Source organism: Ciconia boyciana, chromosome 2 (assembly GCF_034638445.1).
Source record: "Ciconia boyciana chromosome 2, ASM3463844v1, whole genome shotgun sequence".
NCBI lineage: Eukaryota > Metazoa > Chordata > Aves > Ciconiiformes > Ciconiidae > Ciconia > Ciconia boyciana.
Window position 1 is genome coordinate 36,828,755 of NC_132935.1, and position 127,511 is coordinate 36,956,265.

The 127,511-nt window shown below is 40.0% G+C and overlaps 3 protein-coding genes across 4 annotated transcripts; 2 read left to right on the forward strand and 1 right to left on the reverse strand.

Annotated features, from left to right (window-relative positions):
* Positions 1-60,496: 60,496 nt before the first annotated feature.
* On the reverse strand, positions 60,497-71,507 carry XKR9 (XK related 9). Its single transcript, XM_072851244.1, has 3 exons — positions 71,233-71,507; positions 62,228-62,451; positions 60,497-61,140 (listed from the first exon to the last, which is right to left on the reverse strand). The coding sequence occupies exons 1-3, from the start codon at positions 71,505-71,507 to the stop codon at positions 60,497-60,499; spliced, it is 1,143 nt and encodes a 380-aa protein (XP_072707345.1).
* A 10,838-nt stretch (positions 71,508-82,345) lies between these two features.
* LACTB2 (lactamase beta 2) lies at positions 82,346-97,969 on the forward strand. Of its 2 annotated transcripts, none has more exons than XM_072852354.1 (7): positions 82,346-82,585; positions 83,168-83,331; positions 84,676-84,799; positions 87,042-87,220; positions 91,693-91,841; positions 93,420-93,497; positions 96,226-97,969. In XM_072852354.1, exons 1-7 carry the CDS (start codon positions 82,464-82,466, stop codon positions 96,298-96,300), a joined length of 891 nt encoding a protein of 296 aa, XP_072708455.1. In that variant the 5' UTR covers positions 82,346-82,463; the 3' UTR covers positions 96,301-97,969. The 2 variants fall into 2 exon arrangements, with proteins under 2 accessions (XP_072708455.1, XP_072708454.1); XM_072852353.1 differs by having other exon boundaries at positions 82,348-82,585; positions 93,420-93,501.
* A 3,893-nt stretch (positions 97,970-101,862) lies between these two features.
* Positions 101,863-118,798, forward strand: TRAM1 (translocation associated membrane protein 1). The gene is made up of 11 exons (XM_072852356.1): positions 101,863-102,128; positions 105,205-105,268; positions 105,867-105,988; positions 106,191-106,307; positions 107,247-107,305; positions 107,709-107,793; positions 111,535-111,605; positions 111,695-111,799; positions 112,401-112,544; positions 113,539-113,696; positions 116,945-118,798. Exons 1-11 carry the CDS (start codon positions 102,006-102,008, stop codon positions 117,016-117,018), a joined length of 1,122 nt encoding a protein of 373 aa, XP_072708457.1. The 5' UTR covers positions 101,863-102,005; the 3' UTR covers positions 117,019-118,798.
* The last annotated feature ends 8,713 nt before the right edge of the window (positions 118,799-127,511 follow it).

Consider the following 127,511-nt stretch of genomic DNA (forward strand, 5'->3'; position numbering starts at 1 on the left):
GTTCTGCCAGAGGTTCCTCATTCACACCAGCACTAAATCTGCCACCTACATTGCCAGAAAAACTATGTCTACTCCAGCATATCATGAGTTAAAGGAGGAAGGAGGAAAAGAGCAGCTCAACCTTCAGGATATTTTAGGATAAAGAAAAGGAGGAACATGTGAAGAAGTGGTTGCATGAGAGCCTCAAGCTAATAAACCAAATGTAAGCAAGCATTTACCTTTTTCCAACAAGACATACGGAACATTGGGAATCAAGTTGTTTCAGTGAACTTCAGTGAACCTGAAGTGGACTGCAGACTTCCCAGTCAGGCAACCTTTTCCACAGTAGTTATACGCATAGGAACACAATTCTGATTCCTGGATTTTTCTGGATGTGTAAATAGTTTCTCCTATGACAATTCATCTGAAATAATTAGCAACTGTGGCAGAAGGCATGAATGTCACTCATACAGAAGCCATGTATCATCCATGTTATCCCTTTGAGCTAACAAGAATCCTGAGAGGCAAGAGAGAAATTGAAAATCATTAAAATCACATCTAGAGCTGTGACCTCATATTTACAGCAACAGGAAAGGGATGTTTTCTTCTCTTTGAAAGTATGCTGGATTTGTAAATATAAAAAACATTCATATGAGGTACAAAACTGCTTACAGTGAGGGATTGCTGAAGGAGATGTAAGGGTAGAACCAGGGGAAATCCCAGGGACCAGGGGCACACTGAAAAGGCAAACTGTGAGAGTAAGAGAGGCTGGGAGGTTGTGCAAGGAAATGTGGGGGCTGGGTCAAAGAGAGATCAGGTGGGAGCAGGAGACTGGGATGATAGCAAGGAAGGAGGTGAAGCAGAGGAAGATAAAGGCAAATTGATAGGGTATGGGAGCAGCGTATCACATTCCAGAGTGTTAGGGCAGGAACATGAAGCCTGCAACAAACAGCCGAATGGGAGGCGCATGTTTTGATATATGCACTGAAGTCTGAATTTTTCAAACTTAGAAAAACAAAATCAAGGATAAGACCACATAGGAAAGCTCAAAACCAGAAAAACATCTGAATATTTTTTAATGTTTTTCATATAACTGGTTTGGGTATAATATACTTGACTTTTTTAACACTTGAACCAGTGACATTATAAACTGTAGTGCATTGTAAAACAGAATTAACTAGTGCTGTAAAGTGTTTTTAACGACCTGGCCCAAGAAGAGGTCAGGTTGAAAATGTAAACTTTTAATCAGGAAATCAATCTGTAGGGACAAGGGGAATTAGCTATGTCCCCTTCTTGATTACTACATTCTGGCAAAGGCCCTTCAGTAGAAGAAGTCTGAATGAACAGGACAAGAAGATTAATTACGATGTATGACTTCCAGACACATTATTATTTAATCTTTGCACTTTTCAGTTGGCTTTCATTACCAGTCAACAAAAATTTCTTCATCATCATCTGTTTGCTATTTACAAATCTAACTCAGTTACCATCTCAGAATCCAGAAATCCAGGTCTCCCTGTACTCTTTCCTCTTCTGCCAACAGTTTTTACGGAACATAGGAAAAAAATGGAAGGCTTTGGCCGGTGAACAGGACATAGCCGTAATATCTTCCGTTTCCACACACAACTGCAAACCCCACACTATGCCTACTGAGACCTGCTTGATGACATCATCAGGGATGATGACTGTGCTTATGCTGTGTTCCAGTATAATATTCATTGCACCAGTAGCTCTAGAATCACCGGGTAAGAGAGATATTTTATCCCCAGGAAAACTACTGAAGGTAGATTAGGAAAATATATTACCAAATCTACCATTTATCCTAAGGAGAAAAAAATTGTTCTTGTGCCTAGAATGGATTCACAGTCTTTCTCTGGACAGAGGCTTCAGGACACAGTAGTACATGTTTTATTGTCTCAGGCAGCACAAAAGAATAGTAAGGCAGGCATCAGCCTTCCTTTTTCCTCTCTCCTTTGTATGGAATTCTTTAGAAATGTTACTTTGATGTCATTTCAGTGCCTGAGACCACCTCTTCCACAGAGAGTAGGACGAGCATGTAAAGCACAAGCAGGAACTACAGGGCAATGGACTTCATCGAAACAGGTGAAATTCCTTGAGGCAGTAGATGCATAGACCTCTTGATTTCCTTCTGTATCACATTCAAGCACCAAAGTTCATGAGTATAGACCAAGGCAATGTAGATCTATAAAGATAATTTAGTCCATAATCTGTTTCTTTGAATGTAGTCTGTATGTTTCTATTCTGGGTTTTCTAATGAGCTTATCTTAATAGGGACAAACCATGTTGATTTCTATATAGCAGATTTTTGTCTTTAATCATTGGAATAAGTTACTACACTGGTCAGGTGCAGCATGGTGATTTTTGCTACTAACTTATTGTGCAAATAAAAGTGTTCTGAAGTGTACAGGATTTCCTTCAGTGACTTCATATAATTTATTTGGCCTAATTTCTAATTAACTGTTTAAAGCAGAAAACAGATACATTTCCATTCATATTTTTCTACGCAAAAGACACATCTTACTGAGAAAAATGAATTGTTATTCACCCCATCAACTGAAAATCTATGGGAAGTAAACCAAAGTAGTAGCTTAATCATCTCATCTTAACCTGGTTCTTTTTTGGTGAACAGGACAGTGAAGAAAAAAAGACTTTAACATTACTTATACTTCTTCAGTCACTGGAAAGTTTTGCAGGAAATGCTTAGTGTTTAAATCCTACTCCTACTGCTTTCAGTATATATTCAGCACCTCACAGGATATACTTAATATGTCAGAAAACTGGACTCAAAATACTAAAAATGGAACTACTTAAAATGAAATTATGTTGCCTATGAAACACTTGTTTTGAGAGATATAAGGAGAAAAGCATAAGAGAGGAAATTGTGGGATTTTTTCCTTCTCAGTTCGACCACCTCTAACACATGACTGAGAACTCCAGGGAGCATTTTAAGCTCACCATACGCAGATTTCTTCGGATATATTCAGCTAGAATATATGTTTCGATTAAGTGACTGGGAGGCTTTTTCCTAAATTGTCCTATTCTTCCACGTGCAGAAAGCTCTCAGAACACTCACACCGTTTGGAAATGCATTCTGCTACCAGTAGTAAAGAAAGTGCTCTTCTTACAAGTTGAACCTGGGGAGTAAAAAGTGAGCAGAATAGTGATACACAAAGCTCAATGAAACTAAAACAGTGAAGAAAAAAATAGCCTCATGGTTTTATCCAAGAGTAATGCAAAAAAAAGAGAGTTTTGTGAGCTCACTGTTGAAAAGTCTGTCAGGAGCAGATGAAGCTGAACAGGTCAAGTACAGGTCAGAAACAGTTCAGCTTGCACTGCTTTTAAGTTTTATAGAAGGCACCCTTCATTTGTCAGAAAGTCTATGGGACAAAAATACCCTATGTAAGTAGTTTAGGGTCAGTCAGTCTTCTTCCAGTACACACATAGTCTCACAAACAAAAACAAACACAAAATTCTATATTACTGTAAAAAAGGATGGTGCAGCTAAAATACAGCAGGCACTGAATGAAAACTTCCTGTTATGTGACCTGCAAAATCAGTCATTTTTGTCTTGTACCTAATGCACCCATGTAATCAAAAGTTCCTGAGTTCAGCTAAAAACCTCAGGTGCAAGTGAGCCAATTTCTTCAAGGCAGCTCAGCCAAGACATACAAGAAATTACCAACTCTCCTCACTGAAATACAGCCTGCCTCGTCCCTGACCCAGAGGAATTCCAGGTTCTCTGAAAAGTCTTCTGTTTGAGCTTGTAGAGCAAGCTGGAGAAGTTATCTAACGTTTAGTTATCAGAACACTTTGCACAAGGGTCTAAAACAGGTCTTAAAATTCATTTTTGCAGTTCAGTTGAGCCCTATGACAAAACATTTCTGTAAATCTCTTGGAGGGAAGCCTTCATATAAGAGCCAGTGAAGAAGCAAAATCCAAAGGGAAAGCATGTAAAACTTCAGACAAAACGGGTTCAGTCCTTTGGTGTAAGCACGAGATACAACCAGCATCACTTCAGGATTCAGAGATTCAGGGGATTTTTACACCAATAGCATACGTGAACGTAGACCTAAATATTATTCTAAGATGATAGGCTTCTCCCATACAGACTAGCTTAGACATAAAGAGGGGCATGTGCAACTGATGATCGAGTGTCATTGGCAACTCTGGAGGGACTACCCAGCAGGGTCCCAAGGTTATGAACGTGATGGCTGGGATCCCTGGAAGCTGTGCGCTGGGGGACTGTGGTGGAAATCTTTCTGAACTGTTTTTCTACCACATGTGCCCTCCACCTGAGTGGTTTTAGACTTTTAACCCAATTCATTGGTACCGTTGTCCTTTATTCCTCCACATGGTCTTCCTGCCCCTTTTCATTTAAGATGTATGAAGAAGCATGTACGTGCTACCCGATTTCTGTGCTCTCACACGAGGAAGTTAGAGAATATGCTCAGGTTCCCAGGGGCATGTGTGGGGTAAGTTACTATGCTTTCTACAGCATGGGCAAGAGAAATATTACCCAGAGAGGCACCGTTACCCAGTATGGCACCAAGGAATATATCAGTGTGATGTACAGAACTGAGACACTAAGGAACATTTTGTGTAGGAGAAGCCGTGCCATGCCAAAAAAGATTGGCAAGCCTCCTGGCTGGTGTGGCACTAGCAAGGCAGCTGCAGGTCCATCGGAATCTGCAGAATTACAAGCACATTGTTAATTTTAATGAGATTACTCTAAGAATGAAAAACTTGAAGGGCTTTGGTGACCTTTACTAAGAGCACTACTTAAGTCGGTAGGCCTACAGCATGCAAACAAAATTTAAATATGGGTGCTGCACAGTTAGACATACCGACCTTAAGTCCTTCAAGTATTTACAGAGCACTTAGTTTATAAACGCAATGTTCTTACAGGCACTTGAGGCTGTGAAGTGTCAACAAATATTTACACTGCTGTGGAAAGAGCTCCTTCACACAAGTAGGGGGGAAGCTTTGCAGGGCAATGTAAATCAAAAACCCACTGTGTGTGTGTTGTGTTGCTTCTGTGCTCTACACTCTCTTTGCTTTGGCTGAAATCCAGGCTGAAATCCCAACACTCTCCACGAAGGTGGGAAAAAGCTGTCTATGGGACGTAGTCTTTTATCTCCTAGACTAGAGCTGAATAGAAAACAGGAAAGTTTTTCCATTTTTAAATTGAAAACTGTTTTGCAAACAAAATCATATTAATAAAAAGCTCTGTTTGCTGTTTGGATTAAAGAATTATAAAGAATGACTCCTTGTCACCTGGATGGAAATCCCATTAGCTGCAACAATTCACCAGATATGGTGAAAACGGTAATTTCACACACTTCTTGTTATTGATCCATAATTATCCGCTAAAATACAAGATAAAGGAGAGCTGCCATCAGTGTGGAAAACAAAGAACCAGTAAGAAAGGAAAGCATGATCCAAGAAAGCTCAAATGACACTGAGTGGCTATACCTACCAGGGAATCTGCGAAAATAAAAACCAAAAAAAGCAAACCAGCACCCTCACCTCAAGAAAATTAAAATCCAAATGAAGAAAAGTGGAGGCTGGTGGTTTCCAAAACACTGTCACAGTGCTCTGTATGCTGGACTGCATGTGTAAAGCATGAACACAACATGCTGTCTAGACAGGCTCTCTGAATCTCTGCTGCGATCTCCACGAGATGGTGAACCATGACAACGTCATATCATGATTCATTGGGGAGTTGCATTTTTCCCTGCAGTGCACAGCCCACTAAAACAAATAAAACAACAGAAATATAATCCCCATGAGTCTCTGAGGCAATATAGGCAAATAAACAAGTCTTGGTTTTCAGAAATTTCATTTTTCAACCCCAAGAAACAAAAATTTCCACAGAAATGAGATGCTTTTTTAATGAAAAATCCCGTTTCATCCACAATCCAACTTTTCATCAATGTAGTTTATATGAAAAATCTGACTGGCTGATGAATTTCAGGCTCATTTTCTCGAGAGGCCAGATCCACTCATGGTGTAAACCATCACAGTCCTATTGAGATCATCCACTGAGCTTACACCAGCTCTGGCCCTACACACTATTATAACTGAGTACACACAAACATTAGCTTTAATTGTCTGTGGTACAAGAGAGATCCCTGCTGCTGAAGCGTAGCTATTTAGCAATAGTTCATTTCACAGTAGTTTCAAAGATGCAGACTTGGCTTTTCTCTATGCCAACAGGCACAAAATAATAGTAACTATCTTCCTCACAGGAGTTAAAAAAAAGAATAAAAGGACTAAAAATCCAAGCTCAAGTGGAGTGTTTCTTAATTTTAACAAGAAACTTCTGAAATCTTAAAGTGTTTCTTCTTCAGGTGCTTTCAAGGGAGAAGAAAAAGAAAGGGCAAATGAAAGGGAAAGAATAAAACAACCTCAGAGAGTGCAGCCTGAGGCTGTAATCCCGCTTTCAAGAGGAGACATTAAAAAGAAACCTCAGAAAAGCCTTCAAATATCAGGTGAAAGAGTATAAAAGTAATTCGTGCTGTTTTTGATGTGGTGCCCTGACGTGGATCTTGGAATTGGTTTTATCAGCTGTAATTGAATTGAGATGAAGGAGACCATTCACACCCCCTCCCCATCTCAGGCTGGAGAGCGTCAGCGCAAGGCAGCACGCAGGCAATAGTCAACCCAGTATCGACAGGGGAGAACCCTGATTAAAAGCCCCTGGCTTGTGCAGTTTTGCCGCTCTGGTAGAGTGCCCGTAAACATATGTATCTTTGGAAAACTATCATATGTTTTCAACTTCCTGAAGAATTCTTGTAAAATATAACTGAACCACATTACCCTTTGTCCTGTGCTTTTATTCCACTAATGGACAAATTGGGAGGAGGCTGAGAACAAATGTGCTATTAATTACCCAGATGGCTTTTTAATAGAACCTTGGATGATTGCGCAGCCACTAAACATTGTCCAGAAATTTCTTAATAACGCTGGTGAACGAAGCATTCCTTGGAAGAGAATAAAGATGCCATTGACCGGGAGGCTAAGTTATGTCAGGTTAGTTTAAGAGATAGCAGACAAAGGGTGTGTATTGTATGGAAGGAATGACAGGCCATATCCTAGCTGTCCGGCTCCTCCAGCAATGACAGATTTTCTAATTCGCTGCAGATTCTCATAAAAGTGGGTGGTCAGTTCTGGGGAACCAAACAGTGGACCTATTGATAGTGGGTGGGAGAGGCGTAATTCGGAATTAACCTAGGTTGATTTAATACAGCAGAGAGTCTTAGTATCAGCATAAAATTAGGATTAATACATTAAATGTTAGGTCAGAATGTTAAATCCCATTGTTGAAAGACCTACATGGAGTCAGTCAAGGCTCAATATGAGTATTTCAGTCAGTCAGGGCTACTGGCTGGAGTGTGCCACGCTTCCATGGCAGGAACGATGCACGCAGAAATTAGAAACTGAAGACATTTTCATGCTTTCTCTGCAAACGGTAACTTTAAACATTCACATTTTTAATGTATTTATGTTCATGCTAATCTTCCTTTCACCTGGCATCAAAATGGATAAGACAGTAACTGGCTCAGGCTTGTCCCAGCTTTCTTGGAATGACCTCACATAAAGAAGAGGAGTTCCTCGTGTTTGCTATGTATACTGCAGTTCATTTCTGCACTCACTTTCACAGAAGATTTTTGATACACCAAAAGCTGTATGGAAAATTATCCTATCCAGTATCATTACAGTTCTCCAGGCAACAGGATTCAAACTCAGGAGGAAGAGAATTGATTTGGCTTAGAGTTTTTCCCACCAGTAACAGACATTTAAAAAAAACAAACCTAAACAGTTGTGAAAATTATGATAACTGCAATGAGGAACAGGTAGCAGTAAACAAACCAGATTTGATACTGCCAAACAAAATACAGTAAGCGAGTTATCTAGAGTTGAGAATAAAACAGGAGGCAATAAGATCACATAAAAAGAAAAACACTATATAAGAACAGATTATCTGTGAGTTTTCTCAGAGTCCTGAAAACTGGGATCTTCACCTACTGTAACATTTAGTAATGTTTGCCTTTTTGCTTCAAAAATTAGGATTAGTGGGAACTCAGTCCTTGCATATTTTTACAAAGACATGGTATGAAGTTAGAGAAGTAGGAATTTCTTTCAGCAGCACTCCTACTCTTTTGGGGTAGCTGACACTCCATGAGCTCTCAGCATATTTCACAGACCACCAAGATAAAGTTCGAGACCAACAACTGCAAATCCAGCATGCTGAAGTCGATGTACTGTTGTGTAAGGGTGTATTCTCTAAGCTAGCCAAGGTCTCATACGCTGCAATTGCTCTCCCACCTGAACGTTTGACTGCACGGGTTGCTTCTGCCTTGACTACGCCATCCTCTGCTCACTGCTCTTAATTTTGTAGTCTCCTGCATGTCTGCCTTACTGTGCTGACACTTGTGGGCAATGACTGCATGATCTCATTCTAAAGAAAAAAGTTCCTATTCACATAATTTAATTGCGGAAAACTGGCGGTGGGAAAAGTGGCTAACCCAGATAGGAACAATGGCAGGTTTTTATAAGGCCACCCTATGTAGGAATTATTACTGGTCAAAATAATTGGTCCATAACTAGGGTCAAAATGGTGGTTTAATTTTCACATATTTCAGCATTTATAAGGACTTTTCCCCTCCTTTTCTCATTATTTTAATTTCATTGTCATTTATTCTCTTTGCCTCGTTTAGGTCTGTGACTTTCAGCAGTGTACAACAGTCCCTCTGGTTAACACAGTTCTGCTTTACGCATGTTTAGTAGTGTAAGTTAAGTTGTCACTTACTTGTAAAAATAGATTTATGCTTTTTTCTTTCTTTTTTTTTCTTTTAACATGCAGTGAGCCCATCCAATGTAGCCTTCACAGGTCAGGAGAAAATTCCTAAGTTCTTGATGAAGTATGAGTATCCTCTTGTGACCATAGCAGAGTAGCTATTACTTCTTTTGGATTTAAGAAGCTGATGTATCCCCATGTGCCTGCTGTATTTTCAAAGATATGTACCCTTCAGTCTCAGATTTTAGCAGTGCAACTGCAGGGCAACTGGCTGAAACAAAAAACTCATCCATTGAAACAAAAGATGGTTTTACTACCAATGTTGCTTGTTTCTCTAGAGTACATTAAGTGCAGGTTATGTTTTTACTTAAGGAACTCTATATGAATAAAAATGAATAATGCACCTTTACTTGTACTGGTTTTGCTCACCTTGGTTTGTTATGCTGATATTACGAAAGTGATCATAACACACCTTTACTCTCCTGAGTAACAGCCTTTTCACATCTGGTCCACTCACTACTAAAACTGCTTTGATGTCAAAATAGACTGTACTATACTGGTCCTATATGAACAGCATATTCTTATACATTTACAAAAAAAAGGTTGTGTAGGCTGTATTACACCCATCTGCAGGCATGAAACAGCACCTTCTTCAAAGAAGAGATTTTATAGTACAGGTCACTGAAGAATCTCAGACTTAATGAAATGTGGGTCCCCAAGGAATGGGCTTGTCCGGGTTCCCAGCTGAGCTCTCAGAATCCGTAAATACTGATTTGCTGGCTTACTGGGAAAAGGATGAAATTCAGTAATTTTACGCAGATTAGCCATCTATGCTAAAATAACCATAGGGTTGAAGACCTAGAAAGGGAAACCAAGTGCGTCATGGCTAAACCCAGTCAAATCCCACATTTTTAGGCAGGCTGCAGGATCACCCTTCAGCTTTTGGAAGTAGGTCCAGTGTCATTACAAGCTGACCCTCCAGCAGGGATTTTCACAGGAGTCCCTACAGTCCACCAGTTCCAACAAAGCAAGACGCAAAGGCTGTGAGCACGAAACGCTCTACCTGGTGGTCACAGAGGTGATCCCACACGGGCAGCTGCACTGCCCTTCCCAAGACGATGGGCCAAGGTCAGAACGTGGTAAAGAGCCTCCACTCTGCTGGCTTTTATACATTTAACTCTGATCCTTCACAATATTTTGTCATCAGTATTTCCATTTAATTGCAACATACCAGTGGGATAAACAGAGAAGCTGCAATCAGTCCATGCTGCAGTGTTGGTGCTCTTTTAGAGAAACGGGAGGCTTTTTGGTTTCCAACCTCTCTCAAAGGCTGTGACAGACAGCCTATCAAATGGTGAATGTTCACGTCAGTAGTCAGAATATTAGAGTAGCAACTATTTAAGGTTTAGGCAATCTTAAAAATTCTTGCCTTAACTCTGTGAGCCCAGAGCAAACTTTATGAAAAATCCCTGCACAAGAAAAGAAAAAAAGATAGGAAAGAAAACAAGAATGTATAAGCATGAAATAGCTTCTGAAAATATATATATTTTGTTCTCAGTCCTTAAGTGTTAGTTTTGAGCAGACAGCTACCTCTCAGAAACAGGTACTAGCACATAAACAGGAACTTAAGTACAATGAAGCATCAAGGAAAATACTTGTAGAGTGTCAGTTTTTCTTGCAAGGACAACATTGCTACTAATGAACAAAACAAAATATGATACATGGGGTCAAGACAGAAGTTGTCTTAGCTCTAAATACGCTGGCAGTGTAACAAGCTAAGCTTGCTGTCTGCCAAGAAATACCTGGCCAATACAGTCTAATATCCTTTCTTGTTTTCTTTTGGACATATTTTTGTAATTGCTTGTCCTCAGGTACAAAGATGCTTACGGGAAGTCATTAATCTTTCATGAGACTATTCTACCATTTCTTAATTCAGAACAATAAAAGCTTGGAAAGGCATGCATTCTCATGTCACTGTCTACTTCAAGGGAAAGGAAGTTTTAATGGAAGATAAATCTGATCAAATGATAGCAAGAGATAATGAAATAACTGTGTTAGAGTAGTGCAACAGAGCAAAAGAAAAAGCCCTTGAACTTCATTCTTTTTTCTCTGGTACAAGACCAGATGGGCTCTGCAAACATCACGGAATATTACAGCTGAAAGAGGTGTGATTGGTCCAGGATTTTTCATCCTCCTCTTCCTCCCCCCCACCTCACCTCATCTCACATAGCCCCCCCTTTTCTCCAGATACAGAAGATAAAAACACTTCTTGTTTGCTATCTGAAACAGGTGTGGTTGAACTAAATGTAGAGAAGATGTCCAGCTGGAGGGACCCATCAGACAGCTGCCCAGTGCAGGCTGCTTAGATAAATACCACCTGTTTCTAAAGAGCAGGGGGAGAAAGGGGAAGAAAAACAAACCAACCCAAGCGGTCAGGGAGCTGAAACCTGCTGATCCTCTGGTTATCGTGTGGATGCTTTCGTGGCTGGTTAGTCCCCAAACTCAACATGAGCCTCACAGAAATGAGCGTATGCAGTATGTTTAATTTGATTCTGGATGGTGATGAGACGCTTTCAGACAATCAGGGGAAATAATTCAACCTATGCTCACAGCACACATGTGCAGAACGATAAACACCATCCAGGAGGAACAGGGGAGGATCCACAAAAGGCACAAACAGCTTTACAGGTGCTTTCTAAATCAAAGACCATGTTGAAGGAAGGCTTAACTAATAAGATTACAATCCTGAGAGCACTGAGATGATTTATATTCCTCTTGTGCTTAAAATGTAGATTCTGCCTCACTGTGCATCAGTAATATAACACAAAGTTGCTGTCCCTATAAATAACAGCCTGCTTTTCTAAATCAGTCTGTACAAAATGTCCTGTACCTTTATTTAGAGCGGCTTACAGATGTGGTAATCTCTTGAACATTATTTGATCTGAAAGCAATTATTAAGCAGTGATTACAACACATCTGTACTGCTTATGGCCGTATATGAGTGATTCATTTGACTAAGATAGACTGTTCCCTAACACTGTGAGACACTTCTCTTTCTGCTCAAATAGCCCCGAGGCAAACAACATTTTTTTCCTCAGAAGCAGTGAAGCACTGTGAATGTTCACAATCCCGAGATTGTACTCACAAAGCTAGTTTGAATAGGACTGGAGAGAAATAATCACCCTTTTGAAATGTCTTTGTCCCCTTTGTTACCGATATTGTAGATGAAATTAGCCCTAACTTGGGGAAGCGGCGTGGTCCTGTGCTTAGCATTAACCTGAGCCTGAAAATGTGAACTCTCTTCCACGCCTGCTGCTCTGCATGGCCTGTGTGACCTTCAGTAATTCATTTGCTCTTTTTCTGCCTCAGTTCCTCACGTATGAAATAGATATCCAGCTACAGCAAGGGAAACTTCATTCATATAGTCTGGATCTCATTTTAGAAAACTTACAGAAAATAAATGGAAACAAATACGAAGTCCAAGGATTTGGGGGTTCAAAAGGAAAGTATAGATTTTGCAGGACCATGATTTCATTTACATTTCCACAACTACTTGTAATACATGGGTTTTGTAGGCCTGGTTGACTTTTTTTTTCATATATTCTTTATAAACTAATGTGTGTGAGTGTTACAACTGCTATATATCTAAAGCGTAATTTATATAAAATAAATGTCTTTATACAGCAAATTTGGCAAGAGCCATTTTTGGAAAATTTGTCTTCTTACATTTCTTTCAAGTTTTACCTTCTGTGGAGAGCTAAACCCCATCACCAGCTTTGCCTGTTTAAGATGCAAACGTCCTGCATCTGTGCCAGGATGCTTTTGGGCACATTCCTGGGAGGTGTCACCTACCGCTTTCTGTGCTCAGTCAGCATCAGAAAATCCTGGGATGAGAGGTACCAGAGAAGAGTGAGCACAGCTTTTGTAAAGGGAACTCATGGCTCAGAAAACTATTACAGTATTTCGAATCAGTGACCAAACATTTGCATAAGCAAAAGTGGGTAACACGAGCAGAAGTTAGGACTAAAAAGCCACTTTCACAGCAAAAAAGGTCACCAGGGGAGTTCCCAGCACTCTGTACCCTGTCACTCAGTGTACTCATAGACGAGGGGCAACAAGGTCTGCTCATCATCATACAGCTGCACGGAGAGTCTGCCCACGTCTTCAACATTGTGCAACTCAGATCCCCCTTCTCACAAAGGATACAGTAGAACAGAAAAAGATTCAGAGAAAAGCAATGGGGATGATCAAAGGGACGGGAAAGTGCTCAGGCAGGAAACGGCGAGGACTTTTCAGCCTGGAAAAGACATCTGAGGGAGGCTGTGAGAGAGGTCTGCACAATGAAGAGTGGCATGGCAGATACAGATCAACTGCTGTTGTCTCTTCCTAACCACAGTCTGAGGCATCAAATGAAATTACTAGGTGGCAGGTTTAAAGCAGACAAAAGGTATATAGGTGTACATGCACAGCAAACAGCTGAACTTTGGAACTCCCTCCTCCCCCATGTAATGAAAGGTAAGAGCTTACCCAGGATCTAAGTGAGGCCCTTGAACCCCAGAGTCTCTTGCACAGATCTCACAAGATACTTGTAACAGTTTCTTGATTTTCCCTTTCTGCTCGGTTTTATGTAATCATGTTAGATTATGCTTCAGCTGTTAGCTGCACTGCTGAGCCATACCAGTTTGCTAGCATGGTGTGGTACCGTCTGTTTCACCTCAGAAATTACATTAATGGGAAAGATCTTCATTCTGCTAATTATTAATAATAATGATAGTGAATGACATGTAATTTCTTAATATAAAGGACCAATAAATGCTTTATGCATTGCAAATGCTTCAAGCTGCTGAACTGTCCACATCAGCTCTTAAAAAATTTTTTTTCTTGTCAGACCTGCATTATTCCCTTCCCCTATCACTGTAAGAAAATGTTCTGTAAGACACATTTGTAAGAGAGACTATTAATATTTTCCTTTCTCTGATGCTGTACAATGCATTTCTCTGTGAGAAGGGTCATCCATTTTCCATTACCTTTTTTGAATATATATAAAAGCAATTAAAAAATATATATACAATAGTTATATATACAGTTTTAATTTTGGACAGCTAGCTAGACTGCCATGCAAGCTTTTACTCTCTTAAACCTCTTTAAAGTCATTGACTTAACCACTAATTTTACCTATATGAAAGCTAGTGGCCCAGATTCTAGTGTAATACTTAACGTACAAATATACGTACTTCTACTTGGATAGTGCATTTTTCTTTCTGTTTTACCTGTGGCATGGCATAAAGGGAATTCTTTATACACTGATAGTGGGTTCATCTTTCTAAATTGTAAAAAAATATTCCTAGAACTATGGCCCAATAGTCTGGGGCCTTCTTACATGTCACTTTATCTGTGTAATCTGACCGTGTACTTCAGTTAATGTCTGTCCCATTTCTGTGACTCACTTTACTAACATTTGTGAAATAATGACTTTAGGTAACGATCAGCAGCAGTTGCATATAAAGTAGTTTTTTTAAAAGAAAACCCTATAGAAGTTTCCTATTGGCTTATTTTATTCCTAAGGGTCAAGGGCTAGATGTTGTGATACCGTATATGCTAAGAGTTTGTTTTCGATTTGAGAGATCTTTAAATGATATCCTTTGTAATGTCCTTTAAAATATGAGCTTTGTTTTAATACACACAAAAATAAATACATCAGGAAAAATACACCAAAAAAATTATTTGATTGGATTATAAAATACAGAAATGCAAAAAGGCTCCTATACTACTTTTCTGCTTTCTAATTACTGTAATTCTGATGTTTTTACCAAGAAGAACATTCTCCAGTTTTCCATGTGGCATGCCTGGTTGCTCTAAACCACGCGTGCCAGGAACAAACAGCCCAAAACTCTGAACACATGGTTGACTTTCTCGGCAATCTCCATTGCAGTCCAGCTGTTGTCCGTCTTTCAAACAACCCTGGCTCTGGCCAGCATCTTATAGGTTAAACAGAAATAAAAACAATAACAAAATCATGGGAAATGCTGAATATTTAATGCTTATTAGTATTATTTAAAAGCTATCCAAATGACTTGCCTTAAAGGGAAAATAAGCTAAGCTGATCTGTGTCATGATTTTTACACATGCCAGAGAATCTTGTAAAATACCTCTTGCTCACTCAGACAGAGCAGCTGATTTCACAAACTGGCATGTGCAGACTTCTTCACTTGGAGTCTACATATGACATCAGAATTAAGCCTTTCCAGTCCAGAGACAGCTTACAACATGACTAAAATGGGTATTTTTTGTTCCTTAAGGTGCCTCTTTCTAATTCATGGTGATTTCTAATCTAAAAAAAAAAGGAATATGATTTTAATAAAATAAACTCAGGGGCATGTTAGATTGTCAACATGATCTACAGAATATGTTTTGACTTAAATTAGGTATTGCTCTACTCCCAAAAAAATACAGTGCTTCACTGCTTAGAGAGGGTTACCTTAATGACTCCCATGTCTGAGGAATAATTTCTGAGAAAATGCTGTCACAAATATGTCTGAATAGGGAGTTACAAAAAGAAAACTGCTAAATTTTTAATTTGTTGCTAATTTGTTTAAACTTTGTTTAAACTTCTGTTCATTATACGGAACAGAAAAGAAGTCTTGGTTTCATTTTGAAAAAGATCAATAAATAGTAAAACACAAAAATTAACTAATAACCAGATGTCACCACTCAGAGGGACCCTGACAGGCTGGACAATTGGCCTAAGAGGGATCTCCTGCAGTTCAACAAGGAGAAGTGCAAAATCCTGCACCTGGGGAGGAACAACCCCAGGCATCACCAGTACATGCTGGGGGCTGACTGGCTGGAAAGCAATTTTGCAGAAATGGACCTGGAGGTCCTGGTGGACACCAAATTCAACACGAGACAGTAGCATGTCTCATGGAAAAGGCAGCCAAAAGCCTCCTGAGATGCGTTAGGCAGGAAGTTCCCAGCAGGTCAAGAGAGGTGACTCTCTACTCAGCACTGGTAAGACTCCTCTGGCATGCTGGCTCCAGTTCTGGGCTCACCAGTACAAGAAAGATATGGACTTACCGGAGAGAGTCCAGCGGAAGGCCACAAAAATCATGAAGGGGCTGGAGCATCTCTCCTATGAGGAGATGGAGAGCTGGAATCTGTTTAGCCTGGAGAAGAGAAGGCTCAGGGGGATCTTATCAATGTACATAAATACCTGAAGGAAGGGTGCAAAGAGGACAGAGGCAGGCTCTTTCCAGTGGTGCCCAGTGACAGGACCAGAGGCAATGGGCACAAACTGAAACACAAGAGGTTCCCTCTGAACATCAGGAGACACTTCTTCAGTGTGAGGGTGACCGAGTACTGGCACAGGTTACCCAGGGAGGCTGTGGAGTCTCTCTCCTTGGAGATACTCAAAAGCCATCTGGATGTGGTCCTGGGCAACAGGCTCTAGGTGGCCCTGCTTGAGCAGGGGGGTTGGACCAGATCATCTCCAGAGGTCACCTCCAACCTCAGCTATTCTGTGATTCTGTAAATGTTGACAGAAGTAAATACAGACCTTTGTAAGGCTTTTCATCAGTTCTTCCCCTCTGATGTAGTAGACTAATAGTTTTATCTTCAGTTTATAGGTTGGATCTATAGTGATAAAATACTAGCCAGTCTCCAGCAAAGACAGGAATAGCATCCAGCTCCTCTGAGTCCAAGGGCAGTGCCTGGTCCGTCAGGCCAAACTGATGTGAACACCAGCCAGAGCAATGGAGAATGGTGTTTGCTAACAGTGATATTTACAGCACGCATGATGAAAAAAAACCCAGCCTAACAAGAGATGAAGCTCAGCCTAAAAAGAGCTGATCTGTTTTCAAACCTGATATTGTGTTCCCTATGTGTTCAAAGAATACCTGTGTTGATATTTAAGCACTAGAAAGCCACAAGAGCACAAGCAAAGAATAGTTTGTTTTTCATTTGAATGTCCTGTCATTTGAATGTCCCATCCCGCTCCTGTGGGATCTACAATTTTCCATCTAACAGGATCAAGTTCCGACTGCAAATGCTTCTTCAGAAAACATCAGATCCAATGTTGGATTTTAACCATGAGCTGTTGAAAGTATTTGTTTATTTAGTTCTTTCAGTTTCTTTGCAAAATTAACACAATGAAACAAGCCCAGTGGGCTGAAATATGCTACCCATATATCTAAGATTATTCCTGAACACTTGCATATTATCTATAGTTTTTACATGTTTATAATTTTAGCCGTTAGTAACAGTGTGATATCTATAATAATATATATTATATATAATAGATAACACATTATTAGATATCACTATACCCAAATGATCGAATGTATACAGACTTTTCTCATTTTGGGAACATGCCTATGTTTTCCTCTTATGTATTACTGAGAATCTACATTAGTTTACATGGAAAATGAAGACAAAACATTGCAAAGTAAAGAAATGGAACAGAAGTGTGTGTTAATCACAGTAAGCTAAATGTATTGATAAAGCAAAACCTAAAATGCCCTAATGTTGGAATTTTATTTTATTTCATTCAGGTAAATCATGCCTCCTAAAATGAAGCAATAACTAATTACACAGATGTACAAGTCTGTGACAGGTGGCAACATCGTGCAGTAGAAAAAATTGAAATTATTAGAAATTCCATTAAGTTATTTGCTTTGGTGCTACAGAGGAAAATAATGTGATACTTACAATCCATTAATTTTGAGATGCTTTGGGCTTGGTTTATGTCTTTTCATTGCTCATTTCATGCAAGAGCTACATTACTAACTGGCACCTCAGCCCCTACATTTGGTACATGACACAGGCGGACTATTTGTTCTGAATGTTCTTTATAAATTTAGCCTGTTTTCATAGAAAACCATTTCTGAATCGACATTGTCTTTCTCTGAAGATTTCTTCCTGATTTCTGAATATTTTTAACAATAATTTAGACCACCAAACCCTGTCTTCTCACCAGCCCTCTACCAACAATGTACTTTCGATAAGAACTTCTGGACAATTCAGCCATAATTCCTGGCTGATGATTCCACACTATAATTCCTGAAAAAATCTGTGCGCACTGCCAGCTGCCTGATCCTAGCAGTTTGCCTGCAGTCCCATGTGAAACCTCCACCTGTATCACAACAGGGGGCAGATGACAGCATGGGCAGACATACCCGTGGCAGCTTAGACTTAACTAGTTTGGGTAACCCTGGAAGCCAAGTCCAGGGAAATGGTGATGCTGTGAAATTTCTGGGGCTCTGAGCTCCCCTTGAGGAGAAGATCTGGGCTGCTGTATCTTTATTTCTATCGGTATTAGTTTGATCAAAAGTGGTTGATCAGAAGCTCCCTTGTGCTACACATCTGACCACAAAGTATTCAGAGTTCCTTTACAGATACTATGGTAAGAAAAAGAGGTAATTTTAACGCATGGGAGGGCAAGCCCAGGTCTGTTTCTGGATTTAAGTGGTCAGGATGATGTCTGACTATATGGCTTTCAGTCAGTACCTGAATTCTGCAGAGGAGAAGCAATGAGTTCTTGTTTAAGCCAATAAGTTCTTGTTAAATCCCTGTAGCAATTGAAATCTTTCACCAAAGAGAAAACAGGCAGCAAATTGTCTCATTCTTTTTCCTGGCCCTTATGGTAAAGTGAGTTGCATGATCTTTAGCAGAGATGTTGCTGGAGTACATCATGGTGTGGAAAGGTGAAATGTGTCTAGTACAAGGCAGGGTAATCCATTCCAGACTCATGTGTAATGCAGGGGAAACAGGTGCAAACAATTGAGCTCGCTGTCAGTAAGCTACGGTGATCGCTTTTGATATCTTAATCGTTAGTTGATCCATGTGCAACATTGGCAACATCACTGTCATAGCTGACTGCCTTCCGCACATCTGTAAACCTTTTCTGGGTGCTTCTTGATGTGTGTGTGAGTCCATGAAGTCCTGACATCATGAGAAACTAAATTGGGCATGATTGCTGCCATTTCCGTTTTCCTGCTAGAAAACCAGAGAGTTGACAAATGTCAATAACTGCTAATAGCTCACTACTGTTTGTCAGACGCCACACAGGGCAGGTGTGAAGAGAAAGGCAGTGCTCCTCTGAGCACCACTCAGCAACCAATTAATTTGTGAGACTGCTATCTAATTGCTTTTGCAGATAAAGAAGTTGCTGTTCCTTCACTCCATGACACCCTGGTAACAGTTCAACATTAAACAAGTTCCCACTCTGTCTACTGAGCTCCAGCAAACCATGCTGCAGATTTCCTTACAGATAATAACAATAGTTTGGAAATAATTTTCAGGCCATAGCATAGCTTTATGTATAATGCTATCAGCTAACAAATCAGCCACCTCCTCTCTCTTTTCCTGCAGAAAACATTAAGACAATTATATACCCCTAATTTATGACCTCCCCACAAAACATTACACTGAAACTGATGACACAGCCTGCTGTGGTGGGTACTTCTAGTTCTAGTTCTGCCAGGTTACACCGGCAGGAGCATAGCAGGTTTCCATGGATTTGTGTATTCTGCCCATTTTAAATTTCAATTTATTTTTGCAACAATAAAATCAGGTTTGTATCTCTACAGCCAGTTTTGTCTTCACAGCAGAATTTCAGGTGAAAACTGTGTCTTCTCAAAGGGAGGCTTGTTCATGCAAAAGTATAGCCAATGCTCTATATCTTTCATTAATTTCTTCAAAAACTGTTTTGGATCCCTATCTATATTACATTATGCTAGTGAATATTTTGACTAGCTATGAGATACATTTCAGTCACCATTCAACTAGTTCTTAACTGATTTTGAAGCATTTCTTGAGAATAACATCAGCACAGGGCTCACATGCAAGTGGCTGATCTTTTATTTCATACTTTTGTAGGTATATGACTGCAATGTGTTCAGCTAAGGATCTCGTCCATTCACTGCATATTTCTTCTAACACATTTATTAACCTCCTCGAGAAACCACACAAAAGAAGTTAATCAAGGCATTTGATTGTCACTGCTGTTCGATCCAATCTATTTTGGCTCACTGATCTAGCTTAGTGAGTATTCCCAGACACCTATTTTCTAAACAGCCCCACAGTGAAGCGTTCCATGAAGATATTGTATTTTCTGCCAGGGAATCCTTTCAGAAGACTCACTTTCCAGAAAATGCCTACAGAAATTCTGTAGCATGGCTGGTATAACAAAGTTATGGCAAGTATGGTTTGTGGGTTAGATTAGACTCAAAAAAAAATTTCCTTCTCTAACTATTCATCAATGAAAGAAGCACATGGGTAGATAAAATCTACAATGGTTTTCCCATGTCATTGAAAGTAATCAGAAAATACAGCGGAATAGTCTGCTCCAGTTCCTTACTAAAACTGGCAAAATCAAAACTGGATTCATTTCAGGTTGCCATGCTCTCGCTCATCTGACTACCCAATGCATCCTCCTTTCAAAGGCGACATGTCAGTTGATTCTGCTGGTAATTATGTAGGACACTTCATTTCAGTTGTTTCAGAACCAATGCACACTGATGATAAGAAATCTGTTGGCTCCACCTATTAAGGAATAATAAAACAAACATTAACTCTAATTACACTGAAGGTGAGCAAAACTCAATGTGTTTTGGTGCATTACCTTCTCCATTAGTGTAATACCATAGCAAAGAATGACAGAAATTCCTACAGCCGTGCATAACCTGTCTATTGCATTGTCTGTACGGTTTTACCAGTTTTGGGGAGGAGCAGCCAGACTTTACGGAAGAGTATCCAACACAGTATTGAAGTTCTTCTCATAGAGTTAGAAATTAGAGCTGGACCTGACTATAAGCCATTATTTAGTCTGCCTCCTTCTTCCCACTCAAAGGAGGATCATCCGTATCTAAACAAGCCCTCAGACCTGTTTTCTAGCTTGTCCTAAAGCCATCCCATAAGGAAGAAGTCTCCCATTTCTTTCCCTTCCAGAGTCTCTATTTAGAAAGACATTTACCTCATGTCAGGACTCAAAGATTCAAGTGGAAGATTAACTGTAGCTCCTCTGTTAGACTGTGTCATTTCCTAACTTATAAAACTAAATGGGATACCTTTGATTTTTAGAATTGATAACCCTTAGAATTTAGGGTTGGGGGTGGTGGGTATATAAGTTTTTATATATTTTATTAGACACTTATTTTTATACATACATATATGTAGACATAATAAATACATTAATTTAATATATGGATATTTACAGGTATATCTAATCAAACTTATTTAGAGGTAATCATAAGTAGCTTCTAATGCCTTTCTAATGTCACTCTCCCTGTAACCACCTACAGTTAGTACTCCTGCTTCCCCCATCTTACCTTAGATAGGTAACTCTTTAGGACTGAGGATATATGTAACGTTTATGATTGGTAAGTGACCAGCACTTTTCATATGCTGAAAAATAGCAAGTTATATCTCTGGGATGAGAAATAATGGTACTTTTTTGCATCCAGATTTCACACCAACCAAATTTACGAGTGTCGTAGGTGAGCGCAGCTACACCCACATTGACACCCATGGTGACCAGATGACCTCACAAATTAATTCAATTTTACCATGGTCATTCAAAAATATGCTCTTCCATTTCTTTTTTTCTTACTTTCTTTCCAGGAAGTTTTCAGAGATCCTCTGTCTTGACTAAGAACCTGCAAAGTGATCTCTGTGGTCCCAGGAAGTTCACAGCTTACAGTTCATTAGAAAAGCACTAACTCTGGTTTTGTTTGACATGTTTTCAAAGGCACAAAGTTTTACCTATTCTCTCTTTTTGCAAGTTACATATTTTTATGTACTGCTATTTTTCCCCATTGGAAAGATTTAATTTCTAGTGGTAACCCTTTGGAACACCTGGCTCAGGAGAGTAAAAGAAAGGAAAGCTTGATTTATAGAGGATGCCAGTGACTTTCTTTTGGCTGTGAAACTTAGCTCTGTCTATCTGATGCCTTTTAAAGCACAACCATGTGTGAAAAATAATGAATCTTTATAACTTCCTTCACCTTTTAAAACCAAAAGGTAATGTATTTATTTAAAAAGCTGTTTGCTTTCTTTAGACTTATATTTCATTTCCAAATGTATTGCTTTGCTTTATACAATATGGATCATTTAGGATGGATGCTGATAGGTAATCCAGCAGTATACCCTTCATAGTTCTAGAATATCATAATTAAATATTAAAGAATTTGAAAAACATATTTGGACAACATGATTGACCTTTGAAAGAAAAGCCTCGTAAGACCAGAAAGAATTAATGTAATTATATGCAAAATTATGACCATGTAGCAAGTCAAGCCCAGCTGTACTCAGTGACATAAAGCCACGTGTGTATTTCCCCATCCGGTCACGTCCGTCGTCTACGAAGTGTGCTGCAGTTTGCACCTAAACACATCTGCACTTTGGATTACCCATGGCCCCCCCAGTCTGGGTCTGCCAGCAGCCCACTGGCTCTCACCACTGTGGAAATTATTCAAGAGGAGCCACAAGGCAACACAGCTGACCGAGCCCTAGCCTGCTGCTGAACAGGGGGTTTCTCTGCAGCAAGCGGTCAGGGAATGCTGCCAGAGCCCACGGTCTCTGCCAGCCCGGCGGCTGCCAGGGCAGGGCAGGAGAGGGGTCAGTAATGGTTAAAAGAATTGGCATACTGCAGACAGGCAGGTGCAATGTTATGTTTGGCTCCCATTTTGGCTGAAAATGCAGCGGAGTGAATGAAGAAAGGTAAACAAGCGAGCAGCAGAGTGCCAGTACAATGTGTGTCACCATTAAGAACCTGGTGCAGAGGGAATCAGCCCAGGCTGCATCGCAGTACTCTGATGCTGTGGAGAGGCTGGGAGCGTTGCAGGCTTGGAGATCCACAGGCAGATCCAGAAATCTGACAAGTAAGTTTTTGGTTTGGCAGCCAGCTTTATCAGATAGTCTCAATAACTCAAACTTACAGAGAGTAATGTCTTTTGGCACCTTCAGGTACATGCACCAGTAATAACACATAATGTCTATATTAGAATTTGAGATGGAAAGATATATATGACTCATCAGATGCCTTCAGCATAAACTAAAATGCTTAGTCTGAAGAAGAGACAATCAAGGCAGTAAAGATGGCAATCTGTAAAACCTTGTGTGGTATGAAGTTGAATGGGGAGCAACTGTTTGCTGTCATACAGTATTCTAAAAGTAGGTGGCATCAATTAAAATTGTCTGGAATTATGTTCAAAATGAATAGAAGAAGCTTAACCCTATCCCTAGTACAGCCCTAGAACATAATGGATGCTGAGAGGTTACATGGGTTTAAGCACTGACTGTGGGTTTAAGCACTGACTGTACAAACTCAGAGATAAAAACTCCATTGAGGGCTATCAGAAAATCAGATTGTCTAGGTGAGGAAGACCCTGAGCTGCAAACAGGCACTGGACTTATCACTATCTATTTGCTCTATTCTTTTATATTTCTGTAAGCATTTGCCATTGGATGCTACTGAAAACAGAATACTGAACTAGACTAACCTCTAATCTCCTGCTGTACACCTTGATGTCTATATATTCTTAATTGCACTGCAGGGAAAATGGGGGACCAACTAGTTTAGCGGTTAGTCGGCATTTCCACTTTTCTACAATGAGACCTGGCATCTACTCAGAACAACAAAAGATTTTCCAACATAACCAAATGTGGAGAAAGTAATTTCCAATCCTCTTCCAGTCAAATCCAATCCTTTGGCCAGCTTCTTGATCACGGTCTCAGCATTTGGCCTATTTAGGTGAAGAACTTCCTCTCTACTGTATCAGCTTGCTCAACCAGGATCACCACAACTCTTCAGAAACTTCTGTATAGACAGAAAATGACCAACACTCCAACATTAAGGGTGGTCCACTGTTGAACCGATAGAAAAAATAAAGAAGAGTCTTGAAGTTTACCCGCAGGCCAGGTTACCATAGCCAGCTAGGCTTGTGCCAACATAAAAGGAACCAGAAATGATCCAAAAACCTGCAAAAAGGTTGTCCTTGACAGCTAGAGCCAGGGTAGCCTTTACATCTGTAACTTGCATCGAGGAGACTCTGGAAAGAATGAATTGTTCTGGAAGAAGCTGGATAAATCATGTTTTAAATTATTTTTGTGGGAAGGAAGCCCTTTAGTCTATTAACAAACGGCTTGCAAACTGACCCTGTATTCTATTTATGTATTAGCTGAATAGTTTAATGTATTTCAGCTTTTTGCGAGTTGTTCCAAAACAGCCTGTCAATGGTTACATGAGTCATAGGTCATTGTTTCTGAGAGCTGATTGGATGACTGCAGGTTTTAATAAGGAGACAAAATGTGAAAAATAGCACCCAGAGAATAAAACACTTTAAAAGGTCTGTGCCAAAAGATTAATCAATTACAGTGAAATGCTTCAGTTTGGAGACTTACAGCCTTTTACGCTGCCTGAGCACTCAAAACACATGGGTGACATGACCTGCAAATAACAGTTAGCTGGATTCACCACTTTAGCTTGGACTGTTTCATACTCTACAGCCATATCTATTTTATGTGACTTGGGTCAAAAGATAAAGCATGTTTCTTAGAAAACCGATTTTTCATTTACTCTAAGCTGTTAATGCAGACAGTAAATGCACGGCCTTGACTGCAGTTGATCTGAGCTGTTTCTCCTTGCTTCTCATCCAATGAAGAGAGGCTGCGCAAGCACCCTAAGTCTAAGAAACACAAATATCCTGTTGCAGGACCGCACTCCCCTAACTGCTGGTGTACGAGTGTTGACGGTGTGTCACTCCTGCCCCAAGCAGCATCTGCTGCCGTGCCTTGAATTTCCCTTCGATGAGCCCCAGCGGTACTCAGACACCACACAACAGGTGACTCAACGCAGGAATCCCCCTCCTGGGGCATGCTTTATGAAACCAATGCAAACCGAACTATTCCTTTTCACCCCAGCAGGTACAAAACAGCTCTTCAGGAGCCACAGCTCCTTTGCTTTACAGCGTAAAGCTTGGAGTTGCAGGTCCTTTCCTCATCCTTGCCAGCTTTGGTTCTTCATGCCTTTGGCTCAAAGGATACGGCTTTGCAATGTTTCGACAGCCTGTTCCTCAGAGCAATTTTGCTGTCAGTGCAGGCAGTGAGTCTCCTAGATCATCTGCAAGCCCTGCCACAGCCTGCCCTCGGGATCACGGCCACCCCAAACACACCCACTTAGCATCTGCGATGGCCACAGTTTGCCCCCAGGATGCCCCTGTGAGCCACGTGTCCACCTTGGAAGTCTGTAGCCACAGTGCCCACGCATTCATCCTGACAGCCCTATTGACCCTATTCCTTGAGCATCCTATCTTAACTGCTTTCCATCCTTGTGCCAGGGCTTTAGCTCGCAGGTACGTGGTTGTTGGGAGCCCCTTCCTCTTGTACACCATGAGGACACTTTTCCAACAGCTCTTCCCACCTGGCTGCAGGCTGCAGTCACTCAGTAATGATTCAGGCTGACTACTACAATGGGGGCATCTATGTTAGACATAGACATCTATCTAATCGCCAAAGTCAGATGAGATGAAGCCCTTCCCAGTTTCTAGACTCTTGAGTAAAACCATGTTTTCTGAAGGCCAAAGCAAGCACAGAGGATATACAGCCTGAGAGCCCAGGGCTTTGTTCAGCATCACCAAAGCAACCATTCATAAATCGTTATCTTAAAACCAGCAATGGGTTTTAAATCCTGGTTCCAATGCTAAATATTCAGGTTTTTGGCTTAAAGATTCAGTTCTTTGGCTTCTAAGCCATTAAAAAGCCTCTCTTTTAACATTTCCTTCACAATTTTTGAGGACCTATAAACTTGTTGGGGTTTATTTTAAATTTAAAGTAACTGGATTCTCATGAAACTCTCCCTGGGACTTTTAAGAAAAATACCAAACATCGCAACAGCAATCAGTCTTGAGAAGCCGTTACTCTGCCTTTCAGTGGCATTTAACTCTCACATAAATCACAGCATTTGAACTGATTCTTTAACTCACTATTAGTGATTCCAGAGCAAAAAACAGAAATGTAGTTGAAATTTAGGCCAAATCCACCACAGACTGAAGGAAATGGTTGTGAGATCACTTGCACCGCAGCAAGGATCCCTGGGCCAGGCAGTGGGAAGGATGCTTGTAAGTGCAGTTAGAAACGAAGTCAGTTATACCGACTGTAGAATTTATCACTTTATTTATAACCATACCTAGACTAAATAGACTTTTTTTTTTTAAGTGGCTAGTTGATTTTTAGTACCTGTATTGTTGGGAGCTGAATTTGAAACACAAGGAAAGAAAAGCGGTCAGCACTTCCTGAAATAAGGCTATTTTTGTATAAAAGCACGAGGAAACAACCTCATTATCCCTTCAGATCGTTCATCTTGCACAGATCCTGGGGTCTTGCCTGATTCCTGCCAGTTGTACATCATACCTTTGGGACAAACCTCCCCTTTTGATTTGGAAAAAAACCCACTGAGAAAGACTCTCCTACAATCTCTTCCCATGCTACTTCACACTGTAAGACTTCGTATTGTTTTACATTAACTTGGATGTGCGTGCACGCACATAAGAGAAAATTCTGTGTGATTTTTTTGTGTTCATTGCTTTCAGAATATTCTGCGGCTCTACGAAACGTGCACCAAAGTGATTTTAACTTTTAAAAGGTCTTTTATTTAGGACCATTAAGTCACCTGGTGTCTGAATGAAGGAGCAGGCCACCCAGTCCCTCAAACAGTTGATACCTAACTAGACAGCGGCTGTCCCCATACATTGGACAGAGGGAGAATTTGGATCTCCATTTGCACTGAAAGCATTTGCTAGGTGCAAGAGCTGAGAGCAGAAGCTGACCTGACTTTCTGCTCCCCAGATCATGAGCTACCCACAGGCCAAAAAGACAAAACTTCAGAGCACCTTATTTGAAGGAATCTGTAGCTGCTCCCTTAGAGCAGTTTTCCAACTCTTTTGCATTGGCACAGGCAGACAAGATAGCTAGAGCTAATGCCAGCTCAGATGCAGTATCCTGGTGAACACTGGGAATTGTTCATTGATGGTTTGTTTCTGGGAATGGATGGTGACAGGACAAAGCAGGGGATGAGCCAGCTACATGTAGGGTGTATGGTCAAACACCGCATCTAGCAAATCTGTGGGTTATAAAAATTAAGCCAACTATCCAAACCTCTTCTTTTTACATGGACTTGCACTTATTCCTCTTCAAGCCTATCAGTGGATGGACTTATTTAATGGGCTAACACACGGGCTTTTTTCCTAGGTCATATTACCACAGTCAAAGTGTTTTGGCACTAGGCACAGCAGGCATATCTAAAGCGAACATCACAGGGAAGTTATACTACTTGGAAGATTCCTAAATCCAATATACCACAGAGCAGTGCTCCTTGGGATTGATGTGGCACAGACAAAAAGAGTTGATGATCCCTACATTGGAGGATTTTCCCCCAGAAATCCTCCAAGGCTATGCTGAAACCTGCTTTGGGCCACCAGAATAGCTTTACAAGGACTTGGGGTCACATCACCTTTTGCTCTATATTTAAGCAGAAGAAATGTGTGGTTTAGTTTAGCCACCTTTGTAGGAATGCTTGGAAATTTCCATGTTTTCTCCTTAAATCCATTTTCCTATTGTACCTTTGTACTCATTTTTATTAATTTCTTTGTTTTATTTTTGAGTCAAGAGACCGTATCCCTGGAGGTAGATTGCATAATTGTGAAATCATAGAGACCAGAGAAACAATCCCATAAGTACTCCCCAGGGCATAACCAACTTGGAAACTGAAAAAAAATGTTCTCCCAAGGCCGGTGCCTCCCAGACAGTTACAGCCTCCAGTGTTCTGACAGCTTCTGTCTTGTACATAAACCATAAGACACATGGCCTCTTTGCATCATTATTTTGCAGCTGCTTTTATTGCTCCACCATTGACACTAGAACTTGAAATGCAGGCTGAAAGTAAAAACTTTCACAGTTGCTGAAAAAAATGATGGTTGACCTGCCTTTCTCAGGTTCATAATTTTTTCTTTATTCTATGACTCGTCTTCAACCTGTTCAAAATTACCAAAAAGTAAAAACTTCTCTGCCATGACCCAGGGAGAGCAGGAACAGCTTGAACAGTGCCAAGCACTTGGGTAATCTTTTGTTGTCAGAGGGATTCCATCTTTTCTATAGTGTGGTCCAGTCTAACACATGCACAAAGGTGGGGTGGGGAGGGGACACACACACACCTCTTTTACCTGCCTAAAGAGATGATTACACCTCACTCAACCACCTTCCTCCCCCTCAAAGAATTTCATTTAATCTGACATTTTCTATATACATAGCAGAAAGCACCTGGATGACTCTGCCCAGACTTCTTTGTCCTGAGTCTGTTGGTGGTGAATACTCAAGGTGAAGTGAGAAGGCTCAGGTGGTGCAGGTCAGGTCAGGTGAGCCATTCGAAATAAGTCTATAGGTAAGAAGAGGCTCTCCTGGCCCCAGATCCTGCAGGATCAGCACAGGCCGAGACCCTGCTGGCCTTCTTCACTGCAGTGTCCTTCTGCCATGCCTTGTGCTGGGGAGGGACCTGAGGGCTGGTCAGTGCAACTGGTGGCAGCAAAAATCCCTGAGACATAAATACCCTTCTCCCTGCAGCAGAGCACCTTTTCCCCAAAAAAAAAAAAAAAAGAAAAGCTGTTTGCATAATTTTTGACAGGCTAATTTCTTTTTAATAATTCTACATAGCATGATTTATTTCTTTTACTCCAGCTTCAGACTGGAATTACGCTTTTAGTTCATGTTTCTCTACGCTTCTAGTGGCCTTTGGCCATGTACTCCACAGTCAAAGTTGCAATGATGGCTATAAATACTTTTACTAACAGAGAACAATCTGGCTTCCTATGCCAGAAGCCAGAGCCTGCCCCTGACGTACCTTTGCTAAGGTGAAAAACCCCGTTCCCTTCCCACCCCGGGCTGCTCAATTTCAAAACCTTCCCAAACATGAGGGGGGGCAGCTCTTTGATACAACCCATCTATGCCACAGCGATCCATCTTGTGACAAAGTAAACAGAAGAAGACGTCAAGATGTCCTGCTTTCTCTGGTTAGCATTATTCACAGTAGATACGGTGTTTTTGTGAGGGGGTGAAACGACTTCAGAGCTAGAGGTAAAGTCTAATTGAGGAGGGTTGGAGGGTTATTTAGATATATATCAGTTTAAAGCTTTTGATATAACATTGTGATGTCAGCTTGGGTTAAATCTTTAAGATTGAGACTGGATATAACAGGGATAGTCCATCACGGGGAATGGGGTTTCCAGAGATCTGTAAGGTTAATCTAAATTATCCTGGAGATTAGCCCTGAGACAGTGAATGGTTCCACAAACATCACCACTGCTGTCCTGAGCAGCCATGTGATACCTTCAAACCTTGGTTAGCATTTTCAAGGAGACTAATCCTGAGCTCGCCAGTGAAGAGAAGACATAATTTTATAGGTGAGGCTGTCACTCTCTCTCGGGGTGAGTTATGGGGCTGGGCTGGCAGTGGAACAGGAGCATACAAGTTACAGGTCAAGCTCTTCAAAGACTGTCAGCTCAAGCAAATCCACTCTGCAAATTTAAAGCTCTTCACCCTGAAGCGTCAAGCAATTTATTTTGTTTTAGAAGAGAAATAAGCTGTGACCCTGTTTCTTGTATTTCTAGCTACTATCTTTGACTTATTGTAGTCATCATTCAACCACTTTGTGAGAGGTATCATCAGTAACACAGAAAAGTTCCCAGGAAGCTTTTCAGCACTTACTCTGCAAGTCCAAAAGAAAGATGCTAAACTACCTGCTCTTTGGCATCAGAAAGTGCAGTTTGGTATCTGCGGGGATTTGCTATACAGATTTGATTCAGGGAGGCTTTTTTAAAATTAACTTTGTATGCCGCTATTGAACATACGTACCGGAAAAATGACTCAGTATCATGACTACAAGTAACATCTGTGTATGTCATTGTCCCCCTGCTTGCGCCCATGGCCCTATACACTCACCTGATACATACAGTTTTCTTAGTAGAATATAAACATCTAGTTTTCACTTTTTGTCCCTAACTTGTTTTATAAATTACATAAGGAAAACCTGCATATACTTCAGGTTCCAGTGGTGCAAATATTTGCTTCAGTGCAATTTTAAGGGAGGTCAGTGGATCCCCATTGCTAGAAAGTAGGTTTAAATTGAGCTGTGGACACAAATACGCTTGTAATAAATTAGAACAACTCCAAGTATGTAGGGGGTGAAATGACAAGGACATCATGAAATCAGACAGTGAATATAGCTAGATTTTAATTAAACATTCAGATAATACCAGATCACCAGTTACTTTCAAAACCATGTTTTATTGATTTTGAATGCTATCTGAGTAAGAAAATTAACAGAGAGTAAGAATTCAAATAAAAAAGAATATTAAGAATTCAAATAAAAATAATGCAGAGTTGTGGAAGGATTCTGAAGCCAAGGACCAGTGCAGATGTTCTGGTTGTTTTTACTTAATTGCATTTTTGAAGTGGTGGAACAGGAATAAACAATGCATTAAAATTAAGGTAATATTAAACATAAGAAGATTAAAAACCTCTCTGAAGCCAGTGGATTTTTATGTCAAGTGCCTACAACTACAGAAAACTAGAGGCACACATAATAAATGCTGTTTTCTGTTTCATTAAGTTTCATCAAGCTTTCTTGTTCAAAATGGAAATGATGTGCAAATCAAGTAGGAAAGTCTGTTTCTTACTGATGCATCTATGGGGATGTGCTGTCTTAATATTGCCCCTTCTAAAATAATTTTTCATATAAGAACATTTCACAGTGTTGAGACTCTGAGTGTAAGAAAGAAGCAGCGAGGAGACACCCATAACCATTCAGGCACACTCACACCTGCGCCTCTTTGCCCTTGTTACCACACAATACTAGTTGTCAGCTGAAGTGCTAGAAGTTTTGAAACATGCCAGTTTCAGCTGAGAATTGAAATGGTCAAATACCACAAAAAAAGGCAGTTGGTCACATTTCCAGCTCAGTTTTCCAAATTCAAAAAAATGTGGACAGGTTGGACAAGCTTCAAGTAAACACCCAAACAGTTCAAAGCAGAGAGGTAGATCCAAACCAAACCAAGAGCCTGGATCTGAAAGTTCCCGCATTTCATAGACACTTGGATCCAGATCCAAAAATCTCTGTGGGCCCCATATGTACAAAGGGATGAATCAAAACCATGTCCAAATCACCTTTCTTTTCTTCTTCCTCCTTGAGCTCTGAAGACCTTTGAGTCTGAAACCAAGTCTGAATGTCGCTTCTTACATCGTTCTCCAGTTGGGTGGTTGTTCACACTTGAACCTAAACACAGATCTTTTGAGGCTTGGCCAACAAAAAACAAAGGTTTGCACAAATACTGTTGACTTGGCTATGATCTGATGAGACAGCGTAACTGTGTCTGCTCTGAAGGCCAAAATATTTCAGATGGCAATATGAGCTACTTTATCAGTGACTACAGTGGCAGTAAGAGGTTCAGCACTTGTAGGCTTAGTTTTTCAAAAGTAACCAGTAATTTGGGGTTCGCAGTTTGAGACACCATATGCTTAATTTGCAGAAAATGCTGAATATCTTAATTCTGAAAACTGGAATACCTCAGAATTACTGTTTTGTTTTGTTTTAGCTTTAAAGTGTCAGGTAACAATTTCCAGAAATATGAATATGTTGCCACGCTAGACATTATTTCTGTAAAAAATCGACACACAGTCTGCTGTTATTTTCTCACTTATCTCTAGCGGGCATTTTTGTAAATGACAGCTAGAGGTTCTGTAAACGAAAAACCCCTTTGTCGCATCAAGTTCGTCACATTCAGGCTGATACGTGAACAGCTGTACTAACTGCAAAAGCATAAAGGACATTCTTTAAAAAAATAGTAATAAACCAGCCTAATGCCTAGCTCGGACTCAGCTGAGCTGGGCTGGAAGGGAGGCTGGAAGGGAGGCTGCAAGGAGGGCTGAGGGCCGAGGCCGCTGGAGGAAGGGCTGACCGGAAGCCGGGCCGGAGAGGCCGCGGCCCGCCCGCCGCGCGCGGCCCGCGCGCACCCCCCGCCCCGAGGGCGGCCCCGCGCAGCCGCGGCGGTTCCGTGTGGGGGCAGCGCCACCTGCCGGCGGAACCCGGCCCCTCCGCGGCCGTGGGAGGCGCTGCCGGGGGAGGGGGGGAGAGAGGAAAAAAAACCCAGCCCAGCCCCGAAGTGTGGCCTTCGTGTGGTGCCCAGCCTGTAAAGGATGAAATGGGCCGCTATAAAATTCTGTATGAATTCAGGCAGCTCCGGCATGGCTGCTTCAGCTCCCACAGCTGAATAGCAAACGGGTTGGTGAAAGCCCCGAGGACGCAGGCAGCTCTGACTGAGGAGATCCCGGTATCGGGGAGCTGGGGCTCTCTGCAGACTTGGTGCTTTAGTACGGCTGTGTGGCCTAGTGCAGCTGTGTGTTGGCTGGGAGTGTAAATAAAGTAAACGGTATACATGGGGGAAACTGAGGGTGGTGCTTGGCCTCTGAGAAGGAAGTATGTGAGACCAGATCAGCCGGATCAGCAGAGAACCTAAGACAGTGCTGGTTTATGAACTGAGACTCCGATTTACTAGCAGGGATGAACTTACAGAGTCGAATCAGAAAATAAGGTAAATACCTGGTTTTACATGCTGTTGTCCTTTATAATCTCAGTGTAACGTACTGAGGAGACATCTTTAACTTCAGTGGTGGTCGATTTACAGTTCTCATCTTTGTTATTTTTTGGTTATTCTCCCTTGATAAAATGTCTTTTCAGTACTCCAGGCAGTAACACAGTCCTTGCAGAAATACACAATGACAAAAAAGTGGTTACTACCCAAAACCTAAAAACTTCCCATCTTTTTTCCATCATTGTCCTCCCGCAAAAAGAATGCTGTGAGAAACTTGCCTGTGCTTGAACTGATGATCAGCTAACTTAGATTTCAGCAAATAAGAAATCAGGAGATATGTAGGATAGATAGTACTTAGTGATATTTAGAGCTAATGATCTCTGTAGATTAATCAGAAAACAATGTTGGGGCTCGACCACATGTGTATCCGCAGTGGAGTCCTGTTGCTGTATTAGTGGGTTGGCTCCTTTGGCAGCAGTGAAATATAACTTTCTTCAGAAGGTATTCATTTCAAGTGTGGGAACAAACTGAATGCAGGGACTGACTCAGTCTTTGATGTCACATGTAAGGATACTGTAGAGCTCATCAAATGTAAACAGCAAACAAAGAATCGGGCATTTTTTAACAGTAAACCATTGCAGCCTTCTCTGAGAACGGCTGTCTGGAAGTAAAGTTCTTCAGAAGAAAAAAGAAGTGAATCTAGACATGATTTTAAAATTATTTTTACCCTTCCTTTTTACTTTTTCTGCCTGTATATTCTCAGCCATAATTATTTGTGCTGGTTATACATACATACGACTGCCTATCCATGGATGAACCCAATCAGGATAATGCTTTCGCGGATTCCTTGCAGCACCAGAAAACTGCAGTATCGTGCTTGAAATAAATTGTAAGCCACAAGCTTGGTAAAAAAAAAAAGTTAGTTGGGGCTTCAAAAATGATCTGGATTTGGCATGAAAACTAAAATTGTTGTGTCTGTGTTGCCTCCAGTTATTTCAGTTATATAGTTGGTCTCATGGACTCTCTAGAGGAAAACCAGCCATTGGGATCTGGTCTGCTACCAGTCACAGAGAGATGAGTAAAATGGTTACACGCTCATTTGTATTTTTTACTTGAGAGGATGTAATATGGCATTTATCTTTTTTGGCACTTCAGGTGTTGCTGATAGTGGACTGTCAGTCTATATTAAATAAGTAAGACAGTTTAAAGACAGGTCAATATTTTCACTATTGGACTGGTTGATAGAATTGGCAAATGAAGCAACAAACTTTCAGGCTTGTAAGCCCTTCTTCAGATATGAAAAAGAATTTGTGGACCTCATTTTTCCTCTTCTTGTTAACATGAAGAGATATATCAAGTTATTGGCTCTCTCTACATACCTGGCCTCACTTAGATCCTTAGTCTATCATGCTATGGATTAAGCGTAGGCCAGTTCCACCACCTGCTCAGTGCCTGGAGGGTGCACTGTGACACTGGTGGGTGATTGGACTTTCCTTTTGTTCCTTTGCTGGAGAACAGCTTTGGGATACTGATCACAGAGCAGTTTAGCAGAAAAGTAATAGAGGAACAGAGCAATAAGGTGATATTTGGCATATTTGGCAGGAGAGAGAGATTTTCCAGAAGTCCTTCCTCCTTTCTTCCTTGCAGCACTGATTCTATTCCCCAGTAAATTTCCCTGCTCCCTTGGACTCCTTCCAGCCACTTTAAGCCACCACCACTATGACAGTCCTTTTCTGGGTGGCAGCACTGGCAGTGACAGCAGATGAAGTGTCTGGGATATACTTATTCCTATTCGGCATGTTCCTCTTACCTCCCTCTCGCTGACTCTGCTAGATAACCTCAGATGCTGGTGTAGGGCAGCAACCAGAATTGTCCTCAATCTATTCATTCCCAGTTTCTCTCCCCAGCCCAGCTCATCTTGCTGGGGAACAGCAATGCCATGGCAGTGGTCGCAACCACTCCCCCCAGTGCTCCATGCAGGGCACCCTCCAAGCCACGGTCATGAAGCCAGGGTCACATCAGAGGGAATGCCATTTGCTTCACTTGTAAGGTTAGGAAGATGCATAACATTTTGTAAGACAGAAGCCTAGGAAGGAATTTAAAAGAAAAGAATGTGGGCAAGGGATCAGGAATTGCTATCCGAGATATATTACAACTTGAAAACAAAGAAGCTTAAATAATAACCAGTGACATGCTGAATGCAGTTTTTAAATTACCAGGATGGTGTAAGTCCCCACTACTAATACCGTCCTTCCACCTCTGTTCCCCCCACATGCACATATGCACATGTACATACCTATGTGTAAAATCTCATCTGATTTACAACTATGGCCTCTATTGAGAAGGATCTTCCCAAAAAAGCTCAAGATTTGGTGCTCTGTATTTTTGAAAGAGTACAAGCTCCAAAACACTATGTTACAAGAGCAAGTCACTTTGCCCTAGAATAATGTTATGAACTTGATACTCCATCCAGAAATTAGACCGCAGTGAAATGAGGTGATGTGTTGTTTATGTGAAAGAATATTTGTACTAGATACCTGATTTTTTTTTTTATTTTATAATCAGTCCTAATAGATCATTATCAAACTAAAGTAAACCTCTTAAATGCTCAATTTGTGCGTGTGTAAATGAAGCTATGCAGAAAGGCCTCGGGATAGAATGAAGTTTATGAGATCTTAAGTGAAGTCTATTTATAAAACTGTTTGGAAATGAAACAGAGTTGTTCATGGCTCACTCTACACACACCATCATCCCTAACAAGCAGCCTGGGACACCGTACATTTGAGATTTCCTAGTTCAGAAGGATGAAAATATACAATTCCTGTGTTGCCATACAAACAGGGCTTTTTCTAGCAAATAGTCTTATTTTGAAATATAGTGGAATAGAATATGCTGGAAGTGTAAAAGAATAGTGGATCAAGTTCAGTTTGTGTCAGGAAGTAAAATGTTGGTGGGAAAATCCATATTGTGTTTTAACAGGTCTGATCTGTGCCCCTTGTTTTTAGGACCTAATGTTTCATGGATATCAGAAATTACTGGGACTATTTTGCAGTCTCTTTCAGGTTTCCAGACTTGACTCCACTGTAGTTACCATGCACTAAAATACTATATATTTATTACTCCTTGTCCTTGTGCATATGTATAATTGCTTGATAGAGAAATTATGTCATAAATTAACTATCTAAAGATCAAAAATTCATTTTAGAATCTCAATATGTGTGTGCTATGGTCACTGTTTCCTTTCTTTTTATACAGAGTGGATCATATGATATTTAAAAGAAAGTAATTGTACTAGATTTTTATCCGTGGTCTTGAGGAGCAGTGTGCAAAGCCTTCTAGGCAATAATCTTTTTATGACCCATTCTTTTCACCCTAGGAAATGACTTTTTACCTTATTTCATACTGATAAGCTGAGCATCTCTACAGTGCCTCTATTACAGCAGGATCTGATGAGGAAAATTATCAAAATAAACTGTTCTAGGGACACAGTTATTTTTGTCTTTAGAGTTTGCACCTGTTGAACTGTTGGCAAACATTCAGTTAAGATTCAAACTAGAAAAAAATGTACGCCACAAATGCAGATTTTTGGGGTTGGGACCAGGGGTCAGAACAAAGACGACTGGTATTTACCCTTTAGAAAGTTTACCCCAGCCTAGATAAAATATCCTTTAGCCTCCTATCTAATTTTCACAGATCTGTCTTTATTAGTAGGCATGCTCTTTGAAAAGATCTTTAAAATATATGTATGTATCTATACATGCTCAAACACACGTACATATGTACAAATCTGAAGAATTATAGGTTAAAACGGTTGAAAAAATGTCTATTTTTCTTTCTCCTTCTCAATGAGCAAAGCACAGCCTATGGAGGGGAAATTTTAAATTGTCTGTGTTTATGTGCTGGTTTTGGCTGGGATAGAGTTAATTTTCTTCATAGTAGCTAGTATGGGGCTGTGTTTTGGACTTGTGCTGGAAACAGTGTTGATATAACACAGGGATGTTTTAGTTACTGCTGAGCAGTGCTTACACAGAGTCAAGGCCTTTTCTGCTTCTCACCCCACCCCACCAGCGAGTAGGCTGGGGGTGCACAAGAAGTTGGAAGGGGAAACGGCTGGGACAGCTGACCCCAACTGACCAAAGGGCTATTCCATACCATATGCGGTCATGCTCAGCATATAAAGCTGACGGAAGAAGAAGGAAGGGGGGGATGTTCAGAGTGATGGCATTTGTCTGCCCAAGTAACTGTTACATGTGATGGAGCCCTGCTTTCCTGGAGATGGCTGAACACCTGCCTGCCCATGGGAAGGAGTGAATGAATTCCTTGTTTTGCTTTGCTTGCGCACGTGGCTTTTACTTGACCTATTAAACTGTCTTTATCTCAACCCACAAGTTTTCTCACTTTTACCCTTCCGATTCTCTCCCCCATCCCACCGGCAGGGAGTGAGCGAGCGGCTGGGTGGTGCTTAGTTGCCGGCTGGGGTTAAACCACAACAGTCCTTTTTGGCGCCCAACGTGGGGCTTGAAGGGTTCAAGAGAACGACAGGTGTGATTGGAATGTGCTCGATTGAATTTATAGCTGTTATTGCTGTTCAGCTATTAATCCGCTCCTGTGCCGGCCATGGGGCTTGCTTGCCTTACTGTATATTAGAGTCTAGGGCTCATTAGTGGCTGCTTTTTGCTTTTGCTGCTTGCTGTACTGCTGATCATCTGACTCTGCCGTGCCTGGGAACATTTTGATAACAGCCATGGCGATGTGCCTGGCCAGGGCATTGCTGCTGTTTCTGTGCTGCTGTACTGGAGAGGCTGGAACTCCAGTGTGAACTCGAGTCAAAGAGGCTGTGACCTGCGGATGAATCCACGCAGGAGCAGGACACCCTGAAGCGTCTGTGGCTGTGGTTATGTCTGTGCCGCAGCAGGTATACCTCTGAAGGGATTGTGGCCCAAGGATAAGTCCATGCTGGAGAAGGTACACCTCGAAGCATCTATGGCTGTGGATAAGTCCACGCTGGAGAAGGTACACCTTGAAGGATCAGTGGCTGCGCATGAGGTCATGCTGGAGCACCTCAAAGTGTGTGGCCATGGATAAGCCCACGACAGAGCAGGTACACCCCTGGAGGGACTGCAGCTGTGGGTAAGGCCATGTTGGAGCAGGTTAACTTCTGAAGAGACTGTGGCTGTGAGTAAGGCTGTGCTGGAGCAGGTCTATCTCTGAAGGCATTGTGGCCCATGGAGAACTCCACGCTGGAACAGGTGCACCTCAAAGCGACTGTGGCTGTGGATAAGTCTATGGTGCAGCAGGTATATCCCTGAAGAGACTGTGGCTCATAGGTAAGGCTCCACTTAGAGCAGGTACTCCCCTAAGGGACTGCAGTCTGTGGATAAGTCCAAGCTGGAGCAGGGGCAAGGGGAGGAATTCATTGCAATATTAAACCCGATGGCCTGGTCCAAAGGGGCCAGGGGTGGACATTGTAACAGAAATACCTTTAAATTTTTGTAACCTGGTATTTGAGTTGCATGTTATGGGAATTATTATAGCAAGAACCCCTTCTTGCTAGCCAGGCTAGGAGCACAGGGAGGAGTTCATTGCAATGTTAAACCCTATATCCTGGCGCAAAGGGACCAGGGGTGGAGATTGTAATGGATATACCTTTAAATTGTTGTAACCCATGATTTGAGTTGCATGTCATGGGAATTACTACAGCTGGAACCACTTGAACCAATGGAGGACAGCCCTACAAGAAGCAGTGCAAGTACAGCAGTGACCCAACCTGAGCTGGCTTTGGTGCCCAGTAACTCCATGCAACACAGCACCTCTCCTATCCTGAGTGACCACCGTAAGAGATGGAGCCCAAAGTCATGGACTAAATGAACTCAATGGAAATTTGTGGAAATTTATGGACATTTTATGGACATTGTGCAAGGGTGGTCCATAGACTAAGGGAATGATATCTGTGTATTGTTTCAAAGGATGGGAAGGGGGGCGGTGGTTAATGAGGATGTATTGGATAGTGTGGGACCTCAGCATGACACAAATGATACGGAATAAAGGGAGGACTGTTGTGGTTTAACCCCAGCCAGCAACTAAGCACCACAGAGCCACTCACGCACTCCCCCCAGTGGGGTGGGACAGAGAATCGGAAGGGTAAAAGTGAGAAAACTTGTGGGCTGAGATAAAGACAGTTTAATAGGTAAAGCAAAAGCTGTGCATGCAACCAAGCAAAACAAGGAATTCATTCACTCCTTCCCATGGGCAGGCAGGTGTTCAGCCATCTCCAGGAAAGCAGGGCTCCATCACATGTAACCGTTACTTGGGAAGACAAACGCCATAACTCCGAACATCCCCCCCTTCCTTCTTCTTCCGTCAGCTTTATATGCTGAGCATGACCGCATATGGTATGGAATAGCCCTTTGGTCAGTTGGGGTCAGCTGTCCCAGCCGTGTCCCCTTCCAACTTCTTGTGCACCCCCAGCCTACTCGCTGGTGGGGTGGGGTGAGAAGCAGAAAAGGCCTTGACTCTGTGTAAGCACTGCTCAGCAGTAACTAAAACATCCCTGTGTTATATCAACACTGTTTCCAGCACAAATCCAAAACATAGCTTCATACTAGCTACTATGAAGAAAATTAACTCTATCCCAGCCAAAACCAGCACAATTTATTACAAGTGAATCATCAAAAAATGTTGTTTCAACTATTTTTAAGTTGTAAATTCAGGAACTTTGTTCAAAGAAATGCAGATCTAACAGGGAGTGTTGAGCAAAACTCATTGCAGAGGGCTGTCCCGCAGCCAGAGTTTAAAGCCTCACCTGTGAATACTGGCAGCGCTCGGGGCTTCCCCCGCTCCCCTTCCCAACGTGTCAGGACTTTGCACCTGGGATTTCTCTCACACATGCTCAATAGCTGTCTGGATCCAGGAGCAAATGGGTTTATGGCGAGATCTTGCAGGCATGGGTGCAATTTGAAGCTGGCTTCCCAAAGAGAGAGCGCAGCAGCACGGCTGTGGGCAATGGGGTCTGTGGCTGCCCCTGCCCAATGCTCCTCAGTCACCCGCCGTGCGTGGGTCCCCCAAGCTGCCCTGCTGGCACAGGTTCCTTGGCATCACCATGGCTTCTCCATGGCTCCATGTAAGGAGCAGGGCACATCCTCACTTCCCAATGGTAATTACTGTATCGCATCGCGGTAGTTTGGAAAATTCCCTGGGCACCGAAAGGTGCTGGTCCAGGACTGTGGGAGCAGAGGGAGGTCTGGGCTCCAGTCCCCTGCAACTGTAAATGCTCTGGCACGCAGGGAAGAGCAGGAGCGATGTCCTGACAACCTCTTCCGCATACGGTCTAAAATGTTTCCTTCAGTACAAAAATGCAGACAAACTGAACATAAAGTGAGAGACTTGTTGCAGGACAAATGAAGCTTTCCGTATGTCCTAAATTTTTTTTTTTTTTCACTTTGGCAAACAAAATGAAATCCTTTCATTACAAGCTGAATTAATTTTTCTTTAAAAAATGAAAACCTTTCAGCTGGGATGATAAATTGCATCTCATGTCTGAAAAATGCACTTTCTGACTTAGGAAAGTGTTTTTTTTCTCTCTCACTAGCTGGCACGTTCCACCGTGCAAACAGCTTGAGCTAATATTTAATTAGGTAAGTAGAACATTAGTGTTAGAGCAAGAGGGACTGGTCAAACATTCCTGACTCAAGACAACCTCTTAGACACTCTGACCAGAAAGGAAATGCCGCTACATGTGGACGAATGAAAAATGAGACGTTTTATATGCAATATTATTTATTGTTCTATTTGAAGTTTGGATAACAATTGTAAACCGTGCGCGTGCATACATGTGCATGCACTTAAAATAAATAGTAAAAGAAATCTGGATACAAATGCTGCTGCTGATCTCCTTCTATATATATAGTGGACCTAGCCAAAACACAATCCTCAGGTTTTCCAGACCTGGATCGAGATCCAAATGTCGTGGCTCATGCCCACCCCTACTTCTTTTCAAGGAACTCATTCATCAGTGGTGTGGACATTTCCCTGGACTTTATTTTAGCTGCCAGAGATTTTTTGGCATTTTATAATAAGACTAATTGCAGTGAATGTGAGCCCCAAGGAATGAAGACGCTTCTCTGCTTTAAAATTAGTAGCTGTGTCTGCCAAAGTGACACGCAGAAACATTCTGGAGGGCAGATAGAAAGCTCAATGAGTTTCCAAGGCCACACAACAGAGTGCTGACTTTTTCAACTTAGCAAATATGGTTTTCCAAAATACTTGTCTTCCTTTTATTCCTATGGGGTGCTGCAGCTAAAAGAAGCAGAGCGAGCAATTCTTGGACTTAACCACTTGATTTCCTCTCTGATGAGCTTTCATCTCTCTCTTACTGCACAGCACAAGTCTTTTCTTGACTGTTTTGAATATTGGCTCCTTGGCTAATAAAATTTTACAAGTGATTTTGAAAACAAACAATACTATATTATCCCCTTTTTTTAACTCATGAAATAAATATTCCATCAAAGAGACTTTTATGTTTCACAGTGGCAGTTCTCAAATGACCAGCATGGTATCATGTTCAAAACAGGGCACGGTCCATTTTTACAGTAGATTTACTCAATCACAGTTACTAATCGGATTAGTACTGCTTTTATGTCTGACAAATTTTTAAAAGTTGGGGGTCATTAAAGCACTTGCACATAGAGAGCCTGTGGTGCTGGGCGTGTTTTTCCAGTTAACCATTTCTGCTTTGAAACAAATCAGACAATTTTTTTTTAATGTGTGTAGAAGCTAAGTTGCTCTTTTAGGTTGCAGTGCCACCAAGCATTTAAATCCATTGCTCAACTTAGGAGATCACATGCTTGTGTATGGAGTTTACATCAGTTTAAAAGGTAGGAACATCAGTTTAAAAGGTAGGAGAGGCTGAGTGCTAGGAAGGGACTCATGCATGCTACTATCCAAAAGGAAAACATTTACTTACGCCTTGCTCTTCCCCCTCAACTATACGCAAGAACTAACCCTTACCATCTGAATCACAGCTTTTGATATTATTCCTTCACAATTGCTGTCCAAAATGCTAATAAAAAGTATTAGGCTTAGAATTAGCTGTTATGAGCTTGCAAGTGATTTCTCTAAGAAGTTAAGAAGAAACTACATGTACCTCCAAAGGGAGAATTTGGCCACCAAAAGGCTAAGTTTTGCTCAAGAGGCTGAACTCCAGTGAAGTCAGAAGGTTATTCCAGATCTTGTAGACGTATAATACAGGCCTTGTTTGGATGCTAGGTGTGTATCTCCTATTTCAGCTGTTCTCATAAATTGCACAGGAAAACAACTAGAAACCTTTTACTCGTAAAACTATAGGAAGTCCAATATCCTTTATCAGACAGTTGGCTTAAAGCTCAAGCAGAGTTAGTTCTGTGTCAAAAAGGAAGCAGACAAAGCAGACAAAAAGGGTACAAAATGAATCCTGATCCTTCATTTCTACTGGAAATTCCCTTCTGTAGCTGGAGGAAGGAGCAGAGGGCATGTGATAACTTTTCCAATAGCTATTGCAGCATTAAAACAGTATGAGTGGTTCTGACTGGCTTATTGCTGAACAGGCAGAAATGGGATGTAGAATTGGTAAAACACATACAAAACATTCCAGGTGTCATACAGCACCAAAAGCAACTAACAGTGTCTGTCTTTTCCTGAAAGTCTAGTCTGTTTTAGTTTTAAAAGACTGTTACCAAAAGGCTGTCTTGCTAAAATCACCACAGATGCTGGTATCTGCAGATGGTTCCACTGCTGCCTCCCCCACATGCATGCAAACAGGTAGCTTTCATACAGCCATTGAAATGCCTTTATTTGCTCTAGTTTAGTAAGGCTGGATGGTATAAGCAAAGATTAGATTTCTTAATGGATAAAGAAAAATAAGATATTTAATTTTTTTTAATACGAATCGATTATGCCAAAAGGATTTAAGTAGAAACAGATGCACTAGAATACAAAATAACTAAAACAAAATTTGAGTGAAATATAGTCTATGTTTGCACATGCTCTCTATAAATACTAACTTTATGAGAAAGCAAATGGGTTAGCATCAGCCAAGCACAAATCAGGAAATGATCAAATTAAATTTACACACCGAAGTTTAGACTCTGTCCCTTGGGTACGTGCATTGCTGTGAGATCTTTGATATTAATATCATATGTCATTTTCCAAACAATAAAGTGCAGTAGCATACATTTTTTAAAAAAACTTAATTCACATATAAAAATATGTATACAATGGAGTCTTGCTGCCTGTGTGTCATCTCTCTTCTTTGGAAGGGAAAAAAGAAATAAAGATAAAACCTAAAAGCTGAGGTCTCCTCTGCAAAACTGCAAAGCTCTGTTGATCTGTAGAGTAACAATAGTATATAAATATAAACCTACCTTGCTATTCGTTAACAGAGCTATTAGCTAGTCTGAGGAGGAGATTATTAATGCAATTCTGTCTCCTTTTCGTGGTCAGGGAGCAGTTTCATGTCTTCTCAGTGGAAAGCAGGAGAGGAGTCTTTCCTTTGTTCTACCCAGAATCATTAACTCCTCGATAGTCTCAGAGCTGAACACCATCTGATACCTACAGAGATTGTGCAACTACCACTAACTCCTCAGCACTTCACAAATTAGCACAAATAAACTATACAGAGCAACACACCGATGCAGTTATACAACTTCAAAGGAGTAATAATGTCTATTAACATAAGGCTGCTACTGTGAAGACACTGCAAAATACTGAATAAGATATTAATAATATTATATTAGATATTATAATATAATAATATCATATCATAATAGAAAGGTCTTCTAGAAAAATAAAGGCTCAGTGAGGTTTTGGCATTTATAAGCAAAGGTTATGATTGAATTAACAGGTAGTCCCAAGTAGAAAAAAATATTTTCTTCTGTGGCACAGCAGGTCTTCCAAAGGCTACTATTGAGCAAGTTGCCAAATGCATGAACAAAACCTCCTGGATCAGTAAATTTGTTTTAAAGGAAAACTCACGAGATATGAAATTGATCTCTTTTGTGTTTTGTCAGTGCAAGTTGCTCCACATCTTAAATCCCTTTTAAGGTCCTATGTGAGAACACCAGCACTACTATATACTGTGATTAGAGGGGCAAACTAACCCAAATAAGTAGTCCTTAAACCAGGGCATGTTGAGAAATACTAATTGTGATCCAGAAGATTCAGGAGCTCTTATGTAGGGGCACAAGGAGTAGGTTTCAGACAGAAAGTCACCAGAATTTAAGTGTCTACTGTGAGCCAAAGTCATCTTAAACTTCCAGAGTAATCAATGGAGACCTAGTCAATACAGTCAATGAAGCCAAGAGAGAAATTCACCTTATCCTAAGATAAATAAATAAAAGAGGCATTTGCTCTCCTAAAGAGAGATGTCTAGGGCTGTTTGAGATGCTCTAGGATACTCAGGACAGAACCAGGGGAGGCTGGGCACAAGACCTACAGAAAATCTTTGCCCTTCAAGAGTAGCAAATGATCACCAGGTGAAATATCTTAGGGCATCAAAAAGGTCACTGGACATACATGATTAGGCAACTGAATCCCATCTGTACTGGATAGTCAGTTGAAGAGCTCCCTAAGGAGCTCTAAGTTTATGGACTAGACAGCTAGTGCACATATGAGTTCGCTGCTAAATTTAGGTAAACACCTAAATCCTACACGTTGTGTCAGTTCCATAGTTCCTAGCTACAAGACAGATGGCCACATACTTCTGACTGCCTGAGTACACAGGACACTGACAGCAGAGCAGAGGATAATCTTAGGAGCAGTTACTTGCTGAACACTGAACAATGATGACCCTCAAAGAAGAAAAACATTGAAAGCACTAACTTATGCATTTCATGTATTTAAACCCTTGGCATGTTACTAGTCACGCTGTCCCTGTTTATTCATTCTTCTCAAGCAAAAATAAACAACCACAAATCCCCAGGTCTATGACAAGAAGACACGAATAGTATTCATCCATTTCCAGAAACAGATGGGGTAAAAGTATTGGCAGTAAAAGTTCATGATAAAGATGGTCAAACAATTTGGGGATAAAGAATTACCATGGGAAGGACCCCACTCTTGGTTCATTTGCTACGCTGTGTTTAACTCAGACCAGCAAGCCCTACAGTAGCTCAACATTTTTCCATCAGCAGGTCAGGAGGAAAGGCATATTTCATGCTCACGTCGCTGACCCAGACCTCTGGCCAAAAGGGAGTGATATTGATGCGCTCTAGAGCAGGTTTATCTGACTCTTAATCAGAAAGCCATTAGCCTGACACAAGGGTCAAAGTAGGGAGTATAAAATGCACTGATAGAGGAGGGATCCACGTGATTTCCAGAGAGGGCTTGGAAAAAGAGAGTCTGTGGCACTTCCTCTAATTATTTTTATTACCATGGTGGACTTCAAAACAGCAGCTCAGGAAAAGAAACAGCAAGGTAAAGCCTTGACCCCACTGAAATCAATGGGAATTTTATTACTGACCTCAGTAGGACAAAACTTGACTTTTTCCTAAGTTTAAAAGAGTGCCTGCTTGTTTTGAGCATATAAATATTGCAAGATGGGCAGGGATTTCAGTCAGACTGAGAAATCTCCCTCTGATTTCCTGTGCAAACCAGAAGCTGTAAATCAAAAACGTGTTCCTGCTGGGTATGCTTCCCTAGTGTCTGTCAGGGCCCTGACTGCATGAATTGGCTTCAGTTGCCCTGACCAGCCTCACCTGGGACCCCCACCACACCTTCTGCCCATGGGCTCAGGAGCCCCATTTAAGTGTGGCCCTGGGTTGTCTGCTGGTTTTGCTGGATAGATACAGGGCCTGTGAAGTAGGTAGCTTTCTCTCCAACCCTATTTTTAGCTGCAGCTCCTGGATGGACATCAGACCTGGGCAGTAGCCTTGTTTCTGGTCCTGGCTCCAGTGTTCCTGACTGGTGTCCCTGGCTGGACTTTGGACCTAAATCATTACTTTGGCTTGTGAGAGACTGTCAGTTGAAGCTATCAGCAGCAGCCGGACCCTGTTCAGATACTGTGGGACTGTGGCTTGGTTACACATGTAAAAAATGACAATCATGGCCTGTTTTCTAGGGAGAGCAAGAGTAGTCATCAGTGCTCCTCTACTGCTCTGTTTAATTTCTGTCTCCCTAATATGATACCAAGAAAGGTGCATTCAGCAATTGGAACTGAAGTGTTCAAACCACTGTGTTTCCCATTTGTTTTTTGCCTTGTCATTTTTACACTGACAGTGTGGTAGGTGGTTATTCCTTAATGTAGCTAGGTTATCCCTTAATGTAGCTAGGGTGCTGTTAGCAATCCATTCTTATTAGAAGTTTAAAGTAAGCATTAACAAATTAGACCTGGATGCTTATTAAGATGTGGATCTCTGCATATGCAGTTTCCTGTCACACTGCAACACTAATGCATATCAAAGATTCTGGATGATAAATTCCAATAGCTGCATTATATGAAAAACCCACTACCAGTGGCAGTACTCCATCTCCAGGTTCTGTTCTTCCATCCCCTATGCTTGTACTGGACTGAAGGTAAGCGTCTTTTAGATTCGTGGTGAGGAACTGGGACAAGCTTGTGGTAAATTGTGTCTATATTTAATAGCCCTCAAATAATTTTTATTCTGTGGTTTTTTGTTTGTTTATTCCCCCCCTTCCCCCAGTGGCTGAGTAAACTCTCACAATCTCTTAATATCCAGTATATCTATGGCAAGAGCTTTCCTAGCATACAAAAGCCTCTCCTTTTGTTTTGAAAATGGCACATTTTATTTGATGCCATCTTCTTATATCACTACAGATAAGTAAACAGGGAGTAATTTTTCCTTTTCTGTGTCAATAGCAATTTTGTAGACCTGTAGTATTTCACCTTTTAGTTCACTCTAGTCTGAAGAGTTGATATAATTTGTTCTTTTCTGTGAAACTTGTGAAAGAGCTTTGATCATGCTTGTCTCCCTATGGTATCTTTTGTAATCATACTACATTCTTTTTCTGAGATGGGGAAATAAGAACTGCGTACAGTATTTCAGGTCAGCACATTGTGGAGTTGTAGAATGGCGTAATATTGCTGTACAAACAACCCCTTCCCAAAAGTGTTGAGAAACAAAATGTTACCTCAGTTTGGAGTTCAACTGCAGCTCTTCTGGCTTAGAGAGGCCAGGCCTACAGTTCATCTACAAAGGCAAGTGATTTACTCAGTAACACAAGGAATTTTAAACAACTTAAATTGCCATCACTTAAATTATTATCCCATTCAATCAAACTGATCAACCCTTGATCTGTTGGACCAAGTCTTGGGTAATAGGGGATTGCAATAATCTTATCTAATAATCCAGAGATTCCTACATAATTCTAGGAAAATTATAATTCTTCAGGTAAATCCAAACCTTCAGCCTGTGTTTATGTACCTAACCTTCATTGCTTGGCTACGGATGTACTCATGCCCCTGAGTTGAGTACCTCACTAGAACTTCTCTGGCTAATTGCTAGCTCCACTGAAGTTCTCATCTGGGGGAACTGGGGCAATTTAACCACAGAACCAAAACAAAAGAAGTTAACAACCCTTTATCCCACACTCTAACTGACATAAGTAACACTGATGCCACTTTTTCCACGTGGCAACTTTTCTAAAAAGGTAATGTTCAAGTTCCTGCTACCTGATCTTTTTCAGGCTGACACTAGTTAAACAAAGAGCTTGACTTGATGGGACAGGGTGCATTGAAAACATGCCATTACCTGTGTTCTAAATTTTTGTGGATAAAAAGATAAATTCTACTGCTGGGATTGTCAACCTCTCACCTTTGTAAGCCAATGGAAAAGGAAAACCTTGAGAGTTAGAGGGTGAGTAGGGAGTAGAATAGAGTGATACGAAATGTTGCTAAAAAAATGTAGTCTGTGAAATTATTTTTGTCCCTGTATTGCATTCCTTTATTTAATAATCACTTAGGCAATTAAATCTCCAAAATGGAGAATGCTTTCTTCACAAACTGAACTTCTGACTTTATTACCATGCAAGGAAATCATTGTAGCATGCCCTGATGCCTATTTGAAAGATTGCAAAGTCTTTTTAATAATTCTGCTAAGAATGTGTTTCTAATGGAAACTGTTTTCCAAATGAAAATAGTGCCTAGATAAAGACAATCAACTGCATGATGAATGCTGTAACTGCTGATTAATAGTTTATGCATGAAGTAGATTAGTTGGTAGGCAACAGACCAAGGATGTCAAGGAAGGATTAGGAAAATGAAAAGCAGCCCCCACACTTATGGTTGCTTATACAGTAAACAATACTGCCCCTCCCAGCACAGCAACAACCATCTGCTTTCATTATATATATGAACATTTTGTGGTGCTTCTTGCTATTTTTGTAAGTATCATGTTTTCTCTGTTTGTTACACCAGAAGACATCATTGGCAGAGATGCTTTTTTTGCAGTCAACTATGTTGCCTAGAGTAATAGGAGTAAAATACTTAAGATGGAACAAATGCAGATTATAAAGACGTATACAAGCCAGGCTATAGGAACATACAGTTAAGTTAAAAAGAAGAGATGTCAGAGATGCTGGAGTCCTGGATTTACTGACCCAAACCAGTCCATCCGCATGGATCAGTGAAGCACTGTGGCTGAAGCCAAGAGACCCTTTCTCATTTTACACAGCACGATATCCACACGAACAAACTCACTGGGCCCGAGGTGCTCACTAAGCAGCTCTCTGCAGTACACTTCTTCATGCCTCCTTTCACAAGAGGTTTAGAGCCGGTCCCTGTGCCCCTGCCTTCACAGCATGGTCAGTCTGCAGTTCGTGCGGACACGCACAAACAATGAAGATGTGACTGTTCCACCTCACTCTACAGGAAGTTACGGGAATAGCAATCTTAGGAAGGGTCCTGTGGTATTGGAACAATATGTAGATCAAGATTTTTCACAAACCATATAAATGAGGAAGACTACATCAGGCTTTTCTATTAATATTTAGGTGTTGAAAACCTTGCAAAAGCTACAGCTCTTTCTGGCAAATGTTATGTTTCCCAGTTTTACCTGGAAATGCTAAGTACTGTGGCCTGCTCCTGTGTCACAATGCTATTTCAGGATCTGGGAGCTTTTCATGATGTGCTTCCTTTTTCAGGTTCTCCCAGCCCAAAATTCCAACCTATAACTATATTTATCATGTGATTACCTCTGGCAATAATGAAATATAGGCAGGAATTGCATTTCTTACCTCATTTTCACTGGTCATTCAAGATATTATGTGATAGGAATTTTTTTCAAAGACTTTTGAATGCTGCTTTTCTGTAGCTACAGAAATTCCCCAAATGCAGTCCTATTACAGCTGCAACATACAGCAATGTTCCTGGCTTGGAAGCCACGTTGCTGTCTGAATATATTTCCTCTGCACTTATTACCAGTACCCTTTCAAGCTTATCACTGTCAAAATTAGGAGTTTTTAAATGTTCCTATTTTTGTCTTGTTTGCTGACCCGCAGATGACTTGACGCCACTTCTGTCTGTCCAGATGTAGTATACTAACTTCTGAATGTTGCAGCTGACTGTTCCCTGAAGTTCAGATGACAGAGGACAACCCTTTTAGCTGGGGGAAATTTGGATGGATATGAAAGAAGGTGGAAGGGCAAATGAAGACCTTTGCATCCGTTCAGATAAGCCACTAATTCAAACACATTTGCAATTGATTATAGATCAAAGAATGGTCAGCAGAACTAACTAGCATGTTCCAGCATAGTATGTTGTCTTATCTCATCTTACTAACACCCCAGCTGGCTCTAGGTGGCCCTGCTTGAGGAGGAGGGTTGGACCAGATGACCTCCAGAGGTCCCTTCCAACCTCAGCTGTTCAGTGATTGTGACACAGCTGGACAGAAAGAGAAGTAATAAGTGAGTAACAAAATTATGTCAGGGCCAGAAGTACAGCAATGGCATTGGTGTAGGCATTGGAGGATTGAGAAAGCACATAAAAACATGAAGGAGCAGGACAAGACCTGGGAAAATGAGGATGAGTGCACAGAAACAGTAAAGTGGCTGAAATGGGAGATCAACAGACTGCCTTGGAGAGGAAGGATGGAAAAGACACTGGAAAAAAGTTCCTGAAAAAGGTGTTACAGAGCCACTGGTATAGAGAAAGGTGGACTATACAACATTCCTCATCTGAAAGAAGAGGGGAGGCTGCATGTCATCATAATGTGTGGATGGGACACTGACACACAAAGGAAAAAGGTGTGGAAAAGTAGTCCATGTATGTACAATAATCAGGCCTGCAGAAGCAAGGGAACTGTGCAACACTCAAATTATCTTTAGAGAAGCAGCTGGGGTGAGGTGCAGCAGAAGAGCACTTCTTTGGCTGCACAGCCAGGCTCTGCCCCTTTCCTCTTGTGCAGGAGCTGAGCTCCTGCCCTCTCCACAGGCATGAGCAGGGAACTAGTGGAGACTGAGCTGAAAAAAGGGCTCTGTGCTGGAGCAGAGCAGGGACTAATCTGCCTCTTCTTCCTCTCTACCCCACACCTTGGTCCCATTTAGGTTGTATCCAAAATTCTGTTGCCATTTGGCATCCCCATGCATAGAGTGTCGGGTGTCATGCAAAGGTGCTTATCAGAGAACAGCAGCAGCAGAGCTAACTCCTGAAGGAGCATCAGGTAGGCCTTAACAGAAAATGAAGGAGTGATAGGGACAAGGTATGGGCAAGTCTCTTCTGAAATTATTTTCTAATTGCTTGTGATTTCAAGATATACCATGATAGAAGATGGGTGTTGTATGTGCTGCCTTCTCAAGCTGTGCTCTGACTGCCAGATGATAGAGCAATGTGCTGAGAACCTGCTTCTAGAGCTCAGTAGGCAGTAGGAGAAGCCAGTCTTCTAAAATTTATGAAACAGGCTTTTTCTTTTAGCATGGTACCATATTTAATTGATCAATTTATTCCCCTGAGCAACACCCATCAACTTCCTGAGATCAGCTACAGTAAACTGTATCAGTAACCACATATTCTTTCTAATCTACTGCTGAGAAAACCCTTTTTTAAAACAAAAATTCAGACGGAGGTCTTAAATCATGTAGAATTCTTGGCTCAGTGTATGGCTGTCTGACACGTACATAAGATACCACTGACACAATATTATTGGGATTTTTGTAAGCAGCAAATAAATCATTGCTTTGACAGTCAACCATTTGCACATTTTATTGATAAATGGAAGCTGGAAGTGGAAGACTTAGTATTATAGTGGGATTCTGTTGCTTTCTTCCTAAGTGGTTGAGTTGAAAACTCACTCCATCCTTTCCCAAAACACCCAAGCGTAAGTAGCCATTAACCAGCAAACAAGGGGCCACCCACCTTACATGTGCAGTTTGGTAACTGCTGAGCCTCAGAGGTCCATCCCGCTTTGGTGGGGTGAAAATAATTATTGCCCATGACAAGGCCTGCAAGTTTTTCTTTTCTATTCTCCCTTGCACAATCCCTCATTAGCAAAAAAAACCCCAAACCTGTGGTTTTGTGTTTTGTTTTTCTTTCTGAGAATGGTCACACCCAGGTCCTTTAATTATAGTTCTAAATACATACATGGAAACATTATTTCTTTGGCTGGGAGAACATGAGTGACAGAAGGCTTTTTGTGTTTCTTTTTTTCAGAGAGAGGCATAAATTAGTTACTGATAGCTACAATTGTTGTTCAAGTCTGATTATAATTATAGATATTAAATCACTAATTATAATTTTATATTCATTTTTTTCACACAATAGTCATTCTTGTTTGAAACTTCCATGCTTATTTCTTTTTATAAAATTCCCCAGACTATTTAACAGAACACAGTAGAAATGGACATGCAACTTGAAAAATAACTTTGCTTGTATTATATTATGCTTTTTTAAAAAGCTGTTGATTACAATAACTGTTTGCCAAAGCACAAGCTCATTAGCCTATGCAAATTCTGATAGTGTGATTTAAGAAGTTGTTTATAAGGGACTTCTTCCATGTTATGTGGCCTAGACTGTTTTCCCTTGTGTTTATGTAACTGTGCCATTCATCTTTTCAGACTATAAGGTCACACTCAGTTAAGATCATGTAGTCAATGCCATGGTAGAGAACCCAGGGAGAATTCACCAGGGGTAAGTTCCTTCCACTTTTCTCAAGTGAGAAAATGTTATAGGGTCATATCAGCAATTTGCACCTAAGCAAAACCTAATACAAGTTGATATGCATTTAACTAAAATACTTGAGGTGGTTGCTAACTACGCTGAAGACATTAATCCTAAGTTTCAGAGGAAGGTTACTTATTTCAACATGCTGTTCAGAAATGGTCCAAAGGCTTTAATAAGGCAGTCTGAAATGCTAAATGTAAGCCATTATGCAGAAGAAGCAAATGAGATTCAAAGGATCTCAGCATCTCAGAGAAGTCTATGTCTATAGGAGAAAGAAGATGCATTCCCACCATTCAGTTTTTAGCTTTTCAATGGTTGAAATAGCCAGCTAATATCCTTGTGCTCCCTATATAGACAATCTGAAGAAAGATTCTTACTGATAATTTACTGGGGTTCTGCTACATGTGATAGAATTACTATGCAAAGGGTCAGTTATATCACCTAATTTTACCTACCTAAACTGCATCCTGTTGATGTTCCTTCTGTAGTCAATGGGAAAGGGCACCTTTAAAGGAAGATTCATCACATCCTAAATAGGTGGCAGGGTAGACAGGATGACAGTCCTCTGGATGTGATTTTTTTTTTCTCCATTGATTGTAGAGGACCCTATACAACTTAACATCCAATCTGAATTAATTGTGTATGGCAGAAAACTGAGATAAATACCAACCTACGAGTAGGGGTACCAATACTACTCGGATAACGCTGCCACACACTAGTGACTGTGGCAAAGCAGCACAGAGCTATATGAGGTACTGGTTTGCTGCTTTGGAGTGCTAACAAAAGTAACTGACAGGTGACTACGACTTACCCTTTTAAATCTAAGTTTAGGAATAACTACAGCCCAGCAAAACACAGCCCAAAACAGCTTGGAAGAGACCTGCAGTATGTAATCTTTCTGCATTGTTGTACCTATTGTTGTACCTATTCACCATTGTTGTACCTATTCACCATTTTCCAGAGCCCAGATTACAAAAATACTTTCTTCTCACTCTGCCTTTTCATCCAATTCAAACAGTATAACAAAGACATGATGGTTTACAAAACTATCAACAGCACGCAGTCTCTGTCATGGCAGTGGCATGTAGCCCCACACAGCATAACTTCAACCAGGCAAATGCATTTCTTCTCTCAGTTGAATAATGCAATGTTCACTGAAGATGCACATCTTCATGTAGGACATAGTTTTGGAAAACCCCAAATATAGGCATAGCAGAATTATAAAAAGTCAATGGTGTTTTCCTGAAATCTCTCAAACTTCTATGTGAACACCCAGCCAAATTCTGATGACTAAACATTTGCCATTGAAGAGGAGAAGCTGTTTCCTAGACCATGGGCTGGCTGAATATTCACGGAAACAAATCTGTGAAGGAAGCCAGGGCCTAAAGAAGGCAGGAGCTGAATTTCATCTTAAAGTTGAAAACCAAACAACCAAAAGGGGAAGAACAGATAAGACAATGCTTCTGCAGAAAAATTTGTGCTACAGTGCATTGAACATCAGTCACTGAAAGTCATGATGTTGTAAAAAAAAGACAAACTGTAATTATGATATAAAAATAGGATTATAGCCTGTGGACACAAGAAGTAATCCATCTGATACGGTCAGCAGTAGCTAGAGTACTGCATAAAGATATCAGTCCTGCACTTCAAGGAGGACATAGTCAACTGGAAGAGGAAGCAGCAGGAAAGATTGTCAGCCTAGAAGACAAGACATACATGATTAAGTGGTTTCATGTTTTTGGCACTCAGAGAAGTCTGAGAACATGATAATGATCTTCAAATATATAAAATACTGCTTTGCAGAAGAAGGAAACCATCTGCTCTGAAAGGCAGGGAGGACAAAAAGGGGCTCAGACTGCAGTAAAGGCTGGACATAGGAGGCTTCTGACTGACAAGACTGTGTAGATCTGGGGGAGATTACCTGGGACACTGTGTTTTTCAGAACCAGTTATAAAACTTCTGCCAGGAATAGCACAAGCACAGTGGTCCTGCTGTAGGACAACCTACAAAATTATGTTTGAGGTCCCTTTCTGCTCTACTACAGTATAACACACTTCAAGTTTGACTGAATGTGTGGAGTATGCTATGTGGAAAATGGCTGAAAAACACCAGCTCCTACTGTCTCTATTTGCTATGCCTTCCTCTGCATCTTCATACCTTCACCTTTGCAAGTAACCTTCAAACATGTAACTTTGTCATTTACTTTCTCATAGCAGCCAGGAACTATTCAGGGATGTTTAGCCCTTGATTTTCAGCAGTTGACCTACTCCCCACAGAACAAAATGGGTAACCATCTCTTTTCCAAGATGTTTGTAGGCTCCCATTAAAAAATACCAGTGCTTAATCAGAGGGACTTAAGATCGCTTATAAGTGCTGAGCAGACAAAGCATGACAGAACTTTACCACCAACTTTTTGTTGCATTCTGGTTGCAACAGATACATATTCTTCTAAGTGTTGTCATCCTACACACCTGGACAAAGTGCCAGTAGCAGTAACGATAATGATGATGAAGATTTTATATTGAGATTAGCAAAATCACACTAGAGTTTGAGGCATGATGTCCACTTGAAACCCTTCCTATCCTTTCTCAATCTGCTCTATTATTTATAGCTATGTTCACTGTCAGAAATAAAAAGTGTGCTAAAAATAAACATATATGGACCGCAACATACAATCATAGGAAGGCCAGTGCAGTTTGTAGTTTTAACAGGTATTAGCTGGCTAAGGTTAGTTTAAAGCATCACTCCCTATCCCACCAAGGTCTACGTTTCACTAAGCTAATGAATATAAGACTTGCATAGTGGGGATCTTCAGCGTGACTTATATTTGTTATATGTTAGCTAACTGGAGGTAAAAGAAGAAAATTTTTTTGTGAAAATGGATTCCAAGGGGTTATCTGCATTCCATTCAAATATTGATTGTACAGCCCATCTACTTTGCTATACTTCTATTAAAAATCTGTAAAATGAAAATAAAGTGCTAGGAAGCAGAGAAAAGCACAAAGAGGTAGAACAAGAAAATTCTTCAGCTGGAATGAATGACAAGTACATGTATTGCCTCGGGTTCAGACAAGATAAGTCATTTAACCTCTCAAAGCTTATCTTTTTTTGGAAGAATATACACATGGTGAAAACCGTGGGCAGAATGTAGGTAAACCTAAAAACAGCTACCTTTGAGCTGTGTGCATGCTTCTACACTGCATAATAAAAATGAGACCTTCATTTTGAAACTGTCTTTGAGATGTAAGACTCTATGATAGAAAAAAGAGCTGGTACTGTAATGTCTAAATATACAAAGTTTAATGTTTGGGCTTGAGGCTTTTAGAAAGCAATATGTATAGTACCAGTAACAAGCAAGAAGTGGAACTCAGAACTCTGAAGGGTTAAAGTGAACTTTAGTCTTCCACCGATCACCCTCTGGTACTGTGGCTTCATAAATTTCCTCCGTTTATGGAGTGTTTTTGATGGCAGGCAATTCTTTGTTGAAAGTTAAGTGCTCTTTTATATGAATAAATAAAGAAGGCTTTGGTTTGAATGAATACATTATTTTGACAAATGTTTATTGGAAACCCAATTATGGCTTCATATATCAGTGCTATCTGTGGTACATCAGGTGAGCTCACCAATGCCATCAAATGGCACACTGAATATTAGTAGGATAATTAAAACGATTCTGTTGAATGTTGTCCCTCTTACACAGGTCTGACAGTAGTCAAAACAGGAAGAAATTGTTTATTATTTTTATTTAACTTATTAAAATACTTCTTGTAAGATGTAATGACATAGTTAACAAAAAAGAAAAAAACATTTGTTTTCAATTTGCAGTTAGATTAAAATGACAAGGTCAGGCACGATGCATGAACTGAGTGGCAGCTGAATTTTAAGAGTAGTCGGGGAACAGAAAGGATATGTATGAAGTCTATTGTTTGAACTTTACACCTAGGTGAAGCGGGGCTTTGCTTGTTTTGTCTGAAGTGGTCACTGATGATATGAAATGTGTCTAGAATCAATTCACATACTTCCTTGTCCTCCCTGCTACAGTGATTCTGAACTAGAATCACCAAATGAATGAGAAGCCATTTTCATAACTCTGAAAATTAAGGGAATCAAGTGAAAATTTTGAACTCAAGGTCAAGAATAAAGGGAGGATGTTAAAGTTGAAAATAAATAAAAGTCTACAGCGGACAAGCTAACAGGAATTCCCATCTCTTGAGGCCCTATGACAGCAAAATGGAGACATTTACAGTATTGGTGGCAGGATACTGAAGATCTGCTTAAGCTTTATGAAAAGAATCTGCACAATGTCCCAAAGGATCATTTCCTACTTTTAGGATATGGCTAAATTTATATCCACTAGGACTTACAAACATAAAATAGGGATTGAAACTTAAGTAATTGAGTTTGGTGTGTATTTGTGTTAGTGTGGTATAAATAGCCACATAGATGCCTTTCTTACCGACTCAGCTTCAGTACAGCGTTCTTCTCAGTGGTACAGAAGATAGAATGAGGAGACATAAGGAGAACAACAGAAGTCAGCACAACATTCAGCTTTTCTCCCATGAAAGAAAATGAGTGTTAGGATTTGGCCAGAGAGATGGCAATGAAATACTTTTACTTGGAGTTTGTCAGTTCACTGAAAGGAAAAAAAAATCACCGGACAAATTTTTTTGTTTTGCCAGAAACCAGCCTTCATCCAGAGCAACTCAGGCCCAGATTTCTGGCATCTGGCAGCAGGTAGACAACCTGGAGGCCATAGGGCTGAAACTCACACACTAGGACTTCTCAGAAGCTCCTATTTCCCCAGAGATCTGCCTCACAGATAATGTACAAAGTTTGAGGTCTTCTTCCAAATAATGGTTAGACAAAATTTTGTAATTTTCTGCAAGATAGAGATAATATTCTCTCTTTTTCACCCTACCTTACCCTAGTCCCTTCTCAGGATTTCAGATGAACAAATAATAAAAGTGTGTGAAGCAATACAGGGATAGTGTTCACTGTTTAGGAACCTATTTTTTCATAGCAAAATAAGAGTACGTTCAGCCTAAAACCAGGTATGCATTTTGCTGCCAAGGGCACCATCACCAGTAATAAATACTCTGTAGATAAAGGAGACAGAACCTGGGGCAATCATGGTACACGAGCAGGATGGAGCCTCGGGCTTTTTCTCTTACCTATGCAGCCTTTGCAGGGCTGACAAAGCTCTTTTCCAGAGTAGAGAGAAGTGAAGGTGCCATTTTATGTATTCAGTTTAGGAAAACTATTGCTTAGATCTCATGGATCATGCTTTTTTATGTTGTAACTTCTGGGCCCACATTCTAGTTACCGCTAAGTGGAAATGAGGTATTTTAGAAGTACATTCTTCTTACTCTGTTGCTTTTTTATGCGTATCCTCAGAAAGGCAGACCATTCAATCCAAGCTATGCATCCAGAAATTAATTTCCTTGAATAGGATTAAGGAGACATAAGTGGTCGCCCTGGTAAAGAGAACTATGGCAATGCAACAGGAAAGAAACACATTTAGAAATTTCCCTGAGCTCTGCTAAGGCTGGAAGGGTAACAAGTAAAAGGCAGTCTGCAGTCCATGGAATTCATACAAGAGGCACAGGACACAGCTCCTCAGCACCCTACGTGTCAACCAAGCATCAGTCCTTCCCCCAAAGTTTCGGGGATGTTTGCTGTCAATCAATAATGCAAAGTTTATCAGTTTTTCTTATCTCCAGGCTCTTTTCTTAAGCCCTATTTCCTCCCTTTGCCTGTGGCTACTCTAACTGCAAATGTGAATTATTGGAAGGGGAAAGGAGTGGAGAGAAAGAGCCCCAGTTTTCATAATTCAGATTTAAAACCCAGCAGCTCTGAAAGACTTCCCTTTGGATTTCATTTCTGAAGAAGCTGTGGCTATCTTTCCCGGTTTCAGCTGAGACAGAGTTAATTTTCCTTATAGTGGCTGGTATGGGGCTATGTTTTGGATTTGTGCTGAAAACAGTGTTGATAATACAGAGATGTTTTAGTTGCTGCACTAGTCAAGGACTTTTCAACTTCCCATGCTCTGCCAGGTGCAGAAGAAGCTCGGAGGGGACACAGCCAGGATAGTTGATCCAAAGTGACCAAAGGGCTATTCCATACCATATGACGTCATGCTCAGTATATAAAGCTGGGGAAGAAGAAGGAAGGGGGGCGTTCGGAGTGATGGCATTTGTCTTCCCAAGTAACCGTTATGCATGATGGAGCCCTGCTTTCCTGGAGATGGCTGAACATGTGCCTGCCCATGGGAAGGAGTGAATGAATTCCTTGCTTTGCTATTAGAGTCTAGGGCTTTTTAGTGGCTGCTTTTTGCTTTTGCTGCTTGCCATGCTGCTGTACTGCTGATCATCTGACTCTGCTGTGCCTGGGAACATTTTGATAACAGCCATGGCGATGTGCCTGGGCTGGCAGATGGCCAGGGCATCGCTGCTGTTTCTGTGCTGCTGTACTGGAGAGGCTGGAACTCCAGTGTGAACTCGAGTCGAAGGGACTGTGACCTGTGGATGAGTCCACGCAGGAGCAGGACACCCCAAAGTGTCTGTGCCCATGGATAAGCCCATGCCAGAGCAGGTATATCTTGAAACGTCTGTGGCCATGGTTATGTCTGTGCCACAGCAGGTTTACCTCTGAAGGGATTGTGGCCCAAGGATAAGTCCACACTGGATAAGGTGCACCTCGAAGCATCTGTGGCTGTGGATGAAATCCATGCTGCAGCAGGTACACCTTGAAGCATCAGTGGCTGTGCATGGGGCCATGTTGGAGCAAGTTTACTTCTGGAGGGACTACATTCTGTGGACAAGTCCAAGCTGGAGCAGGGGCAAGGGGAGGAATTCATTGCAATGTTAAACCTGATGGTCTGGTCCAAAGGGGCCAGGGGTGGACATTGTAACAGAAATACCTTTAAATTTTTGTAACCTGGGATTTGAGTTGCATGTTATGGGAATTACTATAGCAGAAACCCCTTGTTGCTAGCCAGGCTAGGAGCGCAGGGAGTTCATTGCAATGTTAAACGCTATATCCTGGCGCAAAGGGACCAGGGGTGGAGATTGTAATGGATATACCTTTAAATTGTTGTAACCCATGATTTGAGTTGCATGTTATAGGAATTACTATGGCAGGAACCACCTGAACCAATGGAGGACAGCCCTACAAGAAGCAGTGCAAGTGCAGCAGTGACCCAACCTGAGCTGGCTTTGGTGCCCAGTAACTCCACACAACACAGCACCTCTCCTATCCTGAGTGACCACCATAAGAGATGGAGCCCAAAGTCATGGACTAAATGAACTCAGTGGACATTTTGTGGAAATTTATGGACATTTTACAGACATTTTATATAGGTGGTCCATAGACTAAGGGAATGACATGTGTGTATTATATCAAAGGATGGGAAGGGTGACGGTGGGTAATGAGAATGTACTGGATAATGTGAGACCTGAGCATGACGTAAATAGTATAGAATAAGGGGTGGATACTGTCCTGGTTTCAGCTGAGATAGAGTTAATTTTCTTTATAGTGGCTGGTATGGGGCTATGTTTTGGATTTGTGCTGTAAACAGTGTTGATAATACAGAGATGTTTTAGTTGTTGCTGCACTAGTCAAGGACTTTTCAGCTTCCCATGCTCTGGCACGTGCAGAAGAAGCTGGGAGGGGACACAGCCAGGACAGTTGATCCAAACTGACCAAAGGGCTATTCCATACCATGTGATGTCATGCTCAGTATATAAAGCTGGGGAAGAAGAAGGAAGGGAGGGACATTCAGAGTGATGGCGTTTGTCTTCCCAAGTAACCATTACGTGTGATGGAGCCCTGCTTTCCTGGAGACGGCTGAACACCTGCCTGCCCATGGGAAGGAGTGAATGAATTCCTTGTTTTGCTTTGCTTGTGTGCATGGCTTTGTTTTACCTATTAAACTGTCTTTATCTCAACCCACGAGTGTTCTCACTTTTACTCTTCCGATTCTCTCCCCCATCCTGTTGGAGGGGGAGTGAGCGAGTGGCTGGGTGGTGCTTAGTTGTTGGCTGGGGTTAAACCACGACACTATCAACCTTATTTCCTTTGCTGTTGATTTAACATTTGAACACAGCACTGAAATGTTGTCTAATTTCACTCTGCCTTCTGCCAAAAAATCTTGATAGAACAAACTGGTTATTCCATCATTTCCCAGCCCCTGTGACTGCAATGCATCAGAACAGTTGCTTCTCCTTTCTCCAGTTGTGTAGAAGATCTAAGCAATAATCTTGCTAAGATTAATCTTAGAAGATTAGCAGAACAAAAACAATAAAGGAGTCATTAAAACACCTAGAAGATAAAATGCTTGAAAATATCTCCCCAGATTTCCTTGTGGCAAGACAGTGATTGAGCCATAAATCAAAGCTGTTTTTCTTCAGGGGTTATTTAGGGAGAAGGCAGTAGGGTTTGTAACTATGCTTATCTAAAGAAGAACTGCAGCTCTTACACTAATGGGGAGAAGCAGATAACTGATCACTGCCCTCAATTATTTCAAATGCAATCCTCTTTCCTTCCAGCAAGAAAAAAAAAGCAAGCCTTGTTTTTAACAGAATCAACATAAATGAATAGAATATGTTTTTAATGCTAGCTTTCGTTTGATTAACTTTTAGCTTTTCCTATGTTTTATTTGCATTGCTAAAAACTATAACATTGGATTGTGTTGGATGGATAGATTAAATTGCTTCTTTTTCAAAAGTAACTTTGACCAGCACATAGATAAATATTCATGTTATAAAGGCTTTGTACAGCATCACAGAAAACAATAGTTATTCAGACCCAGTAACTCTGGTCCATTATGTACTACTCAGTGATGACACACGAGAAACAATGACAGAGAAACAGACTGTCCAGCAAGTATTTGCTTTGAAGTCCACACAAAAAAATCTATACTGTTCACTGCATTATGAAATTTTGAAATCTACCAATTTCCACTCTATCTTTTCGTCCTGCCTCTCCATCAACTTCATCTGAACACGCCCATGGTCTGCCATAAGCAGTGGGATGAAAACGCCTATAATAAATAACAAGAAAAATAATACCTAACACCAGACTAAGAATAGTTAGGATGCTCACAACTGTAAAATGTATTTCTGTGATAATGGAAGGTTTCCAGAATATATATACAAACAAAATACCTAGAGTTACAACTGTGTGAGTAGCATAATAAATAGAAATGCAAACTTTTGTTTTTCTCCCTTTTATGTTAAAAAAGGTAAAAATTAGAATTATTCCAACAACAGTTCTGTACAGATACTCCATCTTCTTAGATTTGCAAAATGTTGTATGTTGTTTCAAAGTCCAGGTGAAGCCACAGATCCAAAGAAATATCAGCAGAATTATAGAACTTCTAACACTTAGTATAGTGATCAGTAAAATACTGAGTATCCAAGAAGTGATGGTAAGCAGTTTATAGAAGAGATACACTAACTTGGGAAGCACACAAAATTCATCTTTATCAGGCAGAGATTTTCGTAATGATATCTGATAATCAACTGTTGAAAAGGAGATACCACAAAAAGACATAATAATGGCAGCATCTAAACAAAACACAAGAAGAAATGTTAAACCTTAGAAAAATATACTTATTTTACATTATAATTTCTGAATGAACTTTTGGACAAGTTTATGCTTTCTTAACACTTTCTTTATACCAATTTTATATTTCTTCTATGCTCCTGAACAAGTCACCTTAATTTTAAAGCTCAGTTTCGTTGCCTAAATCTAGGCATCTAATGCTGTTTGGGATGCTTATGTTATCCTGCCTGGCCTCTGGCCGTTGATGGTCTAGCCTAACTTGTGTCTCATATTTGCCATCTCCGTACACAGATGACTTAGAAATTCCCAAAGTATTGCAAATAGCCCATAAAAACTTAAGTTTCAGCAACTGATATTGACTCTGGGGTGTCTATAATGTAGAAATCTGTAACTAAGACTTGACCCTTCACATGGTCATATTTAAGATGAGATTCATCTGACCGTTTTCTCTGAGTACCTACTGACTCCATGGACTATGAAGGAACACTAGACAGCAGTGCAGGTCTCTCCATTTGGCTAGATAAATTCCAACCCTGAGTAAGTCAATGTCTTGCAATAATGCTGCTAGTTTTAGAGCTGGAAATGGTACAGCTTCTGTCTTGCTTCTGAGAGTTGAACCAGTATCTCTTCATCATATTGCATTCTGCAATGCTGACGTATCCTTAGTTTTTTTCTGACTCTGTCCCTCATCTGTAAAATGTGGATGACAATAGTGACAGCTCACAGGGCTGCTCTAAATACATTACTGGCTTCAAGATGCCCAGTTAGTAGTTTTAAAAGAAACTGTAAGCAAAAGCACACAAAACAAATTGCTCTGCAAATGATATACTAATTGTATTCAATAGCTTATTTGCAAGTGATGTATCATTATGTTTCTATTAGATATTATGACTCGTTATAGTGAAATCTTCCTTCCCATGGATTTAGCAGAACGGACCATCTACTAGACAGAAATTCTAACTAAACGCAGAGTAATTACACAGCGGAGTGTGTGTTTTCCAAGGTATGTTTAAAATGTTATCCAATCACATAAGTTATCTTTTTAGGTAAGACACTCAACTTGCAAATTAAGGAGAAAGGCAGACTCACATTGATAGAAATTATTTTTGCCGTGTGCCATGAGGATGTAAATCTGGACAAAAAGCTGTGGCGTGGTCTCAAGAAAAGTCTTGAACACCCTGAGCATGTTAATATCAGTCACTACATCAACAGCTTGTTTTTGAATGAAGTTGGGAGGGTCTGTTTCTGATGCATCTCTGCTGCTGTTTTGTTTAAATGCAGCTTTCCAGCCATACTTCAAAGCAAACCAATACCTATTAAAAAAAGGAGACTTGGTTAGACAGCACTTTTTTAAAGTGCAACTCAATAAAATTATATAGCCTAACAACGATTTTTCCCATTTCATTCTCCATTCACATTTTAACTTTGAATGTAATCCAGCACCTTCTACTAAGATAAAATTTAGTCCAATATCTGTCTGGTATCAGCAATATCAGATAATAATTTATGACCAGTGATGCCAATGCAATGTAAAAACTACTAGAACAGAATGAGACTTGCCTGAATAAAGATTACAAGCTTTATTTTGTTAGGTTCTTATTTCTTTAAAAGTACCGCATTTCTGAAAATTCCCTTAGCACCTGTTCTCAGTCTCTCTTTGAGATACTCATTCACTTTCTTTGTATCCTTTTAAGGGTACTAGTGAATATCCAGCTGTGAACATCCACATCTATGTAAGTATAATATGGATCCATAAGCCCCAAGGATAATATCTGATGAACTGCAAACATACAACGGGCTTTAAAAAAAAAAATCACTACAGTGCTATTTTCTAAATACGCAGGAAGACTTTCATTTCAGAAAAATTATTTTCAAGACACATGGATTCCTGAGCTGACAGATTCTGTTAATAATCTGAGTGGTTTTACCTGAAGAAGCCATTTGCCTTGGCAAATGAGTGCACCAGAATGACTTTTAGAACAGTTCTGGTTTATTTTCAATTAAGCCTAAATGAACGTTTCCTCTAAAAGAGGAAATATGGTAAAGCATCTTTCTGTGTGGTGAAGAACCTTTTCTGTTGAGGATGTCTCTAATGCTTTGCTTAGAGACAAGTAAAACCTAGCTCATTTTCAAGACCTTTGCTTCAGGCCTGGAGGTGGACATAGCACTTCAGAGCGGAGAGAATGCTTAAGTTTTAATCAAAAAACATTTTGATAGTTAAGGGAGGAACCAGCTATTGTACATGGAAATCTTTACAGCTGTGTTTAGGAAAACAGGATGGTGGCTACAACCTGATATAGGACCAGAAGTCCAGCTGCTGGAAATTGTAGTATTTCCACTGTCCCTAATGGACTCACACACACACATAGCCCTACTTAATGATCTGACTCATTGCTGTAGTGCTTTGGAAGCCAAGGGAGGTAGGTAATGCTCCTTTCTGTAATGGATGAAATGGTGCAATTCCAGAAGAACAGGTTTTCACAGCTAAAGACCTCTTTCCAGTTGAACTGTTCAGCAGCAAAGAAATAATCTTTTGGAACTAGTCAACAAATTAAAGCAGGGAGAAGTATCCTTGTAAGTATGCATGTAAATCCTACCTTGAAGCAAAGCAATGCTTGCTCTCTTCTGCTGTTTACTTGACGTCAAGTGGTCAGTGACACTGGCTGTGCAGACTGTACACTAAGCCTTGTAACTCTGCAGCACCTTAATAGGCACTGTCATTGCTAGTAACACAGCATAAGTTTTGCAAGGCCTCGGGACTGAGGCTTGTCAGGCTTGCTCTGTTTGAAGTTTTCTTGACCTGTCTGACTTTGTTTTACTTGGTTTAGCTTGGATTTTCTGCAGAAAAATTGGTGATTTCTTCCAGTTGACCAGGGGGCTAATTTGTTTTACTTTTGCTCATTTTTGTGTGGTACAGCCATAGTTTTATATAGGTAACAGTACCAAGCAGATATTCTGTATTGAATGAGATATTTATGACAGACATGATGACGTTGAATAGAGAAATATAGTCCTGGTATGATAGCAGAGGTCCTGAGATGTGGAGACACAGGATGCAGCGTAGAAGAGTACATGGATAGGATGATACAGGATGGCTTGACACTGGAGATTCCACAGCTATAAACAACTCACCAATGGTCACTTATAGAAATGCAGACCTGGAGCTGGATAAAACTAGTTTGGATGTAACATGAAACTAGTTTGGATGTAACATGAAGCTGCAGAGAAGTAAGAGAATGCAAAGTCCGAAAGGGAGTTAGCAAACATACAAAAAAGACCCAAAGTGGATCCTAAGGGTGAAAAAGGAGAAACCATCAACATGAACATCATGTTCCTCCCAACAAGACTCCAGACACTGGTAACACCCTTAATACCGCCTCCCCCAGAATGAAACTGCCAACATTAGGACCCAGAGGAGCAGAAGAAGAGTGAGCAAAACACAAAGAAAAGGGATAGGAACAAAGAAATATGTGTGCAAACAATTTTAACTGTATTATTATTACTGAAACTTTTTATGCATAGAAGTATTCTTTCTTTCCCTGTAATAAATAGATCTAGACTAATAATGATTCTTGGAATCAACTGTTATGATTTCACTTATACTAAGTTCTTGGCTTTATAGGTATATAAATCCTGTGTGTTTGCCCATAAACAGGATTTTGAGCATAACAGCCTTCGGACATCACTTTCAATCCTTTTTCTGCCTATTCAGTTCCCAGATGTTTTGAGCTTCCAATACTCTTCTCCAATGACCCCATTTTGACTATAACTAGCAGGCAATGACAGCAAAAGCAGTCCTTTTTCAAGAAAATTCACTGTTATTCAGCTAACATTTCTAGCCTTATAAACATTGCTAAAGGTCTTCCCCGCGACAGAAGAATTTATTCGGTTTACGAAGATTACGTCATTCATTCAGATCTATTTTCTTGAGAAATCAAGCAGACCACCACAGAACATCACTTGGTTATCTTACACAGTTGTACGAGTCTGCTAATGTGCAGGCTGAGAAAGGCAAGGTCCTCAGGCTGCATCTGAGATGATTTCAAGACTCATGCTGAAGTGCTGCAGGTTCCCCATTCCCTGGTCGTCCACAGGATCATACACACTACGGATCCCATGAAATCCATGCAGTTGCAATTCCTTTACAGAGAAAACAGGGGGCAGCAGATCATTAGACACCCAGATCTCATGCAATATGACATTGGAGCACAGTCCCCTTCTGCTTATAAAGGGAGCTCAGAAGAATTCCTGGCTCCTCCAGGTGTTAAAAGTTTAACACCTTCACCATCTTTAAAGACTGAATCCTTTGACCACGGGGACACAGTGTCAGGGGTTCTTCCAGAGCTACAAATGAGACAGCTGGGATCTGCAGGTCCAGGGTTAAGTGCATGCTAGAGCAATCATGACTTATTCCCTGGTATGTTAAGCCTGTTGACCATACAAGTGAGAATTCCCCAGGACTGCTGCCTAGAAGCATCAGTAGTAGGTGCGGAGCAGTTACGTTACTGAGGAGCCTTAGAGGAAGAGCCTTTGCTCTTCTCCTTGCAGAGATTCACAGGCTGCATCCCTGCCACTCAGGCCGTACATTGATTCTGTGAGCTGGCTCTAGATCCGTTATTTACTCCCAAAGGAAACTGTTTTCTACTTTTATGTTTCTGTGTATTTATCTTACTGTTCTCTGAATAATCACTTGTAAGCAAAGAACTGACCTGTTTGGCATGGCATCTATACCTTTTTCAGTTTATAAAACAATTAGGATTCCAAAACATCTGTTTCTTGCATCTCAGATGTAAACATCTGGAGAGTTTGCAATGTTTTCAAGAAAAAACAATTGGGTAGACCGATCTGTTAGTTGTCCATGGACTCATTCATCAGAGCCTGGGTTTCTCCAAGCAGCAAGAAGTGGAAACCCGCTGCACAAATTTCAAGCTGCAGAGCTCACAGCTGAGAGGGCAGATGATACACAAGACAAGAACCAGACATGTTGTAAAAGGAATATTTCATCTGGATGCACACCTGAAATCACTTGTCAGTTTTCGGAAGCATATTCCTTCTGCATATGGTATACTAGGTTTATATTGTTATACGATGGTATGCTATACTATTTTTCACTAGTTGTAGCGATTTCAGTTAGTCCACTTCTGACTTTGAATACTGTATAAAATACATTGTTTTTTCTAGAAAAGTCAAATACTTCCCTTGCTCTTTGACTATGTATTAAGTGAGGTGGTGTTCCCTGAGCTCCACACCCCCAGGTAACTTACTGTGACAAATCTTTTATCCTTTAAGAGTATTTTGAGCTTACACTCCCATTCCCATCTGCCCATTTGGCATGCAATATTTGGACAATTTAGGAAGGGCCCACAGCCAACTTTTAGGCCTAACATCGGACAACTGCATTCACAGCCAAGGGCAAAGTTCAGTCCGTACTAAGGGATAGATCAGACTCAAATTTCCTCCTTTATCATGCCCATGGCTCACCTAAACGCTGTGGCTGCTATGAACCTACCATAATTATATTCCTGTATTAATATATCTATTGCCATAGTTGCTCCATGTTTCAATCTTCATAAACTGAAAAAAGGCTCTTAAAAAGCTACTTCAACTGGAATAAAAATATAGTAATTAAAAGTATTGGATTGGTTATGTATTTTAAGTAGGCGTACATCTTAAAATGAAGGTGAAACGGGTATGGGTAGTGTGTCATTGATACAGACAAATGCAGGCTTGCCTGTTACGTTTTCTCCCTCTAAACTCATTAAAGAGGATCTTTGTTTCATTAATCCAAGGTATATAAGCTACTTGGAAGCCAATAGAGTAAAAAAATCACAATTTCGTTACAACTGGAATTGTCATATGTGAACAGTAAAGAATTATGAGTGTTTCTAAAGATCATATTCACTTTGATAAGGAAAAAAAGGTTTCTGCCTTTGTAGTGTTGCTTTGTGGAGAACGCAGATGATAGGACTCCTACGTGTTATAAACACCCATTGAAACACAGCTCCACTGTCACTCCTACATTTTCATCATCATTTCATAAGGGATGAAGTTTGCTCCTGGTCTCCTGTAAAATTAAGAAAGCTTTGGCTCTCCAAGCATGACTGGAAATTCACAGAGGTGACAGCTACTTGTTTTTATTGCTTCACAGCCTTCACATGTCATAGGCAGACTGCCTCGCCAGTGCTTCCACGTCACCTGCTTCCCCTCAGATTTCCACTGAAGACTTTCCACCATAGTCCCAGTACTAGACTTCACGTCCCCTCTCATCAAACTACACTGAGAAAGATTTGGGTGCCATTTAGAAATTCACACAGGGAGGGTGTGAGAGAGACCTGGCAGCAATGATTGTCCCTTCTAAATTCTGGTCATGCAGTTGCAGTTTGCAGCATTGTATAAATCCTTAATCAAAGGAAAATTATTCTCTGCTGCATGTTAAGCTTAATCTTCTAAGTAGAGAAAGGCTTGGATTAAGTCCATGAAACTGATGCAACTAAGTCAATACTTAGGACAGTAAATTTATATTAAGAAAATGTGATCAAGCACATATTATTATGTAACCTGCAACTCACTTAAAGTAGCATTACAAATTTTCCACTTTTAATTGACTGTCTGTACCTCACTGACTTGGTATCTTAAATACATTTCTATTTATTTTGTCCTGTGGAACTTCTTGTTATACACATAAATTGCTAGAGGCATGTTACCAGCTTCAGTCCTCATTTTTGATTCATTCTTGGTTTGGGTGTGACTTAACAGGTGCTAAATCTGTACCAGTATAAACTGAATATGACCTATCTTGACTGAATTTTTCTTACCACCTTTTAAAAACATGTAATGAAATAATCCCAGGTTCAGCAAAGCACTCACATTTACTCTGATGTCTCATGGATTCAGAATTAATCTTCGCAAAAAAACCTTTTTCATTGGCTCCTGTTCAAGGCTGCAGGGCATTTTGAGCCTACCTTTAAGCATCAAAAGACACAATAGGAGCTGCCAATATCACAATGGCTGCTGCCTGTATGGCCTTCTATTCTGACAGTGAAGGATATTAATTGCTAAAATTTAGTCTTCCTTAGGTGTCCTTGACTGATGCTGCAAACTGCTACATGTCTGTGGGCTCCAGAATTCATATGGTGCCCCAGGGAAATGTCTCCTTTTTCCACATTCACTGACTGTGTTATTGTCTTAATGTTGACTGTTATGCTGCAGTCTGTTCTCAATTCTACCAACATCTGTTTGACCCATTTAAATGGGTCAGGCTGAAAATAATTTCAGTCAGCATAGCTAATATATACTATACCAACTTAATTTTACTCCTTGCAGAGAATAACATTTCAGAGGAAATATAATTACAGGTCTACATTATTTCCATTAACATAAACTAAAGCCTTATTAGATATGAAATAATTTTAATTTCATTTTTTCTCTATTTTTAATACATACATGTACGTAAGTGTATACATACATATTATTTACGTATTTATTACTTAGCATTGGCAGTGTGATAACATAACCAGACTGATTTCCATTGTGCTGTGCACTGTACAAAAATAACATAATGAAGTTCCCTGTTTCAAAGATGGAGCAAGAGGTGTAAAAGACATATGAGAGAGGGAAGAAGGGAAGAAAGAAAAGGAAGAAACGAAGGAAGATAATTTGGTAAGGTGTATTCACATCTTATATCTTCAGGCATCCTGAGTTCACTGGCCAAGTCATATTTACTGGCTAGGCCCCTATTTTCCTCTGTAGTGAATGGAGAATATAGGTTCCTGTCCCAAATGACCTTCTGGAGAAGCTCACCTTAACAAGTATGATCCAACTCCTGATAAAATCTATTTTTATTAATAGACTATAGAGATAAGCCTGAGAGACTCATTGTCTAAATTAACTGCATAAATCAGATGACTAAGAAGGAGGACAGCAGGAAGTGGTACATGGATACACCTAAGAAAACACATATAATAGGAAGTATATAACCACTGATCACAAGCACAGTCGTCAGCTTGCTGTTATCAGTTTATACTTTACAGTATGCATTATCACACTGCTGAATTTTGAGGAGTGGCTGAAAGAACTTTGTAATTTACACATATCAACTTGAAAACTTTTTCCAAGCGTAAGAGGCAGCATAGGAGAAAATATCATTTGTGCAATAGAGAACAGGTGACCAAGTTGACAACACTGTCAGTGCAAAGGGCAAAATTACGTTTACTAGATAATAAGCTACTCAAGAGAAGATGGGGCTAATTCTGGGAAGGAAGCTTCAAAAATTATAGAAATTCATGGTAAGAGGTATTAATTGGAAAGGGTATGAGTTCAGGTAAATCCAAGAGTTTCATGGATTACCTTAGAGTTAAGGTAATTCATGAAGATTTGCCTGTAAAAGAGCATTTTTAATAGATACAAATGCTGAGTCAAGACAGTATCTAGAGTTGTAGACGATTGGAGCTTGGATCTGAATTATGAGGTCTGTGTTGAAAGGTGAGATAGGCACTAATCAGCAGGAAATTTCAGGGGCAACCTGGGAGTGTAAAACCAAGCCAAAGGTGAAACCAGAATTACAGTCCTGAACAGATTACAGAGAATGAGGTGATGGAAGAAAAAGGGGAAGAAGGGAGGTTTTCGGCCAGACATTGAAAGAGCGGCTTCTGCCATTCTACACCACGGTTACTGGCTTAACATTTATCATCAGTTATCAGAAACAGAGGTCATGGCTTTAATTGCCTTTGGAAGAAACAAACTCAGAGGGGCGGGTTTGTAAGTCACAAGCACAAGAATGGCACTCCCAGCCACACCTGAAGATGAAAAGCCTTGGGGGCAGACAAAAAGGGGAGTGCCACAGTGGGCCCTGAGACATCCCCTCTAAAAGTCAGAACCTGGTAGAGTTCCTGTGGCCAGGTCTTGGTATAACTCACATGAACCAATCCATGTCCATGGATCTGGTTAGTGAATAAGAAACCATCCAGAAAAATTGAAGAAGGATTTTCTTTTTCTTCAAAATGTAGTATTTCTAAGTTTTTCTAATACCTGACACTAGAAAAGTTAAACCTGTCAGGAAATACTCCTGTGCGAATTCTAAAACTTCAGGATTGTAAGAGGAGGAGGAGCAGGAAAGTAAAGCTGACAGACAAAAGGAAAAAGAATATTGAGAGGCAAAAGTTAATTGCGACATGTAAAAGCTCCATCGTTTTCCTTAATCCATGATAACATTAAGTGAATAAAACATGCATGTGAGGGGAATTTTTATATTGGCATAAATATATCTTTCATTGCTGTCCATAGATTAGTATAGGAAGTTAAAGGAGGCATTTTAAATAAATATTTTATTAAGTGTCTCCAATAAGTCTGTATTCACTCATGTTTCTCACATGTTGCATACCCAAAATAATTAAAATTCAGGACTTTTCACCAACATCTTTCAGGTCAGTTTTAAAATGGAAGTAAAGTTTTGGCACAAATGATCTCTATAATGATAATGATAACTTTATAGCAAAGCTACCACAGAATGTTAAGCATATGGTATCTCAAACTATTCCTGGACATGTGCCTTTCAGCAAAAAAGGTTCCTGTCACCATTACAGTCCCTGCAGGAAGTACTGCTGCAAGTATTCTTACTAGCTATTTAACTCTTCATGTCTCTCCCGAATCTTGGTGGTTTTTCCACATATGGTTAGACTCTCAGGTTCAAAAATTACCTTTTACTGCAGCTGTCTCACCTGCTTAGTGTAATCAAATTAATTCCCTTCTTAACATCACTTTAAAAACTTACATTTATGTTACAACTGTATTACTCCATAAAGCAAGCATTTTTATTACATATGCTCTATCAAAAGGCTGATGAATCAAGTAGAGTTAGGCTGTGAATGATAAAAATTATTACTTACAGGTAAAATGAAAAAAGATCTACATTTCCATCTAAACCTGACATAATTTACCCCTGGCATAAGCAGACAAAAATCCATTTGCTTACATGGCACAGTAATTGCTAAGGCCAGAAGTGGTTTTGTCCCTGAAGCCATACTAAGCATTTCTTAATAAACTATCTTAAAGCAATATGATTTCTCAGTTTAAAATAATTTTTTAAATGTGCTTACCTTATAAAAATTCCACATTGAAAGAGATGAACTAGAAAAATCCATTTCAGCTTCCCAGTATCAGTACCTTCCCAGTCATTTTTAAACCACTCATAACTGAATACCTGAGTTATTAATGATGAAAGACCTCTAAAGCACAGTATCAATATACCCCAACAATATTGTCCTTGACAGAAATATTTACTAGCTACCCAGAAGTCCACTCCAATATCAACTACATAAATTATAATTCCACCAACTAAAAAAATAAAATTCTGCTTAGTAAATTTCATCATGCGTTAGATTGTCACTGTTGTCATTCTCTCCTCGCTTCATGTAAAGGAAAGTCAGAATTAATCTAAATGCTTTCCTACAATGGAGTCTTTTTCCTGATGATACCACCTGCTATAGTGCTTTATACAAAGGAAAGTTGGGTTATACATTTTTCTTATGTCAAAGGGACTGGCATTTTTCTGGATTCTTGATTTAAATATTAAATTAACTACACTGATACATGTCTATTCTGGAAAAGATAAATGTAAATTGTCTCTTTAATTGATGGAGTCATTCGTCATTACTGGTTCCTAAAAAGAAGAAGAAACAAGGACAATCAGCGGTAACAATATTTTCTTTTAAAGTATCATACAGCAATTCACACAACCATTTAAACAAGCAAGTACAAAATGCAGAATATACTGAGATATCTGTGAACAATCAGCCCAAGAGAAGCTGCACCTCTGAACCTGCTGAGGTCACCCACTCTCCCAACCACAGTGACTCTCCACTTACTAAGCAGCTGTTGAGATAATTCCTAATAGTTGCAAAATAGTAAGAAACAACCTTACCTTGACTAGTTTTTAAAACCAGTTTATGGAAAAAAAGATTGATTCCTTCCCAGAACTTTCTTAACTTCTGAGCTATTCTCCCTTGCTGTGCACAGCACAAAACACTGAGAAAACTCCTGTCTTGAGTACACGTCACTGTATCAGAGTACACATCATTATGTCATTTCCAACTGTGTTACTGCATTTGTGTTCATACGTCTAGTAGTTTTATCATTTCTGCTTGTTTTTCCATATGCAGCAAGAAAGTGCTGAGTAGGATTGCAGTTCTCGTGTCAACGAGACTTGTAAGGAGCCAGACCTGAACCAGTCTACACCTCTTTGGGAAATGTCTCCCAAGCTGTGTGAGTAGTAGCTACACACAGATGACCTAACCACATTGTCTACTACAAATAGAATTAATTTGCAGTCTGAACTACGTTTACATTGCCTAACATTGCAAGGATTCTTGTGACCTCTTTGAGTAGTCCTTACACATCTTTCCTCTGTAATATTTGCCAGGTGAAACAGAAAAGCTGTAAGGCAGTACATTCTATGTCTCATTAATTTCCACCTCTGCAAAGCTATAAACATTAAAATGACAAAGTCCCTCATTTCATTTGCATATCTTAGGAATAAGCTGCTGGCAGCAATCCCAAAGGATGGGATGCAGGACGTGCCAGAGCACCAGGTTTGGGCTGGCGCCACCACCGAACAGCAGCAGACAATACACGGGGAACAGCTGTGCCAGGGAACTCAGGGCAGGGGAAGGGCATGCAGAGGCAGGTCTCCTTTGGATTTTTGTGAATTTAGGCACGCTGCCACAGAGGAATGAAATGAGACAATTGGTTAATATCCCATGAACAAAGCTTTTGAAAGGTAATGACTATTCTACGCTTGTGTTGACTCGGCTAGTCTACACTGTGACCCAGGTACAAATCCAAAAAAGAGAACTTAAGCTCTTAATTTCCTAATGAAGACAATTGGGAACATAACAGCCTAAAAAGGTGCTGGGTGTCTAAACATTATTTTTTTGGATCTAGGCCTTAGCTATTTCTAGCATCTTGTTCTATCTCCTACTTAGGTTTCATGTCCTGGCCCAGAAGCAGTCAGAAAGATCAGGTGATCTTAGAGCAGTGATAGCTGGAGGCCTTTCACTGTTCTTTCCTATCCTCTCCAATAAAATACTACTAATCCCTTTCAAATCACGAATGCAATTTATATCCAATTCACCGTCAGATTTGGGCAAGTGGACTTTGCTACAAAGTCCAGCATAAACTGAACTTTGTGTTTACAGTGTTTCATATCTGAAAATTTGTCTATGAATGAACTTAAGAGTTTATTACTAGGATTCATTCAAAAAAATTCCAAAGGAAACTGTATTTACTCTATGTAAGAATGTCATGTCATTCTGCAACTTGATGTACCACCTTTGTCAAGCTGTATCCTTTTTTGTGACAAGAACATTATGCACGGTTTTTAGATTAAAAAAAAAACCAAAAAAACTAAACAGGTTCGCTATTCGACTGTTGCAGGAAACACAACAGTAAAAGGTAAGTCAATAACCAGATCCAGACAGAAAGTTCTTTGGATAGGCAATTTATGGCCAAAGTAGGCAGTATACCAAGGTTCACATTTAATGAGTAATACTGTACTATACATTTGAGTGGCAAGGAGTAACCTCTAATTTTGTACCTGAAATTAATAAAGAGGGTAGCTGGATTCCTCCCTCTTTACAACCTCCCTATCCTTTTGTATCTGAGCACTTCACAAAGAGGAATTATCTCATTATCTTATTATCCCTAATAAGAAAGGAAGTTTTACAGGCTATATCCAGACTCCTCTGAAACAACAGCATGAAGAGTAGCTGTGAGCCAGCTGATTTGTACTTCTGAATGCATACTGTCCAAACTACTGCCATGCCAGCAGTCTGCAGACCTGTCTGGACATCTTGGTGGTATAGGAAGCCATCAGGTAAGCTGAGATAAATGAGGAGCCACACATTACCAAGCATGTCAGCTTGCTCACAGTCTCATAGTTATCTTGAATAAGGAATCTAGTCTTGAAAGAGCCTTGGAATGGCTGGTAAGATACAGAGTTTACATTTTGCTCATAGTAACCTAAAAAAAATCTATCAGAGACTCACAAATCTGTATTCCCGAATGTCCAATGTCTTAATTCCAAGCCCAAGCACAAATGCCTGCTCACAGGTGCACACAAAAACTCTGTTGAAGATCTCAGCCCTTAACATCCCCTATATTTTATGCATGATAGCACTCCAAAGAGCACTATGGTCTCATGTACCGGGTGGAGTACAATTAAGTGCCACAGGAGAGAGTGTCTTGTATCACTCAGAATTAGATTGTTCCTGGTCTTATTAAACATATGAGATCTAACATGACAGGAGCAAGAAGAGGAAAGTATCTGTCAGCCAACATAAATACAACCCTGCTCTAAAAACTAACATACTTTTACAGAACCATTTTGTGATAAAGCAGAAACAATAAAATGTGATTAGCAAGGCCTTCAGTTCTCACAATACATTTAAAATGGTATTACAAAATGCAGACTTACCTTAATACTGGCCATGGATACAGATTTTTCCCTTAAAAAAAAAGTAGATTTGCGTATTCGCAGGTTTCCCATCCATACCTTTACAAGACTTGCAATCCAAGAAAAGTGAAAAGGCTTACTGATATAACACAAACTGAAACTGAAATCATATGGAAACCATGTGACACAGTTAATGATTTGCTACCTGTCAAGAACTGTCATTCTTATGAAAATATTATCAAAGTTCTATTCTAAAAATTCAGCTTAGAAGTCCCTGTCTATATTCAATAAGTTTAACATATTAGAAAAGTCCCTTCAATAAATTAATTTCACACTTTATTCTATAAAAGTAAAAAAAAAAAGTACCACTTTCCCTCTGTATGTTTATATATCTGTGTATGCATGTTCAAACTTAGACTTTAGTTTGTTAGATCTGTTGAGCAAAAGCCAATAGATATTTATGGAAACATATATGTGTATATGTGCGTGTTTTTATGTATATGTTTGTTTATATACGTATTCATGTATTTATTTGTATACACGTTTATATATCTCAAAGATTTATGAAAAAAGAACAATCTTTTTGACTATAGTTGAAAACTGTAGTACAATGCACTTTAAAATACGTACAAAAAGCTTTTCTGTGCAATGATACATGAAGAGACTGCACATGTCCAGGGACAAGTGATTAAAATTGTTTTCCTCTTTGTTGCAAGAGTCTGCTCCAGCTGAGCTATCAGCACTCAACATACAATTTTTATGCATGTTTAAAAGAGCTGCAGGGTACCAGGAGCAGTTGTAGTGATTCAGCGTCTATGACTGTGCTGCACAGGATGATGCATACCCTCAGCCAGAGCAGTCTATAGCTTTTCTAGCTCTTAGGACAGGAGGTACAATCCTATCAGTGTCTTCATAGCAAACATAGTATCAGTGCTTGCTTTTTCTTGTGCTCCTTCCTGCTTTCCCCTTATAGGTTAGAAACATCCTAATCCCAAGCAGTTCTTGCAGTGCTTGAAATACCACTATTTTCATGTCATCACTTCAAGAACAGAATCAACAGATCAAGTTAATTTTCCAAAGCTAAAACAATGGTGTCTGAATCCAAAGCAATACTGCAGAATTCCTGGTTCAATTGCACATGGTCCATTCCTGCAAGACAACACATTGGGAAAACACCTTAGGACATCAGTGGGGCAATGCATTATCCATAACTGCCTTCTGAATAAATAAAGCAGAGGCCTTTCTGCCTGTGCAGAATCATCTTGGTGATGATTCAAAGATAACAGGCCTACTGCGCGCAGGCCCAACAAGCTCTTCATAATGGTTGTGAGCATCATGAATGTACTAATTAAAAATGTAGTTGTGTATTGCTCCATAATAAAATCCCGGTGACTTCAGAGAAGAAGCAGCTCAGCAATTACAATGCCACCTGTTCTGTCCTATAAATGATCAAATGAATACAAGCACTCTATTAGAATATAGCTTTTGTGGACAATATTTCCTTCAACGCTGGTCTAAGCTACTGTGTGCTTTTGCAGCAAATTGAACATCTGATACCAGCATAAACCTATGTAATCTTTGCCGAGAAAAACAAACGTGATTCATCATGCCCATCCTGCCTTGTATTTCCCTGACTTGATTGTTCCACTTGCATAAAATTCACTGGAATGGACTGGACCACTGGTTCTTCACAACCTTCACTTCACTGGGACCTCAATGGATGAGACTGCAAGAGTAGCTGCAGACAAGACAAGACTGTGGCAAACTGACTGTGGACTAGACTATCTACATTTAGCAGCTCTTACCAAGACTGCCCCTCTCCATGGATCTGGGCCAGATTTGAAAAGCAACTGCCCTCCAGTAAAACATAGATATCTTTTAAATCCTAAAAAATTTCTATTGATCTCCGTCAATGATTAATATCATTCCTTTATGTATGAAAAAATTTGGTCATCTGAGATATGTTCTCCCTGAATTATAAAAACATACATAATATAGCATCAGAGCACTAAATATATTATATACTGAGTTTGGTATATAGTTTTAAATTCTTACAGCTCCACCTCAGCTTTTTAAAATTTGTAATAGGCTTTTCAAGCTATTTGCCTAAATAGTGACTAAGCTCCTACAGCTTTAAAGGAAGGCATCTTAAATCAGCCAAGTCACAAACTCTTTGCTGTGACCTTTGTTATTAAAAAATGGCAACAACTCTATAGCTCAGAGAGAGATACGAGGTTTACGTATCTCATTCTTGGAGTGTAAATCAAGCAGCTCATGAGCTAAATTACTGGCTGGATAATTTATTTGTTTTGTAGTTAGACTTGCCATCAAAGAAAGCGCATCTCTAAATTGTGGCAAAACTCCTATGGTATGAAATACACATCTTGTTATTTGCTTCCAAATGGGGTAGGAAGGACCTTTTTTCTCTGCTTTGATTAGTGTTAACAGGACATTTTATCTTTGGAACAGTTGACTTATTCCAGACATCGGAGACTAAGGTCCTTACTAGCATAGAAATAAACAGGATGAAACGCTGACCTGTAAAACCTCGTGATTTCTGAAGATTCATTGTGTAAGTGTCTTTACTTTTGATACTTAAACTTTGCAGTCAATGAATGTTTTTGCCATTGGTATTAATGGAAGTTACAGAAGAAAATGCATGGCTTGAAAGAGTGTATTGGCTGATGACTTCACCTCAGTGTAATAGACTCCCCTGCTTCTTCATGAATTACTCCAATATACTTGTACAAGCTGTCAGCAGTTTTCTGCCACCGCTGCTACTTGGTACCCTGCTACAGCAGAACCCCTGGTCACCTGTCCAGTGAACCCAAAAGTTGAACTCACACAGAGAACTTATGCTCTGAGCAGCATTAACATACAGATTTTTAGGAGAATCTCACAAAGTCACAGAACGGCTGAGGCTGGAAGGGACCGCTGGAGGTCATCTGGTCCAACCCCCCTACTCAAGCAGAGCCACCCAGAGCAGGCTACCCAGGACCATGTCCAGATGGCTTTTGAATATCTCCAAGGATGGAGACTCCACAACCTCCCTGGGCAACCTGTGCCAGTGCTCGGTCACCCTCACAGTGAAACAGCGTTACCTAATGTTCAGCAGGAACCTCCCGTGTTTCAGTTTGTGCCCATTGCCTCTGGTCCTGTCACTGGGCACCACTGAAAAGAGCCTGGCTCTGTCCTCTTTGCACCCTTCCTTCAGGTATTTATAGGCATTGATGAGATCCCCTGAGCCTTCTCTTCTCCAGGCTGAACAGTCCCAGCTCTCTCAGCCATTCCTCATGGGAGAGATGTCCCAGTCCCTTCATCATCCCCCCTGATCATCTCCTACAAACCAGCTGATCTGGCTTTCTACATTTTCTACACAATGCTGCCTCTTAATGTAGCCATCTTGCGGCCTACATTCCCTCTGCGAAATCTGCTTCACTTCTTTTTGGTTTAAGGTCTCTTTACTTATCTCTGTACCAGGTAACAAGCATAAAAACATAAAGAAACTGAAAGCAAAATTCTGCAAGTACAAGAAATATATGCATACTGTCGTGGTTTAGCCCCAGACGGCAACTAAGCACCATGCAGCCGCTCACTCACTCCCCCCCCCCCCCCCGCGGTGGGATGGGGAAGGGAAGAGTAAAAGTGAGAACACTCGTGGGTTGAGATAAAGACAGTTTAATAGGTAAAGCAAAGCCACGCACACAAGCAAAGCAAAACAAGGAATTCATTCACTCCTTCCCATGGGCAGGCGGGTGTTCAGCCATCTCCAGGAAAGCAGGGCTCCATCACGCGTAATGGTTGCTTGGGAAGACAAATGCCATCACTCCGAATGTCCCCACCTTCCTTCTGCTTCCCCAGCTTTATATACTGAGCATGACGTCATATGGTATGGAATAGCCCTTTGGTCAGTTTGGATCAACAATCCTGGCTGTGTCCCCTCCCAGCTTCTTGTGCACCTGGCAGAGCATGGGGAGCTGAAAAGTCCTTGACCAGTGTAAATACCGCTTAGCAACAGCCCAAAACATCAGCGTGTTATCAATATTATTCTCATACTAAAACCCAAAACACAGTACTACACCAGCCACTAGGAAGGAAATCAACTCTATCCCAGCCGAAACCAGGACAATACCTTACTTAAAATATGTTTTATAAATAGCAGCTAGAATTGTATTAAAATAACACGAAGACCTACCAACCAAAAATCCTCTCAATGACACTTTCACGTACCAGTGTCTATGAAGATAAGTATCTCAATAAATTTTCTATGCACTATTCAATTGATTCTGTCTGATTATCACAGAATTACATGCTTGTGCTTACATCTATTAGGCTATTACACAGCCACAGTGGAGAGGCATTTATCCTCAATATTTATGCTTAAAATGGGGAAGAAAACCCAGTGCCAGTATGCAAAGGTTTCTTGAGTGCTAAAAATGCAAACTGTTACCTTGTGGGATTTTCAGAAATACCAAAGTGTATTTTATGTATCTCATAGTTGTAGAAAATTAATCCTCCATCAAATATCACATTGTATATCACCAGCAATCTCACTTTAGGTTTATTGAAACTCAGCTTTTCCTTTTTTTTTTACTGGTAGTCTAACAGAATATTTTTCCCCTCAAAATTTTGTCTTAACAACGTAAAATGGTCAGTGAACCAAAAGAACTTGAGGCTATACACTTATATTTGCTTGTACCACATTAAAGAGAATAATAGCAAGACTTTCAATACGTGCCTATTAACCCCTATATTATAAGAGAAACAACAGACTTTTTAAACCGATGGGCTTGTACAGGAAATGAAGATGATAGGGGAAGAACCGGCACTTTGCTCTCCAAAGGCACCCACTGCTGCCACCTACAGACGAAACAGTTTCACAGCTCCTGCCTAATACTCGAAAATGTATTATTTTACTACTGGACGGTAACAGTAGTAATAAGTATACCCCGGGAAACAAGTCTACAGTTCCCCAAATAATTCTTAATTTAGAAAAAAAAGTCTTGTGATATTAAAAATAACTGGCACCCTACTACTTCTGAGTTATCAATTACATGTGACACTTCAGGTAAACAATTTCAGAAATCTCTAAACTTTTAGAAATTTCTACTTTGTTAGAAATAGAAAACCACTGAAATACACAACTTTCCTTTGCTTAGGTAGTACCTTCTTCTAATGACACCGCAACTTAACTTTACCTAAGGACTGAAAATGGGTTGCACGTACCACCAAATAGGTATACACATGTGCTACAAAATCAGTGTAATAGGGTACCTCAGGATTAGGTAAATTCAGGTCTAGTCACAGTTTCTTATAAAACAGTATACAGGAAAATGATATGGGAAGAGACTGGAACATTGTGTATAGGGGTATCTTGCTTACTTCAGCAGCATACCTGCACATGAAAGGTCTTCTTTCCTTTGACCTGAAACATCCTTTGTGTTGACTGTAGTTCATGCTTTGATGAGCTTGAAAATAAAAAATAAATGTAATGGTTTTATATCTCAAATAAGTAAAGTTTTGATTTATCAGATAAATCAAAGAAATTGGCTTGAAGGCCTAAATATAGGGCTGGCCAGTATGTGTACTGTGGCACAGTTTCTGTGGCTTTTGTGATGCCTGGCAATTAACAGCTGCAATCAAAGTCCCTGCCCAGGAGAAGATTTTTTTAATTGCTGCATAATATAGGCCCGTTCGGCTGAATGGGTGACTGCAAGGTAATGCATACTGTTTGTGTAGCTGAAGGGTTAGCTAGCACTTTAAGTGTACTAACTGTAGCTAAATTAGCACTGACGAAACAGCCTAGAGGCAAGCATGCTGTTGATCCCTGGACAGTGGAGATGCAGTGCTGCTGTCTGACCAGGCAGCTGAAAAGCACCATTTGTTCTCTGACCTTGGAGGCCAGCTGAAAATCTGGAGTTGTGAGTTGACACTAGCAAGTGCAGCATGGCTAGGCAGGTAGCAGGGCCTACCTCAGAGCTGCCTCCCTGCCTCGTGCCATCCTCTGCCTCGCGCTGCCCAGGAAGCCAAAGGCTTCAGGTGGATCTGTGGCAGACTGAGAACCAGCAATGGCAGAAGGAGGAAAGAGACGTAGTGTTAGAGTGGGGAATACCAGTTTGTCATGCATGGCAAGATGCAGACCTTTGTTAGTATGTTGAAGCCTTTAGTCGCTCATCTCCCGGCTTTTATTGCATGTATTACTTGCCCACATTAGTGTTTAAGCAAACCAAAAAATTTAAACTCTGAAGTTTTATGAAGTTACAAAGTTCTGTTGAAGCCACGAAGTTTTGTTTTTCAGTTCCATGCTGTACTCCTAGTTGTTTATATCTAACAAGTCTTTTGGAAGTTTGCCTATCAAGATCATGTTTTGGGATTTCTGCCCCTTTCAAGAAGACAGTGGGAATCTGTTCTGTTTGCCCATGCAAATCCTAGAAATGGCCCCCAAATCACATATAAGGGTTGCAACTTTATTTTCATATAATGAAAAACCATTTAAGCAAAAAATATGCTACCACCAAACACTTTTTTGTGCTTTGTATTGCTATGATCACCATATACATTCACATTTATTTGTTACAGGTAATATATAGGGTCTTATATAGGTATAAAACAATCAGTATTTGAAATTCTAATATTGGTAAAGTTGCCCACAGTAATATTACCTGCTTTAATTTCAGGTTAAATTATCGTTATTCTTCATTCACAGGTACTTTAAGGGGAGAACAAGTCTGCTCTAATTTCTCTAACAATGCCAGTTGAAAGGCAATTAATCAGGGGTTTTAGAGGGGACACTGCAAAGCCAAACAAGTGAATTTCAGCACCTTGCAGGATCTAGTATGAATGCTGTTTGCAAACACAGTATTACTATTTGGATGACAGTGACAAAATTTCACAGACTTGCAGAACGGCTGAGGTGGGAAGGGACCGCTGGAGGTCATCTGGTCCAAACCCCCTACTCAAGCAGGGCCACCCAGAGCAGGCTGCCCAGGACCATGTCCAGATGGCTTTTGAGTACCTCCAAGGATGGAGACTCCACAACCTCCCTGGGCAACCTGTGCCAGTGCTCGGTCGCCCTCACAGTGAAAAAGTGTTTCCTGACATTCAGAGGGAACCTCCCGTGTTTCAGTTTGTGCCCATTGCCTCTGATCCTGTCACTGGGCCCCGTCACAGGACCAGAGGCAATGGTCCTGTGACAGAGCCTGGCTCTATCCTCTATGCATCCTCCCTTCAGGTATTTATATACATTGATGAGATTACCCCTGAGCCTTCTCATCTCCTGGCTGGACAGTCCCAGCCCTCTCAGCTCTTCCCCATAAGAGAGGTGCTCTAGTCCCTTCATCACCTTAGTGGCCATTTGCTAGGCTCCCTCCAGTAGCTCCCAAATTTTCTTAAAAATGCTGAATCCTAGATAGCTCCTATATGCCATACAGGAGCATATATAGCTCCTATATATGCTGTAAGTGAGCACGTTCTCAGAATATACAGAAGATGCAGCTATCACTACCACAAATTCCTCCCAGCTTTTGGGAGAAGCCAGCAGAGCCCGGACCTGCCTCTCACCGGGGAGTAGCGAGGCACCGACCCCTCAAAGGAGAACATCGCCTTTATTCCACTGAATTACCACAGTTTTTGTTCCGAGAGGCCGAGATTTAAGCGAAAACCCGCCTGTGCCCCGCGGTGACCCTGGGCCGGCAGGATCCGCCTCACTGAGGGCGGCAGCCGAGCCGCCTCACAGCCGGGCGGAACGCCCCGCGTCCGGCGCCGGGAGGCGGAGCAGGGGGAAGAGCGGCTTCCGCCTTCCCGCCCTCGCCCCTCGGTGGTGGTGTGAGAGGAGCGGAGCCGGGAGGGGGAGCGGATTTGCGGGGTGCTGCCGCAGAGATGGTGTCGCTGCTGCCGCGCATCGAGCGGCTTTCGTCGCGGGTGGTGCGGGTGCTGGGCTGCAACCCGGGGCCCATGACTCTGCAGGGTACCAACACCTACCTGGTGGGCACCGGGCCCAGGTAACGACCCTGCTCGGGGGCGGGGGAAGGGGACGGGGACGCGGGACGCGGCCCCTGCCCCGGCCCCGGCCCCGGCCCCGGCCCCGGCCCCTGCCTCGCTTGGGGCCTGTGCGCTGCCTCCGGCTCGCGAGGCGGCTACCGGGCTGTTGCGAAATGCTTAATCAGGGTAAAAAAGAAGAGAAAAAAATTAAAAATACAGCATTAAGTTTTGGGTGGAGCCTCGGCCGGGCGGCTGTTCCGCTGAGGCGGGGAGTTCCGTGAGGGAAACGGGGTGGGTGTCTTGCCTCAGGCCTCGCAGCTCGCCGGCGGTACTGACCGGTAGCTCCTGCGACTTGTCCAGGAGTTGCACATATGTGGACTAAATTTATTATTTATCCCCCTTTGTAAATTGTTATGCCACGGGGGTAGAATATTATGGAGGGAAAAGATGGCGTCTGGAACATGGAGACATTCATTATTACCATATTTCCATGCAGTGTTGCGTTCCGTTTTTAACATTATTTAACTGTCACATGAGCACTCTAAATTCTCTCACTGTTTTTCTTCCTCTCTTTTTTTTTTTTTTTTTGTGCCCATGTGTAGAAGAGTCCTTATTGACACTGGGGAGCCAGCTACTCCTGAATATATTGGCTGTTTAAAGCAGGCACTGTCAGAGTTCAATATCTCAATTCAAGAAATTTTAGTGACACACTGGCATTATGATCATAGTGGTGGAATACCTGATATCTGCAAAAACATCCCTAATGGTAGGCCAGAGGTTTCGGATATTGTTGAAAATGTTAGCTACTTGGCAAGAAAAAACTTACTGAGTGCTTTTGTGCAAATCAGCTGGATTCTTCTTCTGGAATCTCCATATAAACTACATGTGATTTCATGATACTGTTGCTGTGTGTAGAATGAGAGCAATGAATAATCTCAATATTGTAGTTGTAGTACTACGGTTTTTCTTCAATACCTGTGCATACCTTCATAGTGAATTTTTCTGATGTGTGAATAATGAGAACCTAGATTACCATCAGCAGTTTACATGATATTAAGAGATGTGAGAAAAACTCGATACTCATTCCTTTCTACATTGACAGTAATGACAAATTGACCATTATTTTCGTTTGTGTAAAAACAATAAATAACTTAATCTCTGAAAAAGAAACATGCATAACTTTGAGATTCCTTACAGCAGATCATTAGTAATTGCTGACAAATTCGTAGGCCTCAGATCATGAGGGGGAAGAGGGTAGGGCAGTCTGCAGGTAAATTCTGATCTAAAAATGTGTATTTCATGTTGAGACATTTCTCAAGTTGAGACGCGTAAGAGACATTTCTGCTTTAGTATCTGGGAAGAGAATAAGCGGTGGTTCTTAGCACTGTGTGGTAGTTCTTAGCATCGTTGGACTTCGTCACAAGCTTTGTCACAGGCTTTATCAGATTTTGTAAAGCTGCCAGGTGCTTATCTGCAAAGAAGCCTGGGCACTACTGAAAACCACATTGGTGTCTTTGTGAGGATTTTGGTCTTGTCCACCTGTGAGCATGGTTGTAAAGCCTAGCAAGGGATATAAATATCTTTCTGGGTTGCTATCCATAGCTGTTCCAGCCAAGGCATTCACAGTTCATGCACTGTTCGGAATGATAGACGCTGAGGGAAGTTGCAGGTCAAAAAGCCTCCATCCAGTGTTAGGCAAATGTTGAACGGTGCTTCTGTGAATCATAATGCAGAACGTGAGCACAGAAATCTTAGTGGTGTTGTAGAAACTTCAGGTTTTTGGCTCTTGATGAGTCAAGAAGGAACATTTGTAAAATACAATAATTACTGGCATTTCTTTATTAATTTCACCTGTGCTTTTTCATCTTCAAAATTGCTGCTGGTACAGAGTACAATATTCAGATGCAGTGGCTTTCACTATTCATTATTTCTGGCTCTGGAATAAGGTCGGTTTATAAACATAAAGTTGCTGTACAGAATTTCTTGTTTCTAGTTTTGTATTCATACTGTGTAATAATTAATAGTACTTGTTCAAAAAGTAGCCTTTCTGTGGAATTAGCTTTGTTAGTGACAAATTCAAAACATCATTTTCTTTGCTTTCTTTAAATAGACTCTGAATATCGCATCTGTAAGCTTCCTCGTGTCCCTCACTGTGAAGAAATAATAGAAGGAGGACATAAATATTTTTATGTTAAAGAGGGAGATGTGATACAGACGGAGGGAGCCACACTCAGGTAAACACCAATTTCTGCAAGTTTGCTGGATCACTTTTTTCTTCAGAATTTTGACACATATACGTATCCTAACTTCTAATTATTGGTAATCCATACATCTAATCTTTTCAACGCTTACGCACGTAGACTTCCTATCATGATCCAGTAGGGTATGTTTATACAAATAAATTGTTTTCATGAATGAGGATTATCAGGAATTAGCCTTTGGTTTTTTGCCTCAGCAGAGAAATTAAGAACATTTCTCTTGAAAAATATTTCCTACAGGAAAATCAAATGAGATTTTACATGCTTTCTCCTCACTCTTAGATAAGTATTTTATTATTAAAATTGATACTTTTGGGGAAGTTTATGGTAGTCTGGATGGATTATTTAGCATGCCTTTCTTTTTGGTTTAAAAATATTTTGCAAGGAGACACTAAAACATTTAATACTTAAAATGTTAAATTTTAAACCTTTAACCTGTCAGGTTCTTGTAGGATGTCAATTTGGGAGGGCTTCTTCCCGGAGAGCATATTGCCTATCTTGTTAGCATGAATGAGTCTGAAATAGGAAGCCACTCTGCCTCACACAAATACACACACACAATAAAAAGATCTGACCATTCTGTTTCCAGAGTTCTTTCATTAACAAGGCATTACTCTTCTAAGGACAAATTTCACTTTGTTTTCCTCAATTTAGATGTGAATTATATCCCACTTGTAGAATATGCCAGCTGGCTGATTGGAAGAAAAAAATGTAAAAATAAAGGATATATTTGACCAAAAGCATTTTATTTTGTTAGTGTAAAAAAAAAAAAAAAAAATACCTGGATAGTATTATATTGAATATTGAAGACCTATCACTACCCTAAGTGGCCCATGTTTGGACAAAATCAATTTAGAGATGGAAAACAACTTGTTAAATTTGAATCCAAGACAGGGGTGGCACATTTTGAAGTTTGGGGTAATGCAGCCAAACTTTATGCTTGGTTAAAAGCAGGTATTCTCACCTGGTTAATTCAGTAAGCACTTTAAGGATACTCTTAGATACACCACTGGTTCCAAAATAGTAGTATCTGCATGTTAAATTTTAGTTAGCAACCTTCAAGTTTTCAAGGTGTGCTAGGCAGTGTTGGGTTCTTTTTCCTTTGTTTTTCCATGTTAGTGGTTAAGCTTCCTGGTAAAGTTTCATCAGGAACTGGAGGATACCACTTCCTACAAAGGCAAGATGAAACCCATCAGCTTGATTTCTATGTTGCCTCCACAGGGCAATGGCTCACCTGTTTTCTGCTGAACTCAGTATTCAGTAAGAGCTGGAAGTCATGGCATCAGATGGTGCTGTGCTTCTGGCCTCCTAGCCCTGCACTGACGCGGCTGGGTGCTGTTTAGCATTGGCCTGTACACCATGCTTGGCACCAGCTCTGTCTATTCCTGATAACTGCTTTGATGCATCTGCCATTAAAAAGAAGATTCTGATGAATTTCAGCAGTGATGCTGGTCTGAGTTGTGTACTTGCAGTTTGAATCAGCCTCAGCATGAGGCCTTCTGCCTTTCCAAAATTGTAGTGAAAGGACACTGCAGTATATATGTCAACTGTCTGTTCACCCTTTGCTGCATTCTAATGCAGTACTCATTCAAGCTGTGGGGTCCTAAACCATTACATTCAGATGTTTAATGACCTGCACGCAGAACAGCTAAAAGACCATGATTCCTTGTTGTATTTGACAGCTCAGCTCCACTGTGTCATGGAGCTTTCAAGGAAAAATAAATTTTGGGAGACAGAACTTTATCTGGGTTTGGTCCAGAAGTTTATAGTTAATTTCTAAAAGAATTGGCAACATCATCCTTACCCTCTTTTGCTAAGCGCAAGGTGGATGTCAAGAACTTCACACATTTCAATCTGGAAATAACAGGTCAAGGTTTCTTTTTTAAAGCTTCAGAGTAAAGCCCTCTATAACACAAATTCTACATGACTAGCCAGCTCCCTTAGTGCAGTTTTATTATGATGTGTCATGTAAGTAAAGGCATGTTAAAGATGATGATCTGTGTTCTCTACGTGGTGTAAGAAAATGGACTGGGATTAGACAAAGTGATACCCTGTTTACATTGACATTTCAGCCTTTTTTGGTCTATTTTTTTCTGGTTCTTGTTGTGGGCTACTTTGTAAGTGTATGATTTTATCATTATTTGTTTCTAGCTTCTGAAAATTAAGCATATACGCTGTATGAGAAACTTAGGCTTTTTTGTTGTTGTTCTTTAAACAGAGTTTTACATACACCTGGACACACTGATGATCACATGGCTTTACATCTAGAAGAAGAAAATGCTGTATTTTCCGGTGACTGTATTTTAGGGGAAGGAACAACAGTAATTGAAGACCTGTACGATTACATGAAAACTTTGAAAAGGTTGTTACAAATGAAACTAGATTTAATATATCCAGGTAAGTGGTTCTATTTTTAACTGCTCTGTTTTACTATGTAATATTTAAATACCTCCTGTAAGAATTTGAGGTGTTGCAATCAAACACCATTACTAATATAACAATTCAAGTTAATTACTTAATATATGTCCAGTGCTAAGCTAAGATGACTTTATGGCACGGTGGTTTGCAAGACTTGAAAACTTTTCAGTGATAGATAATCTTTCCTTCCTGAGATCTCTCCGTTTGAGGGTGAATCTTGTGCTCCTGTGCCCAAAGCCTACAGAGGCCAGAATCTTTCACTGTTGGAATTATGTAGCAAATTTTGGTTTCTTCTATTACTCTATCCACGTGCCTTAATGTTACCGTGGAAGAAAAAATAATAGTTGTTGTTTTGGTCCTTTGCATCCCCACATGCACTGCCAATGTGAGTAATGTAGTAATGTTTTTTGAGAGAGATGTCTGTCCTTTGCAGCACAGATTAATCACAAATTCACCTTGGAAAGCTGCAGAACTCTCAAATGGTTGTCTTAGTTAATGACTTAGCTTAAATTTGAACAAGAGCCAAGAGGACAAACATCACATTCTAAAAATAAGTTGCTGATTCATTCAGTCTATGACACTGCTTTAATTTTTTTCCTCTATCTTCCCCCATACCTTGGGAATGCATTTACTTTTCATATAAACCATGTGTCTATTTGACAAGACTGGATTTTAAGAATTCATTATGTAACTAAGGTTTAAGCTCCTCATTTGCTTTTTTCAGAGCTACATCTCAGGATTTTTTCTGACTTCTTCTGTTTCATCTTCTTCAACTTGTCATTCTGAGTGACTGCATCTACATTCTCAGTTCTGTCTTCCGCCATTAACTGTCTATGTTTAGCCTAATAACCAAATCTCTTTTGTGTTCAGTCTTAAAATATGCTTCTTTTGAAGTAGGTGTTCTTTAAGTGCTTTGAGATCTAAGCATAAAAATGCTATTTAAGAAAAATAGCTTTATATATATTCCATGGATGTGGAGGCTGCCATATACAGAAATAGTGACTTGCTCATAGTTATTGGCTTAACTACTGTAAAACTAAGTAGTTAAGCCAATAAACTAACTACTAGTAGTTAGTTTACTTAACTACTAGTAACTAGTAGTTAAGCCAAAACTAACTACTGTAAAACTAAGAATATTTTAGCCTCTAGAATCTCAGCCTATTGATCAATCGAATGTTCTACTTTATTTCTTAAATACCTACAAAACACAGTCTGTTCCTCTGATTGAATTTCTGCCTTCCAAAACCCCATATATGCCAAATTCTATTGGGTTTATCAATTTTATCTGTTGTATTTCACTCTCTCCTTAATCATTATTTATCTAGATCACACATTCACCAAGGTCGAATGTTTGTCCCATTTATCTGTAACTGTTTGCTACCCTGTTGTAAGTATGTTCATGCTGTACTTGCAATTAGGAAGCCAGTTGGATATTCCGCATTTTCAGTGACGAGTAGCTAAGTATTGAGATGGTTTGGAACTAACTTTCTTTTTTTATCCGTACATCACAAAGTGTGTGTGCAATTGCTTAAAAGATAACTATTGCCCAGTCAGAATGATTGTTTATACTATTGGTATGTACTACAGTAAAATGGTAACTGTAGCAGAAGGTAGTTTGCTTTACCAATACATTCTATATAAGCTCAGTACTTTGACTTTATTGCGGTTTTAGGTCTTCATGATTGTTGAACTGTTTCTCTGTTCCCCATCCATGCCTTAGCACTCACATAGCCTCAGAATTAGATGTAGGGGAGTATGAATTTTTGTAACAAGCTGACTGCTGGCTAGGTGTGAGCAGCTGAATTTTGCCAATCCTTCCCCTTCCGTGTTTCTTTTTTAATTTAATGTGGAAATTACTTCGGGCAGAATACTTGTGACACTCTATTTACAGCCAATAATTGATGAGAATCCTTGGGACCAGAAAAGGGCGTTTTAGTCAGCAGAGGGCTCCCTGTCCTGTAATAATAAACGATGTTCCTTGATAATATAGAAAAAAATAGTACTGGAGTTAGGAATCTGTGCAAGATTTCATGAGCCAATTATTTTCTTCAGTTTTATCCTTTGTGCTTTAATTTCTCATGTGTAAAGTAAGAGAATCTATATTACTTCACAGGGTGTTATGAGAATAAAAACTTACTGTTTCTGATCATCTGGACTATACAGAGGTCTGAAATAATACAAAGCTGTCTGATATAAAGTCTGAATTATTGGAAAGATGGTCATATTTTGAGAGGTCTATTTCACATGCTCAGAAATATTTTACATTTATGCAGATATTAGTTTACTTATTGGTGAAGTTAACTGTGGTGTTGTCCCTGAAAAATTATGGATGGGAAAGATCCACATCTGGATTTAGTTCCAACCTTTCTGACATCATTTTAATGTATGTATATGCATACACAATGGCTATGGATCAGATGATGTAATGGATATGAAATACCTTTAACTTTGCAAAATGTGGGTTCCATTCCAGGTACTCACATGGGTCTTGTAGTCTAAGTCAATTAAATCACTTGGAAGAGCAGGGACTGGTTTTAAGACTGCCTTGTGATTCCATGTGCAGGCCTTAAATTTGAATACTTTAATGTGACTTCTGTCATTAGAGAATGCAAGAGAATGGACAGTTACCATTATGGTCTCTGCTCTGTATATCTTAATGTGTTTTTTCTAAATTTAAACTTTTGCTTTTATAAATGGCAACATATTTACTAGAGATACTGTTATATTTGTAATTTATTTTGTAAGGAACAATAGCTTCAGATTAAATATGTTTGAAATCATGAAATATATGTGCATATGACAGTATAGTTTTATATTTGTGTTACATATCTTATATTTATAATATCTTTACACAATGTAAACTTCAATGTATATTTAGTAATTTCAGATCTGCTGAAGTGAGTGCATAAGTTGAGATATGTATAAATATTTTGACTTGCTGAAGGATAGGTTCCTTTGACACTTTTTTATTTCACAGATATTGAAAGCATGAAAAATTAGTTGCTCTTTTTCTGTAAGCTGCCTGTCCTCAGGCAAAATAACCTCTAATTTAAAAACCCTTAAAACTAAAACCCCATTTAGTCAGTTAACCCAAAAGTACAAGTAAAGAATATGATGATTTTTTAAAAATAGTCAGAGAACCTCAAAAGAAACTATGTATTTTGGATGATACCCAATAACTTCTAAAAGAGAGCTATCTTTTTTGCAGTAGTTTCTGTTCTACTCATTTTATAAATTACTTGGCATCTAGACTGGTAGAGCTGGAAGTTGCTGCTGCTACTTCAGGTGAGGTATACAGGCAAAGAAACAGGAAACCTTGCTATAAAAAGCATGTGATGAATCTTTATGCAAGTGAATTTCTCTGTAGGTAAAACATTAAGTTTAATTTCTGCGCATGTAACTCTGATGTCCGAAAAATATTTTCATTTCATCTGCCATTTTAGTGTATCATGAGGCAGTATTTGATTTTTCCACAAAAGTTAGTGCTTTACCAATTAAGCCTTTTTCTAATTTGATTCAAAGACCTTTCAGTAAGTTGAATGCTTCTGATCTGCCATAATAAGTCCAGGAAAAAATGTGTGGTTTGTTTATTAACCAGCCAGACATAAAATGATCCACATATAACCTTCCTTGTGCATTGCTTGTTCCTACCCTGACACATTCAGATTGGCTCACTGATTTGTCTGCTATTAATTTTTTTGATCATGCTTATGAAAGTATGTTCTGTGGGGAATAAAGTACAGTGTGTGACTGAGTTTTGAAGAGCTGTCCTGGAAAATTTATCTGTCACAATTAAAGATGTTACTTGTCTCGCCTCTGTGTTTGCTAGATAGCCCCACAACAGGACAGTAGTACATGAGTCCTTTGCCTCAGCCACTACTGTTCAAAGACCAGTATCAGTTTAAATCATCAGTATCAATATCCTTTGGGGAGAGTGAGACAGGCAGACAGAGGTAATATAATAATCTGAATCTCATCTTTCAAACCTGTTCAGCACTGAACTCCTTTCTTTTTTTTCTTTTTTTTTTTTAAATAGCCTGAAGTAGTCTTTCCTTGCTTGCCATATTCCATCTGAAGTATTCCCTTTCCCCATTCAGACTTTTCAGATCCTAATTCTTCCTTTCCATCTTAATGCTTTTCAGTTGCAGACTGTGATGCAGACATTCAAACTTAATTTTGGCCTATTTATATGCAAAAAAAATCCCCTCAAAATATGCAAAGAGTGTCTTACAATTTAACATCAAGGATACTCTGACAGGGTGGTACATACAGGTGCTGCTCCCTTCTTACGACTCTTAAGTCTACCAGAGTTTACATAAGAATGATTTGATTATTCAATATATAGCATTCAATATGATATTGATAATATTTATTCAATAATTATTCAATATAATAGCATACTTAATTCCAAATTTAACTAATAGCACTCTGGTACGTGTGTTTTGATTTAGGTCATGGCCCAGTAGTACGTGATGCAAATGCTAGAATCCAAGGCTACATTTCTCACCGAATTGCACGTGAACAGCAAATCCTAAATGTTTTCCAGAAGAATGATGGAAAATCATATACATCCTCAGAGCTTGTAAGGATAGTATACAAGGTAATTGATGATTAAAAGTTTTTAGATCAAACTAAAGAAAATTGAGGTTATGTTCATAAAATTGTATGTAACAGTTTAAGTATTTGAGTGAAGACCATGGTGGCTTTTAAAAAGAGGGGGGGGGGGGGGAGGAAATATTTCAGCTTGTTCAGAATTCATATATGACAGTGCATTTAAACTGTATTGTTTGAGCATTTCATTGGAGTGGGGCCCAGATGATTCTTGCAAACTTCTTATTTCACTACCTAGATGGTCCTAAGCACCGTTTCATAGGACGAAGCAAAAATAAAGTTGTAGTGCGTGGTTTTAAGTGAAAAGTATGACATGACTTAATTTTTGAGTGTGTTTGGAGTCTCCTGAAAGGTTGGCTAGAACTTCTAGTTCCTGATTTATCAGTCTGCAGGAGGGTATAGGTGAACTGCAGTTTCACAGAAATGAATATTGCACTGAGAAATATCCATAGCTTGCGTGTGTCATTAGACAGGCGTAAGCGTACTTTTTCTTTACTTCATCATTCTTCATGTAACCTCAGTAATTTGTACATGTGGTATGGGGATTACCCCTCCTAGCAGGTAGAGATAAAAGAGGAGGAAGATGTTGAAGTTGACAATGGCTGTGGTTTGTGAACAGGTCTGTAACAGCTTCACAACTCATTTTTCATGGTTCTGCTGATCCCCAGTTTCCAAAAGAATGACTACGTCACATTGAACGTTTTGTGATGCTGGTGTACCATTACCTGTGGCTGTTTAGCTCCTGTAGCTTTCCTGCCTGAACAACTACAGTTTTTCAGTGTACAGCCATTCACATGTTTCTGTAAATCACAAACCACTTGTCCTGTCACTATATGAGAATAATTTTTTCAGTACTACTAAAGCTTTCATGTTAAAAAAAAAAAAAGTGTAATCTTTCAAAGCTTCTTAAAGATTCTCAGTTTATTGAACTAGTGCTCTAGTGAATTTTCCTGCCAGGATCATGTTATTTGGAGAAGAACTTTTTAATTTTCAAAAAGAAGGCTTTACTTTTAGGAAGATAGTGCTGGAGAGGGGGATTTTGAGAAATGTTATTGGGTTTTACCTAATGAGCATTGGAAAATTTTAAGAGACGTTTTGTCCTCCTAAAGCTGTTGTATTTTTAAATTGTTTATTCATTTACAGATACTAATTGTTAAAGGATATTTAAACCCATGCAAATATTGTCATGGAATAGAAGTGATAGGTATTGGTGGAGAAACACATCTTTAAATTTGTCTTTAAAAATGCTCAGCTACACTGACAACCCAGTCCAGACCAAGCTTAGAAGAGCACAGTCTTCTTAGTGTTGGCCGAAGTTTGCATAATACAAATGAATAATGCAAAAAGCGAGCAAAGTAAACAAAAATGTGTTACTAGGCTACTAGTGCAACTGGTGTAAAATTGATTTACTCATTTCAGTTTGTTGTCATTATATAACTGACTGAATGTTCAACAAGGCAATTCAGAAGGGGAAAATCTATGTTAATAAACTGTGAGTTCTGTATATTGAAAAAATAATTGGGAGATATTTAAACAAATACAGAATGCATATTTGTGTTCCCATTAGGACATCCCTGAAAATTTACTTCCAGCAGCAGAAAGAAACCTCCTTGTCCACTTGAAGAAGTTGGAAAAAGAAGGAAGAGTGTGTAAGTTGTGGATGGAGGGGTGGAAGGAGGGTCATTTTAATTTTGATTTTCTATGTACTGTTTCTCATTATATTTTAGCACATTGTTTCCTGGGGAAAAAAACCTGCAATTAGTTGTAGTAGCTGTCCTTCAGACAATTTGAAGTAGGATTATATACAAAAAGCCTATGGTTATACAGTATTTCTAAACTTTTAGAAAATATTTTATAAAGTATTTGTAACATGCTTAGAGCACAGATTACTGCAATGCATATACCTTTACATTTTTATTTAAAACATACCATGGAATACATTAATAATGCTAGCATTTATACCTTTGTGTATTTCCTGAAATTCATACCTAAATATGCATGTACATAGCATTTTATGAGATTACATTTTAGGTTTCTGCCTTTCCTAAATGTGTAATGGTGTATATATGTGTTCTAGAGATGGTTACAATCACACAGTGTAAATTTTTACAATTTCTGATTAGTACGGTACTTAAGTAGAGCAACTATAGTTTACTGTTTTTACATTTTGCCTTTACTTTTAGTGAACAAAAGTGAAGTATTGTATTTCTGTAATGGCATGTGCATTTGGAAATGTTATTCATCCAGAAGCCAAGGAAAATATTTCTTTCTGTACACTATATAACTGCACCCAGGACTGTCTACTTATAAGTAAATAATTACATGAATATTTAAAACCGTTTCAAATTTTCAGCATTACCAACCTGAATAACCAAATTAGTGTAAGCAATACCAAATTAATGTATTTTTTCCAAGTTAGACCTTCTGTTTATTTTAATGATAAATGAGCTACTAGGTACTAATTGTTTGAACAACTGAGATTAATTTTTGTAATTCAAAGAAAATAGGCTACAGTCACGTGAATACAGTCATTACCGAAGCTCAGAAAATTATGTCTTTAAGCATATTTTGTGCAGAATGCCATGGAAGCTTACCAATGTGATACTTAACTGCACCAGCTTTTAAATGTGATCTCAATTCTTGGTTATTAACATACATTATTGACCTACACGTTTATCCAGTTTGGCTCCACAAGATTCCTCTGGGGCATTGGATGCTGTTGACTATTTATCCCTTCCCTTTCACTGCCAAAGTAGCTCAAGCAACAGCATTTTCTGTTTAGATGAAGTAGTCGATAAATTAACTTTCTCTTTAAAGGTAGACTTGCAGTCTTCCCTACAGAAAACTGTGTGTATGCATCTTAAGTGTCCAGGAACTAATTTGTCTGAGTAAGCTAGTGACTTTCATCTCTTAAGCCAGGTTTTTTGTTGTGTTTTTTGTGTTGTTTTTTTTTTTTCCCCCAAAACACGCTTTTCATGCTTACTGGACAAAAATAGCTCACCTTTCCCCAGAAATCACCTTTGAATTTTCAAGAGACAGCAGATATGGAGCTTCAGTCAGATACCTGTTCACAAAGTAGCAACTGCTTGAAATTATTAGAAAGTTTAGATAACTAGAGGAGATACTAATCAGAAGAATTGTTGTGACTCTTCTACTCCAGTTGGAGGTCCTTGATTCAGCTGTGTGCTTCTGCTTTCCACAAAGCACAAGAAGTGTCCTTTAAAGTGTTGTGTTTTGTTTTGTATTTTAATCTTCAATTTGTGCTCACAGAGAAGGAGGAAAGCAATCTCATCAGAACACTTGGGGTTTTTCTGTGCTGATCTCTGCAGTGTGGAAACAATTGTTAAATTTTTAAATACAAGCTTAGACCCAGATCCATGATAAACACTTAATATCATGTGACCTTTGTCAGTTTTTCAATTCAAATCAAGGACATCTGTTAAGGAAAATTGATTCTGTTGGTTCTGAGCATGTAGCATACAAATGCTTGTGTACTCATGTTACTTGTTCATTTGGTTTTGATATGATGCCCTTTCCACATAGTCTGAGTTGCAGTATTTCAAGTTTTGTTCTCATTATGGAAGACTTGAGTTGCAGTCATAACACTGCCTGCTTAATTTTCACAAAATATTTTTCCAAAGAAACATGTTGTCAGTATCGGTAATGAATGTGACAGACATATTACAATGTTACAAGAGAGCTACTCCATGCAAATCATGGCCATATGCTGTCTGCTGCAGTCATTAATTCACCACTTCATTCTACAGCTTGCAGTTTGAGTTGGTACATAACTTTTATAACTTCAGTTAGGAGTGATACTGCCTTTACAGATTTGCTTTTCTCACTTTAAACAGAAAAATAATGTCTTGTATACAGGAGCATGGCACAATATGCACATGTAAGCTTTCTCCCATGTTTGGATCTAAATATTGTGGTCGTTGTTTCACATTTTTAAAACACAGCTGATGAAGAGATCAGAATAATTTGACTGTTCTTAATTTAGCAGCACAGATATTTTTTTTTTCTCTAAAGTTCATAAATTTCAAAAAATGCAACAAGTGCTCTGCTACCTTGGATTTCTTAATATCTAGAAATTTTAATATTCAGAACTTTAAATAACTGTAGGCTTAATAAACCCTTTTTTATTAATCATTCTTTATACTGCTAGGTTACATTGTGGAACAGTTGATGTTTATCACCTTCCATTAAAACTCAACACTGGCCTGAAAGAAACTATTCTAATAGTTTGAATAAAAAATGACATGTACAGACATACATATATGCATGTACACGTTAAGTTTGAGATAGATGCTATATATAAACATTAGACTAAGTGTTAATTTGTGACTGATTTGGTCTTTTTTTCTTAACAGTACATGAGGCGTCTCCCAACTTCAGATGGAGAAACAATTTATAAGTTATGCAAGATTGCTCAACAATATTTTTGATCTGCACAGTTGCTGCATGAAAAAATATAAAGATGAGCTCAGACAATATGTAAAATAAAAACTGATTCTTTCTTTTTTTTTAAACAGTGGTAACACAATTTTAAAGCAATGTTACAGTCAGTTAACTAATGTTTTTCATATTCTACTTCATGGGAATTTTAAAAATAACGATAGGTACTGAGTTAATAAAATGGAATGGGTGTGAAGAAATGAATGTTACCGCTGTTATAAAATACCCAGCTTTATCACTGGTGGCAGAAGAGAAATAGCGAGGTCTTATAAATTTAATATTACAATATTATAAAGCAATATTATAAACTTCGTAAATCATATATATATAAAACTCTAGTAAAAAGAATAGAAAAGATGTTATTCTAAACCTGTTTTCATTTGCTTGTGATTTTCAAAAAGTGATTTTTCTAGTAAATTATCTGTACACTCTAAAAACCAAGTTATTTTTGTTAACAGATATAGATACTGGGGTTTATATTCCTTTTCTAATTTAGCTGCCTGTGCATATCTTTGCTGGTTGCTCACTGTAATAGGTTTTAAGGAACTCTGAAAGTAATTCCAGACTTCTCTGTTTTCTGGTGGAAACACCATTTCTATGGAATTCATTCAAAGGATTCATTAATTTTAACTAAGTGGTGTCAAAAAATGCACAGAGTTGGAGCAGACTCTTAAATTCCTTATAAGATTCTGCAAGAATGTGATTAAAAAGCTGTATAAATTGAGATATGTATTACTGTCCTGGTTTTGGCTGGGATGGAGTTAATTTTCTTCCTAGTAGCTGGTATAGTGCTGTTTTTTGGATTTAGGATGAGAATAATGTTGACAACACACTGATGTTTTAGTTGTTGCTAAGCAGTGCTTACACTAGTCAAGGACTTTTCAGCTTCCCATGCTCTGCCAGGGGCACGAGAAGCTGGGAGGGGGCACAGCCAGGATAGTTGATCCAAACTGGCCAAAGGGCTATTCCATACCATATGATGTCATGGTCAGTATATAAACTGGGGGGAGTTGGCCAGGGGGCAGCGATCGCTGCTCGGGGACTGGCTGGGCATTGGTCGGTGGGTGGTGTGCAATTGCATTGTACATCACTTGTTTTGTACATTCTTTTATCATTATTATTACTTTCTCTTCCTCTGCTGTCCTATTAAACTGTCTTTATCTCAACCCTCGGGTTTTACTTTTTTTTTTTCTTATTCTTTCCCCAGTCCCACGGTGGCGGGGAGGGTGAGCGAGCAGCTGCGTGGTGCTTAGTTGCTGACTGGGGTTAAACCACGACAATTACACACCATATGAAGTTAAGGTCATCTATCACTTCATAACTAACAAGCTTCAAGTTTTGCTGTTAAATCCATTTAAATTACAAATATTTTAACAAAAGGTTGTATTTGGTTGTAAGATACTGTATAGTGTATTAAAGTGCAATGAAGATTAATTTAAACTGCAAGTTCAGTTCTCTGTGTACTTAAACTTTCAGAATAGTGTATAAATATTTGCATTATTTGGTGTATTCAAAGTGTATGAAGTTTTTATGATTTATGCACTTCTTTTAATGCTAGCTCAACCTTAAAAAAAAAAATTGGGTATGAGATGTTTAAAAGTACCAAAGACAAATATATGTCCTTGAAAACCTTTCACCGTTCAATCCTGTACCTTCATTTGGGAAACATGCATATGTTTGGGTATTTAAGGTATGTCTTAATAATTATCATTATTTTATGAAGTTGATGGCATTTGTTCTGATCAGCTAAGCCAAATCCAATACAAAAATACTCCCAGGAGCAGCAATCCCAAACTGAAATCGTATTCTCAAGTAGTAACCAGATCCCTGAAGAGGGGAAATAACTTTCTGCTCTATAAAATGGTGCTTTTTGCAAACTTAATTGATCTGGGTTTTGGCCACATCCTGACTCTTGCTCACTTCTAACTTTCTGTGCAGTGCCATTTTGGGGTCTTTCAGGTCTCCTAGGTTTTTTTCCCTTTACGTTTTCCCTTTACTTGCATTTTTCTGTTTCAGCCACTTTTTTTTTTTTCCCCTCCTCCCACGAACCTTATTTTTTTTCCAATTCCTTTTGGATTGTTTCTCTCTTCATAATTACTCAGAAGCTTTCACATGGACTTCTTGCCATTAATAATTACTGTTTTCCTGTAGCTATTTCATGAATTTATAGTTAGGCATAAAAAGGTGATTATCACTGTTTTCTTTTTTAAAAACTTAATTCACATGCTCTGAATGATGTCATTTTGCTTCAGGAAAACAGAAAGATCAGTGAAATGGCACAATTTTCTGTCATGAGGTCTGAGAACCTAAGCCAGCAGGAAACTGGTATGAAGAGGTGATGTCTCATTAACTTTCTGAGCTAAAGAAGAAATCTACTGGCAGGCAAAATGTCACTGAACCATTTTCTTCTGTTTTACTAGACCTCATTTTTAAATACATGTAAATGGCTTTAGAATTCAGTTAAAGTATCGTTGGAATTTGCAGTCAGCGAAGAAAGCGAGCGGACAGAAATCAGAGAATTCCACGTTCTGTGCTGTGCTGCAGCAAATGCCTGACATTCTGAAAAAATGAGGGAAATTGCAGTTTAACCAGACTTGTCGTTAATGATTGTGTATGGTGTCTCTGGAATATTAAAAGCAGAGATTGCACTGTTACTAAGATGTATATACAATAAGGGATACTTATATCATCTATGACATGTTGTGACAGTCTTAAGACTCCTTGTTGATTATGAGATTATAAATCAGAAGAAGTGTTTGTTTACTTAAAAATAGAATGGTAATGTAAGCTGTATGCCATCTGTGTATAAAAATGGGGATTAGCCTATTTACATTCCTTGTATTGAATAGAGATATCTGTGCAGAATGCATTAAAAGTTAAGAATAAAAACAGAAGGGGCAATTTCTGTCTCATCAAGCTAGAAGAGCAAATGTAATTCAATGCATTAGCTTTCTAAACAGCTGCGGACAGAAGCTGGAAGAAGCACAAATTGCGTTTCCAGCCTTCCTGCCCGCTAATTTTAAGATCCTGTCCTGAGAGGCAGCATCATTTCTTAGGTTTAAGACCTAGGAAAGAAGTTTGATGGTAGTTATAACCTTTTTTGGGTTTTCTGTTCTGTTTCTTATTGCCTTGCTTATTTACATTTCGTTTAAAATGTCATTCTTGGTTATATCTTTAAGGATGCTTGATGATGAGTGCATTCAGGAAAGGTTCCCAAATAGGAAGGGCATTGTTCGTTTTGTGTCTGTTACTGCGGGTGCAGTAATATGCTTACTACCAAATCCTCCACAGTCTTGTCACCTGGAACAGTGTATTGGGTTCCCGTGGCAAGATTTTGGTAGTGGGGGGGGCCACAGGGGTGACTTTTATGAGAAGATGCCAGAAGCTTTCCCCATTTCAGACTGTCGGGAACTTCCTTCCTAAATGATGTGATCATTTTGAGGCCTAGTATTTTAAAATACGGACATCGGGAAAGAAACCTGGCAAACATAGACCAGCAACCCATTGGCAAGAAGCAGACTGAGGGCTGAGTGGTCTTTTAGATCATCCCACTTTGCCTAAAGAGCCATGAGAAACATCATGTGGCAGAAGAGGGAGCTCCAATAAAAGAACAGTATAGAAGCTATTCAGATGAGGCAACAGGTTGCCTTGTTTTCTGTTTCAGTATAGCAGTTTACACTATATCGTCAGGACGAACACAAGAACAAGTTGAAACCAAGGAGCTCTGTGCCTGTATGAGAGGACTTCTAGCCAGACACCCGAGGCACTTGCTGATTATAGCTTGAGAAAAGCATGTCTTGTCCCAGTTACGTCCTGTTTGTTCTGTAGAGATGAGATGACCTCATTTCTTTTAAGGCTGAGGTGGGAAATAGATGCAAGCCTACATTGCAAAAAGGATTCTGATTTTTATCGCAACCTAGTGTAGTTCACAGGTGCAATATGTTACATCCATGACTACATGGTGTGCGATCAGGGATATACTTCCACATTGTTATCATTGAAATAATAAGTTGTTCTTACTTTAGAGTTACAAAATACCTGTGTGGCCAGGGGATGAGGAGATTTCTAAGATATAAACATTTTGGGGCTGAAATATGAATGCTTGTTCTCTTTAGACTTTTATATTTAAAAAAAATCTCCAACTGTGAAGGGAAAAATTTCTGTAGTCTTTTCTGTATTTTTAAGTACCCCACATCATCTCCAGATACCAAGTATCTCTGTCTCCTGATTTAATAAATTCATACAAAACCTCTGAGCATCTTCACAGCTGATGAAGGTGTCTCACAGTGGAAAAACCAGGTCATACACTAATCAGTCTGCTCCATGAGTCACTCCCTGCTCCATGTAGTAGGAAGAAGCCAACGTATTTTAACAGTTCATACAATGCATTTGGTGCACACTCTCCATTCTGGCAAGGCAAAGCCATACTGAATAGTTGCATTTTAACCTCTTGCCCTGTATTTGTTAGCTGCTGGCAGCAAAAGCTGTTGCAAGAACACTAAACTTCAGCCATAAATTACTCCTTTTCTTCATCTTTCTTCCCCTATATCCATTGGGAGTATGTCAGCCAGAAGCTTTAATAAACAAAAGTAGCAAAGTAGCATGAATTGGGGGAGGGGGGGTTGAAGGACAGCTCAATTCGGCCTGGATGTTTTCTGCATCAGTGTTGATTTCTCGGACCTCTTCATTCATCTGTTTTAACCTGGTAACAGCCCTCTGTGACTGGGCACCCCTAGCCTCCCTTTTAATGTCTCTTCCTTCTGTACTTCCCCATTAGCTTTTCTTCCCTTCTGCTTTCATGTCACTGGATTCCTTGTTACTGTTACTTGGATAACGTATGTTATTTCTGGCTATGCAGTAGAATGCAAGCAGGCGGGATGGTAGGAGCCTGCTGCCAGCGCAGTGAAAGCTGCACCTGGCGGCTGCGCCTCAGCCGTAACCGTAACGAGCGCAGGGAGTGCGGCTGCCTAATGGCATCCTTGGGGTGCCCGCCTTCCAGCTGGCGGAGGCCTGACAGCGAAACGTAGCCAGAGCCCTAGCGGGAGGAGAAAGAAATCCAAGGTGAACCTGGATGGCGGGGGTGCCGGGGGGGAGCGGAGTCTGGCCCGGCTCTGCGGGCACACACCGCAGCGGGGGCAGCCCGCCCTGACCGGCAGCTGCCCGCGAGGGCGCGGGCCCCGCTAGCCCCGGAGCGCGGCCGCCTGCTCCGCGACCCCGGCGGGACCCACGGCCATTTTCTGTCGCCGCGGCCTCGGTGGGAGAGGGGAGCTGGGCGGGTGCCCAACGCGGGCTCCGGGCTACCGCCAGCGAGTGAGCCGGCCGGCGCTGCCGTGCACGGCACAGCTCGGCTGGCCTCGGCTCTGCCGGCAGGCCCCGACCCGCACCGCCGCCCGGGGCGGCCTCCCACGGGCGGGGAGGCGCCGGCCGCGCCGCCGTTGGTCGGTTTGAACCGCCGGGCGCTGCCCCTCGCCGCCCCCCGGGGCGGGCGGAGGCGCCCCGCCGGCCGGCAGGGGCGCTGCTGGCGGCGGCCGACGGCGGGGGCTGCTCCCTGCGGCCGGGGCGGGGTGAGGCGAAGCGGCGGCTGCCATTCCTCGGCTGCGCGGCCGCCTCCTCCCCTCCGCCTCTTCCTGGCCGCGGCGAGAGGAGCTGTGCTGGCAGCGGGGAGGCGGCGGCGGCGCCCAGCTCCCTGCCCGCCATGGCGATCCGCAAGAAGAGCAACAAGAACCCGCCGGTGCTGAGCCACGAGTTCATCGTGCAGAACCATGCGGACATCGTGTCCTGCCTGGCCATGATCTTCCTGCTGGGGCTCATGTTCGAGGTGAGGCGGCACCGGCGCCCCCGCCCCGGGGGCTTCGTCCCGCTTCTCCCGCCTCCGCCGGGGGCTCTCGGCGCTGGGCGGGGAGGGCGCGGGGGTCCCGATGCGCCAGGGGAGGCCGGGCGGGTGGGCGGCGGGTCGCTGCCAGCTGCCCCTCGGCCAGCGCGGGCACCTCCCGGCGCACCTGCCCGCCAGCCCACGCCCTCCCCGGGCCGCCCGCCCCCCCCGCCCCCGCTGCGCGCGGGGAGAGGAGCCGACCCCTCGCCCCGCCGCACGGCCGGAGGAGCCAACGCGGGCGCCCTCCCCGCGGCTCATCCTCGCTTCCCTGGGCCCGGCCCCTCGGGGAACGCCCTCTTCCCCGTCTCGGCCCGGAGAAGCGCAGCCCGTGGCTGCCGCCGGGACCCGGCTCCCGTCTCCACTCGCCGCCCGAGAGGAGAGGCCGTGTCCCGCCGCCCCCTCCCGCAGCGCGGCGCCGCCGCGAGGGGACAGGGCGAGGGGAGGCGCGTTTCCTCCCGCGGCGGCGGGGAGTTCCTGCTGGCGGCGGGGTTACGTGGCAGTCGGAGCGCGGCGGCCGGGGGAGGAGTGTGCGGCCGCGCTCGCACCGCGGCGGGGGGGGGGCGAGGCCCAGCCGCGACAGGCGATTCCCCGCTCTTTGTGTGCGCGGCCCAGCTGGGCCCCGCCGGCACTACAGCTCCCGGCAGGCCGCGCGGCGGGGAAGGGAAACAAACGGTGGCGCGTGCCACAGCCGCCGCGCGGGTGCGCGCCCCCCCCCATGGCGCGCAGCGGGTTCCCCTGGCACCCCCGCGGAGCCCGGGGCCGCGCGTCGCCTGCCGGGGCTCCCCGGGCCGCAGGCAGTCTGAGGAGCCGTTAGCCCACAGGGGGGTCGATCCGGGTGTCCCGGCGGGTGCCGGAGTTACCTCCCGCCTGGAGGTGGGGCCGGCTGCGGCCGGGTTTGACAGCGGTCGCCGGGAGCTCGGCCTCGGGCCTGCCCTCGGGCCGGCCCCGCCAGGCGCTGCGGTTGGGCCCCCGTGTTGGATGCAGTAATTGACGGTCTTTCTAAATGACGTGAAAAGTTAGTAAACTCTGGTGGACGGGTGCGTGGGGACAAGAAAACCTTGAGCTTGGCTGCTGACCTAAAGGGTGCGTTTTTGGTTCTTCTCGGTTACCTTCTGGGAGAACTGAAAAGGCAGTTTACCTGTGTGACTTCCAAAATCTTCTCAGTTGTGTCCCATCACAGTAAGACACTTCCGTTTTTGCTGGCTAAATGTTTCTGCCTTTTCAGAATTTTAGCCATTTGTTTAGAGTTGTGGGCTTTTTATTATATGGATGGTTTTCAGAATAATTTTATCCAGCTGTTGATACTGCTCAGCACTAGAGGCCAGTGGAGTTAGGAAAAAAAATATATATGGAAAGAAAAACCAGGGCAGACCAAGAAAGCTATTATGTTTGGGTTTGCTATCAAAAATCACCAAGACAGTCCTTATATGGTGGTTTTCTGGGGATTGAGGTTAAAGAGATGGACTTAAACTATTACCTTTTATGTCAACTTCTGGCTCACTGTATTTACAATATTACTGGTAGGGTTGGAAGTTTTGAGGAGATTGGATGCGCTGAAGTCTTTTGATTCTAGTTTTTTTAATCCAGGTTGTTTTCTACCCCAGCGTAAAATGGCCATATGCCTTTGTTGGTACAGATGTGGTATGGCTGAGAAGATTGTTGCAATTTTTTAAACGCTTTGATATAGGTCTTGGAAATCACCTGCTGTGGTTAATGTTGGTATGGTAAGGTGTTATACTTCCTGACTTGTGCAACTGAATTAGGACTTTGTGAGTAGCTGACAGAGCCTTCAAAGGGCAGTTCAGAATTGACTAACATTTTGAATTGTCCTCTGAAGGCTCCCTTGATGAATAGGGAGCCCTAGGCAACTTCACTAATTCAGGCGAACTGGTTGGATTCCCTGAAGTTACATGGAGTGAACAGTCCACTCTATATTCAGGGATTCCTAGAAAAATCTAGGGCTTGTTTACGAAGTGCTAGTTTTAAAAATAAATAAATCTTATTTCTTGTGAATGATAATAAATGCTGGTAGTAACCTAATCATTCTCTTCAGATACTCGAAGTATCCTTCCAAGATTCGTAAAGGAGTTTGGTTTTTTGTCGGTCCTATAAATGCAACAAGGATGCTAGGTTTTTACAGCAATGAGAAGCGATCAGATCATAAATATTGTAAAGCATGGTTATTTTTCCCTCTCTAAGACATGTTGATTCATGTTGGGATTCAACGAAGATGTGTTAAAGTTGAAAATTAATTTATGCTTATTGACAGATAAGAACTTGTGCTCCTACTTATTTATTGGGGTTTTTATAGTATCACCACCACCCAAAAAAAAAGCCTTCAGAACAAACTCCCCCCCCCTTTTATTCATTCTGCTTTATCTTATTGTCCATCATAAAGGCGTAGTACCACTGCTGCTAAATTTAATTTATTTTGTTTTACACTTCTTGCTAAAGGATCCCCAGGGTCAAAAGAATGCTAATTGTATTGAGTTGGTATGCAGCTGGCCTGAAATGGTTCTCCATTCTTTAAGCATTTTCTCCTTTCCAGTCCACATTTTCCAAATCACCCACAGATTTATGAATATGATATTGACCTTCAAATTTTGTCAAATTAAAAAGTAGTTTTAAATGAAGTTTATTCTCAGCCATTGCTGCATGCATCCTGGTCTAGGGATTATATCGTATCGTACATTCTGTTAATGTAATAATGTGGTATGGACTGGAGAAAGAATTGCAGCATATGTTTTCATTTTAATGTTGTAGAAAAGGCTATTTTTAAGTAGCATTTTCGAGGATATTTCATTCAGGAGACTGGGTGTTCTGTAGACAAACCCATAGAGATCATGCGATGTGTTCTGCCTTTGGGAAGTCAGGTGAAGTAGTGTGATAATGTGAGTTGATCAGGTTTATGGGAGGGGACAAACGTGCTGGGGAAGGGCGCTAAAACTATGCGCAAATGTTTTCAGTTTAATATAGTTTATTTCAGTGAGAATTCATAGCACTTTGTTTTTTTCTCTTTCAGATTACAGCAAAAGCAGCTGTCATTTTTGTTACAGTTCAGTATAATGTTACCATTCCTGCCACAGGTATGTATCTTGCAGGAGGTTAGTTATGAGACAGTGTATTCAGACATTATTAGTATGCTGTACTTTCTAGACTGAGGGTAAGTGAATTTGTCAATTTGAATAGATAATAAGTAATTTTCAAGGACTTCACTTTATTTTTAGTAAAGCTCCCTTTTAATTAATTAGGTTAGGAACAATGTATCTGTTCTGCTGGATTCATCATTAGTGCTAAAACACCATCTGACCATCTGACTGGTAGATAAATTCAGATTAATTCTTACTCTGGTTTTGCACGTGACAATCGTTACTAGTCAAAGCGGGGTGACAGTTCAACATAATTTTATAGTCCCCTTTCAATGCATTTGGGTAAGCTTCCTAAGTGCACTTAAGCTTTCATTTTTATAGTACATCTTTCCAGAACCAAGTTTAGTTTGTGATGTGATGGAGAAGATGACTGTAAACAATCTAGTGACCTAGCTTATGATGGCAGTTTAATTTGACTTCTATTTGTTCAGCTGACTACAAACTACTTCTGTCTGAAAGGTTTCACTTCGAGAAACAAACTTATTAGCCACTAAACTGTATTGGTGCCTAACAGTTAATTCTTTTTGTCTTTTAGAAGAACAATCTGCAGAAACAATCTCTCTCTATCACTATGGCATCAAAGACTTGGCGACAATTTTCTTTTACATGCTTGTAGCAATAATCGTACATGCTATAATTCAGGAGTATGTACTGGATGTAAGTACAAAATATTAATTCCTTTCATCAAGATAATTGTCAGGTTTTAATTAGACTTTAAGACTATTAAGTTAAAAGTAAACTTTAGCATTAAAGCTTTTAACTGTTAAAACATACATTGAAACTTCTAGGTGTTCTAATGCAGTTAACAGGTAAATGTTAAGTACTACAGCATATAAATAACAATGGACTTTCATTTCAGAAAATTAACAGGAAAATGCACTTTTCAAAAACAAAGCATAGCAAGTTCAATGAGTCTGGGCAACTTAGTGCATTCTACCTTTTCTCCTGTGTTTGGGGAACAAGTATTCTTGTCTCTGTAAGTATGATTTCTCTTCTGTTTGTATTATGAGATTTCAAAAACTTCACTTATGATAAATAAGTTTTCAGCTTACGTTTCTGGTTTTAGCTGGTTTTAATATTAAAGCGTGGACAAGTTTAGGGATTCTGTGTAGGTTGTAGTCATCACTGAGTATATATCACTGAGTATATCACTGAGTCCAATAGTGTTACTGTTGCTCAGTCAGAGTTAATTTGATTTACTGTCAACTGAATAAGGTAAAACTTTTAAACTCTACTATGGTACTTAATTCTCTGTAGTTTTTCTGTGTTGGCTTATTAGCGTAAATTAAATGTTAAAAAAGCGTCATACATAGCATTTTGGCAGCCTAGGGAATGGGTGTATGGACAGATTGCTGTAGGCTCAGGTGAGCGTGTGCTTTCAGATGTCATGCCCTTTGCTAGTGGCTGTATGTGTATAAGCTTAGTTTAAAAAAGGGGAAGAGTATGTTGTTGGGGTTTTTTTTTCTTCCTTAACGTAATGGCTCCTGAAGAAACTTTCCTTAGTTATGCTCAACACTTGTCAGCAGTTTACAAGGGAAGGCTTATGGCTGTAGTGATGCTGAAATAACCTCCATCTCATAGGACACACTGTCTTGAATGAACACTTGGTTTATTTGGTTCCTTTTTATTTTTCTAAGCCAATACAGCTGTCTTTTGTTTTTTGTGGTTGTTTTTCTTGGTTTTGTTTTGGTTTTGTTTTTGTAAAAGGAAATACATTGATCTGCAGCTTTTACTTGTGTGTGTAGATGTGTGCATGTTTGTATGTATACACATGCATATATATATATATGTGTATATGCATATATATGTATATATAAATATATACAGACAAATACATACATTATGTATGTTCATTATTTCTGACTAGGAAGTAGCATCTTTGAAGGTTTATTGGTTTTTTGTTTGTTTGTTTTAGGAGAACTATATATCAGATCCAACCTCTCTGTGGAGGGACTATCCGCACACTCTGATTCCGTAAGGCCTCTTCCTTAGAGGATTGTTGGGGAGAGGAGGGAGTGTTTTAAACTTCGGGTGTGTCACATACAATCTGTGTAGAATTAATAGTCTGTAAAACTACGTTAGTCACTAATGTGTTTTTGCTCGTATTTATGGAGGAACTTGATTCTCTGTCAGTTTGTAGCATACAGAGTTCTCTTTCTATAGGCTGTTATTTAAAGAATTAAGTTTTTGCAAGCTCTATTTATCTTAATGATTTTGTTTTTTTAAAAAAAACTTACTTTTGAATTGGCTGGCTTGAAGGATCTATATTTTTCTTTCTTTAGAGACAATGAATAAACATGTTCACTAGAAAGTTTCTGAAATGTTTTAAGTTCATTAATAAAAAGTAATATTCTTCAATTCTTGCTGTATTGTACAGGTTTCAAATGAAGTTTTTCTACATCTTACAGTTAGCATACTGGTTTCATGCTTTTCCAGAATTGTACTTCCAGAAAACTAAAAAAGTAAGTTCAAAATGTAAATCGAAAGAACTCCAAACAAAGCAGCTCAAACAGTGGAATAGTTAATTTCTTTTGGACTTCCAGAGTAATGTGTTACCCTAGATTTCCTACCCTGTTCTTATTTTTGTTACCCATTTTTCCTGATGGAATTTTGGGTGCTCAGATGTCCATGTGAGAAGGTAGGTTTTTTCTTTTCAGTTAAATCCTGTATTTCTAACTGCAGTAAAATCGCTGTATATCTGTTGTGTAAATAAAAATTAAAAATTACCAGTGTTTCTCATCTACTAAAAGAATTTTCCCTTGAGCAAATGAATGTGAGATTTTCTTTTCAAACTCTTTTGTTTTGTTTTTGGTTTTTTTGTTTGTTTGTTTCTTGTAATTAGTAGTCTGGTCTCATTGGAATTTAGAATTGCTTCATGAATCATGATACAGGTGTAGAATATAAGCAGTGAATAATTTGATAAATCCAAGAAATATTGAACTCTGGGATTTGATTTAAATACTGCTGTCCTCAGCAGAAGTTCTGGTTAGTTGCATATTGAGATTTTTCAATGCTCAATTTTTAACAACATCCTTTTCCCTCTAAGAATTTTCTCTGTTGGGGTTCTTAAAACACTGAGTTTACTGTAGATTCTTTGTAGCATGCTTTTTGCCTTCCTGGACCAATTTAAGTCCTCTCTTTGCATGTTTTTTTGCTCAGGCTCATTTTGTATATGCAGTTTCCTTTTTAAACTTTTAGGTTTTTAACTCTTCAACATGGCTTCACCAAGGACAAATCATGCTTGACTAATTTAGTGGCCTTCTATGGTGGAGTGACTGCATCAGTGGATGAGGGAAGAGCTACTGATGTAATCTACCTGAACTTCTGTTAAGGCTTTTGATATGGTCCCTCACAGCGTTCTTACCTCTAAATTGGAGAGAGATGGATTTGGCAGATGGACTGTTAGATGGATAAGGAATTGGCTGGATGGCTGCTTCCAAAGAATTACAGTCAGTGGCTCAATGTCCAAGTGGAAACCAGTAACAAGTGGTGTTCTTCAAGGGTCCGTACTGGGACCAATGCTGTTTAATATCTTCATCAATGACATAGACAGTGGGATCGAGTGCACACTTGGCAAGTTTGCAGATGAGACTAAGCTGAGTGGTGCAGTTGATTTGCTTGAGGAAAGGGATGCTATCCAGAGGGACCTTGATAGGCTTGAGGAATGGGCCTGTGTGAACCTCATGAAGTTCTACAAGGCCAAGCGCACAGTTCTGCATCTGGGTCATGGGAATCCCCAACATGAATACGGGCTGGGGGATTGAGAGCAGCCCTGCAGAGAAGGCCTTGGGCGTACCGGGGGATGAAAAATTAGACATGAGCCAGCAATGTGCACTTCCAGCCCAGAAAGCCAGTCATATCCTGGGCTGCATAAAAAGTGTGGCCAGCAGGTCGAGGGAGGTGATTCTCCCCCTCTGCTCTGGTGAGACCCCAGCTGGAGTACCACATCCAGACCTGGGGTCCCCAGCACAAGACAGACATGGACCTGTTAGACCGGGTCCACAGAAGGGCCACAAAAATGATCACCTCTCCTATGAAGAAAGGCTGAAAGAGTTAGGGTTGTTCAGCCTGAAGAAGAGAGGGCTCTGGGAAGACCTTATTGCAGCCTCTCAATATTTGAAGGGGGCTTATAAGAAAGATGGAGAAAGACTTTTTATCAGGGCCTGTAGTGACAGGACAAGGAGCAATGATTTTAATCTGAAAGAGGGTAGATTTAGATTAGATAGGAATAAATTCTTTACAATAAGGGTGGTGAGACACTGGAAGAGGTTGCCCAGAGAAGCTGTGGATGCCCCTTCATTGGAAGTGTTCAAGGTCAGGTTGGAGAGGGCTTTAAGCAGCCTGATCTAGTGAAAGATGTCCCTGCCCATGCCAGGAGGGCTTGGACTAGATGATCTATAAAGGTCCCTTCCAACCCAAACCATTCTGTGATTCTGTTGTTGCTCTATGTCTCTGCTGCCAGAGTTCTGCTTTATTCAAGAAAATGAAACATAAGTGTTACATAACCCTAGGTCTTTGTTCAAGAGGCTAGAAGAGGCTTGGGAAAATAGTAATAAGATGCTTTGTTTTCATGCTGATCAGATGCAGTATAAACACTGATGTTTTGCAGATACACTGCAGGTGATGTTCCTGTATTGTGCTAGTGGTATCTCTTGAATTTGACTTCATATCAAAATGTGGAGTCTTTTAACATAACTTGAAGAAAGCTGTCACAAGTGGCAGAAGTGCTGTATATTGAATAGTCATGTTTTTACTGGATCACTGCCTGGAATTTTGGCCGCTGTCTTTTGCATTAAGTTTTAAGAGTGATCGTTCACTTGTTTTAGCAAGTTCATAGTAAATATTTCTTTCACCACGATTTAACCTCTACTATCTTGGCTTCTTTGCCTTATTCCTTCTCTTGAAGGAACTGGCTTCTTTTACTCAGGTCTAGTTGTCTGTACTACTGATGCAGACAAGAAAATAAGTTTTTTAACTCAGCTTTCTGTATAGTAGCATATACCTCTACCTGCGTTATGCCAGTAGGCCTTCAGTCTCTGTCTAAGCAGGCAGCGTGGGCTATTTAAATGTTACTTCAGTTCTGAAGATAAAGTGCAAAAGGCTGGTCCTGTTAGTACTTTGAGAAACTGAGCATTTGTACAGACTATTCACTACCTTGTCTGAAAGAACTTGTTTTTTGTTTTCTTTCAGATCATTTAGAGTAGGTCTTTTTTCTATCTGTTTTCTGGCTCTTTGTGTATGTGTGTGGTGTTTGCTGTTGTCACAAATGTTTGATTCTGTGCTTTTGTTGGCTTTGAGGTGGAGTATTGCATAGGTCTTGCAAGATTAAATTTTTAGGCCTTTTTTTTAATTACATGTATACAAGACAAAGCTGGAGCCCCTTGCTTGAAGTTTAGGGAATCTTTCCAAAAAGTAGAAGTTTCTTAAGCACAACTGAATGTACTCTGCATGCCACTTCAAGTCAGATTTTTATTGTGATCTAGCATCCTTTAGCAATTCTGTTCACAGATGGCACCTTTGCTTTCTGTGTGCTGTGTGTCTATACTTGAATTAATGGCTCTTCCTCTTTATTATTTTATCTCCATGAAGTGTTCAATTGAACGGGGTTGGCTAAAACCTAACTTAAAGTGTGACTATGTGGCTTAGCATGACTGGTTAATAACATTGTTCTCTGTATTTGCCAGCAGCAGCGTGCCAGAATCTTGGATGATCTTGAATTTCTAAAATAGATGTCAACACTAGAAAACCTTTTCATTTTGGTTCATAGACTGTTATTTTATTTCTGTAGCAATCTAACAGAATCTGATGGGCAGCAAACATGGAACTGTAGGAAGTTACATGATGATACAGTAATACATACCAAATAAGTATGTAATAGCTAGTACAAATTCACAGTAGTCATATCAAATAAAAACAGGCCCTTTTAAAAAGCATCTCTTTGATGTTTGATGCGCTTCCTCACAATAGCGTATGTCTAAGATACCAAATGTTATTGGTAAGTAAGCAATAATTTGTGTGGAATTAGATTATATAGACTGAGTAATTCAGAGCCAGAACAGGCCACATTAAGGTAGCTGATAAACCAGGAAGAATTTCCAAGACTAGGGAATAGTTTGTAATAATATAACGTTGTAATAATATAACATTGTACAATAATGTATAACGATGTGTATAATGCATAATTACTTTTTTCTTCCTAATAGGAAGATATCTTTCGCCAGATTGTCTACATTGGACTTTATCTCTTTCATATTGCTGGAGCCTATCTGCTGAAGTAAGTCAGCTGTAAGTTTTTGCTGGCTTCATTCGCTGTCTTAAACATCTAACAAAATGTCTGAATGTTTGTTTTATTTATTTTGATAGTCTGACCCATCTTGGACTTGTTCTTCTGGTATTGCATTACTTCGTTGAATTTCTTTTCCACATATCCCGCCTTTTCTACTTCAGTGATGAAAGATACCAGAAAGGGTAAGTAGTCTTTATCTTTTAAATTAATGTAATTTCTGTCTCAAAGCCTTGTACATTTAACTAACCAGAAACCAAAATTACAAGGAAGTTCAAACAGTGTTTCCTTAGAGGCCACACTTCTCCAGAGTAGTTTTAGTATTTATATCTCTAGAACAACCTTTTTTTTTTACCTTATTCGCCTATTTAAGTAAATGTTAGTAGCGGTATAAAATGAAATAAAACCTTACACTATGTACTAATATTAAAAAAAAAAAAAATTGTAGAGAAAGGAACAGCATAGGTTGCTAATACAGCCAGTTCTATGGGAACTAAAAACATGCTTATGTTCCAATAGTAACATAAAGCACTTTCCGTTGAGTTGAAATTAGTTTTCAGAACATACTTTCAGTTTGTAGAAACAGATTGTGAGGCAGGGCTTTTCTTGCTTTTTGTCTTCTAGTCTTGTATTTCTAGTACTCATAGGATAGGTTCAAAATAATGAGTTTAGGTAAATTCTTAAATTTCAAACGAATTCACATGGTGAAGAGTAAACGTTTGCATTGATAGTACTTGTGTTGTGAATGGAAAATTCATTTAGTGTTTGTGATGGTTTTCTTTGTAGATTTTCGCTGTGGGCAGTTCTTTTTGTTTTGGGAAGGCTTCTCACCTTGATTCTCTCGGTCCTCACTTTTGGCTTTGGACTGGCAAGAGCAGAAGATCAGCAGCTGAATTTCAGTACTGGAAACTTTAATATCCTGGCTGTTAGGTATAGTAAACTTGGAACGGTTCTTAAGCATGAGCTGTAGACCTGTGTTAAACACACAATATAAACAGTATAGTATTAATGCTAGAAATTCTGAATGGTTAGGTGTTTTCATGCAACTGATAGGATCAGTGGGAATAATTTCTGTAACAAACTTGTAAGGCACACTGAAATGAAATGAAGAATTTACAGTCTACAGCTGAGAAATCTGTAACTTGTTTTTTTGTCAGAAAAAACAGAATTAAAAGGAATATCCAACTACAGACAGTACTTTATCAAATGTTTTAGAGTTAGTGAATTAAAATCTAGATATAATTGCAGTGAGTTTATCTATAGAGGTCAAGGCATTATGCCCAGGGCATCTTTGGTCCTGTTTGAAGATTCCTACCTCTTTCTCTGCTTTTATTATGACTCCTATGCTGCTATGTGATGCAGAAAGTTCAGCCAACCACCTGACCTTTTTTACGAATTAAATCCAGAAAAGGAAGGTATTAAAACATTGACAATGTCAGCAGAATTGATATTGCAGAATTGATACTCGGAACTGCAAGACTCTCTTAAACCATTTTCAGCTGTTACTACCTGGTACCTTGAGAGTAATACTGAGAAATGAGAAAGCAAGAAAGAAATCTCGTGCTTCCCAGTTTTGATGGAGGGGCAAAGACTTCACTCTCACTGTATAGCTAGTTTTGTTCAGCTGTGCTGGGCCCAGTCACCCTGTGTGAGCTAACTCTTGCACGGCTTAGAAAATAGGTGTGGGGGGGGGGGACACGACTGGGGAAAAAAAACAAAACAAAACAAAACACAAAAAAAGCCACACCTTGAACCTTTACAAATTCATGTTATCTAGAAGGAATCACTCTAACGTGTTTGCAGAACCTGAGTAAAAAGGCAGTTTGACATACAAAAAACTATCTGAGGTGGTGTTCTATCTTCCTTCTCTATTTGAAAATGAGATAAACTTACTGATAAACCTTTACCTCTGTTTTGTTTCTAGAATCAGTGTGCTGGCCTCCATCTGCATGGCTCAAGCATTTATGATGTGGAAGTTCATTAATTTCCAGCTGCGGAGGTGGAGAGAGCATTCTTCTCAGCCTCAGTCAGTGAAAAAGAAGTTCGTAACAGCTAAAGGAAAGACCTCCAGAAAAGAAAGAGGTTTGTATTTTCAGTTTTCCTGTTGCCTTGACTTCTCAAAAACAACTTTAGGTAATGGAGAGCCTTTTTTAAAATATAATTGCTAAAGAAACATCTTATGTTTCACTTGCAAGTGAGATGACTCAGTTACAGAAACAGTATTGGTGAATATTGTTGTGGGTTGTTTTGTTGTGGTTTTTTAATTATTAAAAAAATTCACTATATATTAATTGCTTGATTTTTTCTTTTTAATTGACTGAAGGAATTACTATTTCTTTAGTTGATGCAACATGAGATTTTTATTATGTCTGATTTTATTACTTGAGCAAAATGTGTCATGCTTATGTTTTGTTCCCTTATAGAAAGGGAACAGACACATTTTTAGATCTGTTCTCATAATCAATTACTTCCAGTTTTTCCTTGCAATTAATTTCAAGATTGTTTTTCATTGCCATTAAACTTTGAGGTTTTAGGGCAAGGGGATGGTTTGATGATCCAGTGAATAAGCTTGTACTGTACTGTTTTTACTAGAAATAGAATTTTGGTACTTCTTTTAAGGGGAGGTAATAACTACTTACCTACTCTAAACCTGTGTGGAAGCATTTGGAAACAAACTAATGATTCCAGGTTTGACTTTTTGATTGTGTCACGCTTTTTTTATGGAAAGGGTGTGAAAGATGAACTGAATGCTTTCTCCTCCAAGGAAAATTATGTGCTCCATTAGGGGGGGGAAAAAAATTCCCCACACTTCAGTATTTCTGTTGCACCAACAGTTAAACTTCTGTGTATTTAATTGCTAGCTTGAATAACTTCTGCACTTTTCTGAAACTGCTTGAGTAATTTCAAAAGCTTATTTCAGCATGTTCCTTTGCTACCAATCATGTATTGCCAACCTGTTCCACTTTTTGATGTATTGAACATAACGTGTGTGAACACCATTTGCACTGAGCGCTAAGATTTGTGGTCAGAGATCAATGCAGTGATTTTTTTCCCTTCCCCCCCCCCCCCCCCCAGGTTTCTTTTTTATTAAAATCATATGCTTTAGAGTATTTCTGTACTTCCCTTTGATTTGTAATTATCACAACTTGGCTTTTGTGTGTTGTTGGGGTGTCTTGCTTTCATTAGAAAATCCAGTTGGACTTTTTTTAATTGAGTGAAGGTAGTTTCCTATGTAGGTGTCTGCTTAGTAAGACACAATGAACGTGAAGCTCTGATTATGTTTTTTGTGGAATTAATTTAAATATTCTATGACAAATATTTTAAAAGCATAAACTTAAATGGCATTTTAATCAGCGAGTCAAAAATGTAGTAGCTTTTTAAAAATCTCTTAAACTATTTCATTCATGTAATTTGGTGAATTTGCTGGTTTTCACCCAACTTCAATGGAGACTTGCAAGTGGTAAATGAATAGTGAAAAAGGCAGTTTATTTGACTTGTGGTTTAATTCACAAAATAAATGAGCTATGCCTGTCTTAAAGACTGGGGAATTCTACAGCTTATTTTAAATGGAAAGAAAAGAACTTTAAAATCCTAAAGGTTAGTGTTGTTTCTGATTCTTCTGTTTTGAAGATTCCTGTAATGTTACCTGTTCAGAACACTCGCACAGGATGCAGCAAGACAGTGTTTTTGAAAGAACAGTATATGCAATTAAACTGTTTAAAACAGTCTTGTCTTTTCTTTTTTTGTGGTTGGATGGATTTTTGGGAGCCAGGGCACAATAAAATGTGTTACTTTTAGACTATGCCAAAAGCAAGAAATGACAGTAGAAAAATCCTACTGGTGATGTAGGTGGGGTACCCAGGCACATGCTGATTCTTGTTCTTTGTTTCATTTTCACTTGTTTTGACTTAACTGTTTAAGAAAATATCATTTCAGTTAGCTGGCTTGGGTCTGTCTCGTTGTTTGTAAGCTTCTTGATTTAAGAATAACACAAACTTTTTGAAAAGTACCCAAAGACCATCTTATGTAGGCTTAAAATGGTGTGTCGTTTACAATCAAATGTGTTGGACAGACTTTGACTGTTGCTGTGTGACTAATTGGGCCTGTGTCTGGTCTCATTCTCATGTATGTTTCTGATTTTTTTTTTTTTTAGTTGCTTGTTTGCATAAATGGGAGCATTTGGGTGTAGTGGCGTGGGGAGGGAGGGAAATCAACAGTTGTTTTTGTGGATTGGCCACGCTCTGTGGTGATCTGCAACACATGCAGGTGGAAAACGTTAATTTAACCACTTATTTGTACAGAAAAACTGCAGCGGTTGCTTGAAGTCAGAATGATGCTGTAAGTTGGAGCAGCAGTGTTAAGCAGCAAGAATTATAGCTGGCCATGCACTCTGCTTTTCAGATCTGTTTTATAAAATATGGTCACTGTTAGGTAACATCTCTGCTTCCTTGGGTTCTGGTGACACTGAATTAAGGGGATATTTTTAATTCACAATGGTATCACATTGCTCCGTTTTACTGTAAGTTGTGTGCATTATAAATCCATAGATTGTTGGTCATTACTCTAGGGCAAAATTTTGCTATCAAGTAGTCACTGTGGTACTTGCACGGATTAAAACTCTTGAGACCTTTAAGTTGGCCCAGAAGTGGGATAGAAGTAGAGAATTGCAGCTTGTAAAACCTTCTTGCTTTGTATTCTTAGGTAGGTGCCTGGTCTTGTTCTTGAACTCTTTCCATGTACACATACTCATCTCAAATCTAACTACTTCTGTCCATCTTATCTATGTAAATATCTTAATTGGAACATAAATGAACTCTATATGTTAAAGTATATACTTAAAAATTGTGTGTGTATGTATATATAAAGCTTTCCTATATATATAAAAAGCTTGTAAAGGTAAGTGAGGGCATGTGATTTTAGCAAGAATTAAAATATGAAATAGGTTGGATAAACAATAAAGAGCTGTACCATGGAATTCTGTGTATACTGTATGTCTCCAAAATTTCACAGACAGGTTGAGTATTTTACTTTTTAAGAGAATATCTTCTAAAATATTATAGCTGGTCTTGATTTCTAGTCTAGATGTACATAATGCACACATTTCAGTGTCTGGCCATGTCAGGAAACCAGACTTCATCATAGTAAACTTGAAATTTTGCACTTTGTAAAATCTTCATTATACTGTTGCATTATGAGTGATAATGATGAGGTTTAACAAAGAAGGTACCTCAGAAAAGAAGTTAAAAGACCATTTGTATAGGACCTACAAAAATGTAATAAAATACAAAACATCTAATTGTATTTGAAAAATGTTTTCTTCTTTTTTCTAGAAAATGGAATAAATGGAACAGTGACCTCAAATGGAGCAGACTCGCCTCGTAGCAGGAAGGATAAATCCTCGTAAAACTGGGTTTTATTAAGTTAATTGACTAATGTCCCCAAAGAATCTGCTTTTTACATGGATGGCCCTTCAGCACTAGAGATGTTATGGATTAAAGAAAATACAATTCATGGGTTTTGATTATTGCTGTTGTTTTGAGAAACTTTTTTTAAAAGCCATTTTGACTAAGGAAAAAGGTTTATCTGTCTTCAAATACTTGGGGGGGGATACAACACTTTTTAAATAACATTGACACTTTTTTAAACATTTATTGTGATGAAATAACTTCACTTAATGAGGATCACTGTTGCAATGTATTATTTCCTTCCAGTTTTTGTAATCTTGGTGATATATACTGTTCTACCAACTTCACTTTTTCCAAGTTCTTCAAGGAGTATTGCAAAATTGAAGTAAAAACTTAGTATGCATTTTCAGACACTCTGGCTTTTCAGTTAATTACCTTGATTCAAATTTACAGTTCAAATTGGGATTTCGAGACCACACCGATAAACCTTTTTATTTTGTAGTTATTAGCTACACAATGTCTGCTCTAAGAATTGCCCCATATCATTAAAACAAAACTGAACTAATTGGAAAATGTTACAGAGTCTTATTGTTTATTGGTTAGAAATCTCTTACAAGGAACAAAAAACCTTTTTGAGATATAGCTTTAGCACTTGAAAATTAGAAGGGAGTGTGTATGGTCATAGAAAGAGTTGATTTGAGTAGCACTGTTAACTCCTGTCTGTGCTTTTAAAGTGTAGGTATCTTGGAGAATTAGTGTGTGTTGGACCTTCTTTGAAAACTTGTCTGTCTGATTTTAGAGGGTGGAGATTCTTACAGTGTGTTGTTGTCTTTGTTTTAGGAGGCATTTAATGCTCCATGAAGGGGGAATTTATTAGATAAATGGATCAAGTTATGAGAAACATTCCTTTATTCTAACTGCTTTGCTTTGTTTCACCTGTTAGGAAATAGTTTGATTTCTCCTATATATTTTTATGAAAAAATATTTAAAAGCTACAACTTCTTAAAACTGATTTATTGTGCCCTTTGCTACAACTGGAAAAATCTTAATTTAAGAATTTTTCCATTATCTGTCTTCTGTAATTGTATTAAATGTGAAGCTCTGTCCAGTTAATTTTCAGTTTAATATGCAGTTAATGTTTCCCTTTTTGTATTGGGTATAATTCAACCCATTTCACTTGAGAATGAGTTAAGAGATTTAATTCAGTCTTAAGAAGAAGTTGCTAAATTGGTCTTTCAAGTTAACCCAAGTATTGGACTGCTTATTGATTGAGAGGAGTAATTATGAGCAATCAAGCTGATAAATAAAGTAGCTTTAATTAAAAACTTATTTTAGTTGAGTTTATACCCAACAAAATAATAAATCTGCATTCTGTATCTTCCACAGGTCAGGTGCTTACTATACAGAATAAATGTTTCTAGTACAAAATCTTCACTACGAGTAACTATCCATTCTTCAATTGTTTAGTGCTATTTCAAGTTATTGCAGTGTAATTTATTATATGTTTCGGCTAATTTCAGTCACAGTTCCCAAGTACTTGCTTCACAGCTCCTGAAGTGGACTTGGCAGACTTGGACTTGCTTAGCTTGAGAACTCTGGAGCAGCATGCCCTGTCATATGCCCAGTCTGCTTCAGTGGAATTAGCTATACTGTGTCTTGATTTGAAGAAATAAAACTCCAGTGGTGAAACTGTGAATCTATCTGATCTGACCATGAAACTGGAAAATTGGAACTCAGAAATTTCGAGAATTGCATACATTAAATACTTCCTGCACAAAATCATGTTTCATGTCTGATCTTTCTGAAAAGACCTTCATAGATACTGTGTGCCTTGCTCTCAAGTTGTACCTTAAGCCAAAAGGGGCAAATTTTTAAAGTTTCTAGTCTGGTGCTTTGACTCTAAATCAGTTTGCTTGTGATATTTGGTTGTACTGGGGCTGTCAAAATCATAAAGGGTGGAGGAACAAATTACAAAGGGAGCGTTTAAGGTGGTACTTGAGATCTTTAAGACTTATTGGAGTCTGAGGGTTATAATAGTTGTTTCCCTAAGGCAAACTGTTTCTTGTAAACCTCATTCTTTGGCACAGTAGTCTTGAAATGTAAACTTCAGGTTCACTTCCAAAAACTTCAAAAGACTATAGTCTTGCCTGTTAATACTGACACTGCTTTTTGTCTCCTTTTGGCCTTATGGACATTCTTGGCCTTTGGACTCTTAAAAAATAAGTTTTGTTTCCACAATGGCTTAATCTTCCTCCTTGCCTTATAGGAGTTGTTGCTTTTTTCCAAGTGATAGAGAATAATTTCAGTTGTTCTAGAATTTGGGTAGAGTGTTGGAGGCCAGTATCTTATGTATCTTGTGGCATAACTAAAAATACATATTTATCACTTTGGATGAGGTAGAAGCAGTGATTTTTAATCTTCTACCTTGGGGTTGAAAGCACCATGAATTTAGAAGATTTTGAGAGTTCTATTTCAGTTTGATGTTACTTGTTTTGGCATAAGATTGTTGTTTGCCTGGATAACTTCTTTTGAATTGCTTAAAACTGATTTTCAAATGTTATTGCATTTTCGCTCTTTGTTTGTAATCTGGGATTCAGTAAGCTGGAAGAAGATTAGTTGTCTAATCATGTTTTCTTAATTATAGAATCAGGAAAATTAGAAATGGAAATGACTGAAGAGCTCATTATTGTATTCCTATGCCTAATAAAATAATTTTTGCTTAGGCCATAGTAATTTATCCTGGTCAATTACCAGGTCCCACAGAGAGAAGGCTTTGTCCGTGTAGATGGATTTGAATTGAGTAATTCATACAGACAGGATAGGTTTGCTGCGTTTGTTTTTTTTCTTAAACCCCTTCCTCCCTGCCCTATCTTGTCAGAACTTTTCAAGGCTTACAACAGATGATTTCAAGCCTTCTCCCTCCCCCCCAAAATGTATGTTTGGTTTATGTGCCAGAATCTACTATCAGAACCAGTATTTTACTTTTACTAAGTAATTATATGTAACTTCAAAGTACAAACAACAAATGCAGAGCAGCTGAATTAATTTTCAGAGTTTTTGTTTTTATCTGGACACTTTCTCCTCTTGACTAGTTGTGAAGATTGATTTCTCCTGTGTGAATTATTCATGAATGCGGCTCTTTGGAAATACTGCTTTTTGGGTGATCCCATGCCCAGACTTAGGAATGGTCAAGGGATTTGCCGCGCAGATAAAATGCATAGGCTATTTCTACTGACATTAGAATATGCTGAAAGTAAATTAAGTATGCTGGGATAATGCATTTAGAAAATCAGTAGTTATTGGTAAGCATTGGATATTTTTGCTAAATACTTTTTTCTTTGAAAATTTTAGTTGTGTTTATAGAGTTATATTACCAAGAATTGTAATAAGCAGTGTGGTACTCTGGTACAAGTAATTGGACTTCTATAAAAAAGGTTAATACACATCAGCAGTCCTTTTGTTCTTTGCAGATTTCTGACTAACTGCACCTGAGGTGATTTTGTCAGGGGCAAAACAATGTTAAAGGGAAGGAAGCATTTTCATATTCATGCTAAGCTGAAAGTAATGTAGGTTGCTGCCAAAATTGGGGTTCTGTCCCTTGCCTTGTCTAGCACAAGCCTTTCTGGTTGCATGGTGAGCTAGATCAGGGAGCTGGTGCAGCTGAAAACTAGCTTGTTTGCTTAGCTGCTTTTCTGCTGGATTAGTTGCCTGATAGTAATCAGGCATGCCTGATAGTAATGATAGTAATCATTACTATCATTACTAATGATAGATGCCTGATAGTAATCCTGGAGGTACACAAGTATTTATGTATAAGCAAAAAGAAAAGATGCAGGGAAAAGGTGAATCAAGCTCTAAGGCAGCTACCCCTTTCAACTGCGTGCTTGGTTTGAAAATTACACTAGATTACAGTATGAGTTGGGAGATCTCATCGAAGGGCTTCCAGTCCTCAATACCAGAAGGGAGCTGGTCTCTCTGGTAGCTCCTACATGCTAAACTGTTTAAGTGTTAATGGCTTTTTGTCAGATGTTGTGGGGGAAGGGGAAATACTCAATATGGTTTACTGTACTGAAATACCTTTTATCTGTCATAGTTTTGGGGTTTCTAAGCAGTGCAAGATGATACTGGTGGTGTAGAAATAGGAATTCTGAAAATGTAGTTTCTCTTGGATCAAAAAAACAGCATTACTTTCCTTAACAGCCAGGAAACTACAGCTTTTTTGGTGCGGGATTTTTTTTTTTTCCTCCACATGAACCCTTTATGTATTGAAGTAGGTCTTCCAGAGAGCTTTGCAAGAATTGCACTGTATGCCTGTCTAGGTACGTGGAGGGAGGGGTTGTTTGGTTTCTTTTATTTTGTTTTCCTGTTTTCAAGAAGTTCACCAGTTGATTCCTAGGTCATACTTGGGTTTGGTTCCATTTGTGACTCAGCTCTTTGGGCCTGTGTTGTAGAAGATGGAGACTAGCAGCTTCAATAGGCTCCCTATGCAGTGTTGGTCATTGCTGTCCTAACTGTTCTCTGTGGAAAATGTCAGTATTGAAGGGACTTGAACACTAAGTAGAGACAGTCGTGATATTTGTAACGTTTACAGGCCAGTGAGAGCCTGCATACAGAGATACTGCATTCCAGGGGGCTGTGGTTTAATGCCTGGAGGCTGTAGTAACAGGCATCTTGTTACGCAAATACTTGGGTTACTTCTTACACAGGGTATAAGAATGTCCTACAAAATCTAGGAGATCCTTTAAAAAGAATAAGACTTTTCAAAGGACTGATGTCAGTTATTATCTGTTCATTGTGTTGTAATTTCTCACATTGTTAGTTGTGGATTATCTTTAGAGCACTGGATTAGCTCATGATTGGTGTGTTTTGGTTTTGTTTTTTTTGATACTGTAGGTTGTTGTGGTGGATGTCTGGTGGGTGTCCCCTCTCCTCATTGCTCCCAGCACTGTTCAGTTTAGGATCTGATAAGCCTAGTTCTGTACACATGAAGGAATTTGGTGTGCTCTTCAGAACTAAAATAGAAGCAGTGCTGGAGTGTTTCTGGATCAGACGTGCAAGAAATAAGCACATCAGTATGTCTGCTGTCATCAGAACCCACTTAATGGGAACCGAAACTCTTTAGGATGAATACATTACAATACAACTTGTATTGCAATGTAGTGTTCGGATATAGCTCACATCCAGATCGCAAGTGCCTTTGTGGGTGAAACGGAGCGGCTATTAGCATCTGCAACTGTCGGTTCCCCTTCTGTGAACGATGGGTGAGGAGTGCTGTGCTGCAGCTGCACTGGGTTTCTTTCTGCCTTTTAGAGAAGTTCTTTTTCATGTTGACCAGACAAAAGGCAACAACTCTTATTTCAGGTTTAAAAAAACAAAAAAAAAACCAACACAACAACAAAAAAAAACCCAAAAAAACCCCAAACAAACTACTACCTAGTTTTGAATGCAATACACTTGCTCTTAATCTCTTTTTATGTGTCCTGTCACTTTTACTTCAGGTTTCTGCAAATACTTTATTTTTATCCAGCTCAAGGATGGCAAGTCTGTGATGTGAGTGCCAGAAATGACAACTCCTTTTTCTTCTTTTTGTGTTTGAAACTTTTTGCAGAATCAGAGCAACTGAAGTGTAGCTTTATAATTTGATAGCTTTTCATTATTCATTCTTTGTCCTTATTTATTGTGGTTAACATTAAAGGTCAGGCATTGTCATGCAGCACAACACAGTTGTTACTTCTTCATTCCACACACAAGTGTTAGGCAATTTGCTATGCTGAAGTGAAAAAATATATTAGTAAGTCTTGACTGGTTTAGCAGAAATTGGTATTCCTAGATGGTTTTGTTTACCGTACTGCAGTTCACTATTATTGCCTTTCTCATTTAGGAAACTGGACACTTAAGATCTCTGAATGTCTAGACTGTAGTTTTGCTATATACAACTTGGCAAATTATGGTCTAGAACTTGAGCTTTGTGTCTCCTTATATTGGTTATAAATGTTGAAGAATGTATCTTCCATTGTCATTAACAGATAAAAACTCAGCCCGTGGTGATACGAATACTGTAACGGGGTAGGAATTGCAACTCTTGAACTCCAGACTAGAAGCCAAGCCAAAACTACCTTGTGTTCTCACACAGGTGATTCCTCCTCTTTGTTTCTTGATTAATCATTATCTTTGTCTTGTTTATTTAGATTGTAAGTTCTTTGTGGCAAGGGTTGTCTTTTGTGTGTGTGTGTGTGTGCGCGCGTGTGTGTGTGTACCCAGGACAATAAGGCCTGGAGCCCCGGTCTGTGGAAGCTGTAATAAGCAATCACCTTGTTATTGTTTTCCTGGATATCATAATAAAGAGTATTGAATTAAAACTGTGCTTGAATAGTCTGTTACAAAAATGGAGGCATGTCAATTGCATTTGGCCTTGCTTACAGTCCAGCAGCATCAGTAGCAGAGGGATACTGGTCAAAGACAAATATCGTGTTCTGTTTGGGGGTATTCACTTGAACCAGTAACTACAGAGCCAGGAAATCTTTTTAGGCTGAAGAGAAATGGCTTGTAACTCAGGCTGGAGCTGGAGCTTGCACAAAATTACTAGGAATTCAAGATTAAGTTTCTCAGCCTTCTGTCAACTTGAGAAACTGCACTGGTCCTCCCTCTCGGGAAGGTGGGGCTTGTTTGCTGTAACGCTTGTGCAGCATTTTGTATCCTTTGAGTAGCGCTTTCAAGCTTGAGAAGGGTAATCACGGACTTAGAGAATACCAAAAACTGCACTGGGCAGTGTCTGGTGTGGCCTGGGAGCTTACTATTCAAATTCAAGTGTCTCCACTCTCTTCAGCTAAGCAACTTTTAAAGCCTCTGTAGACTTCAGCTTCACTGATACGGAAGAGTAAAATTTCATCCGGTCTGAAACTGAACCTCTACACTGATCCATTGGTGATGTAGGCAAGGCAGTAGGGAACTGAGGACTGTTACCCGAGTTAGGGAAAGTTAGACTGGTTTTAGGAAACTTTTGCCACGAATGTTGCCTTCCCATGGATTTGATTTGCTACATGGTGGAGGGGTTGACTACAGGTCCCGGGATCTCTATATTCAGTTCACCTCAAGATGCATCAGACTGTTGCTTCTGAAGAGCTATCGAACTACTTAATCATTCTTAAAACCTGCATTCGTAACTTCTAAATCCTCACATTAATTGAAAGAAAATGTTAAGTGAAGATTCGTCTTCCATGAAGACACCTCTGGTCCTTGGCTTCGTTGTTAGACAACGTAGCTTAAACTGCAGCTTAAAAAGAAATTGTGTTAGAAAATCAATGGAAAACACATAATTTTAAGAACCAGAGCTACCTTAACAACGGGTGTACCTGTCAGGTGACTAACTCAACCACAGCTGGTGAGGACAGGCAGATACTGGTACATAAACGGCATCTAGGACGACTGTAACAAGTCCTGCCTTATCTTTCCCCTGCTGCACCTCTCAAAATCATCATCTCGCCCTGCTGCCGCTTTCAGAATGATCTAGCAGATCGCGATGGGAAGTGGAGCAGCTGCAGTCTTATGAGCCAAATCATGTGATGAGTTTGGGATGTGGGAAAAACAGCCACCAGAGGCCACCACAGCCTTTGTCAGCTGGGTTTGAATTTGGGCGTCCGGTAGCCAGCAAAAATATATCCAGAGGCCCGTGTTTTTGCTGCACTTTCAGCAATGACTTGTTTCCTTTTGAGTAGCATCTCTGCTGTAACTCGGAAAACTGAGCGTTGAATTCAATTAGACACAACTCCTTGTAGGCTTGGATCTTGGTGACGTAGTAATAAAACCCATGTTATATTCTGCAGGCCTTGGAAAATGTCCTTATTTGGCCAGGAGCTACCTCCTCGCTTCTGGTTGAGAGAGCAGGATGTAGACCTCCGGTATTAAAGCTTTATCTTAACCCAAAAGTGCAGCATCTTGGATTAAAAACAGTGTTGAGAATGCAAAGTAAGCCTCAGGTTACATCTACTGGCTGTGTTCGGTTTTGTAGGCAAGTACGCAGTGCTGTGGCTGATTTCTTTGCTTAATCCTTGGGGTGGCGGAAGTACAGAAAACCTGCTCTCTGTATTTCCACCAATTTTTGATGCTTTTAAAACAAAGTTATTGTTAGAGGAGCTTAAAATTGTTTCCTGCACTGAAAAGAAATTTCAGCTTTTACCTGCCGATAGGAGACCCTTATTTTGTGGGAGTGTTGCTTGTGGACATCTCCCTTTAGATGCTGCAGGAGCCATATGAAAACTTTGCCTGCAGCAGTTAAAGCAACTTCTCAGAAAATATAAATTAAAATTTGTAGGTTACAGATTTTGTCTTCAATAATAAGGAAATGTCTTGTTCCTTTAGCGTATGCCCCCTTTTATATAGAAGAAAGAGTTTTGGGGTGACACTGGAAAACAGTGTGTGATACACTCATTTTTGTTGTTGTCTTTGGGGTAATTTTACTGTAGTCTGCCCAGAAAAAAACATTGTGCACTGGCTTTAGCTGTTCCGGGCCCCAGCAGGATTGCTCTTGCTGCTGGAAAGCATTGCAGTGCAGGGTAATCTAGCCCTGGAAGAATAATAAGAAATGTGGCTCTCCTTCAGGAATGTCTTGGGACTTTGGTGGAGTCTGGGCAACATTTTCCTGAACATCTGGATTTGGGTAGTCCTGGTAAGCGATGGCAAACTAGCTGAATCATGTTATGAGCTGTGAATGTGCTTTGATTTGTAATTCATTAAATTGCCGGCAACAGGTTGAGCATCTGACTGGCCTGATCACCAGCTCAGTATTGCTGCACTGACCTCAGAGACAGGCGTTGTGCAAAAAGTCAATTCGTGTGGCTCTATGTCTATAGAAATGCATTTGAAAATGGGTCGCAAGACTTGCAGTGCTTACACTGAGAAGGTACGATGGCGAGCACTCTCCTCTTGCTCTGGCTATCGCTTTTGAGATGAACGGCTGCACTGAGACCTGCAGGAATGCAGCAGGAGCCAGGAGCTGTGGTTGTGCTGGAAGCAGTTGATTCCCTCAGGACTTGCATACATACCCCCATTTCCCCACCACCAAACCTGCCCTGCTTCAAGAACTTAAGAGATTTGAAATGGAAATCTTTTCATTTATAGCGATAAACGCAGCTCAGCAGCATGGGAGATATTACAAGCCTCTAACTGAATAGACACAGAGTATGCCCCACCCTGGAGAGAATGATGTAAATCATTCTAATTCTTGGCACTGGTATTTAAATTTTGTTCATAGCATGCCATAAAAAAAAACTTTCAGACATTGTAAACTGTCTGTGCTGTCAAGAAAACTCTCAGAAGCTTTCTAGAGGAAAATTTTTTAGAAGTTGAAGGAAATGTTGGTGTAGTTTCTAGATGCAGCATGAAAGGTGCCATAGTTCTCTTGACCCTCTCTGCTCCTGCTCTCTCACTCTCTTTTCTTCCCCACTCTGCCCCACAAGGCAGTGAAGTCATGAGAATGAGCTGCAGTGAAGGCTGAAACTATGGTTAACCCTGGAGGTTCCTCTTACGGGGGAGCCTGGCAGACTTCTTGTCTCCACAGCGTACGGCTCCTTTGCAAAGTGCTGCGGTCCTGAACAAACCCAGGAGACCACGTGCTCCAGCGTCTTGGCTTCATGGCTCTCTAGGGAAGGGACACGAGACTGAGAGAAGCATTGTCCTTTTCATCCACCCAGTTTCTGGCAGTCATCAGCTTAGGGACTTCTGAAGCATCTGGTTGCATCGAAATTTCTGTTGTCTTTTTATTTTTTACAGCCACCACTGGAAGTATTTTACATGCATTTGTATAATCCCTCTTGAACCCTTTTAAATACTTGGCATCCACAACACTCAATAAGTTACACAATTTAACTATGCCTTGTTTGGAAAAAGTATTTCCTTTGGCTTGTGCTTTAAACCTGATGATTTCCTTGTGTGAGTCTCAAGTAGTGGATAATCATTCCCTCTTCATCTCTCTTGTACTACGCATGATTTTATAGACCTCTCCGTTTCAAGCCTGAGGGCTCCCAGTCTACTTAGGATTTTCTTGTGCAGAAACTGTTCTGTACGTCTGATTATCTGAGCTATCTTTATGTACCTTTTCTAGTTCACCTAAATGCTTCATCTTTGGGCTTATGTTATTTTAAGTTTATTGGGAAGTAGCTCCTAGCAGTTGATTCACTTCTAGATCTGAAATTTTTTTTTAATCTTAAACTGCATTTTTCTGATACGCATTTCACATCGTCTTAGCTGGTTTTGCTGCATGCGTTTACGTGTTAGTTGAGTTGCATAACTATATTCCTAGAACAGTGAGATATTGAGATACTCATTTTACGACACTGATCAGTGATACAATAGTTCTGCACAAGGAAAATAAACAGTAACTTGCCAACACGAAAGCGAAAGGCTTTATCTTGAACGCAGCCTGGTCTTCCTTGGCCGTGCTCACTCTCTAGTGGCCTGTTGGGTTTGTTTGTAGTGTAGTGCCCGTGCAGTGGTT

Coding starts and splice junctions, on each gene's coding strand:
- XKR9 (XM_072851244.1), bottom strand. CDS start 71,507: ATGATGAAATTTACTAAGCAGAATTTTATTTTTTTAGTTGGTGGAATT. Junction 62,452..71,232: donor CAATGTGGAATTTTTATAAG/GTAAGCACATTT, acceptor TTTTTTTAATAG/GTATTGGTTTGCTTTGAAGT. Junction 61,141..62,227: donor CAAAAATAATTTCTATCAAT/GTGAGTCTGCCT, acceptor TGTTTTGTTTAG/ATGCTGCCATTATTATGTCT.
- LACTB2 (XM_072852354.1), top strand. CDS start 82,464: ATGGTGTCGCTGCTGCCGCGCATCGAGCGGCTTTCGTCGCGGGTGGTG. Junction 82,586..83,167: donor CTGGTGGGCACCGGGCCCAG/GTAACGACCCTG, acceptor GCCCATGTGTAG/AAGAGTCCTTATTGACACTG. Junction 93,498..96,225: donor AGTTGGAAAAAGAAGGAAGA/GTGTGTAAGTTG, acceptor TTTTCTTAACAG/TACATGAGGCGTCTCCCAAC.
- TRAM1 (XM_072852356.1), top strand. CDS start 102,006: ATGGCGATCCGCAAGAAGAGCAACAAGAACCCGCCGGTGCTGAGCCAC. Junction 111,800..112,400: donor GATGAAAGATACCAGAAAGG/GTAAGTAGTCTT, acceptor TTTTCTTTGTAG/ATTTTCGCTGTGGGCAGTTC. Junction 113,697..116,944: donor GACCTCCAGAAAAGAAAGAG/GTTTGTATTTTC, acceptor TCTTTTTTCTAG/AAAATGGAATAAATGGAACA.